This window comes from Anomaloglossus baeobatrachus, chromosome 4 (assembly GCF_048569485.1).
Source record: "Anomaloglossus baeobatrachus isolate aAnoBae1 chromosome 4, aAnoBae1.hap1, whole genome shotgun sequence".
In the NCBI taxonomy this organism is placed as follows: domain Eukaryota; kingdom Metazoa; phylum Chordata; class Amphibia; order Anura; family Aromobatidae; genus Anomaloglossus; species Anomaloglossus baeobatrachus.
This window is the reverse complement of record NC_134356.1, coordinates 446,876,174-447,020,352: the sequence shown is the minus strand read 5'-3', so window position 1 is coordinate 447,020,352 and position 144,179 is coordinate 446,876,174. Positions and strand designations below refer to the sequence as shown.

The 144,179-nt window shown below is 44.9% G+C and overlaps 2 protein-coding genes across 2 annotated transcripts; both read left to right on the top strand.

The window, feature by feature from the left end:
- Positions 1 to 9,089: 9,089 nt before the first annotated feature.
- Positions 9,090 to 34,764, top strand: UBL7 (ubiquitin like 7). The gene is made up of 11 exons (XM_075345568.1): positions 9,090 to 9,196; positions 9,792 to 9,977; positions 10,274 to 10,393; positions 14,354 to 14,436; positions 14,728 to 14,812; positions 15,367 to 15,424; positions 17,317 to 17,447; positions 28,569 to 28,618; positions 30,294 to 30,461; positions 30,585 to 30,707; positions 31,749 to 34,764. The coding sequence occupies exons 2-11, from the start codon at positions 9,800 to 9,802 to the stop codon at positions 31,884 to 31,886; spliced, it is 1,134 nt and encodes a 377-aa protein (XP_075201683.1). The 5' UTR covers positions 9,090 to 9,196; positions 9,792 to 9,799; the 3' UTR covers positions 31,887 to 34,764.
- Positions 34,765 to 54,728: 19,964 nt separating this feature from the next.
- SEMA7A (semaphorin 7A (JohnMiltonHagen blood group)) lies at positions 54,729 to 115,116 on the top strand. The gene is made up of 14 exons (XM_075345575.1): positions 54,729 to 54,877; positions 87,682 to 87,809; positions 87,904 to 87,936; positions 88,032 to 88,127; positions 92,020 to 92,110; positions 94,362 to 94,484; positions 96,012 to 96,148; positions 97,803 to 97,975; positions 98,790 to 98,898; positions 99,868 to 100,051; positions 100,844 to 100,953; positions 101,368 to 101,519; positions 106,432 to 106,478; positions 109,588 to 115,116. The coding sequence occupies exons 1-14, from the start codon at positions 54,775 to 54,777 to the stop codon at positions 109,890 to 109,892; spliced, it is 1,791 nt and encodes a 596-aa protein (XP_075201690.1). The 5' UTR covers positions 54,729 to 54,774; the 3' UTR covers positions 109,893 to 115,116.
- Positions 115,117 to 144,179: the final 29,063 nt, after the last annotated feature.

Sequence of the window (144,179 nt, the reverse complement as noted above, 5' to 3'; positions counted from 1 at the left end):
AGGATACGGGTTCATTGTAGCACCTGGTATCAAAGAAGGTATCTTCGTCAATAGAAGAGATGTGAGAGCTCATCTGCCCAGAGGACACCCTGGCAGAAACTTAAAAATGGGAGACTCCGTACAATTTACAATGCATCAAGGAGAAAGAGGCTGGTATGCGCTAGATATAGTACCATGTCCTAAAAAAGAAGAAAGAAAAGACAAAGAACCTACTGACGAGACTACCACAGATGAAGAAAAAGGTCAAGGAAACAACAGGTGCCGCAGCCCTACAGGCCCAAGCCCTGGTGAAGAGGAGTCTGCATAAGTTAAAGTAAAGCAAGTTACCAGTTTGGAAAGTTTGTTTTGCAAAGTTTTAAAAGTTCAAGTATGTGCCCACATAAACTTGTGTGAGAAAACCATAAACCTTAAGGCTATGAACTGGCTATAGCCACAAACTCTCGCAGTGTAAATAGTTACACCAGAGGGCACCACCACCACCAGAGTCAGCCTGTTTAGGGGCTTGGCTCGTCTGCAACCAGGAGGAGCCCGTCTGTATATAGGGCCTTGGCTTACCTGCAACCAGAGAGCATGCCTGTTTATGGGGCCTGGCTCTCCACCACAAAGAGGGTACCTGGTCAGCACCAACTGTGGAGGCCGCCTCTACATCCTGCCAGAAGAGGCTGAAGGCGCGGATCCACCAGGCTAGGTATACCCTGAAGACCACCAGCCCATGAAAGCCGCCTCTACATCCTGCCAGAAGTGGCTGAAGGCGCGGCCAACGTGAAAGGGTTTTGGGTGGGTTGACGGACTTGTGGGTGGAGGGTGGTGATGTATGGTACCTGGTGCTTTTAAAATGTTTTACATGTTTTAAATGTTTTATGCATTTTTAAAATGTTGTCTTGCAGCCCGAGGACGTGCTGGTGATAACTAAGGGGGAATGTGGCGCCCCTGACCTGGTCAGGCACCACTGAGTACTGCACCCATGCTGGGGACAGTACAACACAGGTAATCCAGAAGGCTGACCGGGGTGTGGTACACAGGCGCATAGTGATCAGGTCTCACACATGTACCCATGAGAGGACCCCTGGGGATCCCAGGAGGGGGAAAAGCCTTCACCTTCACTGGAATAGTGGAGGGGGCCAAAAGCCTCCATCTCCTCTCAAGGGGTGTGGTAAGAGAATCTGGTTGCTAGGTGGCGTAGGCAGGCACAAAAGGGAAAAGAGAAGGAGGAGTAAACAGTCTAGAGTCTGCAGCAGAGTGTGGAGGAGTGAGGAGCAGGAAAGTGGAGCTCAGACAGGAGCAGCAGTGAAGGTCCCAGATGTGAGCCGGTTCAGAGCAGAGTCCAGGGAGCTCCGAGGAGAGCTGACCCCTTCCCCTGGGCTGCTGGAGTCTGACAGCGTCCGCGCAGTGGCTACCGACGGGGGAGAACGGTCAACTAGGAGTGCTACCCGAAACCCATCTCCAGCTAGAGAGAGAGCACAGAGTGGGAAGTAAGGAGACTGCTAGGGAGAACCAGGCCCAAACGGGCGGCAGATCCCGGAGCGGGGATAGATCCACCTTTCCTCGCTAAACCTGCCGGTGTGGGGCCCTCAAAGCCCACACCACAACACCTAAAAGCCGCAGCCACGTAGCCACAGTTAGGGCCCATAGGTCACAGGAGGCAAGAAGCTGGAGTGATCTGGCCCAGGCGACAAGCACACGGCAAACGAAGGGGAGAGAGGCTTCAGCATCTTCCCTGGGTGACCCCCATAGGGACTCAAAGTCGGGGTTACCCCAAACCACCAAGGGCTAAGGAAGGCGAGTTAGTAGTCACCCTCACAAGTCAGCCTGAAGGACACCTGGTTCCCACTTGGTTCATCCCAGCTACGCCCGGGTCACTCACCCTGCCATCAACTGTGAGTAAAAACCCTGAAAGACATCCTGCCTGTGTTGAGTCATTCTGCGCCTTGTGGTACTACGCACCTACACCGGGCCCTGGGGCTTGCCTCACTCTCAGGAGGCTATTCCAACTAACTGCACACACCATCAGCCCCAGGCGACCCTCAACCTGCAGTGGCGGTCCCTACTGGCCGCAATACTGAGAGTGGCGTCACGACAAGAAGAAGATCTCCTACCTGTGACCAGATCCAGCTGAGTGGAGTCCCTGAAGGTAATGCACCGACACAACACCTGTGGGGCTTCACACCAGCATGTCATACACTTAGCATATCTAACCCCAGCGTGGATACACTCCACATATATAACCTTAGCGTTTTATCCACTCCACATATCTAACCCCAGCGCGATACTCCACATATCTAATCCTAGTGTGTAATACACTCCGTATATTTAACCCTAGCGCCATATACTCCGCACCTCTAACCTCAGTGCGTAATACACTCCGCATAGCTAACCCCAGCACATGATACAGTCCATGTATCTTATTCCAGTGCATGATACACTCCACGTATCCAATTCTAGTGTTTGCTATAGCCTGTGTATCTAATCCAAGTTCATGCTACAGCCCATGTATCAAATTCCAGTGCTTGATACACTCCACGTATCTAACCCAGAGCGTGATACATAGCACATATCAAGCTCATGCACGTGACATAGCTACCAGGACCAACTAACAGATTTGGTACTAACAGTCATTCTCGGGGACACTGTCCAAATCTTAATATCACTTTTGCAGTTACCAACAAAATGGCTCCACACTAAAAAATTAAACTTCATCCTTCCTTATGTTTTTGCAGACTCCACCCTCATTTACTATAGTCGTAATGCAAGCTAGCAGTACTCTATGTTTTCATAACAAATTTCATCACTGCTCCCCCTAGTGTTTAAAATTGAAAACATCAAAACTTTTAAACTATTTTTCATATTTTATACCAATAAATGTTATATCAGCAGAAGAAAGTCAGCACTCTGTTTTCCTTGGTTCAATACTTTATTGGTCCATGTACATACTGTGCGGTCTTCAATAATTACACATTTTGGGATATCATTCCTTAAAGGGGTTTTGCCACGAATAAAGCTTATTTTAATAGAAAATCTTGGAAGAATAATAAGCTCCACAGTTTGATGTGATTTAGGCTATGTGCGCATGTTGCATTTTTTCCTGCATTTTGGCTGCGTTTAAAACTGCAGCATGTCATTGTCAAAATGCATGTGTTGTGCTTCCCCAGCAAAGTCTATGAGAAGTCAGAACATTCCATGCGCATGTTGCTTTTTTAAACGCACCGTTTTGGATGCCAAATATTTAACAACATCGATGCATTTAAAAAAGCAGCATGTCACTTCTTTTGTGCGTTTTGGTTGCATTTTGCACCCATTGAAATCAATAAGGTGTATCAAAACGCAACCAAAATGTTTAGCTGTGCACTTGCACTGCATTTTTGTTGCGTTCTGCATGCTTTTTTGACAAACAAAATGCAGGTCTTTTGGTCTCTCTCTGTGTCGGTCTCTCTCTCTGTCGATGTCATCAGTCTCTCTCTCTGTCGTTGGTCGGTCGTCCTCTCTCTCTCTCTGTTGGTTGTCCTCTATCTCTCTATGTCGGTCTATCCCTCTCCCCCCCCTTTCATACTCACAGATCACCAATCACCGGCGCGGCACTGCACGGCTGTCACAAAGCTCCGGCGGCTTCTCCAGCTTTTGAAAATGCCGGACGCTCATTATTCCATCTAGTATTCACTGCTTCCCCCGCCCTCCGGTGCCTATGATTGGTTGCATTCAGATGAGCCCCCACGCTGAGTGACCGCTGTCTCACTGCAACCAATCACAGCCACCAGTGGGCGGGTCTATATCGTGCAGTAAAATAAATAAATAATTAAAAAAAAAAAACGTGCGGTTTCCCCCCCAATTTTGATACCAGCCAAGGTAAAGCCACACGGCTGAAGGCTGGTATTTTCAGGATGGGGTGCCCGACGTTATGGGGAGCCCCAGTCTAAAAATATGAGCCAGCAGCCGCTCAGCATATGAGCTCTACCCGGCTCATCCTGAATTGCCCTGGTGCGGTGGCAATCGGGGTAATAAGGAGTTAATGGCAGCCCATAGCTGCCACAAAATCCTAGGTTAATCATGGCAGGCATCTATGAGACACACCCCATGATTATTCTGTAAGTTAAAGAAAATAAACACATACATCCAAAAATCCTTTATTTGGAATAATAGACAAAAAAACACCCTCTTTAACCACTTTATTAATCCCCAAACAGCCCTCCAGGTCCGACATAATCCACACGAGGTCCCACGACGCATCCAGCTCTGCTACATCGAAAGCTAACAGAGAGCAAATCAGGCCGGAGCACACAGACAGAGCTGCGTGATGACAATGAAGTCGGGTGAAGTTCATCCGAGTTCATTCTGATCGTGCTGCTCTGTCTCGCAGCCAGCCATGCTCTATGGGGTTGTAGCAGAGCCAAGTGGGACCGCACTGTCAAAAATGCATCCAAAATGCATTCAAAACGCATCCAAAATGCATGCGTTTTGGATGCATTTTTTTTGACAAACGCAGTGTTTACAGTTGTCCAGTCTGCCAGAGGGTGTATTTTTTTCTGCACTTGACAGAACACAACATGCGCACATACTCTAACTCCTTAACAACTGGCAATACGCTTTTTAGTGGCAGTCGTTAAAGAGCCTTATTCCTCAGCGCCACTTTTTAAAGTCACTGAGAAATAAGTGTATAAGTGCGGCTCCACCTGCAAAAATGTCTGGAGTATGTTCTATTCAAACAGAATCTGCGTTCTAAATACCAAGTCGCTCTCCTTCCCATCTGATCTGTGTGCTCAGACACTAGTGTAAAGCCACATATGGGGTACTGCCAGGTTCGGTAAAAGTTGCATAATAAATTGCCCTGTCTATTTACTCCTGTTTCTTTTGGTGTGAATTAAAATTTTGAGGCTAACGTAAAATTTTAGCAAAAATACTCTACGACTTTCGCTTTTATGGCCTAGTCTAATAAAATCATTTGTCATTTGTGGGTTAAAAATACTCACCACACCTATAGAGGAATTCATTATAGGATTTATTTTGCTGAATGGGGTCAGATGTGGGTGTTTCTGCATTTTTGGCACCTCACGGGCTCTGCAAATGCATCATGTTATCCTAATTTGTATTCTAAAAATTAAATAGTGCTGTTTGCTTTGCAAGTCCTGCCATGTGCCCGAAGATTAAGTTTTAGGTATCACTGTGTTAGGGAGAAATTGCATAACAAATTATGATGTTAAGTCTAACTCTTAACCAGAGATCACTAGTTGCCTACTGCCTGGCCAAATTGGTATATACCAAGTGCATGCATAAAAGAATTCACACCAGACACAGTCGGATATGAAGTCTCTTCTTGGTCACAGTAAAGATGGCACCAAAACAGACAGAGAAGGAACATGCGTCCTCTTGATATAGGCTAGGGGCGTACACAAGTTCAGATATGCCCATTTAGTGGGACAGTTCATGGGCTAGCCAATGGGGAGATCCGTGTTGCTGTTGATGGGTGCGTCTGACTTCAGTGGATGAAACCATGATGATGGGAGGGATGTCATCTGGTGCATCCATGCTGATGGTTTGGTCTGTGATGTCTTCTAGCTTGACCAGGGGTCTTCCCTTATATGGTATCTTCTTTCATTCCCTGCATTCCAAGCAAGGTGTGGTGAACAGGAAATGGCGGCCATCTTTATATCTGTGTCATGTGTATGATCTGAGAGCTGAATTATGTAAGGCAAATCGACATATTTCCCACAATGCTCTATGTCCAGAGGTTAATTAAGTATTTCATTTTATGGCTCTCCTCAACAATGAGATCTGATTTCTGCTATTATCCATTGTTCAATTAACAAATCTTATGCTAAAATAATAGGTTACTGGAAAAAAAATGTAACCAACATTTTCATATCCACATATTATTACGTTCTGTGAAGCACCTATGGGTTAAAAATGCTCAACACATCCCTACATAAATTCCTTGTTGGGTCTAGTTTCCAAAATGAGGTCACTTGTGGAGGTTTCTGATGTTTTGGTACCTCAGGGGCCATACAAATGCGACATGATGCCCGCAATCTATTTCAGTCAAATTTGCATTCCATAATTCCAATATTGCTCCTTCCATTCCCTCCCATCTGTCCAAACACAACTTTTTGACTACATCTGGAGTATTGCCACGCTCATAAGAAAGTGGAATACAAACTGTGGGGGTCCACTTTTTTGTGGTACTTTTTGTAAAAGTGAGAAATTTGGTGATAAAGGAACATTTTTGTTAAAAAAAATATGAACATTTTCAATATGACAACCTAATGTTATCAAATTCTGTGAAGCACTTGTGGATTCAAAATGCTCACTGTACCCTGGATAAAATTCTTGAGGGGGTCTAGTTTCCAAAATGGGGTCACTTGTAAGGGGTTTCTGCTGTTTAGGTACCTTATATGGGCCCTCCTGTTTGTCCAAACAGAGGTTTCTGAGCACATTTGGCATATTACCATGCTAATAAGAAACTGGGTAACAAATTTTGGGGTGTATTTTTGTGCTATTCCTTGTAAAAGTGAATAAATCGGCGCTAATGCGATATTTTTAGGTGAAATGTAAATTTTTTTTTGCATTTATTCTTATGAAGCACTTAAAGGGTTAATAAACTTCTTCGATGTGGTTTTGAGCAGTGTGAGGGGTGCAGTTTTTTAGAATGGCGTCACTTTTGGGTATTTTCTGTCACCTAGGCCCCTCAAAGTCACTTCAAATGGGATGTGGTTCCTAAAAAATGGTTTTGTAAATTTTGTTGGAAAAATTAAAACTTGCTGATAAACATTGACCCCTTCTAACGTCCTAACGAAAAAATTAAGTTTGAAAAATTGCGCTGATGTAAAGCACACATGTGGGAAATGTTATTTAGTAACTATTTTGTGTGACATAACTCTTGGATTTAAGGCCATAACAATTAAAAATCTGAAAGTAGTAAAATTTTCTAAATTTTCTCCAAATTTCTACTTTTTTCACAAATAATCACTAAGAGTATCCTAAATTTAACACAATCATGAAGTACAATCTGTTACAAGAAAACAATGTCAAAATCACTAGGATCTATTGAAGCGTTTCAGAATTATAACATCATAAAGTGACACTGGTCAGAATTGTAAAATTTTGTCTGGTTATTATTATTATTATTATTATTATTATTTTTTATTATAGCACCATTTATTCCATGGCGATTTACAAGTGAAAAGGGTATAGGTGAAAACAATTACAATAATCATGAACTTTACAAAAACAGACTGGTACAGGAGGAGAGAGGATCCTGTCCGCGAAGGCTCACAGTCTACAGGGAATGGGTGAGGGTACAATAGGTGAGGACATAGCTGGTTGCGCAGTGGTATACTGAGGATTATTGTAAGTTATAGGCTTGTCGGAAGAGGTGGGTCTTCAGGTTCCTTTGAAGGTTTCCACGGTAAGTGAGAGTCTGATCTGTTTGGGTGGAGCGTTCCAGAGAAATCTTGTATGCGATTGTGGGAAGAAAAGATAAGAGAGTAGAAAAAGAGGTCTTGTGAGAATCTGAGGTTGCGTGCAGGTACGTCCTGGGAGACTAGGTCACCGATGTATGGAGAAGACAGGTTGTGGATGGCCTTGTATGCCATGGTTAGTGTTTTGAACTGGAGTCTTTGTGCAATGGGAAGCCAGTGAAGGGATTGACAGAGTGGGGAGGCCGGGGAATAGTGAGGGAAAAGGTGGATTAATCGAGCCGCAGAGTTTAGGATAGATTGGAGGGGTGCAAGATTCTTGGAGGGAAGGCCACATAGCAGGAGGTTGCAGTAGTTGAGGCAGGAGATGATGAGGTCATGCCCTAATGTTTGTGCTAATTTTTGGTTAAGGAATGCACAAATCTAGGAGATATTTTTGACTTGGAGGTCAAAATTGATTCCATCATTAAGGGGTTAAAGAAAATGTCCCCTTTCTGGGATATATGTGCCTGTGCTATGTACTGTGTAATGGCCAAGCAGATTTTGTAGCAGAAATTTCAATAATTGAACATTGGTTCTATCCATTTCTATGGGGCTGTGTCAGATGACTGGGGAACATGTTTCCATGCCTCTTCAATGGAGGCTACACAGGAGGTCTCATGAGCCCCCAGAAGATTTGCCATTTCTTCCAGGACTCTGGCGGATGGATGCAGAGCGGCGGTGATAAGTGGCACTCTTCTCTGGCGATGCGTCTTCTGTGCAAGGGTGGCTCCATGGACTGCGCTTTATGTCTCCTAATTGTGGATAAAAAACACCCCGCTGGGCTGCCAGTCACCGATCGTCCATCAATACTGCACTGCGGCCATAATGGCTCAGTCATTAACCACAATTTCACCATTTGAAAAAAACAAACAAAAACCCCCCCAAAAAAATAAGAAATAATAAAAATGACCAGATATGTGAGAAAGCCGTGACTGACAACCCATACGGCTGCTACTACTGCTCCAAGGGTGGTCACCCACGTCTCCCAGGCTTCATTAATTACCACATGGTTGGACAGCTGGGGAAATTTGCCATTCAGGACATCAGAAAAGCTGGATAATAACCTAGTGCAGGCTACAGGTCTAAAAACTTCATACCTGCTGGATACCTTATTATTAGGAAAAGGTGCTAAACTCTGTATCTTTATAATAGTCAGTAATTACAATCCTGCCTGGAAGATTGTAACAGCCGCCATTTTTTTTTAGCAGAAACAATCTATCTAAATTCTTAGAAAGAAAGCGCCTCTAGTGGGAAATTGCTATTAAAAACCGTGACGTCATCGCGCAGCGCCCGCCAGGTGACTGATGGTATACGTAGTTTTAGTTTTGCAGTGCATGTAATGGAAAGTGTTCGTAACGTCATCTCTAAGCGTACTGCAGGGGGCTAAAGGGATATGTAGTTTTTTAGTTAAACTCTGTCTATTGTGGAGCGTTCTATAAACGAAAATGACGTAACCGTTCAGCGCCCGCCAAGGGCTGATGGGATATGTAGTTTTAGCTTAACGCTCTGTAGGGTCTTTTAGTAGAGGAATATGACGCAATCGCTCAGCGTCCGCTAGGGGCTGATGGGATATGTAGTTTTAGTTTAACGCTCTGTAGGGTCTTTTAGTAGAGGAATATGACGCAATCGCTCAGCGTCCGCTAGGGGCTGATGGGAGATGTAGTTTAAATTTCACGCTGATTTGTCACTTCCGTGGGGATTGTAAACAAAGGAAGTGTAACGGGCCGGTTTCTGCGCGGACTCTACAGGAGGTTCGTGACGTCTGCGCTGCTATATAGTAGTATTTCTTATAGAACAGTGTAATGTCGGTCACCACGTGTTCTGTCACGCTGGGGCTGGTACACTACAGGGAGTCATATACTTGTAGTGTAGAATACAGTTCTGATAATCCGGCACTGCTGCCCTTAATCCCGGATTGTGCTAGTTACCCATTATGAGTGGCTTCTTGTATACACTTGCTCCTACTGTGGATCTTAAAGGGCTGGCGCTGACATTGCAGGGAGACAAGGCTGCAGTATTACTATTATAGCGCCATCTATTCCATGGCGCTGTACATGTGAAAGGGGTGTACATAATAGGGACAAGTACAATAATCATAAACAATACAAGCCACAGACTGGTACAGGAGGAGCGAGGACCCTGCCCGCGAGGGCTCACAGTCTACGAGGGATGGGTGAGGGTACAGAGGGTCGTGCGGTGCTATAGCAGACTGAGGGTTACGGCCGGCTTCATGAGGAGTAAATATGTGTGTAATGTATTTGCTGTCAGTGGGATGCCGAATTATGGGAAGTTCTGATCATTACTGAATAATGCATTACCTGTTTTCTGTCTCCTTTTTCCTGTCAGTTTCCATCATGTCTGAGCTCCATATATGCGTCCAGCTGGCAGATCAGCCCCTGTCTCCTAAATCCATTGTCCACCTCCCGGTGCATTCCTCCAGTGATGGGGATTCTTGTGGTCACCGAGTGTCTGTTGTCAAACAGATGATCACCGCCACGTTGCCAGAGTCCCTTCCTGACCCAGAGCTGATCGGTGAGCCGTGCACATCACACACAGTCATACTGTTTAGTGTACGTTATGAGGTGGCGTAATTGTAGGAGTGTCATTATCAGGCACCTTAAAGGGGTGGGCCAGGCATACTGTCAGATGTTCAGGGATTCTGGGGCTTACTCTACTTGCTAAGATGACTGATCAGTTCTCGCAGAACATCAGACATGTGTACCATCCAGCAGAGTTGTGTGTCTTCTCCGTGCCCGATGCCACACCAGGCAGGACAGTATGACTGGCCACCCCTTTACAGCTAATAACTTCCTTTTGTTTCTGCACAGACCTAGTCCACTGTGGTCGACGTCTCCGAGATGATCAGACTCTGGAGTTTTATGGCGTGCAGTCAGGGAGCACCGTTCACATTCTGCGCAGGGCTTGGCCAGAGCCACCACATCGGCCTGGTGAGTAATAGGCGCATGTAGCTGATCAGTAATTATCCTATTATCATAGATGAATTTTACATCTTTATGGACGAGGTGTCTAGAAATCTTCAGTTTCTTAGTGACCAACACAGGTTTGCATTGGTTACTTATACAACTACTGGATTAATTTCAGCAGCACACGATTGTGCTCATCATGTGGGGGGCAGGGAGATGTCTGTGTGTTTTTGATAATAATAAAAATGGAAATGTAATAATAAAGTAGCTGAACAGAGAGACAGAGGCAGATCCACACTGACATGAAGCTACAGCTTTTTAGAAAGGATTCTATCACTTCCCCGAGCTGGATTCACAGTTAGGCTAAGTTCACATTTCCGCTAAAATCTATCAGTCACAATCCGCTGCTCTTGTAAACAGCGGAATCCGTTTAGCGGATTCCGCTGCTCCCATAGACTTGTATGAGCAGCGGATTGTGACTGATGATGCTGCGTTGCACCCTCCGCCCGACTGATCAGTCGTGGAACAACTGACCGCCGGGCGGGGGGAACGCAGCATGTAACGTTTTTTGAGCAGCGAGATCCGTCGGATTTCGCTGCGCATGCTCTCTGGCTCCCTGCACACGTCACCAGCTTTGGTTGGTTACCCGATATTTACCCTGGTTACGGTGCAAGGAGCCAGCGCTAAGCGGTGTAGGCCCGTAACCAAGGTAAATATCGGGTAACCAAGGTAAATATCGGGTGCTTTGCTGTTACCCGATATTTAGGCTGGTTACGTGTGCAGGGAGGCCGACACTTCCCCGCTCGGCTCCGCCCCTCCCGCACTCCGCACATGTATGTACACACACACACACACACACACACACCTGTCCCCAGCCATGCAGACAAGCATTGACACCCTCGTCTGGCCCCGCCCCCTGCTCGGCTCCGCCCCCTCCCGCACTTTGCATGTGCACACACACACATACATACATACATGCACATACACACACTCACACATACACTCACCTGTCCCCAGCCATGCAGACCGCAGCACTTCTACTGACATCCTCAGCGCCTGGCCCCGCCCCCCGCTCGGCTCTGCCCCCGAACTCCGCCCCCCGCACACAACGGAATCCGACAAAGAATTCTGTTCTTTGTCATCCGTTGTACAGCATTGAACAGCGCATCAGTCACATGCGTCAAGCGACGCATGTGACTGATACAAATCAACGGAAATGTGAACTTAGCCTTACACAGCTCAATACTGCTATATAATGTACTCCATACTGCTTCTGATAGGTGTGCTATAGAGGTAAGGGGAGCAGATCTCCTTTATTCCCCTTTGTGATGTTTATGGGATCATTGCAGGTAGCCTCCACCCGTTACGTCAGGGAAAACTGACAAATAGAGATGTATCCTGTAGTTACAGTTATAGCTTTCAGTTACTTATTTTTTTTTAAGGGTTAAGCACCTACATGAGTAATATGAGAAATTGTGGTAAAACTGTGTGTGGTTGTAACATTTGGATGAAGAGTATATTGGCTATGTCTTTGCTGCTGCTGCAAACTCCCTTTAAGGCACTCCATATTTTTCTTCAGACCCCGGCATTTGTTGCATTTTTTATCATTGAGTTTTCTTATTGGGCTCAGTGAAAACAAATCCAACTGCAGAAAACGTTTTAGGCTATGTCCGCACGCTGCATCTTGAAACTTGACTGCACCGAAGTGCATCTTTTTATAAAAACACAGCTTGTGGCCCAAAAAACACATGAAAGAGCACATGCGTTTTTTTTTTTTTATAAAGGAGAAACAAAATATGATATGATAGGATAGGATAATTGATAGAAAAACTATAACGTATAAATTGTTTTAAACTATTTTTTTGTTAAAAAAAACAAAACATGACGTGGGGTCCCCCCTATTTTTCATATCCAGCACAGGAACTACAGCAGCTGCAGACTGCAACCCTGTACCTTGGCTGGTTATGAAAAATAGAGTGGATCCCACACTTTTTTTTAATTATTTGATTTATTTAAGAAAAAAAAAATGACTTGGGGTCCCTCCCATTTTTCTAAAACCAGCCAAGATACAGCAGACAGCTGGGGGCTGATATTATTAGGGTGGGAAGGGCTATTGTTATTTGGTCCTTTTCAGCCTAACAATAGCAGCTTGCATCTGCTCCAGAAGTGGTGCATCCAAAAGATGGGCCAATTCTGGTGCTGGACCCGGCTCTTCCCGTTGCCCTGGTGCAGTGGCATTCAGGGTTATAAGGAGTTAGTGGTAGACCACAGCTGCCACTAAGCCCTAGATTAATAATGGGAGGCATCTGAGACCCCCCCCCCCATCGCTAATCTGTAAGTGAAGGTAAATAAACACAAACAATGAACAAAAATAGATCCTCCCACTGGTGTCTGTGATTGGAAGCGTTAGACATGCTGTCACTCAGCATGGGGGCGCATATGACTGCAACTAATTACAGATGCCGGTGGGTGGGGTGAAACAGTGCATATTCAATGAAGGTAATGAGCAGCCCAGAAAGTGAATGAATGGCAGCCGGAGTAGTGTGACAGCCGCGCTGGTGACTCGCAGAAGTATGAAACTCTTGATCTTCCCTCTTTGCGTCGGACTCTGGTCTCCATAGACTTTATATGGGGCCGGCATCTGTCCAGATACCAGGGGTCAATGCCCCGCTGACCCCTAGTCAGTGAGGGATTGATCTGCCAGTCCTCCCATTACTAGTGAGGAACGCAGGACAAATCGCAAAAAGAATTGACATGCTGCATCTTGGTTGCATCTTCAATAACACAGCAAAAAAAAAAAAGCACTGTGCAGACAGCAAAATAGAAATCTCATAGACTTTGCTCCCTATAATAAAAGTAAACATATGCTGTGGTTTGCTGAAAGCTGTAAATGGTAACACACAGGGTTTTCTTCAGTAATTGTAGCCTTTTCTACTAGGCAAATGACGATTGCAAATAGAGGGCTTTCCCCCCAAATATCTACAGATCACTAATCTTATGTGTATAAAGTACAGCAAACGCCAGTGTCTTAAGGTACCGTCACACTAAACAACTTACCAGCGATCCCAACAACGATACAACCTGATGGGGATCGCTGGTAAGTTGCTAGGAGGTTGCTGGTGAGAGGTCACACTGCGACGCTCCAGCGATCCCACCAGCAATCTGACCTGGCAGGGATCGCTGGAGCATCGCTACACAGGTTGCTGGTGAGCTGTCACACAGGCAGATCTCACCAGCAACCAGTGACCAGCCCCCAGCCAGCAGTGCCGCGAAGAAGCGATGCTGCGCTTGGTGACTAAGGTAAATATCGGGTAACCAACCCGATATTTACCTTGGTTACCAGTGCACTCAGCTACACGTGCAGAGAGCAGGGAGCAGCGCACACTGCTTAGCGCTGGCTCCCTGCTCTCCTAGCTACAGTACACATTGGGTTAATTACCCGATGTGTGCTGTAGCTACACGTGCAGAGAGCATGGAGCAGCGCACACTGCTTAGCGCTGGCTCCCTGCTCTCCTAGCTACAGTACACATGGGGTTAATTACCCGATGTGTACTCTGCTACACGTGCAAGGAGCAGGAGCCGGCACTGACAGTGAGAGCGGTGGAGGCTGGTAACGAAGGTAAATATCGGGTAACCAAGGACAGGGCTTCTTGGTTACCCGATGTTTACCGTGGTTACCAGTGTTCGCAGAAGCCGGCTCCTGCTGCCTGCACATTTAAGTCCCCTTTACACACTGAGACTTTCTAGCGATCATGCTGCACAGCGGGAAACAAAGGACCAAAGAATGGTCCTGAACGATTTGTAGCGATCAGCAACTTCACAGCAGGGGCCAGGTCGCTGATGTGTTTCACACACTGCAATGTCGCTGGGGAGGTCGCTATTACGTCACAAAACCGGTGACGTTACAGCGATGTTTGCGATGTTACAGTGTGTAAAGCCACCTTTTAGGTTTAGTTTCTTATATTGTTTGTTTTTTCTTTCTAGAACCTGTAGATAAAATTGCTGCCAGCCGTGAGTTTCGAGCTCTTCATACCGCTCTGCATACGAGCTCTACCTACCGTGATGCGGTGAGTATATCAGCACATACACTGTACGTAATCCATACGATACTAATCACACATGAGAACAAACTGAATATGGCAGCTCAGTCAGCGCCGTTCCTTTTCTGGCAGGGATGTTATACCGTGCAAAGTAACAAAGGGAAAATATAAGCAATGCAATGTCTTCTATGTCCCAAGGCCATTATATGGGTGGTTTCTGATAGACAGGAACAGAAAGTCAAATGTGAGTGGTGGCGGGATCAGATGACCCTTAATATCTCATATCAGTGAGTGTAAGCGCTGTCCCTTCTCATTCAGGTGTTCAAGCTGCTCGGCAGTCGGGAGTCCCTGGAGCAGATTGTTGTGGCAACTCCCGGCCTTAGTTCTGATCCTGTAGCCATGGGTGAGCTCACTGTTCAGAGTTTGTAAATCTGATTGTCTGGTCTCGTGGACTATTAAGGTTATGTGCGCACAGTGGGTTTTTCGTGGTGTTTTTCGGGTGCGTTTTTGGGCTCAAAACTGCATGAGTTTGCTTCTCCAGCAAAGTCTATGAGTTTTCATTGTTGCTGTCCGAACAACTTTTTTTTTTTTTTTTTTTTTTTTAAGCTGCGTTTTTGAGTTTACAAAAAAAATGTACATGTCAATTCTTTCCTGCGTTTTTTTGCGTTTTTTCCCCCCCATGCAATGCATTGGAAAAACGCAGCAAAACGCAGTAAAAACGCATGCATTTTTACCGGTGCGATTTTTGCGTGTTTTTGCTGCGGGTGCGGTTTTTTTTTTTTATGCGTTATTGTGCGTTTTTAGGGGCCAAAAACGCAGCATCAAAAAAAACGCAGCGTGAGCATATAGCCTAACGCAGCAAACATGATAAACGTGTGTAGTGGCATGGAAGAATGACTGCTGCCAATGTGTGCAATGCAGAAATATGCTGATCAGATCCTTCACCTTTCTTCACAGGAGTTCTGCAGGATAAGGATCTATTCACAGTATTCACTGATCCCAGCATGTTGGACACGTAAGTGTTAATATCACACACAAGGCTTAGGCAATTATCATTTGCAGTATATATACATACATAATGGATCCAGCCCAGTAGATAACTCAAGAAAGGTAACCCTCTCCTCTTACCAGTAGGTGTAATTTTAAGATTTAATATTTAGATTGTGAGCCCCAATGGGGACAGTGATGGCATTGTATGTAAAGCACTCTGGAATTAATAGCACTATAGAAGTGAATAAATATTTTTATTATTATATATATTAACAGCTTTGATATAAATGTGTACAAAATATGTTTCAGAAAGCCATTGTGGATCACTCTGCTCGCGGGCTAAATTGCCGAGCCTTTCTGAGCATGTGCAGAATGTGCACTGACTTGGAACGTGCCCTGGCTCATAGACTCTACTGAGGCCATACACTGCCCTGTGCTCTCGCTTAGGCACAAGCGTGACTCCATAGTGGCATTTTCAGCATTTGATGGTGGGGTCTTTCTTAAAAACCAAAAATAAATAAGATTTGTTTATTGTTCTTTATAGAGTTACATTTGTAATATAATAACTTGGTTATAATAATATTAAAGCCTTTGTGCTTTTTTTTCTGTTTTTTTTCTTTTATATTGAGGTAATAATGACAAATATCGGAGTACAGACTCTGATTTAAAGGGAACCTGCGGCCACCACCAGTGAGCTCTTATATACAGCATTCCAGAGGAGCACAGGCCGCGCTGTATAACGTAAAAATCACTTTTAGAATACTCACCTGGGGAGGGGGGGGGGGGGTCCCTCCGGTCCGATGGGTGACACTGCTCAAGAGTCTGGTGCCTACTCTCTGCTGCAAGTGCTGTCCTCCTTCTTCGCAGGCCAGTGTAGCTGACGTGTCCTTATGTGATCCATACAAGACGGCACTGAGGTCTTGCACAGGCACACTTTGTTTTGCCCTACTAAGGGCAGATCAAAGTATTGTACTGCGCATGCGCGGGCGGCCGTTAACCTTTGATCAGGCCTGCACATTACAGTACTTTGCTCTGCCCTCAGCAGATCAGATCAAAGTGCGCCTGTGCAGGACAACAATGCCGGCCTGTGTAGATGACGTAGGACGCGTCATGCGCACGGGCCTCAGTAGAAGGAGGACGGCGATCGCCACAGAGAGGACGCGCTAAACCGGAGAGCAGCAACACCTCATTGAACTGGACCGTCCCCTAAGTGAGTATTATAAAGCTGTTTTGTATGTTCTACAGATCAGTCTTGGCTCTTATATACAGCATGTTAGAATGCTGTATATAACAGCTCAGTGGTGGTGGCCGCAGCTTAGTCGCCAAATCTGGTGACCGGTTCCCTTTTAATGGGGTTTTGTGTTTTCAAAAAAGTTGTTTCTCCAACCAAACAAATTGTGGTTACTCGCCCTCCCCAGGTCCATTGCTGAGTCTCCACAGCAATGATAAATAACATCATGTCAACAACGCTGCAACCAATCACTAAACTCTATGACCACCAGTGATTTCAGCACTGCAGACAAATAGCAGAGATCGGAGGCGAAGTGTAGACTCCGCGATGGACAGAAAGAGGGAGAGTAAAGAAGTTGGATTTCTTTTATATCAAATTATCCATGGGAAGACAATTGTTCTGAAATCAGAAAACCCTTGTATATTTCAGCTGTATAAAAGATTGGAAGAATTGAATATTAATGATGACTGGACAATGTTAGGCAGGGAATGTGTCCTATAGTTATGGGAATTGTGATACGAGTAGCCTTAGGTATAATGTTTAGATATAGAAGACCATAACTGATGCAAGACCATGCTTTGGTATAGGGGTTTTTTTTATCATTTTTATTAATTTAGACATAAGCTTGCAATTTTTACACTCCTGTTTCTTTTAAACACCCATTTTTATTTTCGGATTACTCCCAGGCTCGTGTCTTCCCACCCTGCTTTAGTAAATGCTATAATACTAATCCTACATTCAGTGACTGGAAGTTCTTCGCTGCCTCCAACAGATGGCGCTGCTCACACTGTTCCTCCTGCAACTCTACACATGCCGGGTAAGAAAATGAATGGAGCGGGAAGCGAGACCCCCGACTGTGCGACGTCTGACTCTCCGTCCCTTAGTTATGACAGTATCAGAAACTTAATGTTAATTTTTACATAATGGCAATATATGTACATTTCCATTATAGTTCTTCACAGCTTTCAAAACCTCTTCTTACTGTTTGGACATTATTATAGAAACGCAAGTGTTTAACATTGCTCTGATATTTAGAGGCGAGCAGTCATATGACCAGGACAGATTTCCAATTGATTGTCTCAAGCAGAGATCTTGAAAACCACAAGGAATTAATTCAGAAAATGTATTGGAATTTGTTTTCTTTAATATGTAAAAAAATACTTCTTTTCTATAACTAAACTTGGGAGAATGAATTTGCAGAACTCCGATCCATAGACCAGGTCAGTAATCTGTGACTGCTGGACAGTAAGCCTGCAAATCTCTTTACCTCCCGGCATTCCCAACTCTTCCTTTGATTAGCCTGCCTATTGCAATGTCATCATAGGTGGCATGCTGCACGGACAACATCGCACCAGTCCGGGAAATCAAGAGGAGTCGGCAATGCTGGGAGGTAAAGAGATACGCAGAACTCTCGTCGAGCGGACACAGAGTACTTAAAGGGTTATTTCCTTCTCCAAGATCCTATCCCAATATGTACTAGGTGTCCTAATAATATTAGCAAATACTTCCAGTTAGAAATGTAGGATAGTTCTCCTGATATAGCCATGTCTCTTACCTCATGTGCAGGGCATTGCAGCTTAGGAATCCATTGTTACATCCACTCATATAGTGACTGATAGTAAGTTAATTCCTCATGGTCGGAACCATGGATGTCTAAGCTAAAATGCTATTCACTGTATTAATCAGATATACACATACACTATGTTAATGGAAAAAAGGTTCACAGAAATATATCAGATTAAAATATAACTAATTAGAGATAATATAAAACTGGAACCAAAGGTTTTTTTCAAAAAAGAATGAAAGAATTGCATCCGAACGAATGACTTGCAGAATACAGTAGGGAGGGAGGGCGCCCTGTTACTCTGCTCTCACCCTAAATAGAGTCCCTACCTACTGACGGAGTTATCACACCTTAGGGTTCAGATAGGTTCCCCCGTTCCACGATGGCTTTCCCTAGGGATCCTATTACGTGAAAAAGAGAAATAGTTAGAGAAAAGTGTATAACACTCCCTTCTGTATGTGCAAAAACGTGCAAAAAAGCGCCAATATTGTGCAAAACTCGCAACCATATCATGTGCAAATCAATTATTAAAGTATACAAATAAACAGTATCTAGGCGCCTCCACTCACTGTTTTGGCTAGATAGAATGTTGGACCAGTTAGACTATGTGCGCACGTTGCGTAATTACATGCAGTTACGCTGCACTTTGTAGCGCAGCATAACTGCATGCGTCCTGCGTCCCCTGCATAATCTATGAAGATTATGCAGGAGACGTGCGCACGTGGCGTCTTAGAGCGCAGCGGTTCGGCTGCTGCCTAAAGCGCTGCGTTCTAAGAAGTGACATGTCACTTCTTCCGTGCGCTTTGCCGGCAGCCCCTGCTCTGTCTATGGGAGGAGCTGCAGGCAGAGCGCATGGAATCTGCTTTTTTTTTTTTTTTTTTCACTACGGACATTTTTGGCAGCGATTTGAAGCACACGTGTGCTCTTCAGATCGCTGCAGAAATGTCTGCAGTGAAGTAAACAACGTGCGCACATAGCCTTAAGGCCCCGTCACACTAAGCAACATCGCTAGCAACATCGCTGCTAACGAACAACTTTTGTGACGTTGCTAGCGATGTTGCTGTGTGTGACATCCAGCAACAACCTGGCCCCTGCTGTGAGGTCGTTGGTTGTTGCTGAATGTCCTGGGCCATTTTTTAGTTGTTGCTGTCCCGCTGTGAAGCACAGATCGCTGTGTGTGACAGCGAGACAGCAACAACTAAATGTGCAGGCAGCAGGAGCCGGCTTCTGCGGAGGCTGGTAACCAATGTAAACATCGGGTAACCAAGAAGCCCTGTCCTTGGTTACCCGATATTTACATTGGTTACCAGCCTCCGCCGCTCTCACTGTCAGTGCCGGCTCCTGCTCTGTGCACATGTAGCTGCAGGACACATCGGGTTAATTAACCCGATGTGTGCTGTAGCTAGGAGAGCAAGGAGCCAGCGCTAAGCAGTGTGCGCTGCTCCCTGCTCTGTGCACATGTAGCTGCAGCACACATCAGGTAATTAACCCGATGTGTGCTGTAACTAGGAGACTGGGGGCTGGTCACTGGTTGCTGGTGAGCTCACCAGCAACTCGTGTAGCGACGCTCCAGCGATCCCTGCCAGGTAAGGTTGCTGGTGGGATCGCTGGAGCGTCGCAGTGTGACATCTCACCAGCAACCTCCTAGCAACTTACCAGCGATCCCTATCGTTGTTGGGATCGCTGGTAAGTTGCTTAGTGTGACTGGACCTTTATAGTCCCCTTAATCAGTATATACAGTGGTTAAATTCAATCCTAATTGTAGATAAGACAACAAAGGACAACAGAATAGATAGATCAGGGACAACACATTTCCCCACGTATATGATAAAGATAATGATATATGTATGAGGAGGACAAAAAAATTCCAATAATGTCTCATATTGTCTCCGTAGCGGTGTATAAATGATAATACTCCATCACATAAAGTGAAAAACATGAGTTCCACACATGTATAGATATCCTATGACCTCTACTCCACACTAGTATACAGTGCTGGCCAAAAGTATTGGCACCCCTGCAATTCTGTCGGATAATACTGTTTCTTCCTGAAAATGATTGCAATCACAAATTTTTTGGTATTATGTTCATTTATTTTGCTTGCAATGAAAAACCACAAAAAAAGAATGAAACAAAAATCAAATCATTGATCATTTCACATAAAACTCCAAAAATGGCCCGGACAAAAGTATTGGCACACTCAGCCTAATACTTGGTTGCACAACCTTTAGCCAAAATAACTGCGAACAACCGCTTCTGGTAACCATCAATGAGTTTCTTACAATGCTCTGCTGGAATTTTAGACCATTCTTCTTTGGCAAACTGCTCCAGGTCCCTGAGATTTGAAGGGTGCCTTCTCCAAACTGCCATTTTGAGATCTCTCCACAGGTGTTCTATGGGATTCAGGTCTGGACTCATTGCTGGCCACTTTAGAAGTCTCCAGTGCTTTCTCTCAAACCATTTTCTAGTGCTTTTCTTTTTCGCTCCTAATTGGGAGACCCAGACAGTGGGTGTATAGCTACTGCCTCTGGAGGCCGCACAAAGAACTACACTTAAAAGTGTAAGGCCCCTCCCCTTCTGGCTATACACCCTCCCGTAGGAGTACGGATTCCTCAGTTTTAGCTTTGTGCGCAGGAGGTCAGACACGCACGCATAGCTCCATTGTTTTTAGTCAGCAGCAGCTGCTGACTATGTCGGATGGAAGAAAAGAGGGCCCATACAGGGCTCCCAGCATGCTCCCTTCTCACCCCACTGTATGTCGGAGGTGTTTGTAAGGTTGAGGTACCCATTGCGGGTACGGCGGCAGGAGCCCACATGCTGATTCCTTCCCCATCCCTTTTTACAGGGCTCTGGGTGAAGTGGGATTTACTGGTCTCCAGGCACTGAGACCGTGCTCCATCTACAGCCCCTGGAGAAGATGCTGGATGGAGCGGAGTACATCAGGGACATGGCCCTGCTTCCTCAAGGTACTCTGTGTCCCCGTGCATTTGGCGCTCACACCGCAGCATGCTGGGTGTTGTAGTGCGCCGGGGACATCAGCGCTGCGGCGCTTGTGCCATGGCCTCATTCAGCTTCGCTGAAGCAGGCACACTTCTGGGAATCGGTCGCGCCGGCCGCTGGGACTGCGGCGCGGCTGGCACTTGTGGTGCGCCGGGGACTTCAGCGCGGGCCGCGCTTTTACGGCGGCCGCGCTGATAACTCGAGTCCCCGGCTTTTGCGGCCTGCTTCCGTTCGTTCCCGCCCCCAGACCTGCCAGTCAGGAGAGGGGCGGGACGCTGGTCAGTGCATCAGCGCCGAGGGCTGGAGTCGTTTTTACATACTCCAGCCCTCACAATCGGCACAGAGGGGACACTGTTTCCCGCACTTTTGTTTAGGAACTCCCACGGACCGCCCCTCTCCACAGACGCCGGCAGCCATTCCTGCTGACACGCTGAGCTGCAGAGGGGAGCCGGGGAGACCCAGACAAGGAATTCTGCGCCTCTTACCCGCTATTCAGCGGGCGGTAAGCAGCCCTCAGGGCTCACCCCCTCTTGTGCCAGTAGTATTCTTAGTATTTTGTTTCTACAAATACTTTGTATTGCATAGCGCTGGTCGCCCTTTGGCTATAGACTCTCTCACATTGCAGAGAGCCAGCAGCATGTCGTCCGTAAAACGCAAGGGTGCCAAGGCACAGACATTATATGCTTCCTGCACCGCATGTGGGACTTTTCTACCGGCAGGCTCCACGGACCCCCATTGTGGGCAGTGCTCGGCCCCTGCGGCGCTTGCACAGTCGGGACCTCTGCTGGACGTGACCCAGGGTGTACCACCTGTGAATGCTGTCCAGGTGACAGGAACTGAGTTTGCGGCTTTTGCTGACAGAATGTCTCTCACTATGTCACAAATTCTTGACACATTGCGAGCTAGGCCTGTACTTCAGGCCACGGACACTGTGCAATCATTGCCCCCTGGTCCCCCTCAGCTGAGTTACCTCCAAGCTCCGGGACGGGCACATACACCTCAGGGTGAAGACTCTGACTCGGACGATGGCCCCGGGCAGCCTAAGCGGGCTCGCTATGACGGGCCTTCACATTCATCTCAATGGTCAGGATCCCAGCGAGATGAATCTATGGGTGATGAGGCGGACGTAACTGATCAGGATTCTGATCCTGGGACCGCTCTCAATCTAGATACACCAGATGGTGACGCCATAGTTAATGATCTTATATTTAACATCAATAAGATGTTAAATATTTCCCCACCAGCTCCTCTTGTAGAGGAGTCAGCTTCGCAGCACGAGAGAATCCATTTCAGATACCCTAAGCGTACATTAAGCACTTTTCTGGACCACGCTGACTTTAGAGACGCAATCCAGAAACCCCACGCTTATCCTGAAAGGCGTTTTTCTAAACGGCTTAAAGATACACGCTATCCTTTTCCCCCTGAGGTGGTCAAGGGTTGGACCCAGTGTACAAAAGTGGATCCTCCAATTTCCAGGCTTGCAGCTAGATCCTTGGTTGCAGTTGAAGATGGAGCGGCACTTAAAGATGCCACTGACAGGCAGATGGAGCTCTGGCTGAAATCCATCTATGAAGCGATTGGAGCGTCATTAGCGCCATCTTTTGCGGCCGTATGGGCACTCCAAGCTATCTCAGCCGGGCTTGCGCAAGTCGACTCAGTCACACGTGCATTTGCCCCGCAGGTAGCACCATTGACCTCGCAAATGGCGGCATTCGCGTCGTACGCGATTAATGCTGTTCTTGACGCTACAAGCCGCACGGCAGTGGCGTCAGCCAACTCCGTTGTTTTGCGTAGGGCCCTGTGGTTGAGACATTGGAAAGCAGATTCTCATTCCAAGAAGTGCTTAACCAATTTGCCTTTTTCTCGTGACCGATTGTTTGGAGAGCGTTTGGATGAAATCATCAAACACTCCAAGGGTAAGGACTCATCCTTACCGCAACACAGACAAAACAAACCCCAACAGAGGAAGGGTCAGTCTGGTTATCGGTCCTTTCGAGGACCGGGCAGGTCCCAATTCGCCTCGTCAAAAAAGACTCAAAAAGACCAGAGACGCTCAGATTCTTGGAGGTCTCAGTCACGCCCAAAAAGGACAGCCGGAGGAACCGTTGCCAAGACGGCGTCCTCCTGACTTGCAGTCTCCGATTCCCACACCCGCGGTCGGTGGGAGGCTTTCCCACTTTGGCGACATTTGGCTGTCACGCGTCAAAGACCGTTGGGTGAGGGATATTCTGTCTCACGGGTACAGGATAGAGTTCAGTTCTCGTCCGCCAACTCGTTTCTTCAGAACTTCTCCACCACCAGACCGAGCCGATGCTCTGTTGCAGGCGGTGGCCGCTCTAAAGGCGGAAGGAGTGGTGACCTCCGTCCCTCTTCAGGAACAAAGTCACGGTTTTTACTCCAATCTGTTTGTGGTCCCAAAAAAGGACGGATCGTATCGACCCGTCCTGGATCTAAAGTTGCTCAACAGACACGTAAAAGTCAGGAGGTTCCGGATGGAATCCCTACGCTCCGTCATAGCCTCAATGTCTCAAGGAGATTTTCTAGCATCAATAGATATCAAAGATGCGTATCTCCACGTGCCGATTGCACCAGAGCATCAGCGTTTCCTACGCTTCGTCATACACGACGAACACCTGCAGTTCGTAGCGTTACCTTTCGGTCTGGCAACAGCCCCCCGGGTCTTCACCAAAGTCATGGCAGCAGTAGTAGCTGTTCTGCACTCGCAGGGTCACTCGGTCATCCCGTATCTAGACGACCTGCTTATAAAGGCACCCTCTCAAGAGGCATGCCAGCACAGTCTGAAGGTGGCACTAGACACTCTCCAGAGTTTCGGGTGGATTATCAACTTTCCAAAGTCTCATCTAACCCCGACCCAATCTCTGACTTATCTTGGCATGGAGTTTCATACTCTCTCAGCGATAGTGAAGCTTCCACTGGACAAGCAGTGCTCGCTACGGACTGGAGTGCAATCTCTCCTTCAGAGCCAGTCGCACTCACTGAGGCGCCTCATGCATTTCCTAGGAAAGATGGTAGCAGCAATGGAGGCAGTCCCGTTCGCGCAGTTTCATCTGCGCCCTCTACAATGGGACATTCTACGCCAATGGGATGGGAAATCGACGTCCCTCGACAGGACTGTCTCCCTCTCTCAGACTGCCAAGGACTCTCTGCGTTGGTGGCTTCTCCCCACCTCATTGTCACAGGGAAAGTCGTTCCTTCCCCCGTCCTGGGCAGTGGTCACGACGGATGCGAGCCTATCAGGGTGGGGAGCGGTGTTTCTCCACCACAGGGCTCAGGGGACGTGGACTCAGGAAGAGTCCACCCTGCAGATCAATGTTCTGGAAATCAGAGCAATCTATCTTGCCCTGCGAGCCTTCCAACAATGGCTGGAAGGCAAGCAGATTCGGATTCAGTCGGACAATTCCACGGCGGTGGCGTACATCAACCACCAAGGGGGAACACGCAGTCGCCAAGCTTTTCAAGAAGTCCAGCGGATTTTGACGTGGGTGGAAAGCAGAGCGTCCACCATATCCGCAGTTCACATCCCAGGCGTGGAAAACTGGGAAGCAGACTTTCTCAGTCGCCAGGGCATGGACGCAGGAGAATGGTCCCTTCACCCGGACGTGTTTCAGCAGATCTGTTGCCGCTGGGGGACGCCGGACGTCGATCTGATGGCGTCACGGCACAACAACAAGGTCCCAGTTTTCATGGCACGGTCTCACGATCACCGAGCACTGGCGGTAGACGCCTTGGTTCAGGATTGGTCGCAATTCCGACTCCCCTATGTGTTCCCACCTCTAGCATTGTTACCCAGAGTTCTCCGGAAAATCAAGTCCGACTGCCATCGAGCCATACTCGTCGCTCCAGATTGGCCAAGAAGGTCGTGGTACCCGGATCTGTGGCATCTCACGGTAGGCCAACCGTGGACACTACCAGACCGTCCAGATTTGCTGTCTCAAGGGCCGTTTTTCCATCTGAATTCTGCGGCCCTGAACCTGACTGTGTGGCCATTGAGTCCTGGATCCTAGCGGCCTCAGGTTTATCTCATGAAGTTGTTGCCACAATGAGACAGGCTAGAAAACCATCCTCAGCTAAGATCTATCACAGGACGTGGAAGATATTCTTAGCGTGGTGCTTGGCTCAAGGGTTTTCTCCCTGGCCATTTGCATTGCCAATTTTTCTTTCCTTCCTGCAGTCTGGGTTGGAAAAAGGTTTGTCGCTTAGCTCTCTTAAGGGTCAAGTCTCCGCGCTATCCGTATTCTTTCAGAAGCGCTTGGCACGGCTTTCTAAAGTACGCACGTTTCTCCAAGGAGTTTGTCATATCGTTCCTCCTTACAGACGGCCATTGGAACCCTGGGATCTGAACAAAGTTCTCATTGCTCTCCAGAAGCCGCCTTTCGAGCCTTTGAAAGAGGTTCCCCTTTCTCGGCTTTCACAAAAGGTAGTTTTTCTTGTGGCGGTCACGTCTCTTCGAAGAGTGTCCGAGCTAGCGGCGTTATCTTGCAAATCTCCCTTCCTGGTGTTTCACCAAGACAAGGTAGTACTGCGTCCAATTCCAGAGTTTTCTCCCAAGGTGGTTTCTTCCTTTCATCTCAATCAGGATATCACTTTGCCATCTTTGTGTCCGCATCCAGTTCACCAATTTGAAAAGGGTTTACATCTGTTGGACCTGGTGAGAGCACTCAGGATTTACATTTCTCGCACGGCGTCTCTACGCCGTTCTGATGCGCTCTTTGTCCTAGTCGCTGGTCAGCATAAGGGATCGCAAGCTTCCAAATCCACCCTGGCGCGGTGGATCAAGGAACCAATTCTTCACACATACCGTTCTGCTGGGCTTCCGATTCCATCTGGACTGAAGGCCCATTCTACCAGAGCCGTGGGTGCGTCCTGGGCATTGCGGCATCAGGCTACGGCTCAGCAAGTGTGACAGGCGGCTACCTGGTCGAGTCTGCACACGTTTACCAAACACTATCAAGTGCATACCTACGCTTCGGCAGATGCCAGCCTAGGTAGACAGGTCCTTCAGGCGGCGGTGGCCCACCTGTAGGAAGAGGCTGTCTGACAGCCCGTTCATGTGGTATCTTTTTACCCACCCAGGGACTGCTTTTGGACGTCCCACTGTCTGGGTCTCCCAATTAGGAGCGAAAAAGAAGAAGGGAATTTTGTTTACTTACCGTAAATTCCTTTTCTTCTAGCTCCAATTGGGAGACCCAGCACCCGCCCTATTTGTTCTTAGGGTTTCGTTTTTCGGGTGCACATGTTGTTCATGTTGTTTCTTAAGTTCTCCGATCTTGTTATCGGATTGAATTTGTTTTTGAAACTGTTATTGGCTTTCCTCCTTCTTGCTTTGGTACTAAAACTGAGGAATCCGTACTCCTACGGGAGGGTGTATAGCCAGAAGGGGAGGGGCCTTACACTTTTAAGTGTAGTTCTTTGTGCGGCCTCCAGAGGCAGTAGCTATACACCCACTGTCTGGGTCTCCCAATTGGAGCTAGAAGAAAAGGAATTTACGGTAAGTAAACAAAATTCCCTTCTTTGAAGTGTGTTTTGGGTCATTGTCCTGCTGGAAGACGCATGACCTCTGAGAGAGACCCAGCTTTCTCATACTGGGCCCTACATTATGCTGCAAAATTTGTTTGTAGTCTTCAGATTCATAATGCCATGCACACGGTCAAGCAGTCCAGTACCAGAGGCAGCAAAGCAACCCCAAAACATCAGGGAACCTCCGCTATGTTTGACTGTAGGGACCGTGTTCTTTTCTTTGAATGCCTCTTTTTTTTTTTTTTTTTCCTGTAAACTCTATATTGATGCCTTTTCCCAAAAAGCTCTACTTTTGTCTCATCTGACCAGAGAACATTCTTCCAAAACGTTTTAGGTTTTCTCAGGTAAGTTTTGGCAAACTCCAGCCTGGCTTTTTTGGGAAAAGGCATCAACATAGAGTTTACAGGAAAAAAGAGGCATTCAAAGAAAAGAACACGGTCCCTAAAGTCAAACATGGCGGAGGTTCCCTGATGTTTTGGGGTTGCTTTGCTGCCTCTGGTACTAGACTGCTTGACTGTGTGCATCGCATTATGAAGTCTGAAGACTACCAAAAAATTTTGCAGCATAATGTAGGGCCCAGTGTGAGAAAGCTGGGTCTCTCTCAGAGGTCATGGGTCTTCCAGCAGGACAATGACCCAAAACACACTACAAAAAGCACTAGAAAATGGTTTGAGAGAAAGCACTGGAGACTTCTAAAGTGGCCAGCAATGAGTCCAGACCTGAATCCCATAGAACACCTGTGGAGAGATCTGAAAATGGCAGTTTGGAGAAGGCACCTTCAAATCTCAGGGACCTGGAGCATTTTGACAAAGAAGAATGGTCTAAAATTCCAGCAGAGCATTGTAAGAAACTCATTGATGGTTACCGGAAGCGTTTTTTCATAGTAATTTTGGCTAAAGGTTGTGCAGCCAAGTATTAGGCTGAGGGTGCCAATACTTTTGTCCAGGCCATTTTTGGAGTTTTATGTGAAATGATCAATGATTTGATTTTTGGTTCATTCTTTTTTGTGGTTTTTCATTGCAAGCAAAATAAATGAAGATAATAATACCAAAAAATGTATGATTGCAATCATTTTCAGGAAGAAACAGAGTATTATCTGACAGAATTGCAGGGGTGCCAATACTTTTGGCCAGCACTGTAGTAATAGCAACATCAGTTGTGATCAACCAGCCATCAGCATATGGCGATGCTCATTATGTAAAATGCTTTAGGCATATGATGGATCTTCTAAAAGAAATTGCTCATTAGCATATGAAAATCCTGATAAATATACACGCTATTTAGCATATAGTAGTGCTCATCACTACATCAGTATAGATACACTTTTTACATATGATGGTACTCCTCACTAAACGCTCAACGCGTTTCTCCCTCAGTTGGGTTTTTCAGGAGTGATATCATAGATATGTTAAGTCCACAATGATACAGGAGTCTTATGCCCCAGTGCTCAATAATGTGAGCGTTCCTCTCAAGATAAGATATAAATCCCAGCCGATAACACCTGACTTATTTATATCCATCCCTTCTCCCTGCACATGAGGTAAGAGACATGGCTATATCAGGAGAACTATACTACATTTCTACTTGGAGGGATTTGCTTGTATTAATATTATTACGCCTAGTACATTTTGGGATAGGATCTTGTAGATGGAAATAACCCTGTAACTTATCTGATGGGCTGGAGTTCTGCACATCTACCGTATTCTCCCATCTCTATCCACCTTCAATGCTTCTCCTTTTTTTTTGTTAGCCCAAATTTATATATACAGATTCTTTCTTACCAGCCTGTACCACCTATAGTATTGTTTTCACTTCATTGTTTGTGTGTTTTGATAGGCGGCTTCCTATTTGATGGTCTGTCAGATGAAGAGGATGAGTATCCACAGGTGAGATAATCAGATATTCGATATCAACATAATGGATAACATTTTTCTAGACGCGTTTTTAGCCTCGATTCATTAAGTGGTTTCCTCCAGTTTTCTGTTGTGAAACTGAGATATTGCAAAATTTTCGGGCAACTCATAGTAGCACAAAAAATGTGTCACTTGCCATTTTTATGACAGTCCTGGAGAGTGCCAGTAACCTTTTGAATAGTAGACGGAGCTTCACATTGAGGAGTAATGGCTGAGTGTAGGTGGCAAATTCTTCATAACTCATTACAATGGCAGGACACTCCAGTCTTCACTGCAGGTGTAAGGATGAGCCAAACTCATTCACCGCTGCACTCTAAAGCTGCGTGCCCACGATTAGGGTTAACAGCGTTTTGGACGCAGCGTGTTCTTAATTCGTTCAAAACGCTGCGTTGTACAGTACAAGCACAGTGGATGGGTTTATAGAAGTCCCATGCCCACTGTGCATGTATGGCCCGCAGCGTAAACTGACATGCAGTATGGCTTCCCAAGCCACATCATGACAATTTATGCTGTGGAGCCTGAAGAATTCTCTGCAGGGAAAACAAAGAGAAAGTTCGCAGCGGCCCAAACTTTGATCATGTGTACGAGCAGCTGCGGACTCCTGCGGAGAGAACATTAGCGGCCCCGCAGTAGAGGACATGCTGCATCCAGGACGCAGCATGTCCTCATCGTGTGCACATACCCTTAGTGAATTTGTAGCATCCTACTCCAGCACACTGTTCATTAACACTGGTGTATAAAATATCAGCCTTGATGAATTTCGCAGATAATACTAAGGAGGAGTAGCTAACACTAGATAGGAAAGAGATTGTATTCAAAATGATCTAGACACACTCGAACAATGGGCTGAAGAGAACAGAATGGTTTTTAAGAGGGACAAATGCAAAGTCCTACATTTGGGTAAAAGAAATGTAAAAAGCATATATAATATGGGAGGAACAGAACTAGGTAATGGCACCGGGGAAAGGGACTTGGGCATAATAGTGGATTCCAGATTCAACATGAGCCAACAATGCGGAGCTGCAGCTAGCATTGACCCTGGATCAAGAGAGGTAATTATTCCTCTATACTCTGCCCTGGTCAGACCCCACCTGGAATACTGTATACAGTTCTGGGTGCCCCAATTCAAGAAAGACATCGATATACTGGAGCAAGTCCAGAGAAGAGCAACCAAGATGGTAGAAGGTCTGCTAACCATGTCATATGAAGACCAACTAAAAGAACTAGGGATGTTTAGTTTGCAAAAGAGAAAGCTGAGAGGAGACTTAATAGTCGTCTACAAATATCTAAAAGGTAGTCACAGTGCAGTGGGAACCACCCTATTCTCATTAGCATAAGGAAGTACAAGAAGCAATGGGATGAAACTTAAAGGAAGGAGAATCTGATTAGACATTAGGAAAAACCTTCTGAAAGTGAGGGCAGTCAAAGAGTGGAACAGGCTTCCACGGGAGATAGTGAGCTCTCCATCAATGGAAATCTTTAAGTGGAAACTGGATAAACATATAGTTGGGATGATTTAGGAAACCTGCACTCACAGGGATATGAACCCGATGGCCCTTAAGGTCCCTTCCAACTCTACCATTCTATGAATTGGGGTCTTTGTTTGTTTTTAATAACATTTTTTTTTTCTTTTCACATTCTTAAAAAGACCTCTCGCTCAGGATCATCTAGCAGCACATCTGGTCCCCGACCAGCTTCTCTTGGATATACCGGAGCCTCGGGTCCTCGTCCGATAACACAAAGTGAACTGGCCACTGCTCTGGCTCTTGCTAGCACCCCAGAGAGCAGCTCTCACACACCAACCCCTGGAACGCAGGTCAGGAAACCTCCTTGCATACTAATGTTCTTTGTCAGCATTGATTTAATATTATGTCAGTTAAATACATCTTCTTGTTGCCTTATTAAGGAAATTAATATGTAAGAATTTTATATTCTGCAGGGTCATTCTTCAGGAACATCTCCTATGTCCTCTAGTGTTCAGTCGGGAACACCCATCACCAATGACTTGTTTAGCCAAGCTTTACAACATGCACTGCAAGCTTCCAGCCAAACAACGCAACAGGTGAGCTATATGTTATGTAACGGTCAATATGTTGTCCCCTTCATGTCAACCCTATGTAAATTAACAGACTGATGGCATGGTCCCTGTTCCTGGAACGTCTTAATTTATAAGTTGAGTTTTATGGTACGTGGTATTTGCTTTACCTGTGTAAATATTATTGTGGTCATTAGTTCTCAATTGATAGAAATACTTTATAATTTGAAAATTCGGTAAACTTGTAGGCAGTCATGTAATTCTCCAGGCTTCAAAGACACAAAACAATTTGGCATTCTGCCTTTTTATTGGGTGCAGTGATATTTTTGGGCTAGAGTTCAGCAACACTTCTTTGCAGAAAGCCCTAAAACCGAGAAAATAGGTGATAAAAGTCCTAGATCTGTGATGTCCTAGCTGGAGGAATGTCTATTGGCTACACAAGATGAAATCCACAGTTAAGACATGAGCGCCTTCCTCTTTTGTGTTTCAAGCAACACAGTGTGTTCAGACACATGTACAAATGTATATAAGAACCAAAACAGTCATCATAATACAAAATCGACTACCTAAATATACAATTGTACATTATTAGATAGACCTGAGCATAAGGAAGAAAAACCTTGGGTATTAATTACACATAAGGTGTTATTCCTGATAGTGAGGGTAAAGGTTGACTGCAGACTTTTAAATTCTTCCAGTGCGCACCAAATTCTGTCTGAATTTTCCTGTTTCCATGGACAGCAGTTCATCATGTGACTGCAAGTATGCAATTTGCATGCATGCACACGGTCACTTGCCAACTAGACGTGCTCTGCCTCACTCAGGATTAGTGACTTGAACAAGGCTGAGCACATCCAGTTGGTATGTGGCCGGAAGTATGCAAATCTCATGACCGCCTGCTGTTACAAATAGAGTGACTACAGACTTCCATCAGACGACCAGACAACGCCTTTAAGTATTTGCTCCAAAAGGTGTACAGGAGAATACAGCACATTTCATTTGTATACACTCTACTTGCTTTTTTCCCATTATACATTGTTTTTTTTGTTTTTCACTTTTGTCTTGTAGAATCAGTGGCAGCCTCAACTACAACAGCTGCGGGATATGGGCATCCGCGATGAAGAACTCAGTCTGCGGGCATTGCAGGCCACTGGGGGGGACATTCAGGCTGCTCTGGAGCTCATCTTTGCTGGGGGTGCTTTGTAATGACACTTTGTTCTGTATTCTCATTGGGAACATTCCTTTATTCTTAATTTTTCACTGATCTATAACTGTTTCAAAATGGATAGAATTTACTGTAAATGATCAATTTGCGTTGTAGAGCCAGAGGGATATTTATTGCATCACTTGTCCGAATATAGTATTCTGCTGTAAATTTCTTCATATGCATGTATGACTTAATATATCCAAAACCTATTTATACAGATCTCTTCAGAGATGCATTCAAATGTGACTATAAAAAATACTGGAGAATAATATGGATCAGAAATTAATAAGAACATTTATTGAAATATATTAAAATACAGATAAAACCAAATACAAATAGAGTATAGAGTATACAAATTAGGGATTAGGGAGCAATGTGTAAATGATATAACCATACCATGGGGAGCGCTGCAAACAATTACCGTATTTTTCGCTTTATAAGACGCACCGGATTATAAGATGCACCCCAAACTTAGAGATTAAAAAGGTTAAAAAAATAAAATAAAAATGGGGTTCGTCTTATACTCCGGTGTTGTCTTAGTGTTGTCTTACCAGAGGGGGGCAGCAGTGGTGGTGAAACTGGTCACAGGAGGCAGAGGTTCTGCTGGCACACGCGGCGGGTCAGTGGCTGCAGGTGCGGCAGCGACAGGCGCGGCGGCGTCCGTGGCGGCAGGTGAGGCGGCCTCCGTGGAGGCAGGCACGGTGAGTCAGTGGCTGCAGGCGCGGCGGGTCAGTGGCAGCAGGCATGGCGGCGTCCGTGGCGGGTCAGTAGTGGCAGCTGCAGGCGCGGTGGGTCAGTAGTGGCAGCGGCGGCAGGTGAGTGGTGCAGCAAATCTGTGCGGTGAGTGACCCAGTGTGTCCGCGGTCCAGGTTCAAATGATGGCGCCCAGAGCGGCACATGAGCAGATGGAGCTCTCATCCAAGGGCTCCATCTGCGCACTCTCTGACTCCCGGTGCCATCATATGAAACTGGAACCGCGGACACACTGGGAAACCTGCCGCATAGCCGCCCACCCGCACAGAGAGGCAGCTGGCACCGACAGGCGCCCGGCTGCCACCCGCACGCAGCCACAGGCGCCCGGCTGCCGCCCGCACACAGCCGCCTGGCTGCCGCCCGCACGCAGCCTCAGACGCTCGGCTGCCGCCCGCATGCAACCACCCGGCTGCCGCCCGCACGCAGCCACAGGCACTCAGCCGCCCGAACGCACCAGATCGCCGCACAGACAGGCCCCCCCCCAGGTAAAGCTATATTCGGATTTTAAGACTCACCCTAATTTTTCTCCCAAATTTTTGGGAGGAAAAGTGCGTCTTATAATCCGAAAAATATTGTAAATGCTGAAACAAATTGTGATTTATAAAAGGAGAAAAAAGCAGTTCACCCTTAATGGGAACCTGTCACCAGATTTGGCAACTATAAGCTGCAGCCACAACCACGGAGCTCTTATATACAGTATTCCGGAATACTGTATATAAGAGCCCAGGCTGCTCTGTGTAACGTAAAAGACACCTTTATAATACTCACCTAGGGAATGGTCCGGTCCGGTGGGTGTCTCTTCTCTCCAGTCCGGTGCCTCCTTGCTGTAGTCCGGTACCTCCTCTCTGCTTCCATCTCCATCCTCCTTCTACCCAGCCTATTATGGATGACGCATCTACATCAACCACACAGGCCGACATTGATGTCTTGTACAGGCACAGTTTGATCTGTCCTGCTGAGGGCAGATTAAAATACTGTAATGCGCAGGCACAAGGAAAGGTTAAAGACAGTCCGTGCATGCGCACCACAATACTGTGATCTGCTCAGAGATGAGCAGATCATAGTGCGCCTGCTCAGGACCTCAATGCCAGCTAGTTTGCACGACATAGGATACATCATGCACACGGGCCTCAGAAGAAGGAGGATGTTGATCGCTGCAGAGAGCAGGCGCTGACCAGAGAGCAGCGACACCCATCGGACCGGACCGCCTCTTAGGTAAGTATAATAAAGGTGGTTTTTTTTATGGTATACAGATCAGTCTGGGCTCTTATATACAGTATTTTAGAATGCTGTATATAAGGGCTCACTGGTGGTGGCAGCTTATATGGAACAAATCTGGTGACAGGTTCCTTTTTAATGTAGCAGTATTGCCCCACACACCACAGGATTTCCCACCACAGCAATATTATGGTTTAGTTGTTACTCTGTAGTCCTTTTTTCAGATGTAGAAGGCATATACTTTATTTAATTTATGCAGCGAGTTTGTTCTCATTTAGCTGTTACCTTTTTTTTTTAATTATGATCATTTCACATTCTCGTCCTGTCCTCCTCGCCATCTGCTAGTTTTGTATTACTGTATTCAATTTATATATGCCACTTTCTAGTGTTTAGAATAAATTGAACTATTTATTGCAATATTATAAATTCATGGTTTCAATCAGAGTATTTTACGATTTAAAATTATTTATTGCTATATACCTTTTTTCGATGATGTGTTTCGGCATTTGTTTACAGCACTCCCCCCTCTTCTTGCATTATTATATCATTTGCACTCCCTAATCGATGGAATAAACTCTTTACTATAACAGTAAAATTCTTATGGATTTCTGCATTTTTGTCCTTTTATTAATTTGTTATACTTAATACTTTATGGTGTATGCACTGTGATACCTGCTCCATATACCTCTTATCTAGACCTTTTTTAATCTGTACATCAATATATTTCAATAGTCTTCGTTGTTAATTTCTGATCAACATTATTCTCATATAATTTTTTTTTTTTAACGATCCATTGCTTGTTATATCCAATGTATTAAGCGTTTTCTTCTTCGAAATTGATGTGCATTGCTTCTACCTTTTTCACTGTATAGTACATAATAAAGGGAAAAAAGGTAAAACCTCAAATTTGAGCATCCACATCATTATCGTCCTTTGTGGGGGTATAACATCGTAGAAGGTAAAAATGTTTGCTGGAGTTGTTGGATGACTTGTTAGCAACCTGGTAATAATTGCCACAGACTCTGCTACTTTACGTCTGACATAAAATCGGAAGACCAGACATGGTGTTTCTTTATCATAGAATAGTAAATAATATACTTCATATGATATAGCAGTCATTAGGTGGAACTCATAAAACTGTATAGATAGGAAGAAGTTCTTTGTAAAAAGAGGTGGTGCCTAACAGGGACATATTGATGCAACCACACAAGGGCCAAAGAGCTATGAGAGCCCATTTCTACCACCAAAGCAGGTGGAATTTCACATTATGATGGGCGATTACACTTCAAATGGCCTATATATTGGCCCATATACTGTTCTTGCACAGGGGCCCTTTTTGCTCTGTGTCAGTCAGTGGTGCATATGTAAGCAATAATTGAATTAATGTTTGCCTTTGGATTGGTGGTAGAATGACCATATTAGTTCGAGATCTTCCCTGACAATTTAGTTAGCCAGCATACATTGATATTGGCGGCTTCGGCTGACATTATTCTAATGTATATGGGGTCTTTTAATGTGATTTCAAATGGATAGGACAAGGCAGCAATACTTAACACAGTCACTACTATGTAAATGCCATTCTGGTCTTCTGAGCAGTGAAAACCAGTATTTCTCAAACTGTATGTCATGATACTGTTGGCACTCTGCTGTTGCAGAGTTGTATCGGTCACCTGATTCCGTGGTCGGCGTTTTCCGGTGGGAGGAGCCTGTCCTATGACTCGTTCTTGGGAGCACGCAGCGTTATCAGGAAGTTCCCTCACATCACAGCGCCAGTTATAGTCCTGCTCTGCAGTGTGCTCGCTTGGTCCCTGTAAGTGCTCTAGATTCTGTCTGCTACCTCCCCCTTACCTTTTCTGACCTACCTCACTTCTGTTCTGCCTAAGCCTACCTCACTTCTGTTTTGCCTGAGCCTACCTCACTTCTGTTCTGCCCGACATCCCTATCTCCCATCCACTCCATCTTGTCTTACCTTCCGTTCTTCCCTTCTGCTCCCAATTTGTTGTCCCATCTCTGCGTCCACTCCTTCGTCTTGCTCTCCCAGTTACCGACTTCTTCAGGCTTGTTCCTGACCCTGACTCCGCCTCCTCCCTTGTACTGCGCTCCCTCTTGGCTCTGACCCGGCTAGCACGACTATTCTTAGCAACCACTTAGTTACCTGGGGCGTCTTGTGCTCTGGCTCCCTCTAGTGGTTGTTCTCGTTACACACACTGTGTGCTAACTCCCGCCAGTATTTGATTCATTAGAGAGGTTATGGACCTGAAGACAGATCTTCGGTATCGGCACACTGAGCGTTTGGTTAGGGCCTTTCACAGAAGGTTGCCTGGGGTCCGGTGGCCCCTCTTGGGAAGGAGGTACTGTCACGATATTGTTGGCACTCTGCTGTTGCAAAGTTGTATCGGTCACCTGATTCCGTGGTCAGCATTTCCCAGTGGGAGGAGCCTGTCCTTTTATGCCTCATTCCTGGAAGCACGCAGCGTTATCAGGAAGTTCCCTCCATGATCACAGCACTGATTACAGTCCTGCTCTGCAGCGGGCTCTCCAGGTCCCTGTAAGTGCTCTAGATTTTGTCTGCTACCTCTCCCTGACCTTTCCTGACCTCCCTGACGTCTGTTCTGCCTGACCTCCCTCACTTCTGTTCTGTCCGACCTCCCTGTCTCCCATCCTCTCCGTTTAGTCTTACCTTCCGTTCTTCCCTCCTGCTCCCAGTTTGTTGTCCCGTCCCTGCACCCCCTTCCTTCGTTTTGCTCTCCCGGTTACCGACTTCTGGCTTGTTCTGGACCCTGACTCCACCTACTCCCTTCTACTGCGCTCCCTCTTGGCTCTGACCCGGCTAGCACGACTCTTCTTAGCAACCGCTTAGTTACCTGGGACGTCTTGTGCTCTGGCTACCTCTAGTACTTGTTCTCATTACACACACACTGTGTGCTGACTCCCTCTAGCTCACATTACACTGTGAAGCTGTTCTCCAGTGAGGCGCCCCCTAGGTGTTGGAGAGATGCAGCATCTTACTTAGAACTGATGTGCTCCACAGTCCTTTCTATAGGTGCAGTAATCTATAGTTTATCAACCTAATTGACTTATTTCTGTTTTACTTTGTTATACTGAGTTCCGTAGGCAAAAGAAAATGATAAATTGATATTTGAAATTTTAGTATGACCTTTCCCTCGAGGTGGTAAAGCCCAGACATGATCATGGTTTATCTGGTGAGACCCAAACGTTTTTTTGATCAGCCCAGGTGTGAACAATGGCATCTTATAACTTTGGCACCTTTCGATCTAATATTGATTGTGAATATCTTAAACATAGAACAACAGCTTAGAAGAGCTGGAAAAGTCATTTTAATGTGGCACAATCTTAAGATGCCACCATTGTCGCACAGCAGTGAGCATGGCTACAACGTAATAAAGCAAAAGGTGAGTAAAAACCTTCTGTCCTCTATTGCATTGGTCACTAAGGTAATGATCATATCATGTTTTACCTTATGTTCAGGATCTCCATCGAGGTTTATATCCGAACCCCTGAAAATGGGATTTGGATGTGTGCAGTAATGTGGCCACAGACTATAATGATGCAGAGAGTCATAGTGTTTAGTTAATCATTTTTGGCCACATATACCAAATTGAAGCAGTTACTACATTTGCTGTCCGCCTCAACGAGGCATATATGGCAGCAAACGATATCAGACAGAGCACACTGTGACACTGTCTGCATCATTATACTCATTCGCCCCGTCAGGAAGGGGTAAAACATGATGTCAACCCTGCCCAAGTTAAATGCCTTTTAAAAGTGCGCTTTATAAAATGGGTTTCTTGGGTCAAGCAACAGCAATAAGTCTAGAGATATGAGCCATCGACAGTTGATTGTTGGGGGATATAAGGATCTGGCACATCTGATACAGTGCTGGCCAAAAGTATTGGCACCCCTGCAATTCTGTCAGATAATACTCAGTTTCTTCTTGAAAATGATTGCAATCACAAATTCTTTGGTATTATTATCTTCATTTATTTTGCTTGCAATGAAAAAACACAAAAGAGAAAAACAAAAATCAAATCATTGATCATTTCACACAAAACTCCAAAAATGGGCCAGACAAAAGTATTGGCACCCTTAGCCTAATACTTTGTTGCACAACCTTTAGCCAAAATAACTGCGAACAACCGCTTCCGGTAACCATCAATGAGTTTCTTACAATGCTCTGCTGGAATTTTAGACCATTCTTCTATGGCAAACTGCTCCAGGTCCCTGAGATTTGAAGGCTGCCTTCTCCAAACTGCCATTTTGAGATCTCTCCACAGGTGTTGTATGGGATTCAGGTCTGGACTAATTGCTGGCCACTTTAGTAGTCTCCAGTGCTTTCTATCAACCCATTTTCTAGTGCTTTTTGAAGTGTGTTTTGGGTCACTGTCCTGCTGGAAGACCCATGACCTCTGAGGAAGCTTTCTCACACTGGGCCCTACATTATGCTGCAAAATTTGTTGGTAGTCTTCAGACTTCATAATGCCATGCACACGGTCATGCAGTCCAGCGCAAGAGGCAGCAAAGCAACCCCAAATATGAGGGAACCTCCGCCATGTGTGACTGTAGGGACTGTGTTCTTTTCTTTGAATGCCTCTCTTTTTTTTTTTTTTTTTTTCCTGTAAACTCTATGTTGATGGCTTTTCCCAAAAAGCTATACTTTGCTAAGTGCAGAGTTTAGTGAAGTGATTTTGGATGACATGGCTTTTCCAATTCCCACTTGTTACCACCCACATCATGCTTTACATTCCTATACATTCCCTGATTGTGCAGCATTTCACTCCCTCAATCTCCAGCTTGTGAGTCCAAGCCGCAGCGGTCTCTACAGTATAAACAATTACAGTATTTTTCAGAGTACAAGATGCACTTTTTAACAAGAAAAAACCCTGCTAAAAAGTGCACATCTTATAGCCCAGAGGCAGCTTTCTGTAATTGAGGATAATGCTGATATTGTGTCCTACCTGATCACCGAGAGCTGTCCTCTCTCCTCCTGCTCCACTCTGATCTATATCAAGAGCAGATCAGAAGAGGGAAGCTTATGTACCGCGCCCGTGTCAGCGGCCGAGCCACTCAGATCCAGTACCGCGGTAGCTTGAGGGGTCTCCGGACCCGGGGGTTCGTGCGGACACTCGAATTTGAAAAGGGGGATATGTACAGGGGAGTTAGAAGTTCGTGACGCCACCCACTGTGCGTGATAAGGTGGCGTACCACCGCTGCTGTTGGGGGAGCCCGGTGGCGGTGGTATGGCAGCAAGGTGTCTAACCCCTCCATGGGTAGGGGGGGGTGCCCCGGGGCCCGGTGGTGGCAGTGAAGGGGTAACGTTGGGGATTAAAGGGTTTCTGCGTACTCACTCAGTCCAAGAATACTGACACAGACCGCTTGTAAACCGGAATTATGAGCACCGCTGCAGCAAGGAGGGAGTACGCTTGGATCCGTGCCCTTGGTGTTTGTTAGCCTGTGACCTTTTCCGTGGCACCTTGTGTGACGACATGGACTCTCATGGGTTAAAGTTTCTTAACATTCAGCCAGACTATTGTTCTTATGTGTGCTAAGTCATGTTTGCTTAGCTATTGTATCTCCAGTCTCTTCCAGTAATCATTGTATTGTAGTTGTGTATTGCTAATGTGATTACCTTAGTAGCCATTGTCTAGTCAGAGACTTGCAGGCTCCATGTAGATATCCTCAGTCTTTCTACCCACATTATTTAAATGAACATTATCCATGCAGCTTGAAATTCCTCCAATGGGAGAAGCAATCTTGTCCAACCAATCGATGATGACGCAGTGTATCTAAGTGGAAGGCTGTGGCTATAAAAAGGGACTTCTTTAAGCCACCAGGTTGTTGATGAAGGTTGATGGATCCAGTCTAAGCTCTTTGGAGCTGACTAGAGGATCAGGATATCTTATGGCTTCAATCTAGGGACTCCGGACCCGGTTGGAGACCATATCCACAGCCTAGGGATTTTGACTCCGGCTGCCAGGATTTTAACATCAAACCAGGACTACCTAAGGAGGACACTCAAGTTGAGACAGTTCAGTCACCTGTTACAGACTTTGCAGACCTCAGACAGCGTGGAACCTGTGAGGCATGGACATTCTAAATCCCTGGTGAGCCAGCGGAAAGGTGAGACTCTGTTGCCTGTTACATTTGTGTGTTTTGCTGGTTATGTGCCGTTAATTGTTTGGGGATCCAATAAAATCTAATTATTGTGGTTCCCTCACCCTGTGTTGTCTGAGTAGTGTTACGCCCACGGTTAAGGAGGCCGGCTTTCAGTTGGGATGAGCCCTGAGCCACGCTGTCTTTCTAAAGGCGGCGGGTTTTAGTGGACGAGAGCACCCACTGAGCCCCGTGTCTCCACACCTTGTTCACTGTTTGGACCCTATAGTGTGGAACTAATCGGGACCCGCTCATCCGTATGGCTAACGGAGTGAGCTTGCTCTCATGGTTCACTCTTGGGATTTGATGGACTGTGTTTTGGGAAAAGTCCTATCCCCTCGTTGCGCTAGTACCCCGATTTTGGAGCGGGTGAGGGATGAATCTTGAAGACTTCACCCCCGTCGGGTAAATTACCAGGACGCTTGAAGCTACTTCCCAGCCTAGGGTCCGCGTACCCCGTCGTGTCTTGGCCCCTGCCCGGAGATGGCTCAAGACCGCCGGCTGCCCTCCTTGGCAATCCATGCCCCTTGACACGATTCCCTGCACCCGGGGTTCCAGCTCCTACCAGGCCCAGACCAATGTCTGCCACCTAGTAGTCTTCAGGAGCCCTGCTCCAAACCGGTGACCTCTCGCTCTCAGAGAGTCACACTCCACACTCCTACTCCTTCCACTCCTTTTTCACTTCTGTCACTTTTTCACTTTCCCCAACCAACCCCCCAAATGGGCGGACCTATTCCCTTCAGGCTCCCCAATGGTGTCTTGTGGGTGTGGTGTAAAGTGTTCCTAGGGTTTTTGACTGGCTCTGATCTTGGCAACACCAAAGAACAGGGATCCGTAACCAAGGAGGATGCGGATACTGTGCAGAAGGGCAGATCGCACAATACCCTGTGACGACTTGATAGGCCAGGGCGTCACACTTACAAGGAGATGAACAGAAGCTGCAGCAGCTAAACAGCTGAAGGTCCTTCTAACTGCAGGACCTTTCAGGTCATGTGGTTGATCACATGACCTGAAAGATCCTAGAGTTAACTACAGTCATATGAAAATGTTTGGGCACCCCTTTTAATGTTGACCTTTTTTTCTTTATAACAATTTGGGTTTTTGCAACAGATATTTCAGTTTCATATATCTAATAACTGATGGACTGAGTAATATTTCTGGATTGAAATGAGGTTTATTGTACTAACAGAAAATATGCAATCCGCATTTAAACAAAATTTGACCGACCGGTGCAAAAGTATGGGCACCTCAACATAAAAGTGACATTGATATTTTGTAGATCCTCCTTTTGCAAAGATAACAGCCTCTAGTCGCTTCCTGTAGCTTTTAATGAGTTTCTGGATCCTGGATGAAGGTATATTTGACCATTCCTGTTTACAAAACAATTCCAGTTCAGTTAAGTTTGATGGTCGCCGAGCATGGACAGCACGCTCAAATCATCCCACAGATTTTCAATGATATTCAGGTCTGGGGACTGGGATGGCCATTCCAGGACATTGTAATTGTTCCTCTGTATGAATGCCTGAGTAGATTTGGAGCGGTGTTTTGGATCATTGTCTTGCTGAAATATCCATCCCCTGCGTAACTTCAACTTCGTCACTGATTGTTGCACATTATTGTCAAGAATCTGCTGATACTGAGTTGAATCCATGCGGCCCTCAACTTTAACAAGATTCCCGGTGCCGGCATTGGCCACACAGCCCCAAAGCATGATGGAACCTCCACCAAATTGACACCATCTGCAGCAACATGATGCTGCAGGTCTTTGGAGGTGGCCTGTGGATTGTCCTTGACTGTTCTCACCATTTTTCTTCTCTGACTTTCTGATATTTTTCTTGGCCTGCTACTTCTGGGCTTAACAAGAACTGTACTTGTGTTCTTCCATTTCCTTACTATGTTCCTCACAGTGGAAACTGACAGTTTAAATCTCTGAGACAACTTTTTGTATCCTTCCCCTGAACAACTATGTTAAATAATCTTTGTTTTGAGATCATTTGAGAGTTGTTTTGAGGAGCCCATGATGCCACTCTTCATAGGAGATTCAAATAGGAGAACAACTTGCAAGTGGCCACCTTAAATACCTTTTTCTCATGATTGGATACACCTGCCTATGAGGTTCAAAGCTCAATGAGGTTACAAAACCAATTTAGTGCTTTAGTAAGTCAGTAAAAATTAGTTAGGAGTGTTCAAATCAAGAAATTGATAAGGGTGCCCATACTTCTGCACTGGTCAAATTTTGTTTAAATGCGGATTGCACATTTTATGTTAGTACAATAAACCTCATTTCAATCCAGAAATATTACTCAGTCCATCAGTTATTAGATATATGAAACTGAAATAGCTGTTGCAAAAACCCAAACTGTTCTAAAGAAAAAAGGTTAAAATTAATAGGGGTGCCCAAACTTTTTCATATGACTGTATGTAGAAGGTCCATCAGCTGCTCAGGTGGGGCAGCCTCCGGTCAGCTCCCAATCAGGATGAGGCCACATATAGTGTGTGTGTGTGTGTGTGTGTGTGTGTGTGTGTGTGTGTGTAAGGCTGGTTTCACACTACGTCTTTTTAACATCCGTTGAAAACGTTATTTTAGCGGAAGTACGGATCCAGTGCAAATGCGTTTTCATTTCAATGCATTTGCAATGGACTCGCGTCCACCTGCGTTCACCTGCGTTTGCGTGCGTTATAGTGCGGATCCGGTGACTTGCAGTTTTTTAACATGTTTCAAAAACGCTACTTGTAGCGTTTTTGAGCTGCGTCAAAATACTGCAAGTCACCGGATCCGCACTATAACGCACGCGAACGCAGGTGAACGCTGGCGTGCTGATAGACAGGATCCTGCTTTTGTACTGAGCATGCCCAGAAAGTACTGAGCATGCCCAGAACCAGTCTCGCGTGATCTGTCTCTCTCTCCTCCTCCCTCCCTCACCCTCGCTCTCTCTATCTCTGTCTTTCCCCCTTCCTCCCCTTCCTCTCTCTCCCACCTGAGAGCTGCGGACACTCGTAACCAAGGTAAATATCGCGTAACCACTTCTCTTAGTTACCCGATGTTTACGTTGGTTACGCGTGCAGGCAGCCCTGCTCCTAGCAGCTGCAGACACTCGTAACCAAGATAAATATCGGGTATCCAAGGCCGATGTTTACCTTGGTTACCAGCGTCTGCAGCTGTCAGAAGCCTCCTCCCAGTCTAGTTCCCCTCACTCCCGATCACATGACTCCAATGCCCGCCCCTAAACATCCAGTGCAGGATCCTGCAAAATAACATATGCGTTTGCATACGTTATTTGCTGTAAAAGCAGGATCCGTACTTCCGCTAAAAAAACGTTTTCAACGGATGTTAAAAAGACGTAGTGTGAAACCAGCCTAAGTCTAACTGCCAGATGTAATTATGTAAAGTGTGTTTGGATATAGGCATGTAACAGAGCTGTATTTGTGTCTATGTGTGAACTTAGCACAGCTGGGTATATATATATATATATATATAATGTAGTTTGCATGTAGCAGAGCTGTATGTTTGTCTTTATGTGCATTTGGTTTGCATGTAGCAGAGCTGTATGTTTGTCTTTATGTGCATGTTCTTTGCATGTAGCAGCTATGTATGTGTGTCTAATGTGTGTCTATACGTGAATGTAGCATGTCTATATGTACATGTAGCAGAGCTGTGTCTATGTACATATAGTTTGCATGTGAGGGTATATGATTTTTTTTCCTGAAGGAGAGGACACTCTCCAAAACACGTAGAAAATAAATCTCCAACTTGTACACTTGTAGTAATTTCTTATGCAACAGTGCAGCGTTTAACCCTTTCCATTGCCTCTTGATTCCAATTCCACATTGGGCTGCAGCAGTTGTTTTGATGTACATTAGTGGTTGTTACTCTCACAACCATTCAAGGTGAGCCTTGACACTGTCTGATTCTATAACTCATCTCTCAGATAAGACCCTATATTGTGTTGTCTTTGCCATACTTCGCTTTTAGCCTTGTAGTTTGCATGTAGCAGAGCAATGTGTCTATATTTGCTTGTAGTTTGCATGTAGCAGGGTTGTGTGCTGATAATGCAAACTACAAAATGACAGTAACAATAGATTTATTCTACCCTAGTACATTAAAGGGAACCTGTTAGGTGCAATATGCACCCAGAGCCACGAGCAGTTTTGGGTGCATATTGCTAATTCCTGAATAACTGTTCCTGTATACACGAGCATAGATAAAGAGATCTTTAGAAAAAGTATTTATAAAGATCTTTTATCCTATGCTAATGAGCGAGGAGACTAGTCCCAAGGGCGTTGCTTCCCTTGCTAGTCGACCCCATTAGCCCCTGTAGGTGTGCTAACATGTTAATGAATGTGCAGCGTCAGAGGATGATCTCACTCACCACTGCAATCGCCACCGATGCTGGATTTCAGCTTGGTGCGCATGACCCCGGAGTTTCGGTCATGCGCACTATGAAGCCAGGTGTACGCGTCCTGGCTTCAAACTGAAGTAGTGTGCATGACCGAAATTCCGGGATCTTGAGCACTGAGCCAAAATCCAGTGTCGGGCGGCGATGGCAGCGGAGGAGTGAGATCATTCTCTGATGCTGCGCATTCATTAGCATGATAGCAGGTCCAGAGGGGTGTACTATCATGCTAATAGGGCTGACTAGCAAGGGAAGCAACACCCTTGGGACTAGGCCCCTCGCTCATTAGCATACGATGGATGGGTGGAGATGTTGGGTGGTATTGAGGAGAGAGGTGGATCATTCGGGCAGGAGAATTAAGGATGGACTGGAGAGGTGCGAGAGTGTTAGCAGGGAGGTCATAGAAGAGGATTTTGCAGTAATCAAGGTGGGAGATTATGAGGGCATGCACTAGCGTTTTTGTAGATTGAGGAAAGAATGGATTCTGAAAATATTTTTGAGTTGAAGACGGCAGGAGGTGGTGAGGGATTGGATGTGTGCTATGAAGGACAAGGCAGAGTCGAGGGTCACTCCAAGGCACTGAACTTTGGGTATTGGGAGAGCGTGATGTTACTTATTGTCAGTGCTTTTTTTGAGGCGGTACGGTCTGTCCACATGGCTAATTTGTAAACTATGCCAATTAGCCATGTGTAGCGGAGGCACAAGCCGGAGGCGTCTCTAGGGAGGAGCTGGCGGGGCGCTGTCGGGCTGCCTGATGCCGCGGTGTGGAAGTCTGCCGGGGTGGGAGCCGCTATTCTCTGAGCGTGGCTGTCACGCTGACAGTCGCACTCATAGAATCTGCAGCGCGCGGCTCCCATTGCTCAATTGTCCTTGTATCTGTCAGACTCGAGGACAATTGAAGCAGTGATCCCTGGCGCTGACTTCCGGGTCAGAGCGAAGGCTGTCATGTGCTCAGGTCAGCTGATCAGACTGCTGACCCGGAAGCCAGCACCGCAGCACGGAGGTGGCAGAGAAACACTGATAAGTGCTCCACTGTGCAGCTGAAGAAGACAGAGGAGGAAAATTATGGGGTGAGAGGTGAGTATTTATGAAACAGTATGGGGGAGGGAACTATCTGTGGACACACTATGGGGGGGACAGAGGGTGGGGAATGGGAACAATCTGTGGACACACTTTGGGGGGACAGAGGGTGGGGAGGGGGCAATATCTATATTCACAGTGGGGAGGAACTATCTGCACAGAGTATGGTGGGAAGAGACAATGGGGAGGGGGAAGTATCTTTGGACACAGTATGGGGAGAGAAAGGATGAGGTTTCATGCATGGGGACAGAGAGGATGAGGGGTGATGCATGGGGACAGAGGACGAGGGGTGATGCATGGGGACAGAGAGGATGAGGGGTGATGCATGGGGACAGAGAGGATGAGGCGTGATGCATGGGGACAGAGAGGATGTGGAGCGAACTGGAAAGAAATTTGAGGACACAGAATAAAGAGTGACGTGGTATGAGGAGCAAGTGGGCAGGATGGGGAGTGAGGTGAAAAAGTATATGGACACACAGTAGGTAGTGAGGAGACAGTAAGGGATGAGAAGAATGCGAGGGGCACAGAATAAAGACTGGGTAGTGGAGGGGGGTGGTATGGAAAAGGGGCAGAATGGGAGGACAGTGTGAGAGTATAGCAAGGAGGGGGAGTGTGATGAAGGCACAGTATAAAGACTGGGCAGTATAAGGGGACACCTTGTAAAGGACACTGTAAACAGTAGGCTCAGTTTGGAAAGAGGGAATATGGAGGGCATGTACCATAAGAGGGACAGTGTGGGTCTTATTTTGTGCAGCGAATACTGTGAGGGGCCATTATTTATTCTGGGGCACAGCGTAGGGCAGATATTTTTAAGTAGAAGTATTATAATCATTCTGCTACTTTTAGGGGCATCGTGTCGGGATGTGCTGCAGAAGACCGGAAAAGATGGAAATCTGCAGAGACGAGATGTGAATATGAAAAGTCATCATTGCGTCAGAACAAGGTGAAGAATAGAAAGAAATGACTCAGAGACAACATCATCTATAAGGTACCTGAATGTAAATGTTTATTTGTGATACTGACAATGTCTTATCATTAGGCCTGGGTCCCACTTGTGCATTGCTTCTGATGTGAGCACAATGGGACCCCCACTGATCAGCTGATTATGGTGCAGGTGGCCGGAAATGCTTATTTCTGGATCTGCTCCGTCCTCTGATGGTGTCCGCGGCCGGGTACTGCACATCCACCTCATTGATTGTAACAGGAGACTGCTGCCGCTATCAGAATATGGAGCAGATCCAGAAATGAGCACTTCCGGCCACTTTCCACCACCGACACCTAGAGTAGGGAATTGGCGGGGTTACCAGGTGCCAGACCCTGACCAGTCAGACATTGGTGACCTATCCTAAGGAAAGGTCATTAATGTTAAAGTAGTGGACAATCTCTTTAATAAAGTCTTGTGCCGTCTGACAAGTTAAGGGTTACTATGTTTTTATTTATGTTGTTAGCATTAAAGGGGTTGTCCAAATTTGTGATTTAGCCTGCTGTCACTCCATGTGTCACTGTGTGACTGCAGCCTTCTGAATTCTCTCAGTGTGCACTCTGCACTCTGTCAGGATTCTCTGGTGCCAGCGGTGAGAGTGGAAGGTTATGAAGCTGCAAGTATGTGATTTACATAGATGTGGTCACGTCCTGAACAGACATGCTCAATGAAAATGAATTGACTGAGGCTGGAAACAAGTATACAACTCTCATACTTGTGCTCACATGATCGTCCACTCTCTCCACTGGCATCGGCACCCCCCCCCCTCCCCCGCTCCTCGCCTCTGAGATGAGTACTGGCAAAAGCACTGCTTATTGTAATAGATCAGGTTGGGAGTGTAGGTGAGATGGAGGCAATATGATTAGTACAGTTTTGGCCACATTGAGCTTTAGGAAGCGAGAGGATATGGCCGATAGACACTCTGGGATTCTGGACAGTAGAGATGTGACATCTGGGCCAGAGAGGTAGATCTGAGTGTCCTCAGCATATAGGTGGTACTGAAAGCCATGGGACTTTAGGAGTTGTCTCAGGCCAAATGTATATATGCAAAAAAGTAAGGATCCCAGGACAGAGCCTTGAGGGACGCCAACAGAAGAGGGCGGGATGAAGAGGTAGACATAAATTCATTGAGTTCAACTTATTTCCTAATATGTTGATCCAGAGGAAGGCAAAAACCCCTTAAGGCGGATACTAATTACCCCATATTAGGGGAAAAATACATTCCCAAATCCACATAAGACACACAGACTAGTTCCCTAGATTATCTATATATATAATTGCCTTATTCTGTCTGTCTTGCTCCAAAATTGTGTCCTTACAGTGACAACCGTCGGATTGGCCACGCCCCCCCCACGGATTGGCCTCTGGGCTCGGCCTGGTCCCCTCCCCCGCATGGATTGGCCGTTTGGCCAGGCCACGCCCCCTCATGCGGTGTCGCTAGGCTACGCCCCTCACGCGGTACCGCTAGGCCACGCCCCCTCACACTATGCCGCTAGGCCACGCCCCTCACACTATGCCGCTAGGCCACGCCTCCGCACTATGCCGCCAGGCCACGCCCCTCATGCGGTGCTGCTAGGACACGCCCCCTCATACTATGCCGCTAGGCCACGCCCCCTCACACTATGCCACTAGGCCACACCCCCTCACTATGACGCTAGGCCACACCCCCTCACTATGACGCTAGGCCACACCCCCTCACTATGCCGCTAGGCCACACCCCCTCACACTGCAGCTAGGCCACGCCCCCTCACATTGTGCCACTAGGCCACGCCCCCTCACACTATGGCACTAGGTCACGCCCCCTCACACTATGGCGCCCCTCACGATCCCGCTAGGCCACGCCCCCTCACGATCCCGCTAGGCCACGCCCCCACACTATGGCACTAGGCCACACCCCTCACACTATGCCACTAGGCCACGCCCCTCACACTATGGCGCTAGGCCATGCCCCCTCGCACTATGGCGCTAGACCACGCCCTCATACTGGCGCTAGGCCACGCCCCCTCACACTATGGCACTAGGCCACGCCCCCGCACTATGCCGCTAGGCCATGCCCCCCACTATGCCGCAAGGCCACGCCCCCCACTATGCCACTAGGCCGCGCCCCCCACACACGTTGGGCACCTGTTCACCTCCCCCCAGGACAACTCCTCCCATTATACTCCTCCTCTTATACTCCTCTCTGAGGGGTTTGCAGCATGGGGGATGGAGCACGATGGGGGGTGAAGTATGGGGGATGCAGCACGATGGGGGGTGCAGCATGATGGGGGGTGCCCAGAATGGGGGGATGAAACACGATGGGGGGTTCGCAGCATGGGGGATGGAGCACGATGGGGGGTGCAGCATGGGGGATGGAGCACAATGGGGGGTGCCCAGAATGGGAAGTTGAAACACGATGCGGGGTGCGCAGCATGGGGGATGGAGCACGATGGGGGGTGCAGCATGGGGGGATGGAGCACGATGGCGGGTGCCCAGAATGGGGGGGATGAAACACGATGGGGGGTGCGCAGCATGGGGGATGGAGCACGATAGGGGTGTGCAGCATGGGGGATGGAGCACGATGGGGGGTGCACACCTCCCCCCAAAACACACACACACACACCGCCACACACGCATCACAACACGCAAACACCGCGGTACACACAAATATACGCACATACCGCGCAACACACACACATTGCACAAAACATACCTCCCCCAAAACACATACACGCACTCCAGACCCACACCCACACAAACCGCGCAACGCACACAGCACCACACACACACAACACTGCAGACACACAGCGCACCACAAACAACGCAACACACACACCGCAACACACAAACAACACCGCTCTCACACCCCCCCACACCCAGACAACACCCAGAACATTTACAGCCCCTACACAAACACTTGACAACTACACACAACAACATTCATATATATAACAAAAATCATACATTAACTACACAATAAATTCTAGAATACCCGATGCGTAGAATCGGGCCACCTTCTAGTTATATAATAAAACCGTACAGCAGAGCTGATAATTCTCTTATTACAAATTCACCTTCCGTTGTAGTTCTTTAACAGTGCTGTCAGCTCTGCTGCAGAGCTCTGCCTGATTACAACTAAAACATTTTCCGCTTCCATCTCACAGGCAGCCAGTATGAAGAGAGGGGACCACAGTGGAACTTTGTCTTTGTCTCATCTATATATATAATTGCCTTATTCTGTCTGTCTGTCTGTCATGCTCCAAAATTGTGTCCTTACGGTGACACAAAGCTGATTGGCCGCTGGGCTCGCCATGGCCCCGCCCCCCCACACGGATTGGCCTCTCGCCCCGGCTCTCTGCAGGCCCCGCCCCCCTCATGCAATGCACGCTCGCTCTTGCCCAACTGACACGTAGCTCCGACTCCCAGGTGAGTACACACACACACATCAGATCACACTCACTCTCACACACACCTCACACATCACATCCACACACTCACAACATCCTGGGATATCGCTTGCTTCTACACCGGCTCCGTCACGATCCCAGCAGCGCCAGACATAACCTTGCGATGCTGGGATCTTCACGGAGCCCGTGAACGCTGTTAACCATTATACACATCGGGTAACTAAGGTCCCTTGGTTACCCGATGTGTATCATAGTTAACAGTGTACACCGGCTCACACTCACTCTCACACACACCTCACACATACATCACATCGCATCCACACACTCACAGCATCCGGCGATATCGCTTGCTTCTCGGCCTCGATACTGTGCTGTTGTGACCTTCCAGGACCTGTCGGAGGATCACATGGCCAGAAGCATGTGGTATCTCCGGATGTTGTGAGTATGAGCAAGTATGTGCAATATCGTCAATGTGTGTGTGCGTGAAAGTATGCGATCGGGTGTGTGTGGGTGTGTGTGAGTGTATGCGATCGGGTGTGTGAGTGTCGGCAGAGGAGCATGGCGTGCTGGAGGAGGCTGGCAGGAGAGAGGCTGATCCTGGGGAAGGCTGGGATGGAGAGGCTGATGCTGGGATGAGAGAGGCTGATGCTGGGATGAGAGAGGCTGATGCTGGGATGAGAGAGGCTGATGCTGGGGACAGAGAGGCTGATGCTGGGGACAGAGAGGCTGATGCTGGGGACAGAGAGGCTGATGCTGGGGACAGAGAGGCTGATGCTGGGGACAGAGAGGCTGATGCTGGGGACAGAGAAGCTGATGCTGGAGACAGAGAGGCTGATGCTGGGGACAGAGAGGCTGATGCTGGGGACAGAGAGGCTGATGCTGGGGACAGAGAGGCTGATGCTGGGGACAGAGAGGCTGATGATGGGATGAGAGAGGCTGATGCTGGGATGAGAGAGGCTGATTCTGGGGACAGAGAGGCTGATGCTGGGGACAGAGAGGCTGATGCTGGGGACAGAGAGGCTGATGCTGCGGGGAGAGAGGCTGATGCTGGGAGGAGAGAGGCTGATGCTGCGGGCAGAGAGGCTGATGCTGCGGGTAGAGAGGCTGATGCTGGCGCAGCATGGCGGATGGAGCACGTTTGGGAGTGCGCAGCATGGCGGATGGAGCACATTTGGGAGTGCGCAGCATGGTGGATGGAGCACGTTTGGGAGTGCGCAGCATGGCGGATGGAGCACGTTTGGGAGTGCGCAGCATGGGGGATGCAGCACGATGGGGAGTGCGCAGCATGGGGGATGGAGCACGATGGGGAGTGCGCAGCATGGCGGATGGAGCACGTTTGGGAGTGCGCAGCATGGCGGATGGAGCACGTTTGGGAGTGCGCAGCATGGCGGATGGAGCACGTTTGGGAGTGCACAGCATGGGGGATGCAGCACGATGGGGAGTGCGGAGTATGGCGGATGGAGCACGTTTGGGAGTGCGCAGCATGGTGGATGGACCACTTTTGGGAGTGCGCAGCATGGCGGATGGAGCACGTTTGGGAGTGCGCAGCATGGGAGATGGAGCACGATGGGGAGTGCGCAGCGTGGCGGATGGAGCACGTTTGGGAGTGCGCAGCATGGGGGATGGAGCACGATGGGGAGTGCGCAGCATGGCGGATGGAGCACGTTTGGGAGTGCGCAGCATAGCGGATGGAGCACGTTTGGGAGTGCGCAGCATGGCTGATGGAGCACGTTTGGGAGTGCGCAGGATGGGAGATGTAGCACGATGGGGGGTGCGCAGCATAGGGGATGGAGCACGATGGGGAGTGCACACCTCCCCCCAACACACACACACACACACACACACACACACACACACACACACACACACACACACACGCGCGCGCACTGCACAACACACCACACACACACACACACACTGGGAACCACAAACTACTGCCCTACACAGACACCCACACACAGACAACGCTGCACACACAAATATACGCACATACCGCACAACACACACATTGCACAAAACATACCTCCCCCCAAAACACACCACACACACACAAACCGCGCAACACACACACACAACGCTACAGACACACAGCGCTCCACAAACAACGCAACACACAAACAACACCGCTCTCACCCCTCGCCACACCCAGACAACACCCAGAACATGTACAGCGCCCTACACAAACACTTGGTAACTACACACAACAACATCTATATATATATATATATATATATATATATATATATATATATATATAACAAAAATCATACATGAACTACACAATACGTAAATTCTAGAATACCCGATGCGTAGAATCGGGCCACCTTCTAGTTACTAATACATCTGCAGTTGCAGGTCCCCTGTCATAATGCTGTCAGCTCAGCTGTTCTCCACTCCCCTCTCACTAGCAACCTGGGAGATGAAAGCTTACATTACACAAGCGAGAGGATCCTGCTGATTGTAAGAGCTTATACTCTACAGGAAAGATAGAGGAGAGAGTGGACCCTGCTGGTCATTAGAGCTTACAGTCTACATGAGGGGGGGAGAGAGAAGATTCTGCTGGTCAAAAGAGCTTACAGTCTACAGGAGAGCGAGTACTCTGCTTATCGTAATAGCTTACACTCTACAGGAGTTATACTCTGCTGATTATAAGAGCTTACGCTCTACAGGATAGGGGGAGAGAGAGGACTCTACTAGCCATAAGAGCTTACAGTCTACAGGAGAGGGGGAGAGAGAAGATTCTGATGGTCATAAGAGCTTACAGTCTACAGGAGAGTGAGCACTCTGCTTATCGTAAGACCTTACACTCTACAGGAGTTACAAAGAGATAGTGAGGTCAACTAGCGATATAGCTGAATATCCTCCCCGACAGTGTTCCGAGTCAAAACTTGCACACTCTATTGTTCTTTGAATGCAATTCCTATTTGAAAGCTCCCCTTCTTGCTTTCTTCTTTTTTCTTTTTTCTGGAGCGCACTACGATTCAGGATTCACATTGAATGTGGGTTCTGGACTTTATGTGCGGTATCACTGGACATAGTCCCCTAAAATCCCCCCTTTTTCTCCAACCAGAGATTTTATTAAGGAAATGGATACACATTCCCGTGTCACACATACATATATATAATTTATATATATTTTGTTCTAAATTTATAATTTACTTTCCACTACACCTACATGCACTCCATTATACTGTTTATTACGGAGCTCTTGCTCATTGTCTACTACCAGCGCATGCACTTTCCTTTTTTTCCCACGCTCATGAACCCGAATTACCCTGTCCTCAGTTAACATACGATACAGCTTAATTTCTTTTCCGGCAGTGTTCTGAGCCATAAGTTGCACACGATATTGTGCCATGAATATAATTTTTTTAAAAGAGACCCCCCCTTTTTTCTTCTTTTCTCTTCCTTTTTATCTTTGTATGATGATTCTTATCTTTACCTTCTCTTTTCTTGTTTCACATACATAAACATCTCACATGGTGATGGTTGTGTGGTCACACACCCCTCACTTATACCTTTCTGAGCACTTAACATGTAGAACTGTTTGCAGATGTGAGTTCTAGACTGATTCTGCACACTTGATCCGAATCCCCTTATACACATTTATACATATATATTTTTTACACACTCAATGCACACGCGTCTTTGTCATAATATATTTTATTTTATTTTTTTCTATGACTTTAATTTGTAGTAAAGCGGTCCTGGTGGACATGTTTTATTATTCATGAATATCAGTGCATTACGTCATATCAGATTGAAATGTATAGTTTCCCGCCGTTTTTTTTCTTGAAGGAGGTGGGGTTTTGACGTCATACAGTGTATATATGTTTTGTCTGCCTCTACCCCAGCAGATTTGATGTTTCTTGTGCCTGTCGGTCCTGAGGAAGGGAGCTGAGCCTCCAGAAACGCGTAGACCTGTGCAAAATAAAGTTACAGTAATCCTACAATTTCATCAGTGATCATTGGCGCGGTGAACAAAAGCCCTTTTCTACCTCTCTCTGTTATCAGTCTGCAGGAGAGGGGGAGAGAGAGGATTCTGCTGGTAATAAGAGCTAACAGTCTACAGAAGAGCTAGTACTCCGGTGATCGTAAGAGCTTACATTCTACAGGAGAGTGAGGAGCACACTAACCATAAGAGCTTACACTCTACAGGAGAGGGGAAGAGAAAGGACTCTGCTGGTCATAAGAACTTAGTGTTCAGGAGAGTGAGTACTCCGCTGATCACAAGAGCTTAAGATCTACAGGAGAGACAGGACCCTGCTGACCATAAGAGCTTACACATTACCGGAGAGAGGACCCTACTGACCATAAAAGCTTACACTCTACAGGAGAGAGAGAACCCCGCTGATCATCAGAGCTTACATTCTACCGGAGAGCGAGAGTACTCTACTGACCATAAGAGCTTATACTCTACAGGACAGAGAGAACCCCAATAGAGAAGTACTCAATGGAATAGAAAACTACTCTACCATACAAACTGTGCTCCACCGGAAACTGTTGATCTGTGATAGCCCAGGTACTGACCACCACTACACAAGGTATGATCATCCACTACATGGCATAACTGCAAGGCATTATGGGGAAGATTGTGAGGCGACATAAAAAGACATTAGCCTGCTCTCTGTTCCTTTAACAGTGTGGGAAATGGTGCAGGGCAAGCTTTTCTTTTTTTGCGAATTGAATCTCAATGTGTCTGAATTCATGTGAACCCATTCACGTGACATTGCTCCGTGGATCGATCCGCTCATCTCTAATGTTTAGTGACAGGTCCTCAATGGATTAAGCTAGTCTTCACCTTACAGTAAACGATGAGCAGCAGGGGGCAGCAGCAGTGTGTACTGTATATCCATGTAGGTTATTGAAAGTCCTTCCTCATTTATACATTTCGTGCTCCACCATGAAGCTGTATGTACCTGTATTCCCGGTTCTCTCTACTTTTCTTTGCCTGAGTCTTGCTAACACAAGGATGGATCCAAGAATTACCCACACAAGTGTTCAAGGTGAGTGATGACAATTCATGACACTGCGTAGTGATGAGCCTGGGCCTGGCACTGACACTGTAGGGCTGGATACAGTTCTGTGCCTGCTGTATAAGATAGAATGACATGTGCCATAGGGCTGGCTTCACATCTTTAATAAATTGTTATCAGTAGCAGTGTAGAATATAATATAAATGATTCATTATTGTTGTTTCCGGTAATGTTTGTGTAGTTATAATAATACTGATATAGTCACATCTTAAGGAGATTATGTGGAATTCATTGTCCCTGCTTTGAAATTCATGGTGACCAGATGGCTGTAACATAGTAATCTCTTCATACAGTGCATGTACGGCGTCATATTACCCCCTTACTGTAAAAGGCTTTTGTGACACCATTCAGGTCACACCTTGTACCCTCCGTAAGAAACGTGGTACAGTTTAATACTTATTCACAGTTTTACTAAGAAGTCTCTTACTGCAACTCCTATTTCAACATGTTTACAGTTAATAGGTTTCTGTTCCTATTGTACAAAGACATTTTTGACTTTTTCAATTATGTGGTAATGTTTTTGTACTGTGAAACTTATGATTTTTATTGTAGAATTTTCAGGGGAAATCCTGTGAGATGTCACCAGCAATATCTACGTAAAACATATTTGCTTATCTATTTGCATTCACTTTCATTTCCTAAAATGTGATACCATGGTAAGTGACATACAAGTACATTTTTATGCCTATGTGTGAGCTAAATAATGTGCAGTTTGTATATAAGACTTGTAAAACAGCAGCACAGGGTCTAATTCTTAGAAGGCTGCTGAAAAGTTACATGCACTTTATAATTTTGCAATTGTGGAAGATAAAGAAGCAAATTTGTCTGAAAAAGATATATTACAAAGTGGCTTATTTTCTTGGGTACTATTGATTAAGTAAATAAAAATTAAAATGATTAAATGCCCGCACTATTAAAATATAAAATCAATTAATCTGATGGGTAAATGGCGTAGAGGCAAATTCCAAGCGCCAAAATTACGTTTTTTGGTCGCCGCATATTTTGTGCAAAATGCAATAACAGGCAATCAAAATGTAGCATCAATGCAAAAGTTGTACCGTTAAAAATGTCAGCCCGAGACGGAAAAAATAAGCCATCATTGGGCCATAGATCCCGGAAAATGAGAACGCTACGGGTCACGGAAAATGGCGCAAAACATACACCACTTTTTTTCTGACAAACGTCTGAATTTTTTTTAACCCTTTTAAATAAAAGTAAACCTATTTATGTTTGGTGTCTACAAACTCGCATTGACCTCAGGCAGCACAGTGACACATCAGTTTTACCATATAGTGAACAGAGTGAATAAAATATCTCAAAAACAATAGTGCAATCACACTTTTTTTGCAATTTTTCTGCATTTGGAATTTTTTTGCCATTTTGCAGTACATTATATGGTACAACTCATGGTTTCGTTTAAAAGTACAGCTCGTTCCGCAAAAAACGCTTGGAATTTGTTTGCCTCTACGCCATTTACCAATCAGATTAATTGATTTTATATTTTAATACATTGGGCATTTAATCATTTTAAGTTTTATTTACTCAATCAATAGTACCCAAGAAAATAAGCCACTTTGTAATATATCTTTATCTGACAAATTTGCTTCTTTCTCTGCCAGAATTGCAAGATTATAAAGTGCATGCAACTGTTCAGCAGCCTTCTAAAGGGCCCGTTACACGCTAAAATTTATCTGATGATCGCATGTGCGATGTGACACGCCCAATTTGTATTTACGATTTGCCGGTATCGCTTATAGGTCGTTTATTTGCTGTCACACGTAACGATCTCAAAATGGACGCATCAGCGATCAACGATATATTGTTGGACCCAGGCGGTCGTTTGAATGTTGTTCGATGTTGGCAGGGTGTTAAAAGGAGTAATATGTCGGCTGCTTCCCCAAAACGAACAATTATTTAAAAATGAACGACGTGTCAACGATCCACGATTTTCATCCTATTTGCGATTGTTCAGAGTCACTCGTAGGTGTCACATGCAATGATGTCGCAAACGATGCCGGATGTGCATCACGGAATCCATGACCCCGACGACATATCTACCGATAAATTGTAGCGTATAACGGCACCTTTAGAATTAGACTCTTCGCTGCTGTTTTACAAAGTCTTATATACAAACTGCACATTATTAAGCTCACACATAGGCATAAAAATATACTTGTGTCACGTACCGGGGTATCACATTTTAGGAAATAAAAGAGAATGCAAATAGATAAACAAATATGTTTTACGTAGATATTGCTGGTGACATCTCACAGGATTTCCCCTGAAAATTCTACAATAAAATATATGACTATTTAGCATCTGGCTACCAATTATATTATGGAGCAGTTTCCTTTTACACTCTATACTTGCAACCTCATGTGGTTAGTGTATATTTTATTATAGCCACATACTAATGACAATTTTGGTTGGTGTTTGCTGCACACATATTTGGGTAATAATTTTGTGTTATTACCACTGCTGCATATCATGGCAGCAATTAGGTGTATACTGTATATTGTGGTTTAATATAAGGTTACCCCTTCTTAGCACATGACACTTTATTTCCCCTTACTGTTTAGGCTATGTGCGCACGTTGCGTATTTGCATGTAGTTACGCTGCGATCTGCACCGCAGCGTAACTGCCTGCGTCCCTAGCATAATCTATGAAGATTATACAGGAGATGTGCGCACGTAGCGTATTAGAGCGCAGCGCTTCGGCTGCTGCCCGAAGCGCGCGTTCTAAGAAGTGACATGTTACTTCTTTCGTGCGCTCTGCCTGCAGGTCCCGCTCTGTCTGTTCAAATCGCTGCAGAAATTTCTGCAGGGACAGTACGCAATGTGCGCATAGCCCAATTTTGTACTTAACCACTATTTATTTTTGCAGAAAACTCCCCTCCCCTCTTTTTGCATACTGTGTGGTTTGCGGGTTACCGTATTTGTGACACCCTTTTTTTCCAGCCAATGGTTGTGTTTTTTAAAAATAATTTAAATATCTAATATATGCTCTTTTATCGAATACCAATAAAGATATTGTTTTTTGTGACCTTTTGTTCAGTTTTTCCTTCTTTCTTTCTGGTTTTGTATGATGTTTTCCGAATGGTCCTTTTGGTCCTATATACCCCCACACCCATGATTATGATTGTATTATAAATTACAGTTTTTCTTATTAAGTGGGTGTTGGTATGGGTTTTCTTCTCTAACAAAATTGGTTACTTTTACCATATAGTTTACTGGAAAACAGGAAAAAAAATTCCAAATGTGGTGAAACTGCAAAAAAAGTGCAGTTGCACAATTGTTTTGGGGGTCTTTTATTTACCACATTCACTGTATGGTAAAACTAACATGTCAGTATGATGCCTCACATCGGTACGTGTTTGTAGATGTCACACATGTATACTTTACTTTTATCTTAAGCCCGCTTTACACGCTGCAATTTCGCATACAATCTTGTATGCGATTTGCAACACCCCCATCGTATGTGTGGCATGTTCAATTTGTTGAACGTGCCGCACATACGAGTAACCCCTGTCACACGTACTTACCCGTCCATACGACCTCGCTGTGGGCGGCGAACGTCCACTTCCTGGAGTGGGAGGGACGTTCGGCGTCACATCGATGTCACGCGGCAGCCGGCCAATAGAAGTGGAGGGGCGGAGCTGAGCGGGACGTAAACATCCCGCCCACCTCCTTCCTTCCGCATTGTGGGCCGGGAGCCGCAGGACGTTAGTAAGATCTGTTCATCGTTCCCGGGGTGTCACGCACTGCAATGTGTGCTACCCCGGGTACGATGAACAATATGACGTGCAATTCTAGAGACAGGTACGATGTGTATGCGATGAACGTTTTAACGTTCAATCACAATCGCACGTACCTGGCACACACTGCAATGTACTTACGATGCCGGATGTGCGTCACTTACGACGTCACCCCGCCGACACATTGTAAGATACATTGCAGCGTGTAAAGCAGGCTTAAGGGGTGAAAAAAAATTCTGAAGTTTGTCCCCCCCGCTTTTCTTACCATTTTCTGAGACCTGCAACATTCTCATTTTTCGGGATTTGGAGCTCAGTGATGGCTTATTTTTTACGTCTTGAGCTGACGTTTTTAATTTACTTTTTTTTTTACTTTTTTTTCCATAAAAAATAGTAATCTTGCAGTTTCTACACTGGTCACTGGGACATTTTTAGACTCATACTTTCTGGCCTTTCAGGAAAAGTTTTCAGCAGGCTCCTTATCATCAGAGGCAGTACTACAGTACCTCTACAGTCCCTGACAAAAGTTCTGTCACTTATACATGTTATGTAAATAAAAGCTTATAACTAGAGTTGAGCGGGATGCCAGTAATCCGGGGCCGGCGGGTCATTAACGGACTTAAAAATAAGTCTGATCCCCTCTGGAATCCGGTGCTTATATAAGTCAATGGGGACCGGAATCCGGAGGTTAAAAACGTTTGTGGAGGGGCTAGGGGGCTAGGAGCGAGCGCGGCATACTCACCGAGGCGCTGTCATGGCGTCACACTCCTTCCGGGTCACGCTGTTACCTTCCGGAGCCGACAATTCAATATTCATTGTTTTCCCCGCGCAATCTACACCTCCTGGCAAAAAAAGCAATGTTTTGACGCAATTTTTTGCCTCGGTTTTTGCCACGATTTTTGCCGCGTTTTTTTGCCAGGAGGTACACATTTGGTACTGAAATTGTCTGCACCAGCTTTCAGCACCAAATTTTCACCTGTGGCAGAATTTTTTTTAATTTTTTTATTTTTGGGGGCCAAGGGATGCAAATTTGATGCTGAGATTTTTACACCATATTCCTGCATCCAATCTAGACTTCCTGGCAAAAAATCGTGGTGTTTTGACGCAATTTTTTGCCGCGTTTTTTTGCCACGGTTAGTTTTCTGCGATTTTTGCCGCGTTTTTTTGCCAGGAGGTGCACATTTGGTGGTGAAATCGTCTGCACCAGCTTTCAGCACCAAATTTACACCAGAAGTGTGTGCGGGTGATGTGCTGTCAGACTCGTGCGGGTCTGACATGACATCATACCGCACAGCCTGCCACTGTCTGAACATGAGCGTGCATGTACCTAGAAACACATGCACGCTCCTGTCAGATGTGTGTACAGCTGTGCTGCGATGTCAGACTCGTGGGAGTCCCTCACAAGTGTGACTGCTGCCTAAGATAAACCGCATGCCCCCCCCCAATTTTTATTCCCAGGCATGATAACGCCGGCCGGGGGCTGGTATATCCTCAGCCCGCAGCTGTCCGGTATAGCTGCATCTGTTAGATGTGACCATTCCGGGGCGATATCGGCTCATCTCGATTGCCCTGGTGCGGTGGCAATCAAGGTAATAGCAGGGGTTAATAACAGCGCATGGCTGCTATTAAACCCCAGGTTTGTGATTGCACGGGCGTCTGTGAGATACCCGCATCACAAACCTGTAAATGACAGTAAATAAAAAAGAAACAGAGAAATCCTTTATTTAGAATAAAATACAAACGCAGCCTCCTTCTTCACCACTTTATTATCCCAACACAGCCCTGCAGCTCCGACGTAATCCACACCAGATCCAGCGAAGACACATCCAGTCCTGCTACATGTCAGAGTGAGCAGCCATAGAGCACGGCTGCCCGCTCTGAGTACAGCGTAGTACTGACTGCGATAAGCGATGACTGCACGGCAGGGCTGTCACAGGCTGGGGGGCGCGTCAGCCTGCAACCAATCACAGCTGAGAGGACGGCCGGTGGGCGGGGAAAACACGGAAAGCTGTGTGACAGCACAGGAAGTGAAAGCGTGACCCGGAAGCAGTGTGCCGCTATGACAGAGCCTCGGTAAGTATGAAACGCTCATTTATTTATTGTTTTTTTTTCATTTTTTATTAATTGCTGGTTCCGGATCGTGCAGCCGGAATCCCGCGCTCGGATCGGGCCCGGGAATAGTGCTGAAACCGCGAGGATCCGGACATTTACAGTCTGGGCCCGCTCAGCACTACTTATAACCTGACTTTAAATCCATCCATTGGTTTCATAAATTACTCTTTTGAAAGCTGAAACCCTCCGAAATTTGGTTTAGATTACAAAAATAGAAGTTGCTGCAAAGCTGAAATATTGATCATTTATTGAACATAGAAAGGTCAGATTTTGGCAAGACAAAAGTTTTGTTGCCCACAGAAAGTAATGTGAAATTCAAACAAGTAAATAACTTCTAATACAAAGATATGTTGCATAACATTGGTGAAGGAAGTTGTGGTGCTATTAGAGCCATATTTAATATTTTGTGTGACTTCCGTGAGCTTAAAGGACTGCATCCATGCGGTTCAACAATGATTCATACAATTTATTGATGAAGTCATCAGGAACAGCAAAGAATGCAGTCTTACATGCCTCCCAGAGTTCATCTAGATTATTTGGTTTTGTCTTTCCATCCTACCCCAAACATGCTCAATGATGTTCATGTGTGGTGACTGGGCTGGCCAGTCCTTGAGCATCTTGATCTTCTTTGCCAGGAGGAACTTTGTTGTAGAGATGGATGTATGAGATGGAGCACCATCCTGCTGTAGAATTCGACCCCTTTTATGATTGGGAATGTAAGAGTTAGCTAATACTTCTTGATATTTTAGGCTATTGATATTGCCTTCCACCTTGCAAATGTTTCACACACCCCCATACTGAATGTAACCCCAGACCATGATCTTTCCACCACCAAAGTTAACTGTTTCCTGGATCCATACGGGCTCCAGTAGGTCTCCTGCAGTATTTGCAGCAGCTGTGGTGTAATTCAACTGAAGATTCATCAGAGAAATGCACCCTCTGCCACTTTTCCGGCATCCATCTGTTTAGCAGGCTGTGGGACTTGGCAAATGCCATATGGTTTTTTAATTGATTTTTGTTTAGTGCTGGCTTCTGGGCACTGATTTCGACCATGGAGGCCATTTCGAGACAGAATCCTACAGACTGTTCTAGTTGACACAGGGACTTGAGGTGACCAGGCCTTTTGGAGCTCTGCTGCAGTGGAAGAGGGTCTGGCTTTGGATTTTCTAACCAACAAACGTTCCTCCTGAAAAGTTGACCTGCGAGGTTTGCCGACCTCGGCCTGTCAAAAACCTCTCCAGTATCTTCAAATCTTTTTTTAATTCTTTGTACTTGACACTGAGACACATTAAAGGTACCAGCCACCTCTGCAGTGGATCTGGTCGCCAGCCTCTTGATAATCAAGGCTTTGGTTGCAGTTTGGATTTTTGGCATGTTGTCAGAGGTCAAGTTGCAGTTCAAATGAAGGTCTGGAGTGCTAAGTTTCTTTTTATACACACCCACTAATTAACCGATCATTTAGTGAGCACAGGTGAGGATGTAAACTAGGATTGGGTGCATTATATGACAAGGCGACAAAACGTTTGTCTTGCCAAAATCTGACCTTTCTGTGTTCATTAAATGATCAATATTTCAGCTTTGCAGCAACTTTATTTTCATAACCTAAACCAAATTTGGGAGGGTTTCAGCTTTCAATAGAGTAATTTAAGAAACCAATGGATGAATTTAAAGTCAGGTTATAAGCTTTTATTTACATAACATGGATAAATGACAGAACTTTTGTCAGGGACTGTATACTCAGGTGATAACACAGGATCCCAGCTCCTTCCGCTTCCCCTTTTCTTCAATGACCTTTGCATACACCCATTAGTTGTTTCAATACAAAATTGAGGGTTGAATTCTGTTCTTTGTGGTTAGGTACATATGTTGTTTCCTTAAATAACAGGATGTTGTAGTAAAAAAGCATCCCATTGGCCAGTGTAAAACTTACAGATTAAATTAAAGATCTCTAATTTTTTTTTAATTTTAATACAGATTGTTAAATATAAAAGAAAATGGCAAAATGTATTTTAAAACACACTTAACCTCTTCCCGACATTAGACTTACCAATATGTCCTATTTTGAACTGCATTCTTGTAAATGGACATACTGGTATACTCTGGCAATCACATGGGCACAGGAGCTGTGCCCACGCGATCATCGCAGGGAGCTCGACCTAATGCCCGTTTCACACGTCAGTGAAGAACACTGACGTTTTTTACTGGCGTGTAAAACACGCACATGTCCCTCCGTGTGCCGTGAATTATGGCACACGTGGGTTGTCTAAGTGCAATCCGGGCTCCGTTCTCCGTGGCCCGTGATTGCACTTAGAGATTAACTCACCTGTGCCCGCTCCCGCTCTCCATGGTGCTGATCGCTCCCGCAGTGCAGCATCCGGCTGGCGCTGACCCCCGCAGCAGCTGCTTCCGGGTCGGCTGTGTCGTGCATCATGAATATGCGCGACAGTAATGAGCCGGTTCAGAAGCAGCAAGCTGCACGGGCTGCAGAGGACATCGCTGGAGCCGGGTGAGTAAAAATGATTTTTATTTTAAAAGCACGTTTTTTTCTGGCACGTGTTTCACGGACCACACCACTGCGTGGTCCGTGGGACATCAGTGATGCCAGAAAAAAATGGACATGTCTCCGTGCGGCAATCACGGACACGTGGGTATGCCGCACGGAGACACGTGCAGTGAAAAATCACTGATGTGTGAGCAGACCCATTCATTATAATGTGTCTACGTATGTCAGTGATTCTGGTACGTTTAAAAAAAAGCACAAACGTACCAGAATCACTGACGTGTGAAAGGGGCCTAAGTGATAGCTGAGCACCGGCTGCCACAGCCAGGGCCAATGATCGCAGAGCCCCTGGTTGTTTAACCCACTAAATGCTATGATCAATAGCGATGACAGCATTTAGGTGGCTGGGAGAGGGAGCTCCCTCTTCCACCCAATCGGGACCCCCGCAACATGATCACGGTGTCCCAATCATTGCTATGGCAGCCCGAGGTCAAATGACAACCTCTGGGTCAGCCAGCTATATTGACGTGTTACACCATGCTTCCAGCATGGTCTAACAGGTGTTTGTACAAAAAGTTGTACAAATGGCTCAATAATCCACAAGCACAATAGCCGAAATAGAAGCTATTCCTGCAAGCTGACAATAGTCCAATAAATAGAAAAAACGGCATAAGGATATCTTTGATCGATTTATAATCTTCAAATTTTGTAATTTTTCACAAATACATTATGAGTATAATAAAAACCACCGTGGAAAAAGAAATTGCGTATATGATAACCAGTGGGCAGACATTAAATGTGTCCCGCTGGTATTCCACAATAAGAAATCGCCATATCAGTTTTCAACAGGTATTAAATTGTTGCCAAAGAAAATTCCTTCCATAACACACCTGTCATATAGTTTTTCACAATATAAGGTCCATTCAAATAAGAGGTGTTCTGTCAGTGTTATACCAAAAAAACAGACTAATAAAAGTTAAATTCCCATAGGAAGACTAAATAAAAATGTAAAAAAAAATTAAAAATTGTAAAAATATAAAAAAAATATCCCCAAATAAATAAATAAAAAAAGAAAAACATAATATGCCAATAAACACATTTATGTAAAAGCAAAAATAAACTAAAAAAAAGTACACATATTGGGTATCGCCGAGTTCGGAACGACCCACTAGTTAACCCCTTCAGTTCATACTGTGAAAAACAATATATAGAGAAATTTGACAAAGACTAAGCTTTTTCATCAAACTACCGAAAAAAGTATAATAAAATGCGATCATAAAGTCAAATATAAAAAAAATAGTATCCCTGAAAGGTCATCTCCTCCTGCAAAAATAAGCCATCATACAGCTCAATCAGTGGAAAAATAAAAAAGCTATAGCTGTCAGAGTATAGCGATGCAAAATTATTTTTTTTCTATTAAATAGTCTTTATTGTATGAATGACGCAAAAGACAAAAAATATATAAATTTGGTATCATTGTAATCATACTGAGCTGAGGAATAAACCTGTCTTAACACTTTTACTAAAAAGTGAACAACATAAAAAAACAAACTATTTTTGAATTGGTGTTTTTTGGTCATTCTGTCTCTGAAAAATCAGAATAAAAAGCAATCAAAAAATATCATGTGCCCAAAAAAGATACAAATAAAAACGTCAAATTATCTTGCAAAAAAACAAGCCCTGACATTACTCTGTCAAGCATTATAGCTCTCAAAATATGATAATGCAAAAACGTTTTTAAAGCTTTATTTTAGTGTGTGATAGCACTGATCCAAACCATAATACTGTCTTATCACTTATACTACAGTGAAAGTCATGAGAAACAAATAAAATACATTCTTGACCTGCTGTTAATTTGTTTATTCTGCCTCCCAAAGATCTCATTAAGGGTCACATTTATCCTGCGTTCTACGCTGTGGTGATGGGGTTACTCACTAAGTTTGCTGCTTTAAGGTAGCACACGGGAACACTTCTATTAAAAAGTTTGTTGATTAATTTAACACCACATAAACCACTCTCCTGGTAATATCACACGGTCTCTTCTGGCTTAAAGATACACACACGGTATATAGTCCATTTAACTTGTGGTATGCCCACCCAGGTTCGGATACATTTCTCCTCAGAAGTATCCCAGTTGAGGTATCACCTTCTCCACTCACTGACCCCAGTCAGTATACACAACCCACTGAACGAGCATAACAATCACCACTGGTGAGGGCGGTGGGACGAGCTTGACTAAGCACCCGCCGCGAGGCAGTGAGCCAGTTGCTACTCCTAGGGCAGAAACCAGGATCCTGGCATCTGAGTGGAGCAGTGAGACAGCAGGACCGGGGTGAGGTAATGGACAGGACAGGCAGGAAGGTCACTGGCAGGACAAATGCAGCTGGCAGGACAAACAGAGTAGAAAAAGAACACAGTCTGGAAGTGAACATGCAGAACAAGTACAGGCAGGTGCAGAACATCCGGAATGGGTCATCAGGCTCAGGTCACCAGGCAAGGGACATCAGGAACAGGAACTCGGACACAGGTGCAGCTGGGGCAGTACCTCAGGAGGAACTATGGTCATCAGGCACGGAACTCCGGTCCTAACAGTCCAGCCAGAGACCGTATCACACGTGGATGGCAATGAAGGGACACAGAGGACTCAAGACGTGGGTGGCAACGGGGGATGGGGGGAGTGAGTCGACCATACAACACAAGGATGGCCATGCGGGAGTGTAGAGAACCATGATACAAGTGCATTGCTATGTAGGTAAGCAGAGGACCATCCAGCACAAGGATGGCTGTGCAGGAAAAAGGAGGAAGCAGGGAAATGGCACTAGAGTGCCCTCAAGTGACGGAGCACTAGGGATGCTGGCACTACAATGAGGTTCCTTATGGAGCTATCACATACCTCTACACACTGACCCCAGTTAGAAGAAGCTAATCCTCCCTCCTTCCTTCGAGAGGCATCACAACCTCTACACACGTGTTAAACACCCAGTCTCGATCTTAACAGATGAGACACATGGACAGAGGAATGTGGATAGCTAGACCTGCCCATCTCTTTGAGTATTCGTAAAACCTGTCTCTAGAATGAACTAATAGGACTCATGCCACTACAAGTACCAGGGCGGACATCTAGGTTTACATCACGTCTGTGATACATACCGGTCACCATGTTACAGTGTAAATCTCTGAAATACCTGATTCCGATGGAACCTCCAATGGATGATTCACTATTATGAGGCAGATGGAGACCTCTCTGTGCCCTATACGCCAGTGGTGTCCATCTTTTTAAGAGTTCATGAAAGTGCAGTCGGCCTACAGCCAACGTTCTCAGTGTAAAGCACAGGCTAAATATAATACAAAATGTCATATAAAATGTTCCCAATAAAAGCTTCAACTCATTCCACAACAAAGAAAGCAAGCCTCCACTCAGTTCCATCATCTGTCAATGAAAATATAGGGGTTTTCCATGTTACTGGTAACACACAAGATCTGGAAATCCAGCTACATTTGCACTTCCAAATTCAAATGCACCCTACCCTTCTGAGCCCCACAATGTGCCTAAAGCACACCTAGTGTCCACATGTTTTGCATTTCTGTACTGAGGAGAGCCTGCTTAATTTACAGGGTGCAAATCTCCAGAAGCATGAGCTGAGCTTAATGTATCAAATGTATATTTGAAATTTTCACTCAACAACATCATCCATTGCTTCTTGTTTCTGGAAAACACTTGTGGAGTCAAAATACTCACTACACCTGTGGATAACTTCATAGATGTGTATAATTTCCAAAATAGGGTTACTTGAGGCACATTCTGCCATTCTGTGCTGCAAGGGTTAAATAGCGCTGTTCCCTCCCTCGTCTTGTCGTGTGGCTAACCAGTACTGTACAGCCACATGGGGTATTGCCACGCTCAGCAGAAATTGTGCGACACATTTTGGTGCCATTATTACCCATTTTCCAGTGTGAAAATGTAAAATCTGGGTTAAAACTAAATTTTTGTGGTTACAATGTAATTATTTTTTTTCATCGCCCAATGGTATAAAAATTTATGACACGCCTGTGGTGTGGATCACTGCAACCATAGATGAATTCATTGAGAGGTGTATTATGAAAAATGGGGTCACTTATGGAGGGTTTCTGCTTTTCTGGTACCTCAGAGGCTCTGCCAATATGACATGGCACCCACAAACAGTAACAGCAAATTCTGCACTGCAATTTTGTGCTCCTTGCCTTCTGAGCTTTCCATTGTGCCTTAAAAGTAATTCCTGATTACATTTAGAGTTAGGAGAAATTGCACAACAAACTGTGTGGTCCATTTTATTCCTACTAGCCACTGCAAAAATTGAAAACTTGGGACTAAAAACATTTTAGTGGTAATAATGTAATTATTCTTTTTTTACATGTGGCGTCAACATGCTCACTGCATGCCTAGATTAATTCATGATGCTGTGATTAATTAAGATTAATTCATAAAGCATGATGCTGTGCTTGAGAAAGGCTGCTGAAGCCGTAGCAAATAACAATACGATGCATCTTGCCTGTATGGATTGAAGGAATAAATCCTTAAAATTTCTGAAGAAATTGGAGTGCCTTCTCTATACCTGAGCACCGTCATATAGTGAGTGCACCCTGGAGTTTTTTTTTTCTGTATTAATTAATTGAGGGGATGTAGTTTGTAAAAAGGGGTCACTTATGGGGGGGCTGATTTTCTAGCACTAGAGGGCTAACTCTCAAACCATTTCAGCAAAATCTGCATTCTAATATGGCGCTCCTGCCCTTCAGAGCTTTGCACTGTGCCTCAAAAGTAGTTTTCGACCACATATGGCGAACTCAGGAGAAATTGTGTAAAAAATTATACAACTTGTTTTCTTCTATTACCCTTTCGAAAATTAAAAACTTGGGGCCAGAGCAACATTGTAGTGGAAAAAATGGCAAATTTTCATTCACTCATTCGAATGATATACAATTCTGTTAATTGCCTGAAGGCGAAAAATGCTCACTACACCCCTAGATAAATTCCTTCAAAGGTGTAGTTTCCAAAATGGGGATACTTGTGGGGGTTACTGCTATTTTTTCATGTCAGGAGCTCTAAAATTGTCATATGGTGTCTGCAATCTATTTGAGCCAAAATTGTGCTCCAAAATTAAATTAGCGCACTTTCCCTTTTGACTGTTCTGTTCACCCAAACAGTAGTTGTTGACCACTTATGGAGTATTAATAAACTCAGGAGAAATTGCACAAACAAATTTATTGTCAAACTAATGTGTTTTCTCTTTTTAAATCATAATGACAACCAAAAACATCCAAATGACTCTGATTAAAAGTTCACATGCACAGACGTTGACACAAATAGGTTTGAATGGCTAATAAAGGTAACATCTCATTTGGTCCGCTATCTATTTCAGCCAATTTTGCGCTCCAAATTCAAATGGTGTTGCTTCCCTTCTGAGCTTTGTCAGTGTACACAGGAGAAATTGCACAATAAATTGTATGGTCCATTTTCTTTTATTACACAGGTCTACAAAAAATATTTTTTGTAATCATCGCAGGTGACTTTGTACTTTTTTGTATCATCTTTTTGTCCTGATTTAAAAAATGTATATAGTTTTTCTTTAGCACGTATAGTTTCCATGGAGTAGAATCATTATTATTGTAAGGTATAGAATATATACTGGTGACATTAAGAAAACAGTAATCCACATAACAGAAAAAAATGCTTCACCTTACAAAACAGTTGTTATTGAACCAAAATAATTTCACAACCAAAAAAGAAACCAAAATATAAGCAGAAATTAAAAGTACTTGACATTAGACTGTTGTTGATACGATTTTTCAGGGTTGTCCCTATATAACATCCAACAGTAATCTGCCATTATTAAGTCATTCCAAATACCCTGGTACCCGTGTTCCATTGCTTTAATGTCCTGATGAAACTGCTCGCCTTATTCATCGCTTACATCCCCAAGATTTTGAAGGAAAAAATCTAAATGTGAATGCAAAAAGTGCATTTTCAGAGACATGCGACATCCAAGACACTGGTATGTATTTAGCAGTTCCTCAACACCTTCAACATATTCTGGAGATTTTTTTTTTTGCTATGAAGTTTTCACAGATCCACTTTAAGCTTTTCAAAGATCTCAATTCCTTATCATTTAGAGTTCCTTCAAACCCATCATCTCTCATAAGCTCTCTGATCTGAGGACCAACAAATCCCCCTTCCTTCAGGTTTGCTGGTGAAATGCTAGAGAATTTCTGTGAAATGTACTGGAACCTTTGTGAATTTGTCTTTGCCATGGCTTTCACAAAGTTTTTAATCAATCCCAACTTTATATGTAGTGGAGGAAGAAAGATTTTTGTTTGAGCAACTAAAGGATTATGCTGCACATTGTTTCTACCTGGAGCATAAATGTTTCTCTGTCCCCTATCATGACGAACATAATGCTCTACTGTATTTCTACTGTCCCATAAACACACAAGAAGCAACAATATTTTGTGAAACTTCCTTGCATTCCCATTCGCAGACCAATCATTTTCAAATCCTCCAGAATTGTAATGCGCTGCGGAATATGTTGGCGCTATAGAAATAAAGAATATTATTATTATTATTAATAAATCTCCACAGATATTCCATTGATGATGCTTATATTGTATAGCATCCAAAACAACTGACAGATTTTCATAACTTTCTTTTAGATGACATGAGTGAGCAATAGGGATTGTTGGTTTAATATTTCCATTGTGAAGCAACACTGCTTTCAAACTTTTTTGGGATGAGTCAATAAACAATTGCCAATCTGCAACAAAATATTCTTGATTCAGTTCCTCAAAGAGGACATTCACATTTTTACAGTAAACAATTGGTCCATCAACTGTGAAAAATTGTCTTAAAGTGTTACTTCTGGTTCGGTAATAACACACTTTGACATCATCATGAAGAAGATTCTTCTATTTCAACCAAGATGTAAGAAGTTCAGCTTTATCTTTTGACAATGAAAGGTCTCTGATGAGATCATTTAATTCATGTTGAGTAAAGCATTCTGGCGGGTCCATCAGGTACATATTCATCTTGACTTAAGGTCTCCATGTCTTCGCCAGTAGCTTCAGCACTATAGTCTTCATATTCTACTTCATTTTCATCCAATCCAGACAAATGGTACAGGAACTGGCAAGGTACCATCATGTGGAACTGGCCAAATGACAGATTCAAGTTCAGGGTGGGTAATTAGTCTTATGTTTCTTCTTTGTAGAAAAGGCCTTCAGTTTGACAAAACAAAAGTAGCAGTCATGACTATGATTTTTGGGATCTCTCCAAATCAGAACAGCACAGCAAATGGCATAGCCACTTTCCTCATATTCATCCAGTCATGAAGACCATTTGAACAACTTGAGCATATCATATGAGGGGCCGAGCATACATTGAAAATGCAGAAATAACGTAATAACAAAAATATTTCTATCTCAGAAACTTTATAAACTAAGCATAGTTTTGGAATTAGCACATCCAACTCCATAAAACAGACATATTACCTTTGCTGATGATTTTTTTTGTGTTGACCAGTGTTATTGTTATGAAACCTCAAAATTTGAGGCTAAAGCACTATTTGAATGTGGTTTTGAGCACTTTGAGGGTGCAGTTTTTAAAATGGTGTCCCTTTTGGGTATTTTTTTGTCATATAAGCCCCACAAAGTTACTTCAGATATAATGTGATCCCTAAAAAAATAATCGGCTTTGTAAATTTTGTTGGAAAAATGTGAAATTGTTGATAATATATTAACCCTTTTAATTTCCAAACCCCCCAAAAATAGGTTTCAAAAATGGTGCTGACTTAAAGTATACATGTGGGATATGTTATTTATGAACTATTTTGTGTGACAGAAGCCTCTGGTTTTAGGGCATAAAAATTAAAAGTTTGAAAATTGAGACATTTTCAAATTTTTCAACTAAATTCCGATATTTTTAAAAATAAATATAAATTATTTCAAGTTACATTTACCATTATCATGAAGTACAATATGTCATTAAAAAAAACATTCTCAAAATCACTGGCATCCGTTGAAGTGGTCCAGAGTCATTACCACATAAAGTGACACTGGTCAGATTTTTAAAATTTGGCTTTGTCAGGAAGGTGAAAGGGTTAACCCAGCACCTTTTGAAAGAATAGGTAATTTTCTGTTTATAGCTTTCCTTTGAGCCAAATTTAGTTGCGAAGTTTGATCAAAGCCTTGTATAACTTATTGGAATGCTGATATTGGTCAATAGTTACGCACAATAATGGATGCCATATGGCCACCATCTGTATGGCATTTCTTTTTATTTAATCATTATTAACGTAGGAACATATTTGGTCTTGTATAATTCTTTAAATATTGATGTATAAAATCACTTCAGAGGGATGTCAAAAAACGGACATACAGATTGCATACAGATGAAAAATGGTCCATTTTTTCTAGATGAAAAAGGATAGATTTTTCATATGCTTGTGTGAATATAGCTCTGATCACATCTGTATAGATTAAAGATTAATGCTAATTTCATCAGAAGTCAAGCACTATGGGGCTGATTCATCAAGCAGTTTACACTATTTTGGGGGCATAACATTGATCCAAATCATAATTAGGCACAAAGTGAGTGGAACTAATCCAAGAGGGAATGTAGTGGAGTGTGCCCTACAAATTTCTGAAAAATTTCAATGGAAACCACAGGAGCTCCACACAGATTTTCAACCCAAATACCAACTGCTGCCAAAAATGAATCCTTTCTGAGGACATAAAAATAAATTCAGGTGCACACACAACAAATAAAGCTATTATTACTAGTGATGGGCAGTCCTGCACTGTAAAAGTCCGGATCTGCATGGATTTTAAAGTATCAGAGTGTCGGACCCAGAGTTCTCAGGGAACTCCAGGTAATGATCCAGGTACGGTAACTTGGGTAATGGAAAAAAAAAATAAGAAAAAAATAATAAAGCAAGCGCGCTATACTTACCAAGTCACCGTGCAGCTGTACACTGCTTCCAGGTCGCTCATTCTACTTCCGGGAATGCTCATTATCGCTCATCCATATTCACTGCTTTTCCTGTCCACTGGCAGTCTCCACGTCTGTGATTAGTTGCAGTCAGATACGCTCCCACTTTGTGTGACAGCATGTCTGATTGTTTGGAATCACAGACCCTGTCTGCAGGTCACTGTAATTGTGTGTAAAAATAAATAAATAAAAAAATTTGACGTAGGGTTCCCTCATAATATGATACCCAGCACAGATAAAGCATACAATTACAGGTTGCAGCCCACAGCCGTGCGCTTATATTGGCTGTGTATCAAAATAAGAGGAACTTCATACGGCATTTTTTTAAAAAAAAAAAATTTAAATAAATGGTTGAAAAAAATGGCGTGCAGTCCCCCTCAATTTTGAAACTCAACCATGATAAAGCCAATAGCTAAGAGCTGGTATTCTCAGGCTGGAGAGACCTATGCTTGTTGGCCCCCCCAGCCTAAAAATAGCAGCCTGCAGTGCCCAGGATTGTCGCATCCATCAGATGAGACACTCCCAGAACTTTACCCGGATCATCCCAATTGCTCTGGCTTGGTGGCTATTCGGTAAATAGGGGGTTAATAACAGCTCACAGCTGCCACTAAGCCCATTACAAATCTGTAAGCGAAAAGAAATAAACACAAACAATGAAAAAATCCTTTATTTGAAATAAAATAAAATAAAAAAAAACCCTCTTTTGCTCCATTATTAACCACAAAAATACCCAGGTCCGACATAATCCACATGAAGTCCCACGACGATTCCAACTCTGCTACATCTGAATTGACAGCAAGCGGGCATACAACATGAGCGCCCGCTGTGAGCTTCAGATAGAGAATGAGCCTCACAATGAGTGATGACGTCACTCAGGTTATTTGTGATCACAGCTCGAGGTTCCTACAGTCCTCCACCTGTGATAGCAGCTAACCTGACCTCAGGTGAACTTATTGAGGTCACTGAGTTCACAGACCTGCATCTCCTGGCAGAAAGCTGCATTTTTTGCCAAAAGATGTAGATTTGATGCTGAAATTTCTACAGCATATTCCTGCACCCAATCTACACCATCTGGCAAAAAAAAAAAAAAAGAAATGCATCAAAACACCATGTGGTTTTGATGTGATTTTTTTCCCAGGAGGTGTAGGTTGTGTGCAGCAATATGGTTTAAAAATGTCAGCACTAAATTTGCATCTCTTGGTAAATAATGCACAAAAACTGTTTTGACACCGTTTTGGTGCAGTTTTCTGCCAGGAGGTGTAAATTTTTTGCTGAAATCTGGTGCAGACGTTTCAGCACCAAATTTACACCTCTTTGCAGATAACTACATTATATTCTTGCACCCAATCTGCACATCCTGGCAAAATATAGCATCAAAACCGCATGCGTTATGATGCGGTTTTGATTATTTTTTTTTCCCAGGAGGTGTAGATTGGGTGCAGGAATATGGTGAAAAAATTCCAAATCTGCATATTCAAAAACCTCGCAGTTTTCTGTCAGGAGATGCAGGTTTGCGAGCTCAGTGACCTGAGGTGAGGTTACTCAGGTCAATTAGGTCACCTGAGGTCAGGTTAACTGCGACAGCAAGTGGAGTACCATGGGAACCACAAATAACTTGAGTCACCACTCATCGCTCAGTCTCTGCTTGAAGTTCACAGCAGGCAGTCTTGTTCTGTGCCTGTTTACTGTGCCTTCAGTAATGAAGCAGAGCCAGAATTGGTGTGGGACCTAGTGTGGATTATGTCGGACCTGGGTGTTTTGGGGGTCAATAAAGGGGTGAATGAGCTTGTGTTTTTTTGTATTTTATTTCAAATAAAGGATTTTTTTGGAGTTTGTTTCTTTTCACTTACAGATTAGTAATGGGAGATCTCAAAGACCCTCCCCATTACTAATCTAGGGTAATTGGGATAAGTTGGGTAAAGTTCCAGGATTGTCGCATCTAATGGATGCTACAATCCTGGGTGACTGCAGGCTGCTATTTTTAGACTTCGAGGGCCCAACAACCATGGACCTCCCCAGCCTGAGATTACCAGCTGTCAGCTTTATCATGGCTGGTATCAAAATTGGCTGGGACCGCACACTGTATTTTTTTAAAAAAAATATTTAATTTTATTAAAAAAAAAAAGCCGCATGCAGTTCCTCTAGTTTTGATACACGGCCAAGATAAGCACACATCTGGGGGTGGCAGCCTGCTGCCATAGGCTTTATCATGGCTGGGAATCATAATATGTGGGGACCCTACACCAATCTATTTATTTATTTATTTCTATACTCTAGGGACACAGACAGCGCCTCTGATTGGTTGCGTTAGACACACTGTCACATAGGGTGGGGGCATGCTTGACTGCAACCAAAGACGCGGGGACTGCGAATATGAATATGGATGAGTGATAATGAGTGGCCCCCGAAAGTAGCGTTGGAGCAGTGTGAGAGACTCAGTAAGTATAACGCACCTGCTCTTATCCCCCTGTCCTTTCTTCCACCATTTTAAAGCTTCGGATTCTGGCACCCATAGACTTATATGGGGACCGGCGTCTGGCCAGATATTCGGGATTAATTCCGGGCCCAAACTGTTTATTATTTGTTTTTTTTAAACCCAGTTGGACCCACCAATCCCAGGTATCTCTGGGTCCGTCCATCACTAGTTATTAATGCTAAATTATTTATATTAGCAACATTTCCCAAAAATCATGCGATCGGACCACAGCTGCAGGGGGCGGGCTGGCTCTGAGGAGGGTCGGGCAGGCGCTGCGGAAGAGAGGGAGGGATTTATCTCCCTCTCTCCTCCGTAGCCAGCTATTGCCATTCTTGCCCTGGACTCGTGGTACGCCGGTGTACTGCAAGTGCAGTGCAATTTTTCTCTCGCCCCATAGACTTGAATGGGTGCGAGAGAAACAAGACTCGCAATACAATTGCAGCATGCTGCGATTGTTTTCTCGATCCGATTAGGGCTGAGAAAATAATCACTCATGGGTGCTGGAACATAGGCTAATATTGGCCTGAGCGGAATGCGATAAAACATCGCATTCCACTCGCTCCGATTTTCATGCTGTGTGGCTTAGGCCTTACACTACAAATACTTACTACTTAGTGTTAGGCCGGCGTCACACGCTACGATATGTCGGGTGATATGTCGCCAGGGTCAAGGATTCTGTGACGCACATCCGGCATCGTTAGAGATATCGTAGCGTGTGACAGCTACGAACGACTGTGAATGAGCAAAAATACTCACCTTATCATTGCTCGTTGACACGTCGTTAATTTTCATACAGTCGTTTCTCCTTCTGCGCGCCGGTTGTTCGTCGTTCCCATGGCAGCACACATCGCTCTGTGTGACACCCCGGGAATGACGAACACAGCTTACCTGTGTCCGCCGGCAATGTGGAAGGAAGGAGGTGGGCGGGATGTTACGTCCCGCTCATCTCCGCCCCTCCGCTTCTATTGGGCGGCCGCTGTGTGACGTCGCTGTGACGCCGAACGTCCCTCCCCTTTCAGGAAGAGGTTGTTCGCCGCCCACAGCGAGGTCGTTCGGGAGGTAAGTACGTGTTACGGGGTAAACAACTTTGTGCGCCACGGGCAACAAATTGCCCGTGACGCACAAACGACGGGGGTGGGTGCGATCGCACCATTCTAAAGGGGAGGTTCGTTCAGCGTCACAGCGACGTCACAGCTGCGTCACTGAACCGCCGCCCAATAGAATCGGAGGGGCGGAGATGAGTGGGATGAACATCCCGCCCACCTCCTTCCTTCCGCAATGTGGGAGGCAGATTAGGAGAGGTTCCTCGTTCCTGCGGTGTCCCACGTACCGATGTGTGCTGCCGCAGGAACGAGGAACAACTTCGTTACTGCTGCAGCAACGATATTTGAGAATGGATCCCCATGTCACCGATGAGCGATTTTGCACGTTTTTGCAATGATGCAAAATCGCTCAAAGGTGTCACACGCAACGACATCGCTAAAGCGACCGGATGTGCGTCACAAATTCCGTGACCCCAACGAGATCACTTGAGCGATGTCGCAGCGTGTAAAGCAGCCTTTAGTCTATCATCTAAAGTCCCAATAAAATAGATTTACGTTTGTGGGTGTAATGTGTAAAATGTGGAAAAATTCAGAGTATGAATATACTTTTTCAAGACATTGTAAATCACCCAAAACATTTTTTATTTTTTTTTACTGTAATCCTCTTTTTTATATATATATATATATATATATATATATATATATATATATATATATATGTATATGTATATATATATATATATATATATATATATATATATATATCTATATCTAGACCTAGTTTCAGTGGCTTTATAGCCTTTACAGGACTTTTATAGGTTGCATCTTCTGTGATCTTTCAGTACCTTCAATTGTGGTGTGATTGCCTTTTTTCAAGTTTCAATATCTTCTTCTAGATCTCCAGAGGTATTTTGATATTGTGAACTGCTGACCTGTGTTAAGGCATTGTTTCATTCTAGTGTAACTTAATCTTTTGATGAAGCTGCAACTAATTGGATGGAGGAAGGAATACCAGAATTAGGAGAGGATGACTGGAAGGAAGTGGTCAACATAATGTAAATTGTAGAAAATTAGAATCCAAGACAGATGTCCTGATAACATCAACTTCTCTGTTGAGTCCTTGGTATTCACTTTTGGTCCTACTGTCTCTTTATATGCTGTTATTTTGAATTTATTGAAATCCTCTTCCCTTAAATTTTACTCTTGAGAGTTACAGATAAAATGGCTCATGTGTCATTCGCTGAATTTGCACCCCTTCTGGCAGAAGATGAGGAGAATCCTTAATTGAGAAAGTGAATTATTTTGGTGATAAAATAAGTGTCCAAAAGCAAGGAGAGGAAAAGCACGGGAGGATGCTCTAGCAGTACCTAGGAAGGAACCACCAGGAACATCGAAATAATGTAAAATTTGGAGCGTATGCACTTATTAGAAAGAGTGAGCATTACTTTGAGCATAATGAAGGAGAGCAAGTTGAAAAATTGTAAAGTGAAGACATTATATACTTTTTCTTTTGGATTTTATTGTGTGATTCTTTCTACCTAGCCTTCCCTATCCCTTATTTACCCCAACCCCACTCCATATTTTCCCTCAGTCTTTCCGTTTCCTATTTCTATATTTCTGAAGCTAGATTATGCAGGAGTTCTATTATTGTTGGAAATTATGAAAGTTCATGATGGACGTCAGCAAATCCTGTTGGTGTAACAACTAAAACCGAGATCTGGCCATACTTTCTTGTTTTCTCTTACCTCTACAATGATGTATCCGTGTATTTTTATTAATATCTTAGAAAAAGGTTTTAAGAAAAACAGTAAAAAAAAAAGAAGTATATGTATCTTATAAAGGTTAGTTGGTGATAATTCTTTGGATACCAAACAATACTTCTGCTTTCTTTCTGGATTTGTCTGATAAATATGCACCATTCTATAAAATTCTTATGACCCCCATGTATTAAAATAACTTGCCCCCCTTGAATTAGTAGGGTTGATACTGTTATTTCAGAGGTGTCCTCTTAGGATGACACTTGCAGAGGTGTAGAGCAATATATGTTGCGAATTCTGGTAGAGGAAGTGTAAGTGTGCTATCCGGTGGGTTTGGTTTGCTTGATGAGTGACTGCGAGCAATGTGTTATCACTATTTTGTTAGGTAACAGCATCATTGCTTTCAGATGGATATCTTTTGTGCAAGAATAATGTGTTAACAGATGTTTTTATTATTCTTTTGTTTATGATGTGATTGTCTTTCAACCTGTAATTGTCTTATGCTATTAATAATGCAACAGATCCATGGTTTTACAAGGCATTACTTTTATATATGGCTTGTTATACAACAAAGTGTAAATAAAGGCTTTATAGAAAAAGCATCTACATGTGTTAGAGATGATCTGACAGTAGGTGTCTCAGTCTCTTACCAAGGTGTGTCCTGAACAGGAGGAGTTATAGAATCCCTCATCAGCTCTCAAAGATATAGAAAATACTAATAGTGCATCACATCCAAAATTAATATCCAGTGTTTATTGGGCAATTCCATGAAACATTTGTTAGAGGGTAAAAAAAACAAGAGGCGCTCCCTGGATAACACCGTGGACAACAAGTGAGTGTGAGTTGGAGGGTTGGATGCTCACCTGATCAGGTTATAAGCAGCACAACTACTTGAAAATTGATGTATAATCCAATCATGGCTACTGCTCCAGCAACTGTACTCACACTAAATGGAGAGAGGACAAAACTAGAGATGGGCGAACCCTCAGATGTTCAGGTTCGCTGGGATCGGAATGGGACCAGACTCAAACCGAACTTGACCCTGAACGCTGAACCCCATATGGGTTTATGGGAATCCAAACGTAAATGTTATAAAATGGTGTTAGTAAGGGCTAAGGGACTGTAAAAGTAAGTAAAGTGGTGATTAAAGCAGGACAATTATACTTAATGAGTCTCGCATGTGTCTGTTACACTCCTTCTGGGTCCGCTTATTAGATCTCATGAATATTCACTGTTTCCCCCGCCCACCATCTGTGACAGTGTCTGTGATTGCTTGCTGTCAGACTGCTGGCATGCCGGCATCTGGGATTGGTTGCCCTCACAGAAGCTCTCTGGATCCCAAAAGTGGAGGGTAAAAATAAATAACTGGAAAAAATGGCATAGGGTCACCCGTATTTTGATACCTAAAGCAGATAAAGCAGACGGCTGTAAACTGCAGCCCCCAGCTGTGTACGTTAGATTGGCTGTCTATAAAAATACGAGGGATCCCAAGTGTTTTTTTTTTTTTTTAAATAATTTAAAAAAACAGCATGCAGTCCCATCAATTTTGATACCTAGCAAAGATAAAGCAGACAGCTGGGGGCTATCATCAAGCCTGGTGCACAGTTCAAGCTTGCCCATTTCTAGACATAATAAGTAAAAGACAGAAGATTGAAGTGGATCTCGGGCGCTATTGCTGACAAATGCTAATCCAGGCAGTAAATATAAAAAAACCTTCCTTTTTTTTGCAATCCCAAAGTACTATTCTGGTATTTATCACAAATAACGAATCAAATGCAAGTTAATGGGAATTTTTTTTGCCATGACGAAACCTGGAATAGTACTCAGTATTAGGTAAGCATTATCTGAACACGAATAGTTACCATTCACCCATCTCTAATGATAAGCAAAACATTAATCATAAAAGCAGTGGTCCCCATCTTTTTTAACTTGAAAGCCACATTTAGCTCTGACAGATGGTTGTGAGCCACATCCAGCTCTGCACCCCCACTCACTAGTAATATTTAGAGCCACCCACCAACCTCCCACCTCCCACTACTGCATCCAGCTTCAAGAAACTCTATAACCGGCAGCTTATCATATTTTTGCCCCTGATCCTTCCCAACAGTATATGTGCATCTAGATCTTCTCTTATGCGCAGAGTTGCTCACAAAAGTCACCATCTAGACACCTGGTCTTCATAGCTGTTTGTTAGACCTGGTGTTTTTGCACCCGGCGTGCAGACAACCATGTACCCACAAGCCACAGATTGAAGACCTCTGCTAAGAACGATATAAAACTTGCCCCTTTAAAAGTTCGTAAATCTTTATCCAATAGCCTCATCAAAAACGCCCACATAACACTACAAAACTCTATATATAAAGAAGGGGAACAAGAGGATCCCTTCAAAAAATAATAGGGTAAGAAGGGGAAGGAAAACATACAGTATCCATGTAAGACTCTATTACTTAATTGCCCCTTCCTGATCCATGGAGGTTGGCATCTATGTTCTTCACACCCCCCGCATCGTTTTATGTAGGACTAAAGTCTTACCTTTTGATCTGATGAACCTGATATCTTATGGTGGAAACGTATCGAGGCAGTAACATGATTTTATAAAGATGTGCTCCTTTTTGTAGGAGGTGTTTTTTATGTATGATTATATACTGTAGGCTGTTATGTTTGTATTTCCCATAGCATTATTAATAGGCTAAGAATTTTTGTATTGCTATTTTGCCTTTTCTAGCCTTGAACTGCCTTATTGGGGAATAATAAGGCTTAGCCTACATTGAGCAGGGAGGCCATTACGCAATTTTAGGGTTCTAACCTTCTCGATTCAAGTAGGGCCAACTAAATGTCAGGGTCTTACAGGGATACTGTAGATGCCCTCTCCCTTCTGCCATATTGTTTTTTTCTTATTTCTCCCCTTTGTATGTACAGTTTTATGGTGTTATTTGGGTGTTTTTAATGAGTCTTATCTAATAATGATTTACTAATTTTTAAAGCAATAATTTTTCTGTTGCTACATATATTTTTGGATACCCTTAAATCATTTACACTACTTTGTCTGTGAATTTTCTGCTTATGTAACATTGATCCCACTACCATGTGATCTTAGCCTTTATTTATCTTAAAGCGCACCAATGCTATACTGGCACTATCAGGCTGATTCTATATATACCTTTAGTAGTCAGCTAGGATGTATAGGTTTTGAAACACAAGCAAGTAAAGTTTGTAACATAAGCAGCTTTTTGATGCTAATTCTATTATAGAATCATTTTACTAAGTGACTAGAAGGACCTGTGCTAATGTGATAACCATGTGACCAGAAAGAGCGGGACCTCAGGCAACAGAAAAATAATGTTACTTCCTGGTATCAGTTATTTTGGCTGAGACCCCACCCTTTCTGGTCACATGGGTCTGACATCAGCACAGGTCCTTCTAGTCACTTAGTAAAACGATTCTATAATAGAATTAGCATAAATAACAGGGGGAGGATGGATAGGCAGGGGGCGGGAATCACTATGAATACCCACCCCAGTTATCAGCTGATCGGCAGCTGCTGCCAATCAAAAAGCTGCTTATTTTACAAACTTTACTTGGTTGTGTTTCTAAACCTTTACATCATAGCTGACAGCTAAAGGTATGTAGAGAATCAGCCTGATAGTGCCAGTATAGCACTGGCTTTAGGTTATATAGGAATATCCTCTGATTGGTGAGCTTTAAGAAGACTGTTATGATAGACCAGCAATTGGCAGTAGGCCTCATTTATAAAGTCATGCATGATATAACTGTGGTACACAATAAGGTATTTTCCTAATGCCAACTACCCATGGCATTGGACCTTATTGCCTTTGTTTTGGTGCTATGTTTATTCTATTGTAAGATGTTCTGGCTTCTGGCTTGCACAGGCTATATAACTGTTTATTATACGCTCCAAGTATTCCATGATATTTTGACCTCTCCATGATCTATGGATTATATTAGAGATGATTTTATTTTATATAGCTATAGCACATAAATGTTCATTGGTATTGACAGCCTGTTCAAAATAAATTTCTAGCCATTTTCTAGGAGTCCAAGATATAAAACATTAATAACTGAAGCTATGCAGCCTAAATTATCTAGAAAACAAGAAGAACCATTGGTCCATCTTTAAGTTATAACATTTTGTGGTTTCTTTACAAGAGGAAATAAGGCAATTGTCAAGAAATTTACAAGAAAACATTTCATAAACCTAATGGAACAGGACATTATGAAAATTTTGTAACACAACATTACAAGAACTTAACTGGTGGCTTACGGTACTTCATAGCTGAAGCATTGCCTTTTTATGGCTTGATAAAAACCCCTTTGATTTCACACCAAAGGAGTATACATAAAAATCTGGCAGGAAACAAAATGTGGTATTCTCCATTACATTAGCATATCATGATGATATTTTGAGTGCTGCTCCTGGGGTAAATCTGTAATGTGACATGCAGTAGAACATTGCAGTGCACTAAGTCCATATGACTGAGTCCATGAGCTGTGAACGGAAATTCTCTGTCTTCACTGACTATGAGAATGGAGCTCTGGGCCTTCATTAGGACACAAGCTCAAATCATAATACACTACAGATCAAAAGTTTAGGGTCACTTAGATATTTCCTTATTTTTGAAAGAAAAGCAAATTTTTTGTAATGAAGCTAACATTAAATTAAACAGAAATACACTCTATACATTGTTAATGTGTTAAATGACTTAAAGCTGCAAACGTCTGTTTTTTAATGCAATATCTACATTGGTGTATAGAGGACCATTTCCAACAACCACCACTCCAGTGTTCTAATGGTACATTGTGTTTGCTAACTGTGTTAGAAGGCTAATGGATGTTAGCACAGCTGAAAACATTCCTGCTGATTAGAGAAGCTATAAAACTGACCTTCCTTTGAGCTAGCTGAGAATCTGGAGCATTACATTTGTTGGTTCCATTAAACTCACAAAATGGCCAGAAAAAGAGAACTTTCATGAGAAACTCGACAGTCTATTCTTGTTCTTAGAAATGAAGGATATTCCATGCGAGTAATTGCCAAGAAAATGAAGATTTTCTACAATGGTGTGTACTACTCCCTTCAGAGGAGAGCACAAACAGGTTCTAACCAGAGTAGAAAGAGAAGTGGGAGGCCCCGCTGCACAATTGAGCAACAAGACAAGTACATTAGAGTCTCTAGTTTGAGAAATCGACGCCTCACAGGTCCTCAACTGGCAGCTTCATTAAAAAGTACCTGCAAAACGCCAGTGTCAATGTCTACAGTGAAGAGGCGACTCTGGGATGCTGGCCTTCAGGGCAGAGTGGCAAAGAAAAAGCCATATCTGAGACTGTCTAATAAAAGGAAAAGATTAATATGGGCAAAAAAACACAGACATTGGACAGTGGAAGATTGGAAAAAAGTGTTATGGACAGATGAATCGAAGTTTGAGGTGTTTGGATCACACAGAAGAACATCTGTGAGATGCAGAACTGAAAAGATGCTGGAAGAGTGCCTGACACCATCTGTCAAGCATGGTGGAGGTAATGTGATGATCTGGGGTTGCTTTGGTGCTGGTAAAGTGGGAGATTTGTCCAAGGTAAAAGGGATTTTGAATAAGGAAGGCTATCACTACATTTTGCAACGCCATGCCATACCATGTGTACAGCGCTTGATTTCATTCTACTACAGGACAATGACCCAAAGCACACCTCCAAATTATGCATGAACTATTTAGGGAAGAAACAGGCAGCTCGTATGCTATCTGTAATGGAGTGGCCAGCCCAGTCACCAGATCTGAACCCTATTGGGCTGTTGTGGGAGCAGCTTGACCATATGGTACGCAAAAAGTGCCCATCAAGCCATTCCAACTTATGGGAGGGGCTTCTGGAAGCTTGGGATGAAATGTCTCCAGATTACTTTTATTTTTAATTAACAGCTAGAATACCAAAGGTCTGCAAAGCTGTAATTGCTGCAAAGGGAGAATTCTGTGTCAAAAGCAAAGTTTGAAGGAGCACGTACACACACATAGCGCACATGCATGTATACACTGAACACAGACACACACACACTGCTGTATACTCACCTGTCCGGGGCTGCCGCCGCTTCTGCTGTTAGCGCTTTACTGCAGTTGAATGCTTTGTGGCGCCAAAGCCAAAACATCCTGCAGTGGCCGCTCCGTACACCGGATGCTATCATGGAGGGGTCTGTGTGCTGCAGCTGGAGGCACTGCGGGCACGGAGGACAGGTGAGACATGGCGTAATAGGGGACCACAGCCTCCCCCACCAGATCTGTATGCCCCCAGCCCCCCTGCCAGATTTGTATGCCCCCAGTCCCCCCGCCAGAGGGGGGCCTCACTAGAACTGTATGCCCCAGCCCACTCACCAGATCTGTATGCCCCCAGCCCCCCTCACCAGATCTTTTTGCCCCCAGCCCCTTCACCAGATCTGTATGCCCCCAGCCCCCTTCACCAGATCTGTATGCCCCCAGCCCTCCTCACCAAATCTGTATGCCCCCAGCCCCACTCACCACTGCTGCTGTCAGCACCACTAAGCATAGACAGATGTTCATTTCACCGCACTCCTGATGCGATAGCATCGGGCCTATTTCTAGTTTGATAAATAAAAGTATGATTTTTCATGGAAAAGATAACATTTTCTGGGTGACCCCAAACTTTTGAACTGTAGTGTATTTCAGCAGATCTCAACTACATTGCAAGGTAGTGGACTGACATAGGATGCCCCCTCCCGCCGTCTCCCCATTTAGATGCCATAGATTTTATCGACTAAGGCATCTTATGGGTTAAACCGGTGTTCTCATGCGAGTGATCTGATAGTAAAGTGGCAGGACCCATGAGATCAATAAGATATAAACAGTAGCTCACATGCATTGGCACACATATATATATATATATATATATATATATATATATATATATATATATATATATATATACATATATATATATACACACAGTATATATACTGTATATATATATACAGTTAGGTCCAGAAATATTTGGACAGTGACACAATTTTCGCGAGTTGGGCTCTGCATGCCACCACATTGGATTTGAAATGAAACCTCTACAACAGAATTCAAGTGCAGATTGTAACGTTTAATTTGAAGGTTTGAATAAAAATATCTGATAGAAATTGTAGGAATTGTACACATTTCTTTACAAACACTCCACATTTTAGGAGGTCAAAAGTAATTGGACAAAGAAACCAAACCCAAAAAAAAATTTTTTATTTTCAATATTTTGTTGCGAATCCTTTGGAGGCAATCACTGCCTTAAGTCTGGAACCCATGGACATCACCAAACGCTGGGTTTCCTCCTTCTTAATGCTTTGCCAGGCCTTTAGAGCCGCAGCCTTCAGGTCTTGCTTGTTGGTCTTTCCGTCTTAAGTCTGGATTTGAGCAAGTGAAATGCATGCTCAATTGGGTTAAGATCTGGTGATTGACTTTGCCATTGCTGAATGTTCCACTTTTTTGCACTCATGAACTCCTGGGTAGCTTTGGCTGTATGCTTGGGGTCATTGTCCATCTGTACTATGAAGCGCTGTCCGATCAACTTTGCGGCATTTGGCTTAATCTGGGCTGAAAGTATATCCCGGTACACTTCAGAATTCATCCGGCTACTCTTGTCTGCTGTTATGTCATCAATAAACACAAGTGACCCAGTGCCATTGAAAGCCATGCATGCCCATGCCATCACATTGCCTCCACCATGTTTTACAGAGGATGTGGTGTGCCTTGGTTCATGTGCCGTTCCCTTTCTTCTCCAAATTTTTTTCTTCCCATCATTCTGGTACAGGTTGATCTTAGTCTCATCTGTCCATAGAATACTTTTCCAGAACTGAGCTGGCTTCATGAGGTGTTTTTCAGCAAATTTAACTCTGGCCTGTCTATTTTTGGAATTGATGAATGATTTGCATCTAGATGTGAACCCTTTGTATTTACTTTCATGGAGTCTTCTCTTTACTGTTGACTTAGAGACAGATACACCTACTTCACTGAGAGTGTTCTGGACTTCAGTTGATGTTGTGAACGGGTTCTTCTTCACCAGAGAAAGTATGCGGCGATCATCCACCACTGTTGTCATCCGTGGACGCCCAGGCCTTTTTGAGTTCCCAAGCTCACCAGTCAATTCCTTTTTTCTCAGAATGTACCCGACTGTTGATTTTGCTACTCCAAGCATGTCTGCTATCTCTCTGATGGATTTTTTCTTTTTTTTCAGCCTCAGGATGTTCTGCTTCACCTCAATTGAGAGTTCCTTAGACCGCATGTTGTCTGGTCACAGCAACAGCTTCCAAATGCAAAACAACACACCTGTAATCAACCCCAGACCTTTTAACTACTTCATTGATTACAGGTTAACGAGGGAGACGCCTTCAGAGTTAATTGCAGCCCTTAGAGTCCCTTGTCCAATTACTTTTGGTCCCTTTAAAAAGAGGAGGCTATGCATTACAGAGCTATGATTCCTAAACCCTTTCTCCGATTTGGATGTGAAAACTCTCATATTGCAGCTGGGAGTGTGCACTTTCAGCCCATATTATATATATAATTGTATTTCTGAACATGTTTTTGTAAACAGCTAAAATAACAAAACTTGTGTCACTGTCCAAATATTTCTGGACCTAACTGTATATATATAGTATATATATATATATATATATATATATATATATAGTATATATACTGTGTATATATATATATATATGTATATATATATATATATATACAGTACATCATGTGGCATAAAGTATTCAATTGCACTACTTTAGTGGTTAAATGAAGCCAACTTTTCTTTACTAAAAAGAAAGAGGTTTTATCCATTTTTTTTTTATTTATAAATGTGTTTGGGAAATTATTTTGTGGCACTTGCTAATATATGTTACATGTTCTATATAGAGACCAGACAAGTCCATAGGTCTGATGTATTTAGGAGCCAGCTTCTCATATGTAGTGTTTCTCAATTGGAGTAGGCTGATGGACAGACCTGGTCATATGATTCTCCTTGAGCAGCCATTTTGGCAACGGGACAGCTGGGCAGTCTGTGAGGAAGGCTACACAAATAGGCAAGTGTTCTTAAGAAAGGAGATGTAACCTGTAATATATATTTATGCATGCCATGTAATCATGTCTTCAACACATTTCTTAAAATAATTTTGAAGTGGAGAACCCCTTTAAGCATAATGTGGAAAGCAGTTCCCATCCATGCTAATGGGAATGAAAATCTTGTATTTGTGGACAAAGAAGCTTTTTTCTTAAGGAGGTCTAGAAACAGATTACTGCTTCGTATTAGCAGGAAGGTTTCCCTTATCTTGGCGGGTTAGCATGATGTGCCTTATCTAGGTAGCCAGCCGGACTGGGACTTCAGGGCGGTCGTCAAACTTAAGCAACGATCCATATGTACAATATGAAATGAAATTTTAAAAAGTTATTTGTTTGTACATGCACTAAGCAATTTTACCCATTTAATAACTTTAGACCTCAGACAATCCCTTTAAGGTCTGTTTACACTGCCTGTTATGCTTTATCTTGTCTTTGAGGCTTTATAACAGTAGTTGACCAGCGTGCATGATGATGAGCAACATAAATTGATACAACTGTTGACATTTACACTTGTATTGTAAAAGTATTTCTTTAAAGGGGTATTCTAATCTCCTATCCAATATGTAGTAGGTGTAATAATAATATCAGCAAATACCTCCAATTAGAAATGTAGTATAGTTCTCCTGATATATCTCATGTGCAGGGCATTGCACCTAAACTGTCATGATTGGCTGTAACCATGGATACCTTGCTGCAATGCCCTGCACATGAGGTAAGAGACATAGTTATAACAGGATAACTGTACTATATTCTAATTGGAGGTATTTGCTAATATTATTATTATTATAACACCTACGACATATTAGGGTAGGATCTTGGAAATGGGAATAATCCTTTAACTCAGAACAAAATATGTGGCCATCTGTTCTTAGATACAAAGACTATCTCAGTCTCTGTCCTAGGGATGCAGTTTGGTGCTCTTGCTGATCATCCATATTCCCCCTCTCTGATATCTAAGTAGTTCTGTCTTTTGGCTATTTCTTCTTAGTGTTTTCCTTCTTATTCCTACAGGGGAACGGTCTTCTTTACCTAAAGAGGAGCCAAATGCTGTCTTCTACCTATCAGAAAATGATACTTTGTACATTGGAGGAGAAGAGATGTTGTATCATTATGATTTTGAGACAATGAAGAATTACTCGGTATGTGCATCCCTTCTTATTATTAAAACAATACTAGACACCTAGAATTCATGTATCCAGTATACTCAAAACTTATTCATCATTATGTTTCTAGATTGAAGCTGATGGCAAAAATTGTAATGGAAAGGTAAGTCCCTAATGTAGTCTTTCCACAGTGATGTGACCTCTCATACTTTCTGTACACAAGTATCAATACAATAAACCGGTTTTCTTTCTTTGCAGCTGTATTGCAAGAATTATATCACATTTGTTGGTCTGCTATTAGGAAAACCCACTATCTGTGGTACCAATGCATATCAGCCTGGCTGCTGGGCTATGGTAGGTAACAACTAGATTTTTGGAGAATCTTGATGGTGTCAATATTCTAATGGGTCTTCACTAGATCAATATTCACAAAATGACTTTTTTATTTGTTTAATGGACCCTGCATCTGATATACGCTTTCATTAAACTTTAATGGACAACAGATTGAGAAAAATGTGTTTACTATGTATAAAGTGCAATCAACAGTTTAAAATGCAATTATGTATCCACATAAATATGTACACCCACAGTGAATCTGCACAATGGACAAACATTCTTTCCATTGGAGGATGGGAACATTACATGGCATTTTAGATCATTCCTCATTTTAGATCATGCCAAGTGCCCTAAAGGCTGCTTTACACGGTACGACCGATTGTGCAATTTCACAATCGATCGTACCCGCCCCCGTCCTTTTTGCGTCACGGGAAAATCGCTGCCCGTGGCGCACAAAGTCGGTAACCCCCGTCACACATACTTACCTCTCGTGCGACCTCGCTGTGGGCGGCGAACGTCCACTTCCTGGAGTGGGAGGGACGCCGGCCAATGGAAGCGGCCGCCCACCTCCTTCCTTCACATAGCCGGCAGCGGCCGCGTGACGCAGGTGAGCTGCTGTTCATCGTTCCCGTGGTGTCACACGGAGCTGCGTGTGCTACCACGGAAACGATGAACAACTAAATTAAACGATATTATGGAACCTAGCGAGCAGTACACGACTCACGATTTGTGAGCGATACTGCGTCGCAAGGAGGTGTCACACAGGCCGGCATCGCCAGCGATGCCGGATGTGCGTCACAAAAACTGTGACCCCGACGATCTATCGCACGATAGATTGTCTGGTGTAAAGCAGCCTTAAGTGTGGAGGGTCTGTTTAATCTGCATTAGGGCTCGTTCACACCACCGTGAAAATCAGATGCACTGTAACTTGACTCTGAAATTGGATTCAAGTCTATGGGTGCGAGAAAAAAAAAAAGGTTGCCACAGTGGGGTATCTGTTTTTCACATTACAATTGTGTAACAAAGCAAACTCTAAATGGTTCTGTAAATGATTAATAATTGCTACTGTTAAAAAATGTATATACAAACTGCACATGGATAACAAGTGAGAAAAAAATGGTAGCACTTTTCTGCATGAGAATGGGACCGACTTTTTTTTATACTGCCGTGTGACCCAAGCCTTAAAGAAGGATAGAAATGTAAAAACAGGAAGTCTCTTTTTCCTGCTCTAGTTCGTACAAAAGTCAATGGCAGGGGGAGGAGCGGAGCAGCTGGGTCAGGAGTTCAAGAGGGGATGACTCATGCAGGGAAAAATGAAAGTGACTTCCTGTTTTTAAATGGAGCAGAAAAAAAAGAGAAGAATTAACTGGGTAGAAAGGCAAAATGAACAATTGTAAATACACAGTGCTATATAATATAATTGTAATATATTAAGAGGATAAAAACTTTGATGTGAGTGCTTCTTTAAGAAACCAAGGCTGTCTTTCTGCTGCACTGCTGTACAATCATTCACTCAAAGGCTTTTTTTTATACCACTTTTATCTTCCAAGGCTTTTGATAATCATACACATATAATACCCTCTCTTCTATTAATAATATTAAAAAAACTAAATCTTACACAAAGTTAGGACTTATGTGATAACTGTTATTTTTTTGTGTAAGAGTGCATGGTTTTATGTAATGCATATACAGTATATGGATTGATGGTGTAAGTGTGTGTATGCATATGTTCATATATTTAGTAAAAATATCATGTCATGCATGTACTGTATATAGTGAATGTGACTGTGTACCTGCATGTAGTGAGTGAGCATTATATTTGGTCATGTATGTTGTATTGCTTGGGTATATGAGTAGATATAATAATAATTTGGAGATTTTTTATGTTGGACTTGGTGTGCTGGAGTCAGACACTCATAATTCATTAAGAGGTATATGCCTCTTAATGAGTACAGTGCATCTGAAAAGTAGCGTGCACCTTCGTGTGCGCATCGCCACAAATCTTTCTCCTGTGAGGGACTGGAATAAGATTTGTGTTACCTCTCATTATGAATTTGATGAGTGGGGATTGCCATGCTCTCATACTGTCCCAGTTCCTCCCATTTTGCCAGAGCTGTGGGAAAAAAGAAAAAGTTGCAAAATTTTAGCGCAACCTGAAGTTCTGTCAAAATTTTACAACTTTTTGAAGCTTAAAATGAACCTGTAAGGTGCAATATCCACCCAGAGCCACGAGCAGTTCTGGGTGCATATTTCTAATCCCTGCCTAACCGTCCCTGTATACACTAGCATAGATAAATGGATCTTTAGAAAAAGTATTTCTAAAGATCTTTTATCGTATGCTAATGAGGCCAGTGACTAGTTGCAAGGGCGTGATGGCTAGTCAGCCCCTTAGCAAGTTAGTATGCCCCAGTGGGTATGCTAACATGCCAATGAATGAGCAACGTCGGAGGATGGTCGTGCTCACTTCTCTGCTACCATCGCATTCGAGTCCTGGATTTTGGATCAGTGCGCATGATCCGGGACTTTCGGTCATGCGCACTTCATGGGTTTGAAGCTAGGACTCGTACACCCGGAGGTGATGCGCAATATGGAACCTGGTGTATGAGTCCTGGCTTCAAACCCATGTAGTGCGCATGGCCGAAAGTTCCAGATCATGTGCACTGATCTGAAATCCAGGACTCTGACGCGATGGCAGCGGAGAGGTGAGTGAGATCATCCTTTTGACGCTGCACATTCATTAGCATGTTAGCACACCCACAGGAACCTACTAACATGATAAGGGGGACGACTAGCCAGGGGAAATTATGCCCTTGCAACTAGTCCCTGCACTCATTAGCATAAGATAACAGATCTAGAAATACTTTTTCTAAAGATCTCTTTATCTATGCTACTAGATACAGGGACGGTTAGGCAGGGATTAGCAATATACACCCAGAACTGCTCATGGTTCTGGGTGCATATTACACCTGACAGGTTCACTTTAATATGCCTGAATGCTGTCAAAAAGCTGTGATGAATTGGGCTTTATAAATCAGTATTATTTATCAGCATTATCTTGGCAGTTTTATGGGGCCTGTGTATGTGTATCTATGTGTATTTTATGTCCCTAATGTCTCCTAATGAAGTAATATCTGAGGTTGCCACTCCATTTTAGGCCTCTTTCACACGTTCGTGCCTCTGGTACGTGTATGGTCAGTTTTCTCATGTACCAGAGACACGGGCACACGTAGACCCATTAAAATCAATGGGTCTGCGTTCACGTGCGTATTCTGCCATGGACCGTGTGTATGTGTGGAGCATATTTGTGCCCATGTGCTCCACACGTAGACATGTCCACGTTTTCTCCGGCATCACGGGTGTCACACGGAACGCAAACGGGTCACACGTAACACAAACGGACCACACAGATGTGTTCCGTGTGACACGCGCCGGAGAAAACACATGTATCTGCAAGGAAAAAAAAAACAAACATTACTCACCTTCTCCAGCCCTCCTGTCTCTGCCGCTGCTGTCACTTGCCTCCGACCTCCGCTCATTATGCTCATTGAATATTCACTTTACTGCGGCCGGAAGCAGCAGCAGCGGGGAGTCGGCAGGACCGGAGACTGAAGATCAGCACCACGGACAGCGACGCCAGGGACAGGTGAGTAGAAATTTCACATTCTCCGTGTGTTATCACGGAGAACACACGGAGAACACACGTGCGCCATACACACGGCTCACTGAGAGCAATACGCACCTTTGACACATCCGTGGAATACGTGCGTGATTTTCACGGACGTGTAAAAGAGGCCTTATATGGTTTAATAAAGACATGTTTACTATAAGAAACTTCTTCACTTGGATGGATTCTTTCTGAAACATATAGAGATGACCTGTAAGAACATTAATATGTCGGTCTGTGTTTCAGGATGGTAAAACATTCACCAAGCTTCCAGAATCGTGGGCTTATCAATTGGCTCCTCGCACTCCAGTGTCCAGTTATACCACTTTAATTACAGGTGACTAATGAAAATCCATTTATTAACTGTATATACAACCTCTTCCAATACTATATCAGCTTCCATTGGCATAAAAGACTTTTTGAGAGATATGAAATAAAAAAAGATTTATGTTTGTTCTCATAAACAGCACCATTTGTGACCTATGGGTGCATTTTGTATTATCATTCTCGCTCATTGATGTGAATGGCACTAGGAAGTAATAACTAGACACAGTCTATGAACAATGATGTTACTGTAAAAAAAAGGACATTTTTTTCCAAGATTTCCTGATATCCATTTTAAAATATGAAGGGAGGGAAATTATCGTGAGGGGAATTTTTTAAGTAAGTTTTGCTGAAAATTTCAATTTTCATTATTTGCTCTCAAACTATCAAAGTTTTGCATAATGTTTGATAATTTGGCATCTTTTCTAAATATAACACTTGTCCAGAACTCCAAGTTATTCTCCATTTTCCTACAGCAGTGAGAACGGAGGCAGCAATTTACCAGAATTCTGGCATAAATAGCTTTGCAACATTTTTGCACAACACGAGGTTGCACAAACATTTTGTGACTTTGGTGTTTTTACAACATTTTTGTCCGGCTGCAACAAAGTGGGCCAAGCTGAGGCGTAACGGGGGGAGCGTTGATCCACACCCATCAAATTCACAAGGAATGGCAGCATTCATTACTTCACAAATTCCACTCCACTACCCATGTGCCTCCTAATAAATCAGGAGCCTCAAGGTGGCTTTACACGCTACGATATTTCTAGCAATTTCTAGCGATATTGTACGCAAAAGCACCCGCCCCCGTCGTGCATGCGATTTCGTGTGATCACTGCTGCAGCGAACATTATCGCTACGGCAGCGTCACACGTACTTACCTGGTCGTCGTCGTCGCTGTGACTGCCGAACAATCCCTCTCTCAACGGAGAGGGACGTTCGGGATCACTGCGACGTCACCGCGACATCACTAAGCGGCCGGCCAATCAATGCGGAGGGGCAGGGATGAGCGGGACGTAACATCCCGCACTCCTCCTTCCTTCCGCATTGCGGCCGGCGGCAGTTAAGGAGATGTTCCTCGCTCCTGCGGTGTCACACATAGCGATGTATGCTACCGCAGGAGCGACGAACAACATCGATAATCAACCATTACAGATTTTTGGTTTTGGGACGACCTCTCCATGGTGAACGATTTTCACCATTTTTGAGGTCGGTTAAGGTCGCTGGAAAGTGTCACACGCTGCGATATCGTTAATGACGCCGGATGTGCGCCACTAACAACGTCACCCCGATGATAAAACATTAACGATATTGTAGCGTGTAAAGCCCCCTTTAGTCTCCAACCCAAATCTTCATAAGACCGGCCTTGATGACTCTTTTGCGATTTATAGATCCCTGGCTTATAGAGGACCAACCACCAGGATTTTCATATATAAACTAAGCCCAGTGCTATACTGGCGCTACCATGCTGATTCTAAACATACCATTAGTTGTGAGATCGGATGTATACTGTCTGAAGTATAAGCAAGTAAAGTTTGTGAAATGCACTGTTAATTGATGATAGGTTCAATGGAATATCTAATATGTGGGTCGAGTTTTGCTAGTTATTCCTGCCCTTGTCTGTCTGCCTGTCCTTCCTCCCCCTTTCTCTGTAATTACAGGGGGAGGAAGGACAGGCAAGCAAACAGGGGTGGGACTAACTATTAAAACCCGACTCACCTATTAGATAGTCTGTTGAACCTCTCATCAAATAACAGTGCATTTCACAAACTTTACTTGCCTATATTTCAGAAAGTATACATCTGATCTCACAACTAAAGGTATGTTTAGAATCAGCATGATAGCGCCAGTATAGCACTGGGTTTAGTTTACATATGAAAATCCTGGTGGTTGGTACTCTTTAAACCTTTTTGTTTCGCACACCATGCCCACTCTGACAACTACATTTCCGAAGTGTAGAAGGTGGCATAAATGCTCAAAAAGTTATTCATTTTTTGCACAAAAACAATGTGTGACAACATTTGCAACTTTTTGATACCTGAAAAGTGGCCTAAAAGCCATAACAAATCCCCCCCCAAAGTACGATCTGTAATCTGCTTTTTTTTATGCTTTTTCTTATGGTATTTCCATTTACTTTTTTTTTCCGTTTATTTCCTTGCACATTATGTTTTCTATTCCTAAAGCTATTCTCATCTTATCGTCTGTCTAACTATCATTTCTGTACAGATATATTTATACAGTATATGGAAATATATTCTTTTTAGGAGATCAAATGTTCTCTACATTGCCCCGAAGATCCAACAATGGCGTGATTGGGAAGAAGACTATATTTAGCAAAATCTATGGCAATGAACCATTACTGTACACAGGAGATGAATTCTTGAGACGTAAGTGATGCATAACATGCAGAACACTACTAATTTACAATGATAGCAGTGTGGACTGTATTATCCACAATTTTCATCTGCTTTGTTACTAATCTCCTATGAATGAAGTTGAAGCAAGTCAGCCTCATTTGTTGCATGAATGGGAAAGTCACACAGATTTTTGCACGAACTTCGACAACTATCATGGCGGCGTCAGGCTCTGTTCACATTGCAGATTCTAACACTCCGCCTAATGGTTTCTCTGGTGTCTCTGATCAACACAGACAGATTCAGGCGTCAACCTGCTGTGTGCTCAGTCATAGTCAGGCTAGCAAGATTTTGCCTCTGTCTGCTTGTTAGGCTCCTTTCACCACATGTTGTGAGGAAGCCAATCACGCCTGCTCCTCTCATATTTAATTTGGATAAAATCTTCTACCCAGGCCAGCTATAAGTTATACTGTGTTGGTCTGTGTTTTTTTGTGTCCCAGACTATCTGGAAAGTGTTGCTTTTTGCCTAGAGTGGTTGTGGAGTTTACCCATTGTCCTGTTGTTTCCTTCCTGCTCTTTTTTCCTCCTTATCTTTTATAGTCTTATAATTCTGTAAGTGCATGATTTTGTGACAGAGTTTTGGTTTCCCCTGTCTGTCTATTTTTGTGGGTTTAATCTCATTCCTGTCCCGGTTCCCCCTGGTGGAGGGGAAGGGGGTATCAGCTCAGGGTTGCTTAAGAGCAGAACCAGAAAGGAGACTCAGGCATCCCTACCTTTAGGAGTATCCATGAGAATAGGGATAACACAGGGCTTCCTAGCCTGACGGTCAGCTTAGGAGCCTTGTTTTTGTGCTATGCCCAAAGTCCTCGTGACAGGGAAATCCAGTAAAAGAAAAAGGTCACATTAGCTCAGTGTGAACAAAATTTCAGAATTAGCGTGTGTAACTGAAAGACGTCAATATGATCTTTTGACATTTATCTAAGACATGATGGAAAGTCGTCTATGAGTGTTTTTCCCCTTTAAAGTAACATATGTTGAAAATTGTGTCTGATCTACAGGCATGATGTTATAAAGCAGGAGGATGAGATCAAATTAATATATTTTTTGTCAGTATAATTTTAGTAAACCTTGATTTCTTCATTGAAATCCCTGGTGTTTGTATGTGTCCAGTGGGCGGTCCTACTCAGTGATTGACAGTCTTTCCTGTATTACTGTGCGTTCAGATATGTGACAATTGTATGCATTTGAGTGAGACCACCAACTGGACTCAAATGCACACACACACGAGGAAATTCAATGAATAAAGTACAAGTTATACTGCAATTTTCCAGCAAAATCATTCTACTCAGCTCCTTCTCTATACTATGCTATCCACCTACTGAACACCCTGTACAACGTTGCAGATTGCCTTTAGATGTTCTTTATATTATATTTACGGTATATATATTTGTAGTTACTTATTTTTATTTAGCATGTTGGAGTTCTTGGCTGAATAATCTCCCAAAGGGGAGCAGTGGAAATACATAATTACAATAAATGTTTTGGTGTGCTTTTTAATAGAACCAGAGTTTGTGAAGTCTCTAGTTGTGGAGAAAGAAGACAAACTACAAAATAAGATTCTTCTTTTTTTCACTGAGGATAATACTGAAACCAGGACAATAGAGAATAGGCTGTCAATGGTGGCTCAGATTTGCAAGGTAAGATGGTTAATGGTGGCCCAGTTAGTGCCATGGATATCAAGAGGAGCCTTTGGTATAAGTTGATTAAGTAGACAATTATCGAATGTACTCTGCAAAGGAAAATGATAAACTCATGACCAGCAGCTTTTAAATTGAATAATATTTGATTGCTACATTTCCACTTAGTGGTGGATAAATACAAAATATCTGCTCTGACCTATTAATCGATCTGGTGCACACTACATTGGAGGAAAGATTCTGACATACCACTCACATTGTGTGCTGGTAATAATATGATTTTAAAATTATATCTCTCCTTCATATTTAATTATTAAAACTAAACTTAAGTACATGATTCATTCTGTAATGCCGGCATCCCTGCAGGGGCATCGACATACTCACCGCCGCGGCCATCCTGCTATCTCTCCTCCCTGTGTGCCGGCTCCCGCTGTGGTCCCCTGCTCCCAGAGCCTATGCACAACGCACAGATCTCTTTGCAACTTCCTATGGGTGCGTGTGCTTGCTCCCGAGTCTTAAAGGGGCAGCGTACAAAAAACATATTTGTTCCCAGCCTATTGCTGGAAGGCACTAGGTATTTAAGGCATCTTCCCCAATTGGGAAGTGCCTGAGCCATGTTGTTATGTTGTTTCTAGTCAGTCCTCTGCACACTATTTGTTAGGTTCCCGAACCCGAATCTGTCCTATCAGCCTGAAACCATACCAGTCCTACCCTACCTGACTGAACCCGAACCTTTCCTGTCAGCCTCAGCCTGTACCTGTCCTGCCTGTTTGAACCTAAACCTGACCTCTCAAGAATTACTCATACCTGTCCTGTCTGACTGAAGCTGTAGACGCACTGTCAAGCTCAGCCTTCCAGTCTGAACCACTCATCCTGTCAATACCAGTTTTTCAGTCTGATCCAGTATCTGTATCCACCCTACCTGTGACTCTGATCCAGTCCTGCCTTTTACCCTGAGCTCCGTACCTACGTCCGTGACCCCAGGAGTTAACTGCTGCAATCCAGGGGCTGCCCTGGAGTCGTACTTAGTGTCTACTGGCAGCTAAGTCCAACCTCACCATTAGAGGCTCTGGTGAATACCTGGTGGGCACTTAGTTACACCCTTCCAGGGTAAGCTTGGTTCATGGCACAGTGGGTCAACGCTCACATGCGAGACATGTTCCCTTTATCGGGGTCGGCTGGGACTTTTATAAAATTTGGCAGGGAGTATAATAAACTCATTTGACTGCTTTCTCTTCCGTTTCTCCTAATTGAGACCACTAAGAGAAGTGGAAGAGAAAGCGGTTGGCACATGATCATAAGTATGCAAATCACATATGAGTGGTCACTTAAACATCGTTGGGAATGGGAAGCAGTGAGAAATTCCAACAGTGAGTTATTACACATTGTTAGGACTTCATACGTCAGACTCCCTGGGAAATTATTTAACTGTCCCAGACAACACCTTCTGAATAAAATAGGTATATTTTCACTTGTGGAAAGTATGGTGTTTTTTCTGGTTTCTTTATTATTTTTTAAATTCTAACACTTCCCTTTTCTTTTACAGTTTGCTCTGTTCGTGATATACTTAGATTGTTTTGTTTATTGTGTTTACTTCTTCTTCCACATTTGGTGAAGACACTACAACATTTGTATCTAAATTTTGCTTCCTTAGGATGACCAAGGATCTGCCAAAAATAGTATTCGCTATGTATTTAGTACGGCACTGAAATCACGTTTAATTTGTGGAAACCAGGTAACTGGGCAATATTATCCACATCTACAAGACATCTACTTTTTGCAAGGAAAAACAGAGAATGTGATTTATGGACTTTTCAAAAATTCATGGTGAGAAGCTTGAATGTAGCTCATACACATTTACAACTCTCAAATATTGAGCAAATTATAGAAAAAAAAAGAAAATTAGTAAATAAATCTTAATATTCAGGACATCTGGCATACCATTTCTAACCAGCAGTGACAAAATAATAAGTGGAAGTGACTGGTAGATATGGACAGGTTTACTGGTGCTAGAATTTAATTGGGATATATTGTAGTATTATTATTTTAGTATTTTAAATATATTTAATTAAAGGAATATTTGCATCATAAAAAGTGATGGCATATCTCTAGAATATACAATTACTCTTTGATTGATAAAATTGTCCATTCCAAGAATAAAGATGTGGAGTACAATATTTGCCACATAGCTCGTGACCGAGACGGCCGCTGTGAATAGTGCCGGAGGGCTGAAGCACAGTTTTTTTGTTGACTGGATATAGAACAGTGAAACGTTATATATAAAAATTGTATTGAAAAAAAGCTGTTGTGGGATGGGAGTTTCGGTTCTTGTTTTCTTTTTTTTTCTGTGTATTAATAAGTCTTGGGGCTTTCGACAAAGAATTTTGATTTGAGCTACATTAGCTTTGTTGCCCACTCAATCTCAATCTCAACCTAAGTTGGTTGGGAGTATCGGTAGTTGGACCCTAATTGATCAGAAAATGATGGCATATTCTAGTGATATTCCACCATTTTCTGTGATGTAACACCCCTTTAAACTATGTGTATTGGGAGAAATAATAGCTGGAATGTGATTTGTCACCAGAGGTAACATCCTTGTTTTCTTTGGCTCTATCACATGTCACATTTTACATCTCTTTAGGAATCACAGTGCTGTCTGCTCCTATAAGGTTCAGGATATTGAGCTTCTTTTCAACACTTCAAGTTTGTTGGGTTCTTCTAAAAATGAACTAAAGAGTCATCCTGGAACGGTAATACATCATTACTGCTTACCTATTGTCTTCTAAATACTAAGTATACCATAAGAAGTACCGTATATTTTATGTGTGAAATAAGACGGCCACAGATGTGAAGAAAGTACAGAGGCATCATGTTCTACCAGAATGTAGCCTCCTTTTCTAGGCTGAGTACAAGGAGGGCTCATTTCAATTCAGTTGGTTGAATTTAGCAGTAGGAATGCAATACCTAAGAATTGGCTATGTCTGTCAATAACTAAATTCTTGATATTTACTGGTTGTATAGGTAACGTCATTTTCTGGTATATCAGTATATATTTGTTAACATGGCTGCTGGTTCTATGAACATGGATAAAACAACTGCTTCCAGCAATTAATACATTGTGGTGAACACACACATTTATAGTATTAATATGGTCAAATGCATTACACAATATCAATATCTTGTAATATAATTTTTTTATTGCCACCTTTTTCCTTTTCTGTGATGTCTTTACTAGTCCACTCTTAGTTTCTGTTTTTATCCTAAATAGATTGTCCACTACTTTTACATTGATGGCCTATCCTTAGGATAGGTCATCACAGTTTGATCGGCTGGGTCCGAAACCTGGCACTCTCACCGGTCAGCTGTTTTCGGTGCTGATGGCGGCAGAAGGCATCCGGAAATGCTCAGTTCCGGAGCTTCCCTGTCAACTGTTAGTGGATGTGACCGAGTATTTCACATCTGCCTTCTATTCAAAGCATTAGGAGGCGGATGTGCAGTACCTGGCCGCGGCCACTATCCGTTGTTGAGGCAACTCCAAAACTGAGCGCTTCTGGCCACCTGCTACCGCTGATGGCACTGAGAACAGCTGAAGTGCGGTGGTGCCAGGTGCCGGACCCAGCTGATCAGATGATCAGACATTGATGACCTCTCCTAAGGATAGGCTATCAGTGTAAATGTAGTGGACAACCTTTTTAACATTATTTATCCTCCAAATTCAGTGCCTTCCACCTCCTACCTTGACCCCTCAGGAGACTTCAGAAGAGGTATCCAATCATCCAGAACTGACAAAATGGTTGTGGCCATCAAGAAATCGGACTGTTTTCCAAAATGTAGTTCTCTACAAGAAAATAGTGGTGGATGAAATAGTTGCAGTGAATCAGAAAATCCTCATCTTAGGCACAGGTAACGTAATCAGATCTAAGTTTATATCCAATGATACATGCAGTGAGACAGATGAATATTACTTTGTTTCATCCACATCATAGTGCTCAAAGTGTAAAAGTATTCTGGCTTCGTCTATCCTTTTGTATTGAATTAAGGTAAATTGGTTGTCCAGTTGAAAAAAGTTATCACCTATCCATAGCATAGGTAATAACTTACTGATGGGTGTGAGTTGAAGTGCTGGGACCACTTGTTAGAACAGAGATGGGGAACTTTTATTCTGGAAAGAATGGAGCTGCAGCACCTGGCATTAACCACTATATAGCTGACAGAGCTGTGCTGTTCAGCTGCGCAACTATTTACATCCGGACACTGCTGGAGCTGATAACAGTTGATTGGTGGGTGTGCTGAGTGTTGGACCCCATTACCAGGATTGAGCACAGGCTGCTCTGTGATCTGCGTTTCCACCCTAAGGAAGTTGGCACCATCCTAAGCAGAACAGCTGGGCCTTGTGATTAGCTGCAGCGCTGAAAACCCTTCACTTTAAGAGCTAATCACAAGTCCAAGTGGTCCTGTTGCCACCCTGAACAGTGACTACTAGTCTAAACACGGAATAGTATTTGATGGATCCCAGAAAGTGCCAACAGTAAAATGTTCATTTTACTAGAATAATCCCTGTAAAAGTGTACATCAACATCTAAAATGATATTCATGATAGCTTAACCTCACAAGTCATAAATTTATAGCTCATATTTGCTCAAAGAATTTGTGGATGAAAACTAGTTAACATCCCCTTTAATTTTGTATTCTAAGATGATGGAACTATACACAAAAGTCTACAGTGGGAAGATGAACCTTATCCCATTATTGAAGTGCAGCCCTTCAAGCAAAAAGGGAAACTACAGTTCATGGAACTGAAGCAGGTGAGAAGGTCAAGAAAGTGATAGATATCCCAGAAATAATAGCTGATGTGTAGTTATATGTTTGCCATAGTATTAGTCCATACGCCTCGCACATATCAGCATATGGTGACTGGAGGCATATAGATTAATCATCGTATAGATGTCTGCTGTGACCCTAGTGAGGAGCAGGATATGACTGTTCGTGGTTTGTGACTCAGTTCTAGCCTTCAGCTTTAGAGATGTTTTAGAATGAAAGATCACAAATTTCCTCTGGTTTCTGTAGCTATTGTCTATGGATGTGTCAGCAGACGAGGGTTCTTCTTGTATAAAAATTAAAATAAGTGATTTATTCTGGTTGGTTGTGATACTGGGAAGCAGGAATCTGGTTACTAAAATGCCTGTTCAGCTGCTCACATCCGAGTTCTCTTTGTGTAGCACGTCCTGTACGTGGGAACGACTCATGAAATCTCCAGACTATCACTGGATAACTGTACGGTTTACAACAACTGCACAGACTGTGTGCAATCAATGGACCCCTTCTGTGGATGGATCGAAGGGAAATGTGAATCAGTCCTGAAGCGTAACAGGTATGTCATAGAGTGAACCCTACCACACTCCCTTATTGTATCAGCCCTATGAATAGCTCACGAATGAGATCAGACCAGGAAATGACCTACTCTGTATAGTCTATTCAGATGATTCTTAACCCAATAAAGTACAGGCCTGATTGGCATTTAATTCAGTTATTGACTAAGCCATTTTTCAACCTCACATTCACTGAAAAATAGCTTTTTTTAATTTTCTGCATTCAATGTTTCTAGATAAGGACTTGTCTTGGATGCCGATGGTTGTGGCTGGAGCCCAGCAGTGTATTATAGCTGTGCTCTTGCTGCAATATTGTGGGTATACTGGGCAATATGCAGAAGATCGTTATTGTGGATATTTCCATCATAGTGCTGGAAAAAGTAACCAATTATCCAAAATGAGCATATTTTTAATATTGGCTTAAAAAAAATTAGGCTTGACCTAGAGGATTTAATCTGAAGATGCTTCCAAATAATCACCGATCATTTTTGTGTATTTTTGCGCTTGTCAGGCTCTTTAAGTGAAGGTATGGGATGGTAAGGAATAATATAGGACAGCGGAAGGAGGACTATTAGGGGGGCTTTACACGTTGCGACATCGCTACCGATATATCGTCGGGGTCACGTCGTTAGTGACGCACATCCGGCGCTGGTAGCGACATCGCAACGTGTAAATCCTAGGTGCGATGATGAATGAGCACAGAAGCGTACAATATCGCTGATCTGTGTAACGTCGTTCATTTCCATAATGTCGGTTCGACCGCAGGTACGATGTTGTTTGTCGTTCCTGCAGCTCCACACATCGCTGTGTGTAAACCCGCAGGAATGACAAACATCTCCTTACCTGCGTCCCTACGGCAATGCGGAAGGGAGAAGGTGGGCAGGATGTTATGTCCCACTCATCTCCGCCCCTCCGCTTCTATTGGCCGGCCGATTAGTGACGTCGCGGTGACGTCGCTGTGACGCCGAACGCACCTCCCCCTTGAAGGAGGGATTGTTCGGCAGTCACAGCGACGTCGCCGACCAGGTAAGTACGTGTGATGCTGCCGTAGTGATAATGTTCGCTACGGCGGCAATTACCACATATCGCATGTGCGACGGGGGCGGGTGCTATCGCGCTGGACATCGCTAGCAATTGCTAGCGATGTCACAACGTGTAAAGCCCGCCTTAGTGAATGTGATGAGATGTGTTTTTAGGGCACGCTTAAACTGAGGATATCAGGAAATACAGTGGAACCTTGGATTACGACATAATTGGTTCCGGGAGTGTGCTCTTAAACAAAGTTACTCTTATATCAAAGCGAATTTTCCCATAGGAAATAATTGAAACGCAGATAATTCGTTCCACAACCCAAAAATATTACGGTATTTATATAAATTTATTACAGCAATACAAAATAATGCACTGTAGTCATAAAAAATTATTACATTACACTAATGAAAAATACTGTACAGTAGAGTAAAAAACATATAAAACAAATTAAACTGCACGTTAGCTTACAACAAAATTGTAGGTGTGCGGGAGGTGCTATATAGAGAGAAAAAATGATGAATAAATATGACAAGCTTTATTCTAGTACAATACACAAAAAAACACCCCAAATCTATTCTCCTCAAAATAAGGGCAGAACTATGTCAAATGTGAGGTAGGAATGCTGTCCAGGCAGATGACAGTACAAGCAATGTGCTATACTGGATAGCAGAAAGAAAGTACAACATTGTATCCACAAATGCAAATTGCTAGACATGCTATGTAGTATATACTGTGCTGTACAATGGTATATTGTATACAGTAAATATGTAGGAAGTGTGTACGGTATTTGCTATTATTGCAAAGCATTACTCTTAAACCAAGTTACAAATGTGTAAAAAGCTTTGCTTGTTTTGCAAAACGCTCTCAAACCAAGTTACTCTTAATCCAAGGTTCCACTGCATCCTGATTGTTTGTGGTATTCCATACCAAAGAATGGCGCAGCTTAAGAATAGTCCTGAAGACCTTAGGATGGTGGAGGATGTTAGTCTGATATCAGAAAGAGACAAAACAAGACAAAGCTGCAATGTGTGAATAAGCCCCAATTTTTATGAACCATATTGTAATTTATGAAATGCAAACATCCAAATATATGCAGACATCTTAATACAGAGGTATACAGACCCATACAAATAGGCACAAAACCATACTTCAAGGCAGCTCTCTCCCTGGCTCAGGATTTTGGGGCATGAAGCCATCATCTTTAGGTCAAGGTCAGAGGAGCTTATGGCATCTGATGTAGGAGAATCATATGTGATATGATAAGGCTCTGCTGTGAGCGGGATCTGAGTGTCATCTACTGCGATCCGATCCTGGGATTAGATCACAGCTGCGGAGATTAATCTCTCCATCTTCTCCATTGCCTGTTTCTGCGTATATCAGACTGCACATGGATGACATTGAGTGCAGTGCAATGTTTCCCACGCACCCATAGACTTGTATAGGTGCGCATGATCCCGAGATATGCTGCCAATCAAAGCTTTCTGCAATTTTTTATCCTCAGCCCGTTTGCACCTGAAGAATAACTTGCAGATCAGACCTGCATCTTTGAATAACATTGAGCCAAGTGCAGTCTGATTTTTTTTATCAGATTGCCCTCGTCCGATTCATAGACTTGTGTGACCTCCTGCCTTTATCATGTGTTCTGCTCACATTTCACAAAAGGAGGTAGAAGGTCTGACCTATATTGAATACTCAGGCTGTCTCAACAGATCACTCATGACAATTTTGCTATGATTTCTGAGTATATTGGAAAAGAAACAGAAGCTTTTTTTAGTTTTTCTGAAAATCTTAGTCAAATGGCATGAAAACCGTGATGTTTAAAGCCTAACAGAAGTCTAAAAGCAGTGATTGCCAATCACATATAACCTGGGTAATGGAGGTTGGAAAATACTGATCTAACAGGTACTAGTCTGTAAGCTCAGATATTAGAGCATTGCTATGAATTGCAATACTGCTTTCCATACTCTGTCATTGACAAATGAACATTTGCAACTCCGTCACCCTATATTGGAGATGACAAGGCAAATCCAGAGGAAACCATACAATGTTGCCTAATTTAAATTATTTTTATGTTGTTTAAAGTGAACCTGTCAGGTGCAATATGCACCTAGAACCACGAGCAGTAAAGAGGTAAAGAGATCTTTAGAAAAAGTATTTCTAAATATCTTTTATCATATGCTATTGAGGCCAGCGATTAGTTGCAAGGACGTTATTTCACTTGGCTAGTCGGCCCCCTTAGCATGTAAGCACACTCCTGTGGGCGTGCTAACATGCTAATGAATGTGCAGCGTCAGAGGTATGGTCGATCTCACCGTTCTCTGCTGCCACCGCGCCAGATGCTGGATTTTGGCTCAGTGCGCATGATCAGAAGTCCCGGACTTCCAGTCATGCGCACTATGAAACCTGGTGTACGGGTTAAACTGGTGTAGTGCACATGACCGGAAGTCTGAGAACATTTTGATCATGCGCACTGAGCCAAAAACCAACGGTGGCAGCAGAGGTGAGCTTGACCATGCTAATGGCACTGCAGATTCAATTGCACCTGTGTGCGTGCTAACATGCCAAGAGGGCAGCTAGCCAAGGGAACTAACGCTCTTGCGACTAGTCTTGGGCCTCATTAACATATTATAAAAAATCTTTAGAAATACTTTTTCTGAAGATCTCATTATCTATGCTACTAGATATAGGGACAGTTAGGCAGGGATTAGAAATGTGCACTCAGAACTGCTCGTGGCTCTGGGTGCACATTGCACCTGACAGGTTCAATTTAACTCGTCACCATGTTGCCTTAAGCGGGCTTTACAAGCTACGATTTCGCTACAGCGATCTTGTTGGGGTCACGGATTTTGTGACGCACATCCGGTCGCTGTAGCGATGTTGTAGCGTGTGACTCCTAGGAGCGATTTTGGATCGTTGCAAAAACGTCCAAAATCGCTCCTCGTTGACATGGGGGTCCGCTGCCAGTTATCGCTGCTGTCGCTGAGGCGAAGTTGATCCTCGTCCCTGTGGCAGCACACATCGCTACGTGTGACGCCGCAGGAACGAGGATCATCTCCTTACCTGCCTCCGGCCACAATGCGGAAGGAAGGAGGTGGGCGGGATGTTACGTCATCTCCGCCCCTCCGCTTACATTGGGCGGCCGCTTCGTGACGTCACTGTTACGCCAAACGGACCGCCCCCTTAGAAAGGAGGCGGTTCGCCGGTCACAGCGTCATCGAAGGACAGGTAAGTATGTGTGACGGGGTGCGTGATTTTGTGCGCGACAGGCAGCGATATTCCCGTCGCGCATAAACGATGGGGGCGGGTGTCATGCTAGCGATATCGGGCCGGATATCGCAGCATGTAAAGCCATCCTTAGTCTAATTCTGTTCATTTTGAACTCCGAGTCCTTATATTCACTAATCAAGAAGGTCAAATTGGATATTTCTTTGTGTCCTGAAAAGAACTGTAGTGTGGGTAGAAAAAGCCTTAACTGAAGCATTCAGTCTCACTCAAGCACCGGGGCCTACATGTTACGGCTACTCCTGTGCCGCCTACAGCTATTTCCTATATTTGTGCTTCAAAAAAAACATTGAAATTCTGTGTGTTTTTGCTTATCTTTTTTTAGCATTACTCAGGAAGTTTCTATTTAACTTCTTCCCCTTAATGTGACCACGCTGATTCTTGTTTTAGCTGCAATTCTTTTGACAAGCATACGGACATTATTTTTTTGTAAATCAGAATAGTTATCCTGAAAACAACATATTTATAATAAATAAAGGGTCAGATGGAGATGGAAAGGCCGCTGTACGTGCCAGTGATGTTGTACTGCAAAAACGGACTTATCTTTGACTTGTCAATAATTATATACTTGCAACTAACATGTTCATTTCCTCTTACCAGCTCACTGGGGCAGCAGAATGTGAACGATACATGCGAGTCGCAGAATGGTGGGTACACATTATAGGACAGACAGAGAATATTCTAGAAAAAGGGAAACTTCCATTTACAATAACTGCCATTTTATACTGATGTTTTACATGTGATGCTCAGGCAGGGTGGATTACCACATTATATGGTTCAGGGGTGGACACTGACAGCTTGGACCCCCTGTGGAAGAAATTGTGCCCACCCTCCCCCCTTCCTCTATGGCGACGAATCTGCAGATTGAGATATATATATATATATATATATATATATATATATATATATATATATATATATATACTGTATATCTCAATCACTACATCCCCATATACTACACCTGTAATATGCTACATCACTGCACCCCCATGTACTACGCCTGCAAAATACCATATCACTACACCCCCATGTATTACACCTGTAATATACCACATAATACACCCCCATGTACTACACCTGTAATATACCTCATCACTACAGCCCCCATGTACTGCACCTGTAATATACTGCATCACTACACCCCCATGTACTACACCTGTGATATACTATATCACTACACCTGTAATATACTACATCACTACACCCCCATGTACTACATCTGTGATATACTATATCACTACACCCCCATGTACTGCCCTTGTAATATACTGTATCACTACACCCCCATGTACTACACCTGTGATATATTATATCACTACACTCCCATGTACTGCCCTTGTAATATACTGCATCACTACACCCCCCATATACTACACCTGTAATATACTACATCACTACACCTCCCCCATATGTGACGCCCTGGACCCCAGGGGTCACAGGCAATAACACCTACCACTTACACACAAACCCCCACCCCCTGTGAGGACACACACCAGTCACCCGAAAGGGAGACCTGATGCCTCCCTCAGGGCCAGTAGGGCACACCAGGTGGGCGGAGTCAGGCGGAAAGGCAAGCCCACCGAGGAGACTACTGGCCTGAGGCAGGAAATACAAACAGAAAGAGTTGAGAGTGTGACAGTGACAGGAAGCGAGAAGGAGAGAAACTGTCAGGGACCCGGTTTGGAGCCTGGGCCCCTTGGAAAACGTCAGGCAGGCAGACGGTGGTGGCCGCCTGCAGGAGTACCGGTACAGCAACCAGCGGAACCGTAGGGACCGGGCCAGGGTTGGAGCCCGACGGCCCTGAACTGGGGAGTCAACTGTGTACCGGAGCACCAGAAACCGGGTAATCAGACCCCGTCCTAGCTTAGAAGTCACTGAGTTTAGGCAAATCGACTGATTGCTGGCTGGACTTCACAGGTTCATCCACACCCAAAGTCCCGAAAGAAGGCAAAAGCCCACCGAGACCGGGTGAGTGCCACCGCCAAGGGCCAAACACCCGACGGGCCAGCGCCTGCGGGCAACTGAGGGCTCCTCCGGCAGCTCCACGCCGGGGAGCGGGCTACCACTGCTCTGGCAGGGGAGCCGAACAAACCACAACCAGAGGTGCACGGGAAAGGGGCCACCATCAACCTCACAGGGGACACGAGCAGCCGACTGCGGGACCCGACCATACCCGAACTTTGGTTTACCAGTGACTCTGAGTGTGAATTAATCGTGAGTACACCAGTGCCATCCGGGCACGACACTGCACCGCAGCACGGCACCCTGCACCCCGACAACAACACCAGCGCTTCAGTATCTCCAGTGCCCCCTCTCCCACCAGGCCCCGGGACACACCGCCCCTGCCCACGGAGGGGCTAACATCTAGACTGCAGCCGCAACATCAATCTTGGACGAGCCCACCCTTCACTCCAGCCGCAGCGGTGGTGCATCCCGTCACCACGACCCGTGGGTGGCGTCACAACCCGTAGGATGACAGCGCGGCCCTCCCCGGCTGCGCGCCTCGTCCCACCACCACCACCCCACTGCCTCTCCCCTTAACAGAGCGACGTGGCCCCCGGTCCGGAGGCGCTCATGCCACCGACAACCCGAGCCCGGACCTCGAGCGGCTCGGCCCGAGCAAGCGGAAGAATCGGCCGGGCCCCTCTCAGGGCGGTACACATATACTACACCTATAATATAATACATCATTACACCCCCAATATTAGTCACCACTCACCTCCCCCTCCTTATTGTCCACTCCTCAGTCTATTACAGAAAAAACAGGTGGGAAGGTACACTGGAGTACGCAATCATGCCAAGGGTGTGCCGAGTGCTTGTGCTCTGTCTGACCAGTCATTTTGTGAGAGAGGCCCCAGATGAAACCTTTTTGTTGTATTTTGTATTAAGCAAAGGTTAGCTAAAAGCTCAGTTAAGGTGTAAAGGCTGCTTTACACGGTACGACCGATTTCACAGTCGATCATACCCGCCCCCGTCCTTTTTGCATCACGGGCAAATCGCTGCCAAGTGTCGCACAAAGTCGGTAACCCCCGTCACACATACTTACCTCTCCTGGAGTGGGAGGGACGTTCGGCGTCACAGCGACATCACACAGCCGCCGGCCAATGGAAGCGGAGGGGCGGAGATGAGCGGGACGTAAACATCCCGCCCACCTCCTTCCTTCAGATAGCCGCCGGCGGCCGCGTGACGCAGGTGAGCTGCTGTTCATTGTTCCCGGGGTGTCACACGGAGCGGCGTGTGCTACCACGGAAACGATGAACAACTAAATTAAACGATATTATTATACTGCGTCGCTAGGAGGTGTCACACAGGCCGGCATCACCAGCGATGCCGGATGTGCGTCACAAAAACCGTGACCCCGACGATCTATCGCACGATAGATTGTCTGGTGTAAAGCAGCCTTAAGTCTTGCAACATTGGACTCTCAATGTAGAAAGACGTGTGTGAAGTTTTCTGCTCCTGCAAGCTACTTCTGAGCCAAAAACATATCAGCCTGAGCCCTGCTCATTCTGTCCCCCAAGTTAAGGGTATGACATGTACCAGAGGGTAGCTGTAGGAGACCCGCCAAGAAAATCTCACTAGTTCATTCCTCTGAGGAGCTGCATCTACGGGAGTGCATTTTTTTGTGTTTTTCCATAGTACAGTGTAACCTTAGAGATATGATAACATAAAAAGAGCATGTTGAATGTTTAGAACATTTTACTGAACTATAAATACTAAAAAACTGATCTGCGATTTTTTTATTTTTTTTAATAGAGTCATCAAAAGAGTATCAAAAGGAAGATAAGAATCCTCACAAGGTTTTTACATGTCTCACAGTCACAGTATCAATTCTTCCATCCTACAATGTGAAAGATGGCAATCTGGAAATATTCCAAAAGTGCAACAATGACACCTGTAATCTGATCATCAAGAATGTCACAAACCCCACAGAATATAAATGTACAGCTATTGAAATGGAGCCACAACATGCGGAAGTCAAAAATAGATTGAACACTGCTACAAAGATTCAGTGCATCTGGCTTTTGGTATTGACTATTCAATTAGTGATAATAATGTGACACTTTTATAGTTTTAGTTGCTTTGCTAATTATTCTGAGCATAATGTGTATCATTGCTGGTGGGCAATTTACTATTTAAAGCAATGTTCTTACATAATGTGTGACAACTAGTGATGAGCGAATACTAAATATTCAGGTTTGGATTATTCGTACCAAATACCTTGTACTATTCCAGTATTGGTCACAAATGACAAACCTAATGCAAGTCAATGGGGAAATTGAGCATTTTTCTTGAAGGTTTCCCAGAAAAAGGCTCTGGTTCCCCATTGATTTGCATAAGATTCGTCATTTGTGACAAATACTGGAATAGTACAAGATTCAAAGAAGTCGATCAAAATTTACATGTGCAGAAAAAAAAAAAAAACAAAAAAACAATTTATTCATTATTAGATGTGCAACCAAACAAGGAAACATACAAATAAATTCTCAATAGAAATACATTAGGTCATTTCTTATATTTAGTCCCATAGGAACCCTCGTTTCCATTTCAAAAATCCATTTTATCTCTTTTTCCTGCACATGTAAATTTTGTACTGATTGCTGACATCATGTCCTGTGCCATATGTTTTTAGTCTGGACTCATTGTGAGATGTGCTGAGACTGAGTAAGGACAACCCGTCCGAAACGCGTCCTCCTAGCATGGCATAATGGACTTTTTAATGGTTTTTCAATAAAGGACTTTTATTTTTAATCAAATGCATCGTGCTGGATCGACTTCTTTGAATCTTGGATACTAAGGGAGCGGGCTGACTCCAAATGGATCCCTGCATGGTGATATGGTTGGTCTCCTAAAACAAAGAGGTGAGCTGGACACACCCTTGTATATGCTCCGGAATAGTACAAGGTATTCGGTACGAATAATCCGAACCTGAATATTTAGTATTCGGTTATCACTAATAACAATATATTGAATAGGCTAAATACACATGAGTGTATAAATATGGTCAAATTTTCATTCAGAAAAAAACATGATGATTTTTTGACTCTCTGTCATCCACTTACACAACCGTACATGTGTCTTCTACATCTGTATGACATCTGTTTTTAAACATCAGCAATTAATACAATTTACAAGAACAAATACAGATTGCTATGTTAAGAACTGCAATTACGGTATATGTAAAAATCGGATGTGATACAGATGATCTGTATGGGATCTTTTTTTTTTTTTTTTGCAGACCCATAGACTTGAGTAAGGCTACTTTCACACATCCGGTTTTTGCTCTGCGGCACAATACGGCGCCCTGCAGAAAAACCGCAACCGTTTTTTTTGCCGCCGGTTGCGTTTTTTTTTGCATAGTGCCGTATTGTGCCGCATGGGCTCGTGTTCGGTCCGGTTTTTGCCGCATGCGGCAGATTTAGCCGATGCCGCGGTCGGATGGAACGTTCCCTGGCACGTTTTTTGCTCCGGCAAAAAAAACGCATCGCGCCGCATCCGGCCGCTGCGGCGCATTTTTCAATGCATGCCTATGGACGCCGGATGCGGCGCAATGTGGAAAAAAACGCATCCGGCCGCCGCATGCGGTTTCTTCCACTGCGCATGCTCAGTAGCGTGCCGCAACCGGAAAAAAACGGACGGGCCGCATGTAAAAATTTATGCAAAGGATGCGGTTTTTTCGCACTGCTCAAACCGGATGTGTGAAAGTAGCCTAAGCGGGTCTTTTCAGTAATACAAAAGAGACTACAGCATTCTGCATTCTATCGCACGAACATTTAGTCTGTGTGAATACATTATCATCTGAAAAGCCTTATTCAGGATAATTGATCCAAGTGTTGTCCATGTAACCACAAAAACAGGAATTAAGTTTTCCTCCACAAATTCAGAAAAATTTACAGCAAGAAAGCGCAACAATATATACCTGCCCAGGCCACAGAAACAAATGCACAAACAGGATGCGCAACACCCATTAATAATGATGGAGGCAACAGATGCAAAACACTGACGGAGCGACCACTCACACACTGCCAGTCCATGGAGGGGGTGATTGCTTAGTATTAAAATTGCACACAAAGGGCTTGTATAGGGCGCCGTTCACACATTTAGGCGCACAGTGTCTGGCTTACAGCCTACTGATGACGCCCATACTATTAGACTAGGTGGGCTGCCCAGCACTATATAAGTGCACCCCACAGGAACAGAGACCCTAGTTTACAGGGCCTAAACTAATGGGCCAGGCTGCATCCTATACAAAGATATAAAAGCAAAAAAATATATACCGTATATATTTATATTTATGAAGTATTAGTTGATATGTTGGCCAAAATATGAATGCTCGCAACCCAGCGTCAAGGGTCCTCATGCTTGCGGGTCCCTACACTAAATTTAAAAACTAAACCACAAAAAGAGGAATTTAATGTGACCTGGGCAGGTAAATATTGTTGCCCTTTCTTGCTGTGAATTTTTTGATGTCCATGTAACATCAGTTTTCTTCCATGGACAGCATTTAGATAAAATATACAGTCGTGTGAATTTACATGGATTATTTTCATGTGTAGGAATCATGTATGAAGAGTCATTGTGATAAAGCTAATGCTTATTCCACTGGAAATGTAGCGTACATTTTTAATATATGAAAGAACTACAGCTAATTTTACCTCCCTATCCTACAGCTAGAAATTGGGGTGTTTTTCATTTTTTAAAATATATGCCTTCGGTATGCACAAAGGGGCAGAGTAAGGGCTCGCTCACACTGGTGATGAGTCTCTCATGCAAAAGAATTGAATGCTATAGGCAAATGACACTTAGTTCAAACTCTCCTGAGAGTGTGAGCTGAGTGTTATCTACTGTGATCTGATTCTCTTACATCCGAGAATCGGAGCACAGGTGAGGAGAAGATGGAGAGATTAATTTCTCCATCTTCTCCATTGCCTGTCTCAGTCTATATTGGACTGCACTTGGATGTCACTGATGATTTGCACGCACCCATATACTTGTATGAGTGAGCACCATCCTATATACTCTGCCAATCGCAGCACTGGTCAGCACTACTCTATAGTATAACACTGGGCTGAGTGCTATTAGATAAAACATCGAATAGTACTCGGTGGTGTTATTTGCCAATGTGAGCGAGCCCTGAAAGTAACTTCTGCTATAGTTAATTCATCAGTAGGTTTTTATAATAACGCTGTTCATACATGACTCCTACAGCGTCCTAGGATTTTCAGCAAATTGGTGAATAAGATTTATATTTTGAAAAATGATAGAAATGTTTCTCCTTATCATAGTTCTCTATGGTGATGTCCTTGAAGCAGACAAATGTGTATCTAGAGCCACCAAATTCTGCAGTGCTGGGCAGAGAGTACTCAATCAATTCCCTGTCTCAGATTACTGTCTAGAGCACATAATATGGCCATTAAGGTAACAATACTGTAATAGGGGATGGAATATGTTTTATTTCATTTATCTATATAATCACATCACTATAAAATGAACAGTAAGGGACCTTTAATAGTTGCTACTGCTGAATTGACTTCTTGCACTTTATATCTTTGTTGTTGATCTGTCTTCTGACAAGTCAGTTAACTGTGATTTCTTATTAACTCATACAATTGTGTTCTATTTTGAAATGTTAAATGTAATATATATTTAATGTTTGATTCATAGATTCAGTTTTATATCTCGTTTGGTTCTTTTTAAGTACTGATTATTTGCTTCTAATTGTTACAATTGCACTAAGTTAAGCGGGCATTACGCGCTATGATATATCAAATGATATGTCGTTGAGGTCACGTCGTTAGTGACGCACATCCGGCCTCGTTTGACATATCATAGTGTGTAACACAAATGAGCGACTATGAACAAGCAAAAATACTCACCTTATCGTTGCTTGTTGACACGCCGCTCATTTTCAAAAAAATCGAACGTCCTTCTGTGCTCCGGTTGTTCATCATTCCCGAGGCAGCACACGTCGCTCTGTGAAGCCCCACAGGTGTTGTGTCGGTGCATTACCTTCAGGGACTCCACTCAGCTGGATCTTGTCACAGGTAGGAGATCTTCTTCTTGTCGTGACGCCACTCTCAGTATTGCGGCCAGTAGGGACCGCCACTGCAGGTTGAGGGTCGCCTGGGGCTGATGGTGTGTGCAGTTAGTTGGAATAGCCTCCTGAGAGTGAGGCAAGCCCCAGGGCCCGGTGTAGGTTTGTAGTACCACAAGTCGCAGAATGACTCACACAGGCAGAACTGTCTCTCAAGGGCTTTACTCACATTTGATGGCAGGGTGAGTAGCCCGGGCGTAGCTGGGATGAACCAGATGGGAACCAGGTATCCTTCAGGCTGACTTTATGAGGGTGACTACTGACTCGCCTTCCTTAGCCCTTGGTGGTTTGGGGTGACCCCGACTTTGAGTCCCTATGGGGGTCACCCAGGGAAGATGCTGCAGCCTCTCTCCCCCTTTTGTTTGCCGTTTGCTTGTTCCCCGGACCAGGCCACTCCAGCTGCTTGCCTCCTGTGACCTATGGGCCCTCACTGCGGTTACGTGGCTGCGGCTTTTGTGGTGTTGTGGTGTGGGCTTTGAGAGCCCCACACCGGCAGGTTTAGCAGAAGAAAGCTGGATCTATCTTCGCTTCGGGATCTGCCGCCCGGTTGGGCCTGGTGCTCTCTAGCAGTCTCCTTACTTCCCACTCCGTGCCCTCTCTTTAGCTGAAGATGGATTTCGGGTAGCACTCCTAGTTGACCGTTCTCCCCCGTCAGTAGCCACTGCGCGGGCGCTGTTAGACAGCAACAGCCCCACAGGTCTGCTCCTCACTGAGCCCTATGGAGTTCTGCTCTAACTGACTCACTGCTCCTCCTCTCCTGTTCTTGCCTACGCCACCTAGCAACCAGACTCTCCACCACACCCCTTGAGAGGAGATGGAGGCTTTTGGCCCCCTCCACTATTCCAGTGAAGGTCAAGGCTTTTCCCCCTCCTGGGATCCCCAGGGGTCCTCTCATGGGTACATGTGTGAGACCTGATCACTATGCGCCTGTGTTCCACACCCCGGTCAGCCTTCTGGATTACCTGTATTGTACTGTCCCCAGCAAGGGTGCAGTACTCAGTGGTGCCTGACCAGGTCAGGGGCGCCACATTCCCCCTTAGTTATCACCAGCACGTCCTCGGGCTGCAAGACAACATTTTAAAATGCATAAAACATTAAAACATGTAAAACATTTTTAAAAGCACCAGGTACCATACATCACCACCCTCCACCCACAAGTCCGTTAACCCACCCAAAACCCTTTCACGTTGGCCGCGACTTCAGCCACTTCTGGCAGGATGTAGAGGCGGCTTTCATGGGCTGGTGGTTTCAGGGTATACCTGGCCTGGTGGATCCGCGCCTTCAGCCTCTTCTGGCAGGATGCAGAGGCGGCCTCCACAGTTGGTGCTGACCAGGTACCCTCTTTGTGGTGGTGAGCCAAGGCCCCATAAACAGGCGTGCTCTCTGGTTGCAGGTGAGCCAAGGCCCTATATACGGACGGGCTCCTCCTGGTTGCAGACGAGCCAAGCCCCTAAACAGGCTGACTCTGGTGGCGGTGGTGCCCTCTGGTGTAACTATTTACACTGCGAGAGTTTGTGGCTATAGCCAGTTCATAGCCTTAAGGTTTATGGTTTTCTCACAATAGTTTTTGTGGGCACATGCTTAAACGTTGCAAAACAAAACTTTTCAAAACTTTAACTTCTGTACTTCTTTCTTTACTTTACTTTACTTTACTCTACTCCTCTTTACCAGGGCTTGAGCCTGTATGGCGGTGGCACCTGCTGCTTTCCTGCTCTTTATCGTCGTCTGTGGTCGTTTCATCTGTAGGTTCCTTATCTTTTCTTTCTTGATCTTCATCTGTGTCTTTATCTCTGTCTTTTCTTTCTTGTAGCATGGGGTGGCTGTAAGGTTGGCTGGTGCATAGTGCTACGTCAAGCGCGTACAGTCCTCTTTCGCCTTCATGCATAGTGAATTGTACTGAATCCCCCATCTTTAGGTTTCTGCCAGGGTGTCCTCTAGGCAGATGAGCGCTCACATCTCTTCTGTTGACAAATATCCCTTCTTTGATACCAGGGGCTACAATAAAGCCGTATCCGCTTTTCAAGTTAAAGTCCTCCACAACTCCTCTGCAAAGGGGTCCTCTGACCTGGGCTTTGGACCTTCTCAGTAACCTTTTCTCCTGTAGGTCTCTGGCTGTGACTTCTCTCTGCTCTGGAGACTGTGGTGCAGGGGACAGCGGTGTTCTGTTGCGACGCCTTGTCTTGCGGGCTGGGTTTTGCCGGGCTGGTACTTCAATGCCTGCAGGGCCCCAGGTGAGGTTTCTGGGCTGATCTTCGTCAGCAGACGGTGTCAAGTCCTCCTCATCCCAACGTGAATAGGGTAACATCTCCGGCTCTGAGTATTGCTCCACTGCCGGTGGCTCCGGAGTCAGCTCCTCAGCTTCCTGGCCTCCTCTCCCCCTTAGTTCTTCGCTGCACTCTGGTTGTGGCAGCGCTGGGGATGAGTGGTCCTCAGCTGGTCTGGGCGGTGGACTCTCTGGCGCGGCTGCAGGGGTTGCCTGAATCTCCTTGGGGGTATGCGGAGGGAGCAGATACCGATCCACCATCTCTTGTGGGAACTGGGCCTCTAGGTCAGCCTTCAGCTTCCAGTATTCGGGGTCCTCTCCTATCAGGGTCTTCCTAGCAGGGACCTCTTTGGACTGGGGAGCGGTGTCTGCTCTGGCCTTGCAGGCCGGGGTAAATGATGAGGTAATCTCTTCTTGGCGGGCCGCGCCTGGCATGGCGGCGGCCTGGTCTTGGCGGGCCGCGCCCTGGATGGCGGCGGCCTGGTCTTGGCGGGCCGCGCCCTGGATGGCGGCGGCCTGGTCTTGGCGGGCCGCGCCCTGTATGGCAGCGGCCTGGTCTTGGCGGGCCGCGCCCGGCATGGCGGCGGCCTGGATCAGTGTCGCTGTTGCAGGGGGCTCTGTGCAGGCTGGGCTGGACGTCGCTGCAGCAGTCTGGGCTTGGCGGGCCGCGCCTGGCGTGGCTGCAGCCTGGTTCAGCACCTCACTTGCGGCGCGGACGAGCGTTGCTGCGGCGGTGGGGTCTCGGCGGGCCGGGCCTAGCAGGGCGGCGGCCTGGGTCAGCGTTACGCCTGCGGCGCGGATGAGGGTCGCGGTGGCAGCCGGTTCTTTGCGGGCCGGACTGGGCGTTGCTGCAGGGACCGGGTCTTGGTGGGCCGAGCAGGGCATCGCTGCGGCCGCTGGGGCTTGGAAGGCCGCACCTGGCGTGGCTGCGGCCTGCTTCAGCGTCGCCGCACCGGACGCCTCTTCGGGGACCGCGGGCGTGGCAGCAGGGGTCGGGGCACTTGCGCTGGCCGGGGCATCACTCGACTCACCCACCGGTGGCAGCATCGGGGTCTGCGTCATCGCCGTCCTGTCTGGCACTCGGCGCGCGGCTCTCCTTTCATAGGCCCGAACCGCGGCAGCCATCTCCAGCAGTTCCATTCGTTCTTCTCTAATCTGCTCCACAACCCGGTTCTCCAGTCGGTCGCAGAACTGGGCCAGCTCCCGATACCACCAGGCAGCGGAGCCCGGTTCTGGATTTCTGCGGTCAGACGCCATTTCTTCTGCGCCCTCTTCTGCACGACTCTCCAGCTGTGGACTCGCCGTTGCCTCTGATAGCAAGCTGCTCAATTTCTGCTCTGCCTCTTTCAGCAGCTCCTCTCCCAGCAGCAGGCTTGTGGCTCTCTTTCTGTCCCGACGTCTCTGAACGCTTCCGCTCTCATAGCTGGCAAGGTCCGAACTCTGCAGGGGATCTCTGGGTAGCCACACCTCTTCGTGGGCGGTAACTTCTCCCAGCGCGGGCTGCTGTTGTTTTTCAGCGCGCTTTTCATGGTGGCAATATGGCGGCGCTTCCAATTTTCCAAGCGGACCGCCCAGGCACATGGTCACCTGTCTGAACAGGTCTAGTCCTTATCCTGTTCGTGACGCCAGATGTGAAGCCCCACAGGTGTTGTGTCGGTGCATTACCTTCAGGGACTCCACTCAGCTGGATCTTGTCACAGGTAGGAGATCTTCTTCTTGTCGTGACGCCACTCTCAGTATTGCGGCCAGTAGGGACCGCCACTGCAGGTTGAGGGTCGCCTGGGGCTGATGGTGTGTGCAGTTAGTTGGAATAGCCTCCTGAGAGTGAGGCAAGCCCCAGGGCCCGGTGTAGGTTTGTAGTACCACAAGTCGCAGAATGACTCACACAGGCAGAACTGTCTCTCAAGGGCTTTACTCACATTTGATGGCAGGGTGAGTAGCCCGGGCGTAGCTGGGATGAACCAGATGGGAACCAGGTATCCTTCAGGCTGACTTTATGAGGGTGACTACTGACTCGCCTTCCTTAGCCCTTGGTGGTTTGGGGTGACCCCGACTTTGAGTCCCTATGGGGGTCACCCAGGGAAGATGCTGCAGCCTCTCTCCCCCTTTTGTTTGCCGTTTGCTTGTTCCCCGGACCAGGCCACTCCAGCTGCTTGCCTCCTGTGACCTATGGGCCCTCACTGCGGTTACGTGGCTGCGGCTTTTGTGGTGTTGTGGTGTGGGCTTTGAGAGCCCCACACCGGCAGGTTTAGCAGAAGAAAGCTGGATCTATCTTCGCTTCGGGATCTGCCGCCCGGTTGGGCCTGGTGCTCTCTAGCAGTCTCCTTACTTCCCACTCCGTGCCCTCTCTTTAGCTGAAGATGGATTTCGGGTAGCACTCCTAGTTGACCGTTCTCCCCCGTCAGTAGCCACTGCGCGGGCGCTGTTAGACAGCAACAGCCCCACAGGTCTGCTCCTCACTGAGCCCTATGGAGTTCTGCTCTAACTGACTCACTGCTCCTCCTCTCCTGTTCTTGCCTACGCCACCTAGCAACCAGACTCTCCACCACACCCCTTGAGAGGAGATGGAGGCTTTTGGCCCCCTCCACTATTCCAGTGAAGGTCAAGGCTTTTCCCCCTCCTGGGATCCCCAGGGGTCCTCTCATGGGTACATGTGTGAGACCTGATCACTATGCGCCTGTGTTCCACACCCCGGTCAGCCTTCTGGATTACCTGTATTGTACTGTCCCCAGCATGGGTGCAGTACTCAGTGGTGCCTGACCAGGTCAGGGGCGCCACAGCTCCATGTGACACCCCGGGAACGATGAACTACAGCTTACCTGCGGCCGCCGGCAATGAAGAAGGAGGGAGGTGGGCGGGATGTTTACGTCCCGCTCATCTCCGCCCCTCCGCTTCTATTGGCCGGCCGCTGTGTAACGTCGCTGTGACGCCGAACATCCCTCCCCCTTCAGGAAGTGGATGTTCGCCGCCCACTGACTTTGTGCGACACGGGCAACAAATTGCCCGTGCCGCACAAACGATGGGGGCTGGTGCGATCGCACGAGATATCCACGCGTGTAAAGCAGCCTTTAGTATACCTCTCAGCCCACAGCAAATTAAATGACCTGTCGAAATACATACTTAGCCTAACATGATTGTTTGGTGTTGATATCTTGCCTTATCTAGACTTACAACAGGCGATAGAGCAGACATGAACTTGTCATTTCCACTTATAATAATGAGATGACTCTGGTATCTCTGTTCCAGTCTACACAGCAAACTTAAAAATGAGCAGCAGAAAATAGGATTTGTTACTTAAGTGCTATAGTGGCCAGACTTAAAACAGATTAAAAAAATGTTTATAATAAAAACCAGATGAACTCCATCACAATCAATGAGTATATTTTTTAATAAGTCACTATTTTTTAATAGTTCACTAACTACAGTATGAAGCTAATTAGGAGCTAATCCTGGTTGATAAGCAGAAGATGCCAGCTGTTTAACATAGCTGGCATCTGCATGTAACTGTAGCGACTGGGGTTTGCTCCAATTGCTGCAGTTTAAGCATTTAACAAAGACATTTAGATGACACCAATTCTGGCTGCTGAAAGGAGTTCTTCAGGCTTGTGACAAGAATTGCGACAGTATGTGGTGAGCAAGCTGTCACAATTCCTGGTTCTAGTCACCTTTGAGGAGACCGCATATATGTGATTTGCATACTTGAGGTTACATGACGACTAGACTTGTTCACCTTCTCTCAATAGACATAAATTTAAGAAAGCCAAATGATACTATTTGGGATGTGGCCACAAGTATGCAGACACGTGGTGATGTGACTATTGGCTAGTATGAGGAATACAACGAAATTGTGACAGTGTGTAGACCGCATGCTGTCACGATTCTGCAGTGTGCAGTCACATAGAGTGATTGCAGACTATTGTACCAAGCCCATACAATATCTTTATTGTCATCTTAGTCATCCTGTTAAGCTCAGCCATATTCAGGATTTCACGGGAAAACCATCATTTCATTACTGCAATACTGCGGCTTTGCAATCAATAGTATAAGCAACTGATTGCATGTTGTCATATGGAGACTAAAAATAAAGTAAAAAAAGTTCTAAAAAACATTTCAAGTATAAAAAGTATATAAGAATTCAAGTCACTCCACTCTTCTGCCTTGAAATGGAAAAAAATAAAAAAAGTTATGGCACTCAGAAAAAGATCACAAAAAAATACTTTACAAGTTTCAGCATTTTTTTTTAAACCACTAAAATGTTTAAAACCACCTATACTTTTTATAACACTGTAATCATACTGATCTGGAGAATCATATTTCTAGGCAATTTTTATTATCAGGAAAAATACCGTAAAAATAAAGCTCAAAAACTAGGGAAAGGGAATAAAAAGCGCTGCGTTCCTCATTCATTAGATTTTTATCAGCAAACCGAGGTTTTTATGGAACTTGTAATGTCCAAAAAATACTATTAACTTGCAGATATGGGGTTAATCTGCAGATTAGTAGCATTGTAAGGCTATGTGCACACAGTGCGTTTTTCGCGGCGTTTTTGCGCGTTTTTCGGGTGCGTTTTTGGCCTTAAAACTGCAGGACTTTGCTTCCCCAGCAAAGTCTATGAGTTTTCATTTTTGCTGTCCGCACACATCTGTTTTTTTACCTGCGTTTTTGAGTTAAAAAAAAAAAATGAACATGTCAGTTCTTTCCTGCGTTTTTCTGCGTTTTCCCCTCATGCAATGCATTGGAAAAAAGCAAGAAAACCCAGAGATCAAAAACGCAGCAAAACGCAGCCAAAAACGCACCAAATCGCGGCAAAAACGCACAAAAACGGAGTGTCAAAAAGACGCAGTGTGCGAACCTAGCCTAAAGCTGAAAGCCTAGCTACTGAGAGGAAATCAACTTCATTTCTCCCTGCAGCCTCCAGGTTTCAGCCGCAGAGGCGCAGCTTCAGTCAATGCTCAGTATACGGTGTGCGGCGGCTGTAAACACGCCCCAGCACATTGACTGACAGCCATCTCTGCAGCATATTATTGCTGAGCCGACTCAGTCAATGTGCCAGGGTGTGCTTACAGCTGTGCTGACACGCCTCCTTGATTGAAAACCGGCGACTGTAGGGAGAAATAAAGTTAATTTCCATTACAGAGCTATTAACCTGCAGATTAACCCTATATTTGCATGCTTATAGGGTTTGGGGACATGCCAGGTTGCCTTTAACAAAACTAATGATATATGTAAAATTATTTAATCTACAAAAGATAGGCTGCTGATAAAATGAATTATAACTATGATCTGACTGAATAAGACATCTGCTAGAATTAAGCAACTTTGTTTCAGTATTTTTGTGCTTTTTTTTAACTTTTCCAAGCTCAATGCTGATTTCCCTTTGAAGAAGACAGTGGTTTATCTCTATCATGTTACTTTATCGTGTAATCTGTGTATCCGCTCCTGGGTTCCCAAAATACACTGCTCCCTGCTCACAGGAAACCACAATAGCATGTTCATTTAGCTTCTGCAGAAAAAAAGAAGACCGGTATAAGTAAGGCTACTTTCACACATCAGTTTTTTTCCATCAGGTACAATCCGGAAAAAAACGGGTTGAACGGATCCGGTACCGCATCCGTTTTATCCCCATAGATTTGCATTGTTACCGGATTGTACCTGATGGCTTTGCGTTGCATCCGTTTTTTTCCGGATGCGGCAAAATTTATCAAAGCGGCGGCCGGAGGCAATGTGTCTTGCAACGTTTTTTTGTCCGGCAAAAAAACTGCATCGCGCCGGATCCGGCGCGATACGGCGTGTTTTACAATGAAAGCCTATGGACGCCGGATCCGGCGCAATGCGGTAAAAAATGGATGCGGCTACCAGATCCGTTTTTGTAAACTGCGCATGCACCAAATTAATTAAAAAAGCTGATCCTTCAAAAAAAAAGGACAAACCGGATGCAAAAATGGATGCAAACCGTATCCACCGGATCTGGTTTTGTGTGCATCCGGCATAACGGATCCGTTAAAAACCGGATCCGGTGGATACGGTTTTACATTTTTTTGCCGGATCCTTTGGATCAGGAAAAAAAGGATTGTGCCTGAATGCAGAAAACTGATGTGTGAAAGTAGCTTAAGATAAATAAACCATTTAGTGATCAACAAACAGTAAAAGTCTCCATAGATTTTATAATATTTATTCCAGTGTGGCGTCCAGAAGGACCAGCCATCTCAGAGGAATTTTAAAAACAAGTTTTTTAGACAAGGGCTCCCATTGTAGTGCATGGGGCTTTAGATGCATTCGATTTCATGCGAAGGCTTATGTATCTTTTCTGGCAGATTCCATACGACTATAACAGAAAATGACGTTTTGACCGCTAGAAGTATTGCTCCTACAAGTATCTCTGTGTAGACATAGCGCCTTATGAACTGCAGGGGATAGGCTATGAATGTAAAAGTAGTGGACAACCACAGTGGAATCTTGGTTTATGAGAACAATCCGTTCTGGGAGTGGGTTTGTAAACCAAGTTACTCGTCTAGCAAAGCAAAATTTCCCATAGGAAATAATGGAAGCTCAGACAATTTGTTCCACAACTTGTACACATCCTGTACCAGAGAACTACAAGAACCGGGAGGCCGGTGAGGGAAAGGAAGGTAAGGTGAGCATAATATGTGTGTGTGCGTGTGTGTTTGTGTGTGTTTGTGCGTGTTTGTGCGTATTTGTGCGGACTGAAAGAGCGGATCAGAGCGCGGTGAAAGTGCGGAACCGGAAGTGTGTGCGGTGAGTATTTGCTCGTACAGCAAAGCTTGCTCGTAAACTGAGTTATAAATTTACAGCAAGCTTTGCTCGTATAGCGAAATACTCGCACACCAAGTTACTCGTAAACCGAGGTTCCACTGTATTAGATAGATTAATGTTTTACAGAGAGTAAAGTGTATTTCTATTATTGTATTTATGTCATTTACATTGTTTTGCTTACATAACTTTGTGTAATTTAAAAATGTATCTTATAAGCCTCCATTCACTCAGTCTCTTATATTTGTGCGTTCTTGGTGCCCCCTTCAACAAGACTGATGTTGTTCACGCCGGTCTTGATGAGGGGCCGTGCTGCAGTCAGATGCTCCTGATTCATGAGGAGGTGCGCGCCTCTTCATAAATCAGTGGCATCTGACAAGTGGCGAGCACCTCTGTGTGCTACTCCCGAAGTCTCACTCCAGTCAGGTACTGGAGTGAGACAAAGGCCCTGTGCGCACACTGTGGTTTTTACCGCGGTTTTGCTGCATGTTTTGCTGCAGAAAATGTTCATAACCTTTCTGTAGTCCGTCCCCAGCAAAACCTAAGGTAAAAAAAAAATGCTGTGTGCACACTGTGGTTTTTTTCACCAACAGGCTTTGCTGCATGTTTTCTGCAGCAAAAAGAATTGCATGTCACTTCTTTTCCGTAGGTACCTGCAGTTTTTGCCATAGATAATGGTCAAAAAACGCAGGGAACAACCTGCGGAAAATCCGCAGCAACACCGCGGCAAAACCGTGGCAAACCACATGCGGTTTTCAGGTGCGGCTTGCTGCATTTTTTTACCGCAGGTGCGGTAATCTTTCAGAGGGTCCGGAATTTTCTTAAGAAAATTCCATTTTCTAGTGTGCACAAGGCCTTATACCAGATGGGACACAACGACATGAATTAGAAAACCTGCGACCCACCCCAGCTCGAACCTAGCCGAGCCAAGAGTGAGTGGCGTGAAAACACCAAAAGTGCCAAAATTTAGGCACAGCTCCGAGTTGCACCTAAATTTTGTGACTTTTCAAAGCTTTTACACCATAATTCTGGCCTGAAAGCTTTGATAAATCAAGCCCTAAATGTTTACTTTCTTAATAAAGCTGTTGAGCCATTAAATAAAGAAGTTATTTTCCCAGATAAACTTCACTTCTATTTTGGATAATTTTTTTTATCAGTTCTCTTAATGCAGGCATCAGTGGAAACAATAGATATTTTTTCTATGTACAAAGGCTACATTAAAGACTTATTAGTAACTGTATTTCTTTCTGCTATATTTTTTTATACAAAATAAAAAATCTTACATGACCAAAAAAATACAGTGTATGAGTATATTTGTATGTGTGTATATTCCAGCCTGCAGTATGCATTTTATATAGTGTGTATAGTTATTTTTGAAAAAAAACAAACAAATAAAACATGCAGTATGTCCATGAAGACCGACCAAGCAAAGGGGAAAAAATGGAGAATGAAGGGAAGCGGCACCCTTCTACTGTTCCAGAGGAAGGGGAAAAATCATGGGATATATGTGTTATCCTCTGCAAAGTGCTGCTGCCTCAGTTATGTTGGTTGTGCAACAAGGAGATTCAAGATACAGACTGCAGAACATCTGGCATCATTAGAAAAAAAAGGCTGGCAAAAATGCTTTAGGAGTTAGTGGAGAAACATACGGTAATAAAAATACAAGTGCTTTGAGTTTGGCTGCAGAGAGCAACTTTTTAACCCCTTTGATGATCTTACTACTAACACAAATACAACACAACACACATCATGGATTTTTTTGTTGGGTAAACTACAGCTTTTATTTAAAATTGAACAGTTAAACCAATTAACATGTCTGGTAAATGTCTGACTAGGACTAAGTTTAGATATCAGTGGCTAGATAATAATAATAATAATAATAATAATAATAAAGTTTTATTTCTATAGCGCCAACATATTCCGCAGCGCTTTACAATTCAGGGGGGACATGTACAGACAATTTGAGATAATACAAAAAAACAAAACAAAATTAAGATGCCAGGAGGAGTGAGGGCCCTGCTCGTAAGCTTACAGTCTAAGGCCCCCTTCACACGTCCGTGATACATGTGCGTGTTTGGTCCGTTTCCGTATATACCGGAGACACGGCCAAACGTGCACCAATGTTAATCTATGATTGTGGTCACACGTCCGTTATTTCATTATGTCCGTGTGTGCGTGTCCGTGATCCGTATGTGTTTGCGTTTGGCACGGATGCATGTCCGTTATCTGCACGGAGCACGCACACGTGGACACAATGAAAGTCTATGGGTATGTGCACACACGTTAGTAAACACGTATGCATCTACCTATAGTCCGTGTCCGTTTGGTGTTTTTATTTCTAGTGATGTCGGCTATTCTTTCTATTTCTGTGTATGTCGGTCAATCTCCCTGAGTCCGTCGGTCAGTCTCTCTGTCTCTCTGTCGGTCTCTCTGTCTGTCTGTCCCTCTCTCACAGTCTGTCGGTCAGTTTCCCCCCCTCTCTCATACTTACCGTTCCCCGATCTCCGGCGCGGCGCTGCACGGCATTCACACTGCTGCGGCGGCTTTTACTATTTTGAAAAAGCCGGCCGCCCATTAAACAATCTCGTATTCCCTGCTTTCCCCGCCCACCGGCGCCTATGATTGGTTACAGTGAGACACGCCCCCACGCTGAGTGACAGGTGTCACACTGCACCCAATCACAGCAGCCGGTGGGCGTGTCTATACTGTGCAGTAAAATAAATAAATAAATAATTAAAAAAAAACGGCGTGCGGTTCCCCCCAATTTTAATGCCAGCCAGATAAAGCCATACGGCTGAAGGCTGGTATTCTCAGGATGGGGAGCTCCACGTTATGGGGAGCCCCCCACCCTAACAATATCAGTCAGCAGCCGCCCAGAATTGCCGCATACATTATATGCGACAGTTCTGGGACAGTACCCGGCTCTTCCCGATTTGCCCTGGTGCCGTTGGCAAATCGGGGTAATAAGGAGTTATTGGCAGCCCATAGCTGCCAATAAGTCCTAGATTAATCATGTCAGGCGTCTATGAGACACCTTCCATGATTAATCTGTAAATTACAGTAAAAAAACACACACACCCGAAAAAATCCTTTATTTGAAATAAAAAACACACACAAATTCCCTCATTACCAATTTATTAACCCCGACAAACCCTCCATGTCCGGCGTACTCCACGGACCTCCAGTGTCGCGTCCAGCTCTGCTGCATGGAGGTGACAGGAGCAGCAGAAGACACCGCCGCTCCGGTCACCTCCACGCAGCTAATGAGATGAGTAGCGCGATCAGCTGCTGTCACTGAGGTTACCCGCGGCCACCGCTGGATCCAGCGGTGGCCGCGAGTTACCTGACTGACAGCAGCTGATCGCGCTACTCACCTCATTTGCTGTGTGGAGGTGACCGGAGCGGCGGTGTCTTCTGCTGCTCCTGTCACCTCCATGCAGCAGAGCTGGACGCGACACTGGAGGTCCGTGGAGTACGCCGGACATGGAGGGTTTGTCGGGGTTAATAAATTGGTAATGAGGGAATTTGTGTGTGTTTTTTATTTCAAATAAAGGATTTTTTCGGGTGTGTGTGTTTTTTTACTGTAACTTACAGATTAATCATGGAGGGTGTCTCATAGACGCCTGACATGATTAATCTAGGATTTAGTGGCAGCTATGGGCTGCCAATAACTCCTTATTACCCCGATTTGCCAACGCACCAGGGTAAATCGGGAAGAGCCGGGTACAGTCCCAGAACTGTCGCATCTAATGTATGCGGCAATTCTGGGCGGCTGCTGACTGATATTGTTAGGGTGGGGGGCTCCCCATAACGTGGAGCTCCCCATCCTGAGAATACCAGCCTTCAGCCGTATGGCTTTATCTGGCTGGCATTAAAATTGGGGGGAACCGCACGCCGTTTTTTTTTAATTATTTATTTATTTTACTGCACAGTATAGACACGCCCACCGGCTGCTGTGATTGGGTGCAGTGAGACACCTGTCACTCAGCGTGGGGGCGTGTCTCACTGTAACCAATCATAGGCGCCGGTGGGCGGGGAAAGCAGGGAATAGGAGATTGTTTAATGAGCGGCCGGCTTTTTCAAAATAGTAAAAGCCGCCGCAGCCGTGTGAATGCCGTGCAGCGCTGCGCCGGAGATCGAGGAACGGTGAGTATGAGAGAGGGGGGGAAACTTCAGTCAATCGGGGGATTAGCGGTCACCGGTGAATCCTTCACAGGTGACCGCTAATCAGTACTCGACACAGACAGAGCCGCGGTATGAGGATGAAGTTGGGTGAAGTTCACCCGAGTTCATTCTCATCGCGCAACTCTGTCTGCTGTCAGCCGACATTTATAAACGACATTGTGCATCACACACACGGACATTACACACGGACATTACACGTACACATACACGTTAATTCCACACGCACACACGGACGTTCTGCACACAAACACGGCTAGCATACGCAATTCACACAGGTGCCACACGGACCATAAAAACGGACACAAAAACGGGACACGGACCCGAAAAACGGCCCGTAACACACGTGCGTGTTTTTCACGGACGTGTGAAGGGGGCCTAAGGCCCCCTTCACATGCACGTGTCTTCGGTACGTGCTAGGTCTGTGCCCACATGTACCGGAGACACAGGCACACGTAAAGCCATTAAAATCAATGGGTTTATGTGCACGCACATGTTTAGCCATTGGCCCGTGCCTCCGTGTGGAGCACACGTGAGCCCGTGTGCTCCACACGGATGCATGTCCGTGTTTCTCCAGCAGCACGGGTGTCACGCGGCCCGCACACGTACCACATGGATGTAGTGTGGATGCGGGTCCACGTGACACGTGCCGGAGAAACACACATGTCATTTTAAAAATAAAAAAAAAAACAACTCACCTCCACGAGTCCTGCAGTCTCTGCCACGGCTGTCACCTGCATCCTTCCCCCAGGGAATTTGAACAACTCATCTTCTTCACTGGGGGCCGGAAACAGCGTCAGCGGGGTGTGGACTGTGCCGGACACTGTCAGTCAGCACCACAGACAGCTCCGGAAGAAACAGGTAAGGCGGGGCTTTCCGTTCTCCGTGTGTTATTACGTATAACACACGGAGAAGACACGTAGTGACATAAACACGGCACATGGAGGGGAAAATGCACGTTTGACACGTCCGTGAAACACGTGCGTGATTTTCACGGATGTGTGAATGGGGCTTAAGAGGAAATAGGGGAGGCACAAAAGGTGAATGGGGGGGGAGAGAAAAGCTTGTTATATATGGTCCAGTCATCGATTTAATAGGGTATTCAAAACCAGCTGCATGAACCCATCATTGGCCAGAATTTATACAGGTACAGGGGACAAGAATTGGAAGTAATTTTTTTTTGTTATGAAGGGCAGAAAGGGACTAGATTAGATGAGGGCAGTGAGGTGATAGGCTAGTCTAAAGAAATGCATTTTTAGTGCCTGCTTAAAGGTGTGGATGTTGGGAATTAATCGGATTGCTGTTGGTAGTGTGTTCCAGAGCATAGGCGCAGCTCGTGAGAAATCTTGAAGACGGGAGTGGGAGGTTCGAATTGTTGAGGATGTCAGTCTTAGGTCATTAGCAGAGCGGAGGGCACGGGTGGGGTGATAGACAGAGATGAGGGAGGAGATGTAGGGGGGTGTGGAACCGTGGAGAGCTTTGTGAGTGAGAGTGATAAGTTTATGTTGGATTCTGTAGCGGATAGGCAACCAATGCAATGATTGGCACAGAGCAGAGGCATCAGTGAAGCGGTTGCAGAGGAAAATGATCCTGGCTGCGGCATTCAGAATGGATTGGAGAGGGGAGAGTTTAGTAACAGGGAGACCAATTAATAAAGAATTACAATAATCCAGGCGAGAATGAATGAGAGCGACAGTAAGAGTTTTTGCAGAGTCAAGGGTAAGAAAAGGTCGAATTCTAGAGATGTTTTTGAGGTGGAATTGACAAGAACGAGCGAGTGAACGAATGTGGGGAGTGAAGGAAAGATCGGAGTCAAATATAACCCCAAGACAGCGGGCGTACTGCTGGGGCGTAATGGTACAGCCATACATAGAAATGGTAATATTGGGTTTCGGAAGGTTAGGAGAGGGAGGAAAAAAAAAAATGAGTTTTTAATAGGTTCAGTTTTAGATAAAGGGAGGACATGATGTTGGAGACAGCAGACAGACAATCGGTAGTATTTTGTAATAGTGCAGGGGTGATGTCAGGAGAAGATGTGTACAGTTGGGTGTCATCAGCATAGAGATGGTACTGGAAACCATATCTGCTGATCGTTTGTCCAATAGGGGCTGTGTATAGAGAGAACAGCAGGGGGCCTAGTACTGACTACTGGGGCTCTGCCAGGAATAAGGGAATCCCCAGCGAGCACCTCAACAAACAGGATCCACCAGGAAGATGATACAACTGTGGATCCTGGCGCTAGGGGAGGTGAGCGGGGTCATCTTCTGCACTCACATGAGGCTGTTCTATACTCTTACTAATGTCCCTATATGGGTTCTTTCACCCCGTCGCCGATCACATGCTTTGACTCTCGCCTTACCCTGAATTCGCCCTGGCTAGTGAGAAGGCCGGTGAGAGCACTATTCTCACCACTGCAATAATCCAACACAAGGGTAGGAAGACAGACAGAGGGAAATAGACACAAAAGGATAACACTCCTAGCAACTCTAATGCAACCAGTGTGATTACTTCTGCCTGGTTGTTGTGATGCCATTTTCCTGGTGATTAATTTAAAGTGCATGAAGTTGTCATCATGCAAGACCTTAATTTTAACCAAATATCTTTTGAATATACATTAGGTATGGTCATATTAAAGAAAACTGACTGTCAAAAGTTTTGCATATACTATTTATTGATGACATCATAGAAAGTAATTTGTTGTTTACAATGCCATCACTTAGTATTTTGTAGCATAACCGCTTGATTTAATTACCTTACCACACTGACAGGGCATTGCAGCACTAGGGTATTCAATACATCTTGAGGGATCTTGCTCCATTCCATTTGCATATCTGCAAACAATTCATCTTTATTGCTCTGGGTACGGGCCCCAACCCGTCGTTCTGGTGATTAATTTCTGTACTGCTGGTGGTTCTGGTCATGAATTTCTGTACTGCTAGTGGTTGTAATGCTGTGTTTCTGTACGGATGGAGGTTCTAATATGTATTTTTGTACCTCTTATGGTTTTGGTGATGTATTCCTGTGCTGTTATTAGTTATGATCCTGCAGATAAGTAATGATTCATAACTTGTAAGATTATGTTATACATGGCTATATTAAAGAGGTTGTCCACTACTTTCACATTGACAAAGTATTCTTAGGTAAGGTCATCAATGTCTAATCAACCGGGGTCCAGCATCCCTGCCAAATCAGCTGCATTAGGTACTTGGGGTGGCAGCAGGCGGCTGGAAGTGCTCAGTTCCGGGTCTGCTCCGTCTTCTGATAGTGGCTGTGGCTGGGTACTGCACATCTGCCTCATTAATTTGAATAGGAGGCTGATATGTGTAGTACCCAGCCACGGCCACTATCAGAAGACGGAGCAGATCCAGAACCGAGCACTTCCAGCCACCTGCTGCTGCCGCTGGCACCTAACACAGTTGATTGGCGGAAGTGTCGGGTGCCGAACCCTGGCCGAGCAGACATTGATGACCTATTCTAAGGATAGGTCAACAGTGTTAAAGTAGCGGACAACCTTTTTAATAAAGTGTTGTGTCATCTGACAAGTTAAGGGTTGCTGTGTTTTTATTTGTATTAGGAGCATTAAAGGGTTCGTCCAAGTTTGGGAGTCTGCAGTCATTCTCAGTGTCACTTTATGTGACTGCAGACTTCTGAATATTCACAGCGCACGCACTGCACACTGTCAGGATTCTCCGGTGCTGTGTATAATTTACATACATATCGTCATGTGCCGACTTGACATGCATAGTGTTGCTCAATGAAAATGAATTGAGTGAGGCTGTACACGTCTAGTCGTAATGTGGCCAGGAGTATACAAATCTCATACCTGTGCTCACATGACCACCCTCGTCACTGGCATGGGAGAAGTGTGCAGTGTCCAATGTGAGAATTCAGAAGCCTGCAGCTACCTAGAGCAGGTCCGGCGTCAGCACCCGTCAAACCCGGTCAAATGCCGGGGCCCTGGGCTGCCGGGGGGGCCCCCTCGCGGTGGCAGAGGGGCCCCGTGCCCGCGCTGTCACCGGCCTCCCCCCCGTCGAGGATCGCACTTTCAATTGTATCGGCATTGCAGTTGCTGATACAATTGAAAGCAATGATGAGAGATGGAGCGGCGCGCTCCTTCTGTCATCATTCTCCCCGCTGTGTCTGACACTGTCGGCATTCTGCCTCTGACAGCTCAGCAGCGGAGCGCAGTGATGTCATCACTGCACGCCTGCTTAGAGGTCAATGCGACAGCGGTGGATGGCCGCGCCGAGGAGACCGGAGCAGCGGGGGAACGAGGAAAAGTGAGTATTTATGTAATCGTGGTGGCCAGACGACCATGGAGCTGCATTAAATAATATAGGTACTGTGTACTAAATGAAGGTGCCTATTGCTATGCGGGTTTGTATTGTGCTATATGTTGGCTGTATACTACATGGAGGTGCCTAATGCTATCTGGCTCTGCTCTGTGCTATATGTTGGCTGTATACTACATGAGGGTGCCTAATGCTATCTGGGTCTGCACTGTGCTATATGGAGGCTGTATACTACATGAGGGTGCCTAATGCTATCTGGGTCTGCATTGTGCTATATTGGGGCTGTATACTACATGAGGATGCCTAATGCTATATGGGTCTGCATTGTGCTATATGGGGGCTGCTTAATGTTATATGCGGGTTGCATAGTGCCATATGGGGGCTGCATAGAGAACTATGGGGGCTTCATAACACTATATGGAGGAATATGGGGGCTGCATACTGCTATACCCCCAGAGTTGTATGTCACTTCCACCCCAGTGCTGTATACCCCCTCCACCCCAGAGACACTGCCCCCTCTAGTGCTGTATGCCCCCCTCTGGAGCTGTATGGACCCCATTGCTGTATATCCCTTTCCTCAATAATATGTATGCCTCCAAGTAATGTGTATGTCCCCAGCCCCTCTTGTGATGTACTGTATATACAACAGTGTTAGTGTTCTCTATGAAATATCTTTATGAAATATCTCTAATGTGTCTGTGTATGCGTGTATGATGTATATATCTATGTATGTCAGTGTATATGACTGTGTATATATTTATGTCTATTTATATGTGTTTTTGTGAATTTCCCTTTAAATATATATGTGTTTATGCCTGTATGTGTATGAATCTGTGCATGTCTATGTGTGGATGGGGCCCACTGAGACTCTTTCGCCCAGGGCCCACTAAAACCTGGAGCAGGCCCTGACCTAGAGTGACTGCAGACTTTCATCTCAAACCTGGACATCCCATTTAATTATAAAATTAAGCAGCATCCCCAGTTCTAACAGTGTGTAGTATACTCCCTATCAGGATTCAGCTCTGCTTGCTGCTTTTAGCAGTCATCACATGGCCACTCCACTCATATGCGATTTTCATACTTAGTCATTTGACAATTAGCTTTTTTCCCAACTTCTCTCAGTTTTCTACATTGAGAGAATTAGGGAGAGCAGCTCGTCGACTAAGAGTATAAATCACATTTGAATGAGCAGTCACATGATGACTACCCAAACCGCTTGGGGAGGGGGGGCGCCAAACAGAATTCTTTCCCCGGGTGCTGGAAAGCCTAGATATAGCTCTCTACAGCAGCACTTTAAAAAGCTAAAATATGTAGACATTGAATACAGGAATTTCTGCTGTAAATATTTTTGTAACTTTGTTGAATTTTCAGCATGCACCTCATCACACCTATTGGATGTGCTGGGCAGTCTTTCTATATCTGTATTCCATTCCTGTTTGACTGAGCACTCTGCCTTCAGCCAGGGCGTTTTTGTTTTAGCTGCATCCTACTTGCTCATTACTTGTAAGTTTTTTAACCTGGATAGAGGTGTATTAGGATCAGGTCCCGACAAAGGGAGCGAGGCCTTGTCGTTGGCAGTCGGGCTTACACAAATTGGCCAATTTTTAAACTAAGTATCTCATTTTTTACAATAGCATATTTTAACTTTTTAGAGTGCTGCTGTACATATTTTTGTAATTTTGTTGAATTTTCAGCATGCACCTGTTCACAGCTAGTAGATGTGCTCGTCAGTCTTTTATATTTGTATTCTATTCCTTTCTGACTGAACTATCTGCCCTTCAGCAAGGGTATTTTCATTTTAGCGGCATCCTACCTGCCCATTACTTGTAGGTATTTTTTAACCTGCATGGAGGCATATTAGGATAGGGTCCTGACAAAGAGTATAACGCCTTGTCGTTGGCTGTTGGGCTTACACGAATTGGCCAATTTGTAAACTAAGTATCTCATTTTTACCAATAGCAGTAATGCAGTATCAAATTTCCTATATTTAATGTTATTTTAGCTTTTTAGAGTGCTGCTGTACATACTTTGGCGCTCTTCTTATAGCCTAGGCCACCTTTATGTAGAGCAACAATTTTTTTTCAGATCCTCAGAGAATTCTTTGCCATGAGGTGCCATGTTGAACTTCCAGTGACCAGTATGAGAGAGTGTGTGAGAGATAACACCAAATGTAACACACCTGCTCCCCTTTCACATCTTGTAACACTGAGTCACATGACACCGGGGAAAATAGCTAATAGGGCACAATTTTGATATTTTCACGAAGGGGTGTGCTCACTTTTGTTTTCAGCGGTTTATACATTAATGGCTGTGTGTTGAGTTATTTAGAGGGCACACTAAATCTACTGTTATAGAAGCTGTACACTGACTACCTTACATTGTATCGAAGTGTCATATCTTCAGTGTTGTCCCATGAAAATATATAGTAAAATATTTAAAAAAATGTGTACTCATTTGTGATATACTGTAGCTTATATCATTGTTGCATCCATGTAATTTTTCCCTAACATGTTGTTTGCTATATAATGTGCTGTAAGTAAAGGAAAAGAGAACTGCTGAGCAATCCATACTCTAAAGTGTTGAGGTAATGAAAATAGCAGAACTGTGCCACATGATCTGTGCATAACACATCCATGGTTCCTCTTTCCTTCTTTGTTAAAATGAGGGTCAACAACTTTCCATGCCCCGGTGAAGAACATTCTGTTAGTCAAAGTGATTAGAGGTCAATTCCCCATAGTCTAGAGCTAGACTTTTCCTCCACCTCATGTCTTGTTGTCTCTGCACGATTCTGGTCTATATTGGGTATATGTAGGCTGATACTTACATTTCAATGGTATCCAATAGACTTTAGTAACTATCTATGGATATAGTACCTCTTCTAGTATTGCTATATATTCCTTCCATTGTAGGTGTTTATTCTTTTTTTCTTCATACGGGTCTTAAATTTGGTTTGCTGCTCCAACTCTGTAGCTTAATATTATGGTGCTTGTTGTCACACCCTTTGGACATCTGTTAGGGCCAGGTGGACGGGCAGACCCAGGAGGTGGATCCACTGGGCTGAACACCTCACCGAGGGCAAGGTGCCCGGTAGCCGGAGCACTAGCAGGACAGTCCGTTTAGAGGAGTGGAGTAAAAAAGTCCCTGGGACCACGGGGTCTCTGATGGTAGTCCGGGTGACGGAGCTCAGGTTCGGAGGCCGAGATGTCGTCAGGCAGAGTCCGGAACCAATGGAGCGAGAAGACGGGTCACCACAGGGATCGGAGATGGCAGGAGCTGACGGGATGGCAGGCCGTCACCGTTCGGGGTTCGGGTATCGTCAGGACCGGTTGGCGAGGCAGGATCGGCTCTACGAGAGAGATAGGTGAGTATATCACAGACACAAGGAGACCTGACTCCTAGCTTAGAATACACGAAGAACAGGCCCCACCTACTTGGAAAGGATCCCCCTATATACCCAGTACCTGATCCTTCAATATCCTGTTGGAGGACACTGGCCCTTTAAGAAAGGGTCAATGACCGCGCGCGCGCCCTAATGCGCATGCGCGAGGCCCGGGTGCCAGAAGCCAGGGCAGGGAGCGGTGAACAGGAGGCAGGGGAGCCGGCCTGGAGCAGAGATGCCGAGGGGCGCCGGGAGCGGGGACCGAGCCGCCTGGGGAGCGCAGGTGATGGGGGCTGGAGGCTGTGGAGCGGGGGACGCCTGATAGAGGAGCCGGGGAGCGAGGCAGGGAAGCCGGGGAGCGTGGCAGGTGAGCCGGGGAGCGAGGCAGGGGAGCCGGGAAGCAAGGCAGGGGACCCAGGAAGCAAGGCAGGGGACCCGGGGAGCGTGACAACATCCATTACCTGGGACATATGCCCCATTATTCCCCCAGGTCTGCCCCTGCACCCATGACTGTATATATGGTAGACACAGTATATTGCTAAATGCTGCCATAAAGAGCTCATCAATATTGGAACATTTTTAGGCCTTTTTAATGCAGCAGTTACCATGATAGTATTGCAGCATTAGTTAAAGTGCTTGTTTCAGGAAGAGAAACCATTTTTAAATAGAATGTCAGGGGCAGACATATCATGGTGCAGCCGCACAGGGGCCCAGGAGACTAGGTGGCCCATTTCTACCACCAAAGCAGGTGGAATTGTTCATTATGATGAGCTGTTGGGCTACAAAGGGTCCATATATTTTTCTTGCACAGGTGCTCTTTCCTGTCTGTTTACGCTATTGAGAATGTACAGGAGAAATGTACGATTTCATGGGGTCCAGGTAATCAGAATTTGCAAGAGTAATTTCTAGAGTGGGGTGTCATGGGTGTGAAATGGTGAACATTATTAGGGGCAGCTAGACTGGCCCTCAGACTAGGGCCCCTAAACTGTCCCTTATTCCAGAGGTACGCCAGATGGTGGTGAGGTCTGGACCGCCAGTGTACCCCTAACTCCTAAGGAGCCCTGGTCTAACACCCATGGGGAGGGCTGACACAGGAGGAAAGAATCCCACAAATACCCACAAACGGGTAAAACCGAAACTCAAACTTAAGGCCGCTTTACACGCTGCGATATTGTTACCGATATCGCTAGCATGCGTACCCACCCCCATCGTTTGTGCGATATGGGCCAATCGCTGCCCGTGATGCACAAAATCGCGCGGACCCGTCACACTACCTACCTGCCTAGCGACGACGCTGTGACTGACGAACCGTCTACTTTCTAAGGGGGCGGTTAGTTCGGCGTCACAGGAACGTCACACAGTGGCCGGCCAATAGAAGCAGATGGGTGGAGATGAGTGGGACATAACATCCTGCCCACCTTCCTTACGCATTGCCGGTGGAGTCAGGTAAGGAGATGTTCGTCATTCCTGCGGTGTCACACATAGCGATGTGTGCTGCCGCAGGAACGACAAACAATATCGTACAAGCAGCAGCAACGATAATTGGGAATAGGGGGGCATGTCACCAATTAGCAATTTTGCACGTTTTTGCGACGATGTAAAATCGCTCATAGGTGTCACACGCAACGACATCACTATAGCGGCCACATGTGCGTCACAAATTCCGTGACCCCAACGAGATCGCTTGAGCGATGTTGTAGCGTGTAAAGCGGCCTTTATTCATACCTTTTTACATTGGCTAATTGTCATCAAAATATGCTATTTTCTCCTCATAACGGTTGTTGGCCAGTGTTAATGGGGTTATCCGGGACTTGTTAATTTTTTTGCTTTGAGGCGTACAAAAACTTATAGGCAGGTGATTGCTAACTACCGGCCTGTTCTGCTTGATGGCAATCTTAGCTGGCTCGGAGCTGTCATAGAGCAGATCGGAAGAGGAAGAGCTACTCTATTGACGTGAGGTCACATTGTAACGGGGTGCCAGGGGCGCCTCTGGGCTTGTAGTCGTGGCCCCTTCTGTCAGGCTTACCCCTGGCTCCGCTGTCACTATCGGGACGGGAGATGTCTTGGTGGGACAGAGTGTGGTGGTGCAGATGTCGTCCGACGTATAAACACTCTCCAGGCATGGTTCGATGCAAATAAAAGACATTCTTTATTTCACAACTCTTTCCAAAAACCGGCAGTTACAGATGACTTCACGTTCTTTTCTTAGCTGGGGAAAGCCTGCCCTGACGTCTCCTCCAGTGGGGATGTGCCCGGCTACTCTACTTCACCTGGCTCCCACTTATGGCTACCCACAGCCCGGACCCACACCGGGACTGCTTCGCACTATGAGGTTCCGCCCGCTCCTTTTCTCTCCGGCTTCCCTGTTCTTCTAGCTCCCTTCTTTCTTTCTTTCTGCCCACTCAGCTCCACACTCTGCCCCTGGCTGTTTCTTCTCTCCTGTCCTGGACACAACTGCCTTCAGCACACACTTCCTTTCCCCCTAAGCTGCCGGCTCCTCCTCCCTTCTGTACAGTTTCTATGGGGACAGCATTAACCACTTCAGAGAAAACCTGTGCTTCCTTGTAAGGGGTCTGCCCACCCCTTACATACCTCCCCTCTTTAAGCCTAAGCCTCCCGGCAAGGCACAAATCTAAAATCACATTTTAAAACTAAACAAAGTCATTTTAATGAAACTGCGAACATGTTCACCTGAGGGCACCCGCAAGGGCACACCAGTCCAGCGCCCGGAGTTCCTCCTGGAAGTTCCCGGTCTTAGTCGTGCCCGGAGGCCGTCGGCAGGCACTCCCGGTCTTAGTGGAGTTTCTGCCCGGAGGCTTTTGCAGCACTCCCGGTCTTAGACGTTAGCTGGCAGGAACACAACTCGGCAAAAATCTTCTTAACGACGTGGAGGGAGCCCCTGGCTCAGTCCAGCATCAGGCTCTCTTCCGGGCTCAGCAACTTGAACGGTTACAAACAACACACCTTCTTCCGGCTCAAAACAACGCCGGTGTTGAACAAAAACAGGCCCGCCATCTTCCGGTCTTGAAAAGTCACTCCGGATGATATGCACGTTGCCATTCGGCTCGTTGGGCCTGCACGTACTCCGACAGGGACTGCCCGGGAAACCGGCGCAGCCTCCGGAAGGGCTCGTAGTTGGCGGGTTGCTCCAACGTCTCGGGTGGGAGAGTTCAGCTAGCACCGGTCTTTGCTACGACCGCCGCCGGTATTGGCATTCCTCCCACTCGATTTCCTGTTGCCACTGTGCGGCCTCTTGTGTAGTGGGCCGCTCCGGTCCTCCTGGCACAGCCGGTAGGTTAAGGGTGGGTCCTTCCGCAGCCGCAGTCTGCTTCGGGCGTCCTCTGCCCAGGCTAGTCGCTACTAGTGCGGCTACCGCAGCTTGCTGTCTTCCTGGAGTCTCCATCTTGCTCGGAGTCAGCGTTTCTGGTAATGGCGTCGGGGTCAGTGGAGATGCTGGAGGAAGTGGAGGCGGGCTTACTTTTCCCGCTCTTGGGTATACTCCACCCCCAGTCTCACACATCAGGTCGACCCCTACGCGGCGGTTCTTCTTTTTCTCTGGAACACCGCCCACTTCACATATCTTCCTTCATGCCCTGGGACCGGCACCTCCCCTCTTTGGGCGGAGTACTCCGAACTTTTTTTTCGGCACCGGCCAGCCCCAGGCTCTTCTTTTGGCGCCAATTCTGCGCGCACTTTCTGTGTCTTCACAGACAACGGCCATCTTGCCGCCATCTTGTGCCCGGTCCAACGCCTTAGGCACTTCTTCCTCTTCCCACCATGGGATCGGGACTCTTTTCCAATAATCTGGATCCAGTGTCCTCGGCATCACTTGATCTCCTTCTTCTTGGAGCGGGACCCCTTGCATATGATCCGGATCCTGCCGACTACGCCACATGTAACGGGGTGCCAGGGGCGCCTCTGGGCTTGTAGTCGTGGCCCCTTCTGTCAGGCTTACCCCTGGCTCCGCCGTCACTATCGGGACGGGAGATGTCTTGGTGGGGCAGAGTGTGGTGGTGCAGATGTCGTCCGACGTATAAACACTCTCCAGGCATGGTTCGATGCAAATAAAAGACATTCTTTATTTCACAACTCTTTCCAAAAACCGGCAGTTACAGATGACTTCACGTTCTTTTCTTAGCTGGGGAAAGCCTGCCCTGACGTCTCCTCCAGTGGGGATGTGCCCGGCTACTCTACTTCACCTGGCTCCCACTTATGGCTACCCACAGCCCGGACCCACACCGGGACTGCTTCGCACTATGAGGTTCCGCCCGCTCCTTTTCTCTCCGGCTTCCCTGTTCTTCCAGCTCCCTTCTTTCTTTCTTTCTTTCTGCCCACTCAGCTCCACACTCTGCCCCTGCGCTGCTTCTTCTCTCCCCTCCCGGACACAACTGCCTTCAGCACACACTTCCTTTCCCCCTAAGCTGCCGGCTCCTCCTCCCTTCTGTACAGTTTCTATGGGGACAGCATTAACCACTTCAGAGAAAACCTGTGCTTCCTTGTAAGGGGTCTGCCCACCCCTTACAACATGAAGCAGGAGAATCCTCAGCAGAGCTGTCTGTGACTGCTTTGAGTCAGCAGAGATCCATCTTGGGCAGAATAGGCAAGTAGTTTATTTCTATTTATTTTACTCACTTATATAGCGCCATTAATTCCACAGCGCTTTACAGACAATATCATCAAAGTCCCAATTGGGGCTCATAATCTAAATTCTTTTTTGAAGTGTGGGAGGAGAACACAGTGGAGGTAACAGTACTAACCACTGTGCCACCGTCCTGCACTTTTAGCAACTGACTGCTTATTAATTCTTTCTTAGCCCAATACCAAAAAAAAAAAAAAGCAAAGTCCCAGATAACTCCTTCATGATGGATTACATCAGATTCAGATTTACAGTAGCAAAACATATTTTGCCTTGTTTCAACACCATTGTATCTATTCACGTGTATATAAGACTTTAATGTGTAGCTCAAGTCTCACCCTAGAGTAGATACTGTCGACTGCGAAGACCATCCTGATAAATACATATGTACGGGACGTCGCTGCTACTTCACAGAAAATGGTGACTTAGCAGCGATGTCGTTGTCGCCGTGTGTGACACCACCTTAACCTCATAACGACGGCCGTACGACTTAAAGCGGCGGCAAAACAGGGTACTTATTCTGTTCCGCCGCTTTAAAGCGGCGGCCCGAAAAAACCCTGTAGCGCCCCCCAGCGACCGAAAATCTCGGGGGTTTCAGCTACCGGGGGTAGCTGAGACCCCCCAGATTATGAATCGGGGTGTTTTTTTTGGACCCCGTTAATGTGATCGCCGGTATACACCGTATACCGACGAACACATGAAAAAAAAAGAAATGGCCGGTAAAACTGATTTCTTTTTCATCTGACATGATCAAACATGTCAGATGAGAAAGAAATCTAACCCCCTAGTGCCCCCAAAGCCCCCGGTACCGGAGAGTCCCCCCACCCCCACCCCTACCCCCACCGGACATCCAAAATGGCGCCGAAGCGCACAGAAAACTGCCGCCGGCGCCGGCTCTGCAGTCATTTCCCTCCGATCTGAAATGATCAAACATTTCAGATCGGAGGGAAATGTCCTCCCCCTGACCCCTCCTCCGGTCCACCGGAGCCCTCTGGTCACCGGAGCCCCCTCCGGTTCTCCAGAGCCACCACCCCCCTCCCCCCTCCGGAGCGTGGAAGATGGCGGCGCACAGCGCGCGGCCGCCTTCATTCTGCTCTTTCTGCCGCATGTGACACGTCACATGCGGCAGAAAGGTGTCCCCAGGTCCCACTAGGTCACCCCCCGTTACCCCCCCCACCCCCAAGCCCCCGGTTATACGTTACCTGTCTGCCGCTCCGGGCCCGCGATCGCCGCCTCCTTCTTCAATGCTGGCGGCGCATGCGCAGACAGCGGCTGTCAGCTGGATCCCTGGAAGCAGGGATCCTGCTGACGTCGCTGATGCACAGGCTCCACTGTGGACCGGGGGAGGGTGAGTGCAGTGATCTGCAGCCACACTCCTCACATGGAGAGGCTGCTGTTCCAGAAAATGGGGGGTACGTTCTGTGAGCGTGCCCCTCATATTCTGGAATGAGGTTACTGCAGGTCACTCTGCCCTAGGTTGGACCGGGGCAGTGTGAGTGCAGTATTCTCAGATTACTGCACCCACACTGCTCATGGAGAGCTTGCTCTTCCAGAAAATGGGGGATACGTTCCCTGAACGTGCCCCCCATATTCTAGAAGATCCAGAGTCGCCGAGGGACCTCCAAAATGGATTACAGCGACCGGAATTTCTTTATTTTCAATAAATTGGTAAAAGAGGAATGTTTCGGGGAGTGTTTTTTCAAATAAATTTTTTTTTTGTCTTTTTTTTTTCTATTACTGACTGGGTTAGTGATGTCGGGTATCTGTTCAGATGCCGTGACATCACTAACCCCAGGGCTTGATGCCAGGTGACATTACAGCTGGTATCAACCCCATATATTACCCCGTCTGCCACCGCACCAGGGCGCGGGATGAGCTGGGGCGAAGCGCCAGGATTGGCGCATCTAATGGATGCGCCACTTCTGGGGCGGCTGCGGCCTGCTATTTTTAGGCTGGGAAGAGTCCAATAACCATGGCTCTTCCCACCCTGAGAATACCAGACCCCAGCTGTTCGCTTTACCTTGGCTGGTGATCTAATTTGGGGGGGACCCCACGTTTTTTTTTTTTTTTAAAAAACGCCTGGGGAGCCCTCCAAATTGATCACCAGCCAAGGTGAAGCTGTCAGCTGTGGTTTGCAGGCTACAGCTGTCTGCTTTACCCTAGCTGGCTATCAAAAATAGGGGGGACCCCACGTCGTTTATTTTAATTATTAATTTTTTGGGGGGCTAAATACAAGGCTAGGCACCCTTTAGTGCCACATGAAAGGCACTAAAGGGCGCCAGCTTAGAATATGCAGGGGAATGGGACGTTATATTTGTTTGACATCTATCCATTCATCCATTGTAGCATTTTACGCTGTGTGCCCACAATCAGGGTTTGCAGCGTTTTGGGCGCAGAGTGTTTTCCCTGCGTCCATAGCGCTGCGTTGTGCAGTAGAAGCACAGTGGAAGGATTTTTAGAAATCCCATGCCCAATGTGCTTCTTTTCTCCGCAGCATAAACCGACCTGTGGCGCAGCTTCCCGAGCCTCAGCATGTCAATTTATGCTGCGGAGATGAGTGTTCTCTGCAGGTAGCATAGAGCTCCACAGCGGCCTGAACCCAAATCGTGGGCTTGGGCAGCTGCGTTCTCCCGTGGACAACACTCACATCTCTGCAGGAGGCTGACACTGTGTACTAGACGCCGTGTCGCTGGATCATGGCCACATAGCCTAACAGTGAGACATTTGTTGCTACAGCAACATTTTTGTGAAGTACCTGTGGATTCAAAATGCTTACTATACTCCTGAATAAAATCCAGTTTCCAAAATGGGGTCACTTGTGGGGGTTTTCTGATGTATAGGTACCCAAGGGGCCCTGCTAATGTGACATGGTGCGCGCAATTTATTTCAACTTTTCCAGAATTCAAATGGTGCTCCCTCCATTCCAAGCCCTCCCATTTATCCAAACAGAGGTTTTTGGCCACATGTGGGGTATCCCTGTGCTCATAAGACATTGGATAACAACCTGTGGGGTCCACGGTTTGTTGTTGTCTCTTGAAAAAGTGAGAAATTTGATGCTAAAGCAACAGTTTTGTGAAAAAAATGAAAATTTTCAATATGGCAACCTAAGCTTATCAAATTCTGTGAAGTACTCGTGGATTCAAACTGCTCACTATACACCTAGATAAAAGCCTTGAGGTGTCTTGTTTCCAGAATGGAGTCACTTTTGGGGGACCGCCACTGTTTAGGCACCTCAGGGGCTCTCCAAATGCAACCTGGCGTCCGCTATTGATTCCAGCCAATTTTGCAGTCAAATGGCACTCCTTCCCTTCCGAGCCCTGCCATGCGCCCAAACAGTTGATTTCCACCACATATAAGGTATCGCCAAACTCAGGAGAAATTGCACAATAAATGTTATGCTGAATTTTTTCCTTTTACTCTTGTAAAAAAAAAAGCTACCTGGTTGAAATAACAATTTTGTGGTAAAATTTTATTTTTTTTTTTCATGGCTCAACGTTATAAAATTCTGTGAAGCACCTGAGGGTTCAGGGTACTCACCAAACATCTAGATAAATTCCTTGAGGGGCCTAGTTTCCAAAATGGGGCCACTTGTGCGGGGTTTCTGCTGTTTAGGTACCTTAGGGGACCTCCAAATGCGACATGGTGCCCGCAATCTTTTTCAGGCAAATTTCCTTTCTAAAATTCAAATATTGCTCCTTTCGTTCCAAGCCCTCCCATTTGTCCAAACAAAGGTTTCAGACCACATGTGAGGTATCACCGCGCTCATAAAAAAGTGGTTAACAAACCTTGAGGTCAAATTTTTGGAATTACCTCTTGAAAAAGTGAGAAAATTGATGCTAAAGCAACATTTTTGAGAAAATTATTAAAATTTTCAATATGACAACGTAACGTTAACAAAATCTGTGAAGTACCTGTGGATCTAAAATGCTCACTATACCCCTAGATAGAAGCCTTGAGGGGTCTAGTTTCCAAAATGGTGTCACTTGTAAGGGGTTTCTGCTGTTTAGGTACCTTGGCGGACATGTAAATGCAACATGGTGCCCGCAATCTATTTCAGCCAAATTTGCTTTCCAAAATTCAAATATTGCTCCTTCTGTTCCGAGCCCTCCCATTTGTCCAAACAGAGGTTTCTGACCACATGTGGGGTATCAGCGCGCTCATAAGAAAGTGGGTAACAAGTTTTGAGGTCCATTTTGTTGTGTTATTTCTTCTAAAAGTGAATAAATTTGGGTTAGAGCAACATTTTTAGGTAAAATTTAATTTTTGCTTTTTTTCATTCCACATTGCTTTTGTTCATGTGAAGCACCTGAAGGGTTAATAAACTTCTTGAATGTGGTTTTGAGTACTTTGGGGGGTGCAGTTTTTAGAATGGTGTCACTTTTGGGTATTTTCTGTCATCTAGGCCTATTGAAGTCACTTCAAATGTGATGTGGTCCCTAAAAAACTGGTTTTGTAAATTTTGATGTAAAAATGAGAAATTGCTGATAAACTTTGAACCCCTCTAACTTCCTAACAAAAAAAAATTTTGTTTCCAAAATTGTGCTGATGTAAAGTAGACATGTGGGAAATGTTATTTATTAACTATTTTGTGTCACAGAAATCTCTGGTTTAACGGTATAAAAATTCAAAAGTTGAAAATTGCTAAATTTTCAAAATTTTTGCCAATATTCAATTTTTTTCATAAATAAACACAAAAAATATTGTCCTAAATTTGGTACTAACATGAAGTC

Excerpts from the sequence above, each read along its gene's own strand:
- UBL7 (XM_075345568.1), top strand. The coding sequence starts at position 9,800 with ATGTCTGAGCTCCATATATGCGTCCAGCTGGCAGATCAGCCCCTGTCT. Across the intron at positions 10,394-14,353 it reads AGAGCCACCACATCGGCCTG|AACCTGTAGATAAAATTGCT; the intron begins GTGAGTAATAGG and ends TTTTCTTTCTAG. Across the intron at positions 14,437-14,727 it reads GCTCTACCTACCGTGATGCG|GTGTTCAAGCTGCTCGGCAG; the intron begins GTGAGTATATCA and ends CTTCTCATTCAG.
- SEMA7A (XM_075345575.1), top strand. The coding sequence starts at position 54,775 with ATGAAGCTGTATGTACCTGTATTCCCGGTTCTCTCTACTTTTCTTTGC. Across the intron at positions 87,937-88,031 it reads GCAAAAATTGTAATGGAAAG|CTGTATTGCAAGAATTATAT; the intron begins GTAAGTCCCTAA and ends CTTTCTTTGCAG. Across the intron at positions 101,520-106,431 it reads TCAGTCCTGAAGCGTAACAG|CTCACTGGGGCAGCAGAATG; the intron begins GTATGTCATAGA and ends TCCTCTTACCAG.